General features: G+C 45.1%; 1 protein-coding gene and 1 long non-coding RNA gene across 6 annotated transcripts; one reads left to right on the top strand and one right to left on the bottom strand.

Moving 5' to 3' along the window:
- Window positions 1-23027: 23027 nt before the first annotated feature.
- Window positions 23028-27068, bottom strand: LOC133767135 (uncharacterized). The gene is made up of 3 exons (XR_009866812.1): window positions 26827-27068; window positions 25835-26161; window positions 23028-23955 (listed from the first exon to the last, which is right to left on the bottom strand). It is a non-coding gene; the product is annotated as an uncharacterized LOC133767135 (long non-coding RNA).
- Window positions 27069-27091: 23 nt separating this feature from the next.
- PPP4R1 (protein phosphatase 4 regulatory subunit 1) lies at window positions 27092-112284 on the top strand. 5 transcript variants are annotated; one of them, XM_062201362.1, is made up of 20 exons: window positions 27092-27121; window positions 27862-27906; window positions 64088-64172; window positions 64969-65075; window positions 70330-70472; window positions 72583-72729; window positions 76527-76634; window positions 76753-76818; window positions 77490-77648; window positions 81627-81754; window positions 89576-90102; window positions 96788-96960; window positions 98204-98299; window positions 100311-100496; window positions 101756-101917; window positions 107804-107904; window positions 109403-109523; window positions 109621-109755; window positions 110301-110442; window positions 111142-112284. In XM_062201362.1, the coding sequence occupies exons 3-20, from the start codon at window positions 64114-64116 to the stop codon at window positions 111303-111305; spliced, it is 2724 nt and encodes a 907-aa protein (XP_062057346.1). In that variant the 5' UTR covers window positions 27092-27121; window positions 27862-27906; window positions 64088-64113; the 3' UTR covers window positions 111306-112284. The 5 variants fall into 5 exon arrangements, with proteins under 5 accessions (XP_062057346.1, XP_062057342.1, XP_062057345.1 ...); XM_062201358.1 differs by lacking the exon at window positions 27092-27121 and adding an exon at window positions 27551-27661 and having other exon boundaries at window positions 64037-64172; XM_062201361.1 differs by lacking the exon at window positions 27092-27121 and adding an exon at window positions 27551-27661.
- The last annotated feature ends 3605 nt before the right edge of the window (window positions 112285-115889 follow it).

Here is a 115889-nt window from a genome sequence, read left to right on the forward strand (position 1 = left end):
GTGTGCCTCTGGCTCCAGACTCCAGTCTTTGGTTACTGCAGACTGTGGGAGGAAGTGGTGATGGCTCAAGTACTGGGGGCCCTGCCACCCCCATGGGAGACCTGGATTGAGTTCCCAGATTCTGGCTTCATCCTGGTCTCATTCCAGTCATTGCAGGCATTTGAGGAGCGAACCGGAGGATGAGAGCTTCTTCTCTCTCTGCCTATTAACTAAAAAATAATTAAGAAAAAAAAAAAAAAAAAAAAAAAAAACCACACAAAACAAAAAAACTCTGTTCTCCAAAAATCCGCACAAGAAATGAAATGTTTGAAACTGAAATGGAATGTCTCCTACACATGTGGACGAACGCTAACTTTTATCACAGGAAACATTACACATGACATCGTAATCAGTTTTGTAATTGCACTTCATGTATCAGCTTAGCTCCGTCGTCCTGGATTTTGTCGGCCATCAACATTTCCTTTGTGCCTGGTTCTGCCCTAGGGGTCAGGGCTACAGCACTAAAGCCGCAGACAGATCCTTGTTCTGATGGTTCTTACATTTGTACTATGGAAAATAAGGAACTTACTAATTCTCTTTGAGGGTCAATCTTAGGTAGGAAGTTATGGGAAAGACACCAATAAAATGTAAGTGGATTTTTGTTTTAAACACTTGCTGTTTGGGAAGCTGTGAGGTCAAATAACTGTGAAAGGGATCAGTATAGCAGGTCATTTTTTGTTGGAAATTGCGCAAAATTCCACAGACTGAAACACCAGCTGTTGTCAATCAACAATTGTTTATTGAGCACAGCGATGGTGAATTTTATGTCACCTTCATGAGATCACGGTCCCCAGATAATCAAACATTCTAGATGTTTCTGTGAAGACACTTTGTAGATGAGATTAACATTTACATCCATAGACTTTGAGTAACTCTCTGTAAAATGGGTCTGTCTCATCCAGTCCATTGAAAACCTTAAGAGAAAAAAAAAGACTGACCTCCACTGGACGAAAGAAAATTTAGTCAGCAGATGGCACTTGAACTTGAATTGCAGCATCTTCTCTTCCCTGGGTCTTCAGTCTGCTGGCCCACCCTACAGATTTTCGACGTGTCGGCCTCCATGATTGTGTGAGCCACTTTCTCTCTCTCCCCCGCCCCCCCCCCCCCCTCTATTTCTACCATCTATCTGTCTGCTTCTCTGGAGAACCCTGGCTAATACAAGTACCTGCATCCCTTTGAGAGATGATGGATCTCTACAAAACATAGTTTAAGATTTAAAAAGCCGGTAGGCGCCGTGGCTCAATAGGCTAATCCTCCGCCTGCGGCGCTGGCACACTGGGTTCTAGTCTTGGTTGGGGCACCGGATTCTGTCCCGGTTGCTCCTCTTCCAGTCCAGCTCTCTGCTGTGCCCCAGGAGTGGAGTGGAGGATGGCCCAAGTGCTTGGGCCCTGCACCCCATGGGAGACCAGGAGAAGCACCTGGCTCCTTCCTTCGGATCAGCACGGTGTGCTGGCCGCAGCGCACCAGCCATAGCAGCCATTGAGGGGTAAACCAACAGTATAGGAAGACCTTTCTCTCTCTCTCTCTCTCACTGTCCACTCTGCCTGTCAAAAAAAAAAAAAAAAAATTAAAAAGCCATGTGTACAAGCCAGAAGAAGCAAAACATATTTTTAAATATTTTTAAATCATCACACAGTTCTGAACTTACTTTTAGGATCACCAACTTACAAATGAGGAATCAGAGGCTCTGAGAATTTAAATGATTGATTAGATTTGTGCAGCTCATAAGTGAGAAATTGAGGGAATTGTTTAAAACACATCTGAAATCTTATTTCTTGCCTTTTATTTTGAAAAATTTCAAACATTAGGAAACTATATAATTTAATCAACTCATTCCCTAGATTTAACAATTCATATTGAACCTGTTTCCTTCACAGTGCTTTTTTTTTTTTTTTTTGTCATTTTTGGCTGAAAATCTTTAAGACATGTCATTTGGCCTTAAATACTCAGAATGAAGCTCTGAAAAACAAACATATTTTCTCACCTAACTATAGTATCATTATCACTCTAAATCTGATTAGTAGTAATTCTTTTTCTGACTGATAGCCAATGGACTGATTTCTCCAACTGCACCAAAATTGCCTGACAGTTGACTGTTCAAACCAAAATGAAATTGAGGATTATGCCTTACATCTGATTGTTTAAAAAAATGAACATTTCCCTTTAATCTAGAGCAGTACACCGCTCCCCTGCTTTTAATCTCGAGTTTGACTCATGGAAGTGACCATGTTCTGTTTCATCTCCTTTCCAGAATTGTCTGTTTTCTCCAAATGCTGTTTAACTTGCTCTTCCATACCCTCTATTTCCAGTAAGCTGGAAATTAGATGTTAAAACTTGATTATATTCAGGTTAAACATGTTCTTTCTCTGTTATATCACCCTGGTTGTAGGGAAATCCTATGAATAATTATGATCCATTTTGCTTTGTCAGTGAGTTGCTCGTTTGGGGAAGTGGAGAATCTGGGAAATATGTGATTAGTAAAGACCCAGGTCATGCCATGGCAGGCTTTGGTGCTTCCCCACGTTCACATGGAAGCCTTTCTACCTCTTGCTGAATGCCGAATTATCTAGAGTGCTGGACAACCTACCGATTACTTTAAGACATCTTATATCCTAATCACTTTATATAATTCAGGCTCTTCTTATGAAAATGAAACCAAAGAGCCAGGGGAAGCTTTGGCATAGTGGTTAAGATGCCAATTAAGACGCCCACATCCCCATATCACTGTGCCTGGAGATGACTCCAAGTTCTACACTTGATTCCAGCTTCCTGTTAATGCAAACTTTGGAAGGCAGCTGGTGGTGGTTCAAATCGTTGGGTCCTTGCCACCCATGTGGGAGACCTGGATTGAGTTTTTGGCTTCTGGCTTTGGCCCTGACTCGGGCATTGCAGGCATTTGGGAAGTGAACCAGTGTATGGGAATTCTCCGTATGTCTGTCTGTTTCTCTGTCTCTATCCCTCTCTCTCTTCCCCTCCTTCTCACTCTCTGTCCCCTTTGCTTTTTGAATTAAAGAAATTTTTAAGTTTTCATTGAGTTGTAATATGCATTCTGTTCAAGAAGAGGAAATTTAAAAGGAAACCACTGCTAACTAATGCAAAGGTATCCATGCTCCCACCACAAGCTTTGTGTATGTCAGGGGTCCCCAAAGTGTGGGCTGGGAACCAGCAGGATCCAAGTGCCCTGGAACTTGTCAGGCTCCAGTCCAGACCTTTGAAATGAGAAGCTCTGGGGGTGAGGCCCAGCAATCTGTGGGTTTCAAAGGCCTCCAGGGGGTTCTAAAGCTGGCTGCAGTTGGAGAGCCACTTTGCATTATGCAACTCCCTTAGCAAGCAGCCAAGCTCCCTAACCCAAGAGGATCCGTTGAATTGATTAAAGCATGCCCACCATATAATTTTCTCGATGTGATACTTTTTGAAAATATGTAAGTGGTGTTCTTAAATAAACATCATCTCTCTAGTCAAAAAATACGACTTAAATAAATAAACATGCTAGAGACATCATTCCCACATTCTTGTGCTAATCCTCTAGACTAAGGCAGAAAACCTAACAGGATGGTGAGTGACAGGATGGCCATAGAGGGCTAGACGAGGGAAATGCAGGCCTGCAGGCTCCAATCCATGCATGTGAGCTGCCTGAACAGATCTGCAGACAAACACCATGTGCGCTCTTGCACTGGACTTCTCACAGAAAGGTGTGAGTCTACATCAGTGTTCCTGCATTGACCGAAACACAGCTGAGGGAAAGCGCTCACCCTGTTAGAGGCAAACTATGGGCCGGCATAGAACTCAAGCTCTCGGGGAATGCCATTAAAGGAGATCTTTTTAGATCAGCCTCCGTGGCAATGCTCATGTACAATAAAGGTGGTGGGGAGCGGGGTAAAATTACACTGAAAATATGTGCACCACCGAGCCCTGGAATCTTAACACAGACTGGAGGCAATGGGAAAGGATGAGAAGTCTTTAAAATACAAGGTGTATTCCTTCCCCGCCCCCTTTTTTCTTTACTGCTGCCTGAGGACCTATTTTAAATGTGAACTATAAAGTATGCACTTCAAATCTCCCTGTGTCAGATGACCTGGATTTTAGTCTCTAATCTGTCACAGACTACCCATGTGGTGGAATATGAGGTTTATGGAAAATGGAATGAAAATGAGTCTGTTTTGGTGCAAAAAATATTGTGAAATTTATGCCTCGTTTTTCATGACATGTACTTTCCATGAACTTCCTAGATTGCTTGTTTGCATGGATTTCAATTTTTTAATTACACCAATAGAAACACATCATTTCATTCCATTTTCCATAAATGGGTTGACTACCCTCCTACAAGTTTCTACCCATTCAAAGTTTCCACGAGTACAATGGTGCCCTTTGATCTCACAAGGCTGTTCTGACACACCAGATAGCTTATACAAGGACTTTATCAATAATAAGATGAAAAAAGCAGTATTAATTTATTGGGCACTTGATAACGCTGAACTCAGGCAATCGTGTTTATAAAGTGCTCTTTGTAATTAGTGCCCCGTGGTCACCACATGGAAGTGGAGTGGTAAGGACACAGTGGTTTTTTGTTGTTGGCCTGATTGCAGCTGCCTGTGTTTTGAGTGTCACTGTAACATGGGGAGTGAGACATAATAATACAGTCCCACTGTTGTATTAGACCATTTTCTTGCTATGACAAAATACTCCAGGCTGGATAACGTAGAGAGAGCGGGTTTGTTTAGCTCGAAGTTTTGGAGGCTTAAAATCCGAGGTCAGGCGGTCCCCATCTGTCCAGGCTCTGGCAAGAGCCACCCCTGACTACATCACAACTTGGCAGAGAAGCAGGCAGGGAACAGCCACACGCAGAAGAGGAAAATGCGTGGGATGGCCTTGTGTTATAACAACCCACTCTCACGGGAGCCAACCTGGGTCCCTTGAGAACCACACCAATCCCTTCCCAGGGCAGTGTCTTCACCTTCTGGTGGCTCCACCTCTTAACAGTTTCACCACCTCTCAACATCACCACACTGGGGACCAACCTTCCAGCACACGAACCCCTGGGGGACACACTCAAACCACATCCAAGCCATAGCAACTGCAAACACTGGCAAGGCAGTGAAAACAGCAAAGGAAAGAATGCGTGAAGTGCAGGAAGGAACACTGAGCACTTGCTGTGTGCCAGGGACCTCTTAACTGGGCTCAGAATCAGGTCATCTAACTGTCACAGCAACCCTAATAACAATACCATTCTCATGCTAGAGCTGGTTAAAATGAAGCTCAAGAGAGACACTTCAGCCATCAACTCTCATTGTGAATCTAAATGGAGGCTTTGCTGCACAGCTGATTTTTGTTTGTTTGTTTGTTTTTCATTAATGGTCTTGACCCCAAGAGGGTTCAAGGGATCTCATGAAAAAGCAGCAAGATGGCCGGCACTGCGGCTCAATAGGCTAATCCTCCGCCTGCGGTGCTGGCACACCAGGTTCTAGTCCTGGTCAGGGCGCCGGATTCTATCCCGGTTGCCCCCCTTCCAGGCCAGCTCTCTGCTATGGCCTGGGAGTGCAGTGGAGGATGGCCCAATTCCTTGGGCCCTGCACCCCATGGAAAACCAGGAGAAGCACCTGGCTCCTGGCTTCAGATCAGCGAGATGTGCCGGCCGCAGCAGCCATTGGAGGGTGAACCAACGGCAAAAGGAAGACCTTTCTCTCTGTCTCTCTCACTGTCCACTCTGCCTGTCAAAAAAAAAAAAAAAAGAAGAAGAAGAAGAAGAAGAAGAAAGAAAGAAAAAGCAGCAAGACAGGTAGCCAAGTAGCAGGCTCACTAGTTCAAAAACTGAGCTGACCTAGGGCTTGGGCACAGACAGTATGGAGCTAGAAGCAGGATTCTAGGCCTCCTCGGTGCCAACAAATGGATGGTGGTGGGATAGGTGATTCTGTGTTTGTGTTGTGCTCATAACCACCCCCCGCACTTGAGATCATTGAAACCTCTCCCGTAATTTCCACGCCCCTCACATGAGGTGGGCACTGCAAACTGATGCCTTCTGGGGTGCTCAGCATTCACAGGAGAAGCTGCCCCGGAAGCGTGGCTGCAGGTGCTGGCCAAGTGTTTTGTGTGTCTTTTCAGTCTTTTTAGCTTTGCCTGTGTGTTCCCAGAGCACCTCTGCTTCCTTTCATCAGAGCACTTCACGCACTTGACCTCAGTTGTGAACTTAGCTTTATTAACTCTAGACTGTGAGCTCACGCTTACTTTAAAATTTTTTTGTTTATTTATTTAAAAGGCAGAGAGAGATCTTCCACCCACTAGTTCACTCCATAAATGGCCCAAACAGGGCCAGCACCACAGCTCACTAGGCTAATCCTCTGCCTGCGGCGCCAGCACTCCGGGTTCTAGTCCCGGTTGGGGCACCAGATTCTGTCCCAGTTGCTCCTCTTCCAGTCCAGCTCTCTGCTGTGGCCCGGGAAGGCAGTGGAGGATGGCCCAAGTGCTTGGGCCCTGCACCCACGTGGGAGACCAGGAGGAAGCACCTGGCTCCTGGCTTCCAATTGGTGCAGCGCCAGCTGTAGCAGCCATTTGGGTTCTGAACCAACAGAAGGAAGACCTTTCTCTCTGTCTCTCTCTCTCACTGTCTAACTCTGCCTGTCAAAAAAAAAAAAAAAAAAATGGCCCAAACAACAGAGCTGGGTCAGACCAAAATCCAGAGTCACAAACTCCATCCTGGTCTCCCACAAGGGCCCAAGTACTTGGGCCATCTTCTGCTGTCTTCCCAGGTGCATTAGCAGGAAGCTGTATTGGAAGTGGAACAGCCAGGACTTAAACCAGTGCACATATGGGATGCCAGGGTTGCAAGCAGCAGTGGCTTAACCTGCTATGCCATGATGCCAGGCCCTTGAATACTTGCTTTTGCCCATAGACTCCTAATGTTGGAGCATATAGAAAGCACTCAGTGAATGTATTTTTTCTAAATGAATGCTTATGTAATAAGCCTGGTTGCTTGGATGTTTGCCTCCACGGCCAGGACTTTCTGAGAATAAATTGAGGCGAGAGTGAAGATTTTTAGTACCTCTAGTGAGCGTTGTTGCTATTTAACAAGAACTATGCTAAGGATAACCCAGAGAGATGCCCAGGGGCCCAGCCAGGCTAGTCTGGATTGGTTTATGGTAGTTCAGAGCCTAATTCCAGAGGCCTTCACAGACCCAAGACACAGCACCTTTGGTGCTAACTTAGCAAGTCATTCATGGAGAACTGGTCAGTGGATCATCCAGGCAGAACTAAGAGGAAGACTTCAGGTACAAGCTAAGGGGATGAAGACTAGGGACACCAGGAGGCAAACTTCAACCACAGAACCTGGGCCTGGAGGAATATATGTATGAGAGTACTTTTAAAAATTCATCAAAAACTGAATTGAAAGATAAATTTATTTTGATGTAAAATTTTGTTTGAGGGACCACTGTTTGGTGCAGCAGTTAAGACTCCGCTGGAGAAACCTGCACCCCATACTGGAGTGCATGGTTTGGAGTCTTGGTTCCATTCTCAACTTCAGCTTCCTGCTAATGCACACCTTGGCAGGCAGCGGGTGATGGCTCAGGTAGTTAGGGCCCTGCCACCCATGTGGGAACCCCAGATTGAATTATGGGCTCTTGGCTTCTTTTAGGCCCAGATCCAGATGTTGTGAGCATTTAGGGAGAGAACCAGTGTTTGGGAGACCTTTCTATCTATCTGTCTCTCTGCTGTTTAAATAAAAGTATTTTTGAAATATGGGCACTTTTCTGTCTCTCTCTCTCTCTCATATGGGCACTGGTTCAAGTCCCGACTGCTCCACTTCCAATCCAGCTCTCTGCTTTGGCCTGGGAAAGCAGTAGAAGATGGCCCAAGTCCTTGGGCCCCTGCACCCACGTGGGAGACCCGGAAGAAGCTCCTGGCTCAAGGCTTCGGATCGGTGCAGTTCTGGCCATTGTGGCCAATTGGGGAGTGAACCAATGGATGGAAGACCTCTCTCTCTCTCTCTCTCTCTCTCTCTCTGCCTCTCCTCTCTCTGTGTAACTCTGACTTTCAAATAAAATAAATAAATCTTCTTTAAAAATAGAAAAACTACAGGTAGTTTTCAAAATTATTTTGCATCTTTAATTTCATTTTACCACAAACATTTTGCTGTATCTTCATATATATAATGTCCACATGACAAAATTTTTACTATTTATGCTATATGTTTGAGAGGCGTGCAGGGATAGAGACAGAGAAAGAGAAAGCTTCCATTCTCTGGTTGACGCCCCAGATATGAGCAATGGCCTGGGCTGCACTGGGCTGAAGCTGGGAGTTGAAAACTCAGTTCTCCTACATGGGTGACAGGGACACGGACACAGTACTTCAGTCATCACCTGCTGCCTCCCAGGGTTTGCATTAGTTGGCAAGTGGAATCAGGAACGGAGCTGAGACTTGAACCGAGGCACTCTATGGTGGGATGCAGGTGTCTCAAGCTGTGTCTTAACCCTCTGGCCAAATGTCCGCCCCCAAATGACTACCGCAACTTCAAAACAACATTCAGCCAAAGCTGGAAGGGACCCAAATCCAGTTAGAGCAAGAGCAGAAATTGAATATCATCTTCACGGTCTAAGATACTGACGTCAAATGCCATTGTGTTCCTCAGACATTCATTATTTGATTTCTAAAACAGTACAAAGATGGAAATGAGAACTCTGTGAGCAGATGAATCCCAGGCCATCCTAGGCACCACTGGGGGAACTTTGTCATTTCCATTAACGGAAGAGCAATGACAGCCAACCGTTGTCAGTGACAAAGTTCATCAGAATTTGACAGGACCTACAATGTTTGCTCCTAATTCAGTCATTTTGGAAGCTCAGAGTGAATGGTGATTTGACAAATCCTCCTGGAGTTTACCTGTTTACCTGTTGCACGCTCACCATGGGCCAGCACTGTCCTGTCAATCTACATGAGTGACCTACTTCGGCTCTCAACAACAACCCAAGGAGAAAGGCACTTTTATTCTATTTCCACTTCACAAATGCAACAAAGCAGAAAACGGTGAAAGAAGTGTTCTAAGTTCCCAGGCTGTGCCTGTTTGCAGAGCCGAGGCCCCTGTTCATTGTACAGCACTGCCAATGTATGTGCGTCACAGGGAGACGGCTGACAATCTCACAACTAAGGATGTCCTGGTCTCTCAAGTTTCAGGTCTGGGTAACTAATTCATTTTTTAAAAATTATTTATTTACATTTGAAAGAGAGCGAGAGAGAGAGAGAGAGAGGCAGAGACAGACAGACAGAGATCTTCCATCTGCTGATTCACTCCCCAAGTGCCCTACAACATCTGAGGCTGGGCCAGGACAAAGGTGAGAGCTGGGAACTCCATCCAGGTCCCACAAGGGTGTCAGGAACCCAAGCGCATGAGCCATCGCCTGCTGCCTCCCAGGGTGTGCATTAATGGGAAGTTACAATGGAAAATGAGATTAGGACTCAAAAATAGATACTCCAGGGCCAGCGCCACGGCTCAATAGGCTAATCCTCAGCAAGTGGCGCCGGCACACCGGGTTCTAGTCCCGGTCAGGGCACCGATCCTGTCCCGGTTGCCCCTCTTCCAGGCCAGCTCTCTGCTGTGGCCAGGGAGTGTAGTGGAGGATGGCCCAAGTGCTTGGGCCCTGCACCCCATGGGAGACCAGGAGAAGCACCTGGCTCCTGCCTTCGGATCAGCACGGTGCGCCGGCCCAGCACGATAGCCATGGCTGCCATTGGAGGGTGAACCAATGGCAAAGGAAGACCTTTCTCTCTGTCTCTCTCTCTCACTGTCCACTCTGCCTGTCAAAAAAAACAAAAAAAAAACAAAAAGCAAAAAACTCTGCCTCTCAAATAAATAAATAAATAAATAATTTTTCTTTAAAAAAGAACATACTGTATTTTTATTTATCCATTTTAAATGCTAATGGACCTTTTTTTGGTGGGAGGGAGTAGCATTCCTGGATCAAAGCATTGTCCATGCCTTTTTTTTTTTTTGAGCTTTATTTATTTATTTATTTATTTATCTGAAAGAGTTACACAGAGAGAGAAGGAGAGGCGGGGGGGGGGGGTCTTCCATTTGCTGGCTCACTCCCCAATTGGCCACAACGAACAGAACTGTGCCAATCCGAAGCCAGGAGCTAGGAGCTTCATCCGGGTCTCCCATGCGGGTGCAGGGGCCCAAGGACTTGGGCCATCCTCTACTGCTTTTCTTTTTTTTAACTTTTATTTAAAGAATATAAATTTCCAATGTACAGCTTATGGATTACAATGGCTTCCCCCTCCTATAACTTCCCTCCCACCCACAACCCTCCCCTCTCCCGCTCCCTCTCCCCTTCTATTCACATCAAGATTCATCTTCAATTCTCTTTATGTACAGAAGATCAATTTAGTATATATTAAGTAAAGATTTCAACAGTTTGCACCCACATAGAAACACAAAGTGAAACATACTGTTTGAGTACTAGTTATAGCATTAAATCAAAATGTACAGCACATTAAGGACAGAGATCCCACATGAGGAGCAAGTGCACAGTGACTCCTGTTGTTGACCCAACAAATTGACACTCTAGTTTATGGCACCAGTAACCACCCTAGGCTCTCGTCATGAGTTGCCAAGGCTATGGAAGCCTTCCAAGTTCGCCAACTCTGATCATATTTAGACAAGGTCATAAAAGACAGGGTGAGGATAGTAACCAATGATCCTAAGAGTGGCATTTACCAGGTTTGAACAATTATACAGCATTAACTGGGGAAGAGGACCATCAGTACACACAGGTTGGGAGTAGAGCCATTGGTGGTAGAGTAGAGGTTATGATTACGAAGGAATGAGGCCCAAGTGCGCTAGACAGGGTCTAGAACAAAGGACAGAGTCATTATTAGAGGAGCTAAGAAAGGTGCTGTCTAAGCTACAATTAAGTTTTCTGATTGAGAGGCAAATAGAACCTGACAGAAGAGGCTTGATAATAATAATCTGGTGGGCTTTAGGCCTTGTAAGTTAAGAGGCCCAGACCTATCTATCTCTTCTCATGGGGTATATCCTAAGGGAGGTGTGAACCTCCTAGGGGAAGGCACTCTGTTGACTTTCATTACTTAGCTAGCCTGGGAGGAGAGCTGGCCAGGTAAAGGCAGGTGGCATCTCTAACAAGAAATTTACAATTCTGCCTGCAATGTTGCTGACCCTACTTGACCATACCCTCAGCTGCAGTGGTCACTTTGGAAGTTGGGCTGAGTGAAGGGCTTTTCAGCCAATAAGATCTGTGGCTCTGACCTGGGCATCCTTCGACTCCAGGGCAGGTACATTTCTAGTGATCCAACTCTTGGCAGAGCTGCCAGGGCTCTTCACAAGTTGACTTCTGCTGAAGCCCAGGCTTACCACATTGAAAGCCATTGCAGTGGACTGGCCTGTTGGGTCTCCTTGAGGGCAGATCACTGTACAGATCAGCCATTAATAGGCCTGCCACCCATTGCTTCTGATGCCTAGCTTTCTTTTCCTCCTGGTTTTTGTTAAAGCAGACCAGAGGATGCAAGCCAAGGGAGTGCCCAAGTCCCATCTCTAATCTTCGGTGGCCTGAACTACAAGTCTATAGTCACAGGCATGTTCTGTAGTAGTTTTTCTAAGGTAGACAATGCCCATGAGGAAAATTATATTCTCACTTTAAAACTTTCTTTCCCTTTGGTCTGAAAGGGAGGTTTTTTCTACTTACTGTTTACTTCGCTGATGGCGAAGTAAATCTAGCTATGAGATTATTATTTAAGCTCTTATTTTGGCTATGCTATTACAGAAAAATGTTAGCCATCTCTTTTATAAGGTCTAAAGATTAAATTGTGCGTCCTACAGATTCCTTCATAATAGAATTAGTTTCCTGCCTTGAGGAGAATAGAGAAATGAAAGAACAAGTTGGGCTTAGAATAGAGAAATGAGGGAGCAAGTCCTAGATCGCTTGCTGACAATAGCAATATTACATGAATACTTAGCAAACAGTTTCAACCATTAGATAACAACTTAAGCAAACATTTACCAGAAGGTCCAATGCCTTCTATAAATTTTAAGAATCATGAAACACCTCTTAAATATCTAACATGGTGTAGTTTGTTTAACCAGTAAACTTAAGCACAACCATATAAAATGTTTTTAGTTTCTTTCTACCAACAAGTATAAAACCTATGATGCAGAGATTCAGGTCACACGAATTAAAATGTATCTTTGATTGATTTTAGCAGCTTAAATTTATGGACCATCTTACCTATAAGCCAATTAAAATAAAATTATTAATAAAATTTTCCCACGTGGACATACAATATGTACACACATATAACATAACATAATAGACCAATATAACAATTTTAATAATAGCTTTTAAAATCTTTAACTCTTTGTAGATTGCCAACTGATTTGAATTGCTTTTTGTTTTTAGTAACCTCAGTTAACCATATTTTCTCTCAGTTGGTACTGTTAATACATTATTGGCTTCATCTGTTTACAGAGCCACCCCAAAGTACTGAATACAATAGAAGTGGCTGGAAAAAGTCCATAGGAACCTATAGGAGGACAGCTAAACACAGAACCAACAACGCTTTAGTTTTATGAGCAGCAAATCATATATAACTGTGGATGACAAAAGACTTTAAGTTGCCATGTTTAAAATTATAAACTCATCAACCAACAAGAGGCACTTGCTTACTTCACAGTGTTTTTGAAAGCACCTGTAGGATTTTACAAGTATTTAACCCTTTAGGCCTCTGGGGCTTTCTCATTAAGAAAACTATCGTGTCTAGTAACACAAGATCATTAGACTTTTTAATTCTCAAACATTTGTATTAATAGCATTTTCCATTATAGAAACTTAAAATTTAGTACCACGTGACATCTTGACAGTACTTCTAATATAATCCAAATAGACTGATTAGTTGGTGTCTCTATAAGATGAGAGACATAGGTCCTTCGATTTTTTCAGTTGGGCCCAAACTGGAAAAACCAAAGTCCAAGATTTACTGGAAATTTTAGAGTCCAGATTGTTGTTTGAAACTTTGATTTTTTGAATGCCTGTCAAGAATGCCAAGAAGGCTCAAAATCCAAAATACCTGGTTGAAATAAGATTCCTTAAAATCATGACATAACATAGACCAAATTTGATCATTATTACAAGGTGATTATTCAAATCTTTGAAAATAAGCACATATTTAAATAACCCATAGCTCTTAATAAAAATTCAGCTGTTTTTGAACAATTAGAATTTAACAGACATCAAGAGAACATAATAGATTACTTTAACACATTGCTCTAACAGTGCATCAGAGTTTAATTCTATGTCAAAAAGAAATTGAGCTTCCTGTGATCTTGTGCTGTGAGGTTTCCTTCCTTTACCTTCTTTCATATTGATGACCATGTTTCTGTGTTTCTGTGTGTAACACATCTTTAAGCATCTTTTGCAGGGCAGGATGAGTGGCAACAAATTCTTTCAATTTGTGTTTTCTATGAAAAGTCTTTATTTCACCTTCATTCACAAATGAGAGCTTTGCAGGATATAATATTCTGGGCTGGCAGTTTTTCTCTCTTAGTACCTGGGCTATGTCTCGCCATTCCCTTCTAGCTTGTAGGGTTTCTGATGAGTAGTCTGCTGTGAGTCTAATTGGAGATCCTCTGAGAGTAATCTGACATTTCTCTCTTACACATTTTAGAATCTTCTTTATGTTTCACTGTGGTGAGTTTGATTACAACATGTCGTGGTGAAAATCTCTTTGGGTCATGTTTATTAGGGGTTCTATAAGTTTCCTGTACTAAGATGTCTCTGTCCTTCTCCAAACCTGGGAAATTTTCTGCTAGTATCTCACTGAAAATGCCTTCTAATCCTTTCTCCCTCTCCATGCCTTCAGGAACTCCTAGAACCCGAATGTTGGGTTTTTTAAATAGTATCCTGTAGATTCCCGACAATATTTTTTAGATTTCTAACTTCCTCTTCTTTTCTTTGGTTTGCCTGTTTCCTTTCCAGTTCTGTCTTCTAAGTCTGATATTCTCTCTTCTGCTTCGCCCATTCTGTTTTTAAGGCTCTCTAATGTGTTTGTCATTTGATCTATTGAGTTCTTCATTTCATTATGATTTCTCGTCACTATCACAGTTTCTTGTTCTACTAGTTGTTTCATTTCATTTTGATTCCTCCTTAATATTTCATTTTCACGAGAGAGATTTTCTATCTTGTCCACTAAGGATTTCTGTAGTTCAAGAATTTGTTTTTGAGAACTTCTTAATGTTCTTATCAATCTTTTGAGATCCACTTCTTGCATTTCTTCTATCTCATCATCTTTATAATCTTGAATTGGGGTATCTTTTTCATTTGGGGGCATCATAGTGTCTTCCTTGTTCTTGTTCCCTCGGTTTTTGCGTTTGTTGTTTGGCATGTTGGAGATATTTGCTTTCTTCACTGTGGTGTTTTTTCTTGTTACACTATGGCTCTAGATTAAGTGGACTGTCTGCTTTTGATGGAGCCTTAGAGGCTTGAGATGAGTGTGGCCTGAGAGCTCTGTTTAGTTCCTCAGGGTTGAGGGTGTGTCAAAGATGACACTCCCAGGTTAGGCATGGTAAATCTCTCTTTCTTTCTTTCTTTCTTTTTTTTTTTATCAAAAGGGAAGTAATTCCACACAGCTGGATGGAATTGGAGGTAGTTAGCAGGTGAATGATATACCCACAGGAGCCAGAGATCGGAAGCTCTTTCCAAAGGACCACACAGGGAGTCTCTGCTGCCCTTAGTGTGGGCTCCAATTCTCCTGCAGTCTCCCACTGGGTTGCCAAGTTAGATCCTAATCTCCTGTTATTTCACTCCCCCAGAGTCAGGTTTTTCTGCTAGGCTCAGGGCCGGTGCAGACCTGAGGTCGCCCTGCTTATGAGATATGTCCAAAATGGCACCTGCTCTTTGTCTTGCTCCCCTTTGAGAGGTGAGCGGAGAGAGAGAAACTCATGTCCATATCGGTTACTTTTTTTTTTCCTCTCTCTTCTAGTTAGCCAGGTGAACTTTTCCCCATGGGGTTTCAAGCCTCATTCCCTCTAGTCTCCTCTTTCTGCTTGCCTGCCCGTGTCTCAGGCTATTGAGGTTCGGCTCACCTCATGTTCCAGCGCTGGTGTGTTGATTCTACTGCTGGTGTCCTGAATCGTGCGCTCCCACGCTCTCCACGCAGGTCCACTGTGAATCACTAGTTCCGGAAGAGTTTCCTCTGCTGTTTCTTCCCCTACTCTTCCTTGAACCTGCAGTATCTCCACTTTTATTAAACTGTCTCTTCCCGGACTATCAGTGTGCTCCCTTCCTATTCTGCCATCTTGCTGCTCTCTTCTTGCTTTTCCAGGCCATAGCAGAGAGCTGGATCAGAAGTGGAGCAGCCAGGATTTGAGCCAGCATCACTATGCCACTATGCCACAGCACTGGCCCCCATGTCTTTTGCTCTAATAGATATTGCCAAATATTTTCTTGTTTTTAAAGATTTATTTATTTATTTGAAAGTCAGAGTTACACACACACACACACACACAGAGAGAGAGAGAGAGAGAGAGAGAGAAGAGAGACAGAGAGAAAGAGATCTTTCATCTGCTGCTTCACTCCCCAAATGGCCACAATGGTCAGGGCTGGGCCAAGCTGAAACCAGGATCCAGGAGCTTCCTCTGGGTCGCCCATGTGGGGGCAGGGAACTTCAAGGAGTTGGACCATCTTCCACTGCTTTCCCAGGCCCTAGTAGGGAGCTGGATCAGAAGTGGAGCAGCTGGGACTTAAACCAGCGCCCATATGTGATGCTGGTAATGCAGATGGTGGCATAAGCTGCTGTGACACAGTGCCAAATATTTTCTAAAGTGGTTGTATCAATTTTCACTCCTCAGAGAGCATTGTATGGAAGTTGCTCTTTGTGGTGGGCAGGATAATGACCCCCTCAGAGATGTCCATGTCCTAATAACCAGAATCCATGAATATGTTACCTTATGTGGCAAAAGACTTTGTCGGTGTGATTGAATTAAGGATCTTGAGCTGGGGAGAAGTTCCTGGAACAGATTGGAGGCAGCGAGGGGAAAGCTCAATGCAGTCTAAGCGTCCTTGGACGTGAAAGAGGGAAGAAGAGGGCTGAGGCAGACGTGAAGATGGAGGTCAGAGAGATACAGCATCACTGGGTTTGGAGGAGAAGGAAGAGGGCTCCAAGTTAAGGTGCTGGAAAGGACAGGAATGAAGGGGACCTCCCCTACAGCTTCCAGAAAGGAAGCAGCTCTGCTGACACCCGGACCTCACCCAGACAGCAAGGGGAGACTTCTGAGCCACAGAATGGTAAGATGATAAATCTGAGTTTTCGCAAGCCCCCAAAGTCATGGTCATTTGTTACAGCACCAATAGAAACCCTATAGGCTCCCCATTCACAACAACACTTGCTATGATCTGTTTCTAAATGTTTTTGCGTCTCTGGTGGTTATGTTATGGTATCTCAGCAGGGTTTGTTTATTTTATTTCTCTGATGAAAAGTAATGTTGAATTCCTTTTTTGAAGAATTATTTATTTATTGGAAAGGCAGGGTGACAGAGGGAGATAAAGAAGGGGGAGGCAGAAGAGAGGGAGGGGAAGAGAGAGAGAGAGAGAGAGAGAGAGAGAGAGAGAGAAAGTCCTCCATTCCATTCACTTGTTCCCTTCCCCAAACTAGCCACAACATCTAGGCTTGGGCCAGGCTGAAGCCCTGAGTCAGGAATTCCATCTGGGTCTCCCACAAGGGTGACAGGAGCCCAAATACTTGGGTCATCTGCTGCCTTCCCAGGTACATTAGCAGGACGCTGGATTGGAAGCAAAATAGTCAGAATTCCAGCAGGTACTCTGTTATGGGATGCTTGTGTTGCAAGTGGCAGCTTAACCCACTATGCCACAACTCAGGCCCCAGGTTGAGCACTTGGGCCTTTGTCAGCTGCCAGATGCATTAGCAGGGAGATAGATCATAACTAAGTAGCCAGAACTCAATCCAAATCTACATGGTAGCAGGGACCTAATGACCATCACCTGATGCTTCACAGGGTGCACACTAGCAGGAAGATAGATCAGAAGTGGAGCAAGGATTCAAACTCAGGCACCCTGATAGTGGATGCCAGTATCCCAAGCTACATCTTAACAGCTATACCAATGCCTGCCCCCCAAATTGAGTTTTATAATCTGTGATCTTCATGTAGCCTTGTTTTTTACTTAAGAATTTAGTAAAATAATTTCCTCAATAATGTTCTATAATGGTCCTGCATGTCTTTCAGTAGGTTCATTTCAAAGATTTGGTGTTTATATTGGTCTATTTGTTTATACTTATTAAGTGTTTCCTTACTACATATAAGATTGATCTTGTGTTCAGTAACTTTGCTAAATTTAGTTTCTCACTTTAATAGTTTGTTTGTGGATTCTTGTATTTTGCACATAAGAAAGTACTTCAAGATGTTGCTAGAAGATGGAGTTGAAAGATAACATGGGTTTTCCATGAACTCCAGGAAGACCGCCTCATGTGTGTGTGCACATATGCACACAGGAGAATTCAAAAAGTCCTTAGAAAATAAGTATGATGAAAAATTGCATGGATTGCAATTTTATTTTATTTTTAAAGATTTATTTATGTGAAAGACAGAGCATAGGAGGCAGGGAGGGAAAGAGATAGAGAGACAGAGATCTTCCATCCAGTGGTTCATTCCCCAGTTGGTCGTAACAACCAGGGCTGGGTCAGGGTAAAACCAGGATGCAGGAACTCCATCTGGGTCTCCCGTACGGGTGGCAGGGGTCCAAGCACTTGGGCCGTCATCTGCTGCCTTCCCTGGCACATTAGCAGGAAGCTGGATTGAAAGCAGAACAGCTGGGACTGAAACAGGCTCTCTGATACAGGCTGCCAGCGCGGCAAACAGTGGCTTAATCAGCTGTGTCACAATGCCAGCCCTTCAAATTTTGCTTTTTACCAACATAAATGTATCTTTTAATTCCATTTCCATAAACTTTTTGAATTACATTCATAATATGTAGTATATTAACATAGCATTATTAATATTATTATATTAGATTATTAGTATATTAATATCATTTGTGAATCATGACAGCTTAACTTTGAAAACTTAAAAGAGGTAAAGATGCATGAATGTTCTTGGGTATAACCTCTGAGTTTGAGCAGTTTGAGTGATTCTAATTTGTACTTTTCTGGATTTTTCCAAGAACATGTATTTTCACTATTGGAAAAATCAGCAAAGAATAAATGTTGCAATGATGTAGAATCACACCCCATGCCTCCAAGCAGCAGCAACAACTAAAAACCTCCTGCTAACCAAGAGTATGATTTGAGGGTGACGTGACTGAACTTGACTGAAGCAAGTTCTTGATCATCTACCCAGAACAGCACGGCTGGAGACCAAAGACTGAGGTAGTCGGAAACCTTGGTGATAGAGGCCAACTAACAATTTGGTGGCAGAATGTTGTTAAAGAATGTGCTTGAGGCTCCCACAGAACTGTTATGAGAAAAACACTACACAAGAACAATAATTTTTGTATACTTGCTGGCAAGGATAAATTGTAAAAGGCTCATTAGAAAGCTGATAGCATGGTTTTGAAGTGGCTAATAATATATTGGTCAAGATGTGAGGTGAGAAACCAAGTAAAAGGGTGATTTAAAAAAAAAAAAAGATGTGTTTACTTATTTGAAAGGCAAAGTTACAGAGAGAGAGGAGAAACAGAGAGAGGTTTTCCATTCACTGGTTCACTCCCCAAATGGCTGCAACAGCTGGGGCTGGGCCAGGCCAAAGCAAGGAGCCAGAAACAGTGACTCTTAAAATGTTTCAATGACAAAACCAGCAAGGAATCGCAAAGGCCAGATAGAATTAAAGTTGAGACCAGGACAGTGTATGCTGAAGGACTGGACACTCTCTTGAAATGGCTGGGGCTAGGCCAGGCTGATATAAGGAGCCAGGAACTCATTTTGGGTCTCCCACGTGAGTGCAGAGGCTGAAGGACTTGGGCTATCTTCCACTGCTTTCCCAGGTACATTTAGCAGGGAACTGGATTGGAAGTGGAGCAACCAGAACTTGAACTGGTGCTCACTGGGATGCCGGTATCACAGCGGGGAGCTCAACAGCTGCACTGCAATGCTGGCCCCGCCATTATTTTTAAATACGGTAATAATAATACCTACTTCACAGGACTGATTTAAGAATTAAATCAGGGGGCCGGCACTGTGACGCAGCAGGTTAACGCACTGACCTGAAGTGCCAGCATCCCATATGGGTGCCGGTTCAAGATCCTTGCTCCACTTCCGAACCAGCTCTCTGCTGTGGCCTGGGAAAGCAAAAGAAGATGGCCCAAGTCCTTGGGCCCCTGCACCCTCATGGGAGACGTGGAAAAAGCTCCTGGCTCCTGGCTTCGGACTGGCGCAGCTCCGGCTGTTGCAGCCAACTGGGGAATGAACCAGAGGATGGAAGACCTCTCTCTCTCTCTCTCTCTCTCTCTCTCTCTCTCTCTCTCTCTCTGCCTCTCCTCTCTCTGTGAAACTCTTTCAAATAAACAAATAAATCTTAAAAAAAAAAGAATTAAATCAGAAAGTACATACAAGCCCTTAGCATAACACCTGGCACATGTACCTCACAGATGTTCCATGTATACCATGTAACTGTTGGGGGCACTGGTAAAGGGGACAAATGACATCCCAGTACATTTTTTGCAACTTTCTATAAATCTGTAATTATTTCTAAATAAAAAGTTGTAAAGTTTATTAGTTTTCTTGTGTATGAATTAGTTTTATCTACTTTTTAAAAAAGATTTATTTTATTTATTTGAAAGATAAGAGTTACAGAGAGAGGTAGAGCCAGAGAGAGAGAGAGAGAGGTCTTCTGTCCACTGGTTCATTCCTCAAATGACCACAATAGCTAGAGCTGAGCTGATCTGAAGCCAGGAGTCAGGAGCCAGGAGCTTCTTCCAGGTCTCCCACGCAGGTGCAGGGGCCCAAGGACTTGGGTCATCTTCCACTGCTTTCCCAGGCCATAGCAGAGAGCTGGATCAGAAGTGGAGCAGATGGGACTTGAAATGGCACCCAGATGGGATGCCAGCACTGTAGGTCGGGGCTTTAACCTGCTGTATCACAGCGACAGCCCCGTATGAATTGTTTTGTGACATTGTGCTAATATTTTCTGTTTCAACACAGGAATCAAGGACTTTTACAAAGAGTTACACAGAAATGACATTGGAAAGGAAGCAATTTCTTCTGAATCAAATTCTAGCACTGTAGAGCAGCATTAGAGTGAAGGGACTCATAGCTGACCGCTGAGCTCTTGTAGTTTGCCGTGATTTCCTCCTGGTTCAACTTATTCATCCACCTGGACTCAGAATACTAAGCATTGCGGCGGCAGTTGTGGTAGGCTCCTCCTCCACACCGCTTTCAGCGTGACCGCCACTAACACAGTTTCTGAATTCTAAGAAGCAGGCATCAATAAAATGAGCAGTGTTGTTTCAATTTTTTAAAGTTTTCTTGAGAGGCAAAGACAGTGAGAGAGAGAGGAGAGAGAGAGAGAGAGAGAGAGAGAGAGAGAGAGAGAGAACTAGGTCTACCTGCTATTTCACTCCCCAAATGCCTGCAAATGCTGGGGCTGGGCAAGACTGAAGCCGGGAGCTGGGAACTCAGCCTAGGTCTCCCAGATGGGTGGCAGGAACCAATCACTTGAGCCATCACCTGCCACCTCCCAAGGTCTGCATTAGCAGGAAACAGGAGTCAAGATCCAGGGCTTGGGTATCTAACCAAGACACTCCAATATGAGATACAGGCTTCTTAACTGCTAAATACCCACCCCAGCTCTGCTGTTTTAATACATTTAATGCTGTTTATACATCTTAGTTTTCCCAATGAAATTGAAGTGGGTGGAATGAGTGCTGTAAGTTGTTGTAGCTTGGCTGGAATAACTACAGAATTCCCCAGTGGAGAATCCTTTTGGCTCCAGTAACCAGGTACACAGGGAAATGCTCTGGAGTATTGAACATGGTGGATGAGAAACAGAGCAGGGACGGACGGATTGTTTTCCTTTATACTCGGGCTTTATAGTTGCAGGTCTAGCAGGATGCACTATTGTGTTCAGAACAAGTCTATGCGAAGAACTTGAGCTACGGTTGACTGTGGGTGCAGCTGCTGTCCCTTGCCTTCTAAGAGCAGCCTCCAGCTCCTGCAAACGGGGCAAGAAGAGTCCAAGGCACTAACCCTGGACAGCGGTCTGTTCGGGAGCTATTTTTTCCCTTCCTTCCTTTTCTTTTCTTAGGATGGTGTGAGAATATGTGTCTTCAGTTGATGTGACTAAAAAGAGGTCAAAGGTCTTTGAAAAAACAAAACCTAAATATGAAAGCTGTAGGAAAAGCTAAGATTTCACATTTTGAAATGTCACCTTGGCAGAGAGCTTCAACGGGGACTAGAGGAAGGGCAAGATCACTTTTTTTTTTTTTTTTTTAAGATTTACTTATCTATTTGAGAGGCAGAGTTACAGGCAGAGGGAAGGAGAGTCAGAGAGAGAGGTCGTCCATCTGCTGGTTCACTCCCCCAAATAGCTGCAATGGCCAGAGCTGGGCCGATCTGAAGCCAGAGGCCAGGAGCCAGGAGCTTCTTCTGGGTCTCCTATGAGGGTACAGAAGCCCAAGGACTTGGGCCATCTTCCACTGCTTTCCCAGGCCATAGGATGAGAAGAGGAGCAGTCAGGAGACAAACCAGCTTGCATACGTGATGCTGGTGACCCAGGCAGAGGTTTAACCCACTATTCCACAGCACCGGTCCCCAGCAAGAACAATTTAACGCAAATATTTGCCTTTATACAATGCACAAAAATATTTGGGGGGCTTCAGGCAAGATATTGGCAACTAACTAACAATTTTTTTGTTGTTGTTCTTCTTGGGAAGTGGAGCAGCTGGGACTCCAGCTTACACCACTATAGGACATCTCATCAACCTGTCTCCAAAAACAGAAATGAACCAACATGAATATAAAACATTTGTTTAGGAAGTATTTTTATGTCTTTCCTCATTTTCAGATTCATTCATTCAAATTCATTTTGTAATTATTTAAAATAATAACAAATAAGCCTGCCTTCAACTTTCCACTTCAGGAATGACTGCTTTGAAGGAAAAAAGCAAATGATTCAATATAAAAATTAAAGAAGGTAATATTAGGTGGATTTTTTGGTTATTAGCAATATTTTTCCCCATGATAACTTTCATGTTTGTTTTTGAAGAGCCTTATGCCTCAATTTCCAAGGTTCCTTGATCTCTGGAAAAATTTCCGCCAGGGGTAGACATTATAGTGCAGTGGGCAAGTTGCTGGTTGGGACACTGCCATCCCAGGTCACAGTGCCAGGTGAGTCCTGGCTGCTCTGCTTCTGATTCAGCTTCCCACTAATGCATCCTGGGAGGGCAGCAGCTGATGGCTCAGAGGCTTGGGCCCCTGTCACCCATGTGGGACACCTGGTTGGAGTTCCTGGCTCCTGGCTTCAGCCTGGCCCAGCCCTGGCAGTTGTAGGCATTTGAGGAGTGAACCAGCTGATGGAAGATTCTCTCTCTTTCTTTCTCTCTCTCTGCCTCCCAAACAGTTGAAAAATAAATATTAAAAAGATTATTTAAGCATCCTCATTTTTGGAAATCTGCATCATCTAGAGATTCAGTTTGTATGAAAAAACAAAACCCCACAGTCTATAGGTCAAGCTCCATAGGGTCTTGTGTAAGCCATGGTACCCCTTCCTGGGGTCTTAGCTCTGGATTAGTTTAGAGAGGTTTTGTGACCAACTGTACTAGAAACATGACCGTATTAAATTATCAGAAAAAAAGCATCAGACTTTCCATTTATGTGAGGCAACTGAAATATCCAGAAGACAAAACAAATGCCTTCTTTCAAGCCAAACTCAATGTTATGTTACCGGTCACACAGGGGAGGGTGCTTGCTGGAGTGAGTCTCGTGGATTCTTTCCCTCAGCTTAGTATAGAAATAAAAAGTCGGGAAACAATTTGCAAAGAGGCAGAAACTTTATTTGATTGGTAAGTGATAGAGAGGAGACCCTAGCAGGACACTGGCTTTAAGGAAGTGTCCCAGGTTTTTAAGGCATTACCATTTGCTCATTGGGTCATCCTTTTGGGGGGCGGTGCCCATTAGACAGGGGTTTAACGTATGTATGTTGATTGACTTGGGGCTCAAGGAGAAGGGGGGGGGTCTCCTGGAGACTGTTTGTCTCCTAAGGGGCTCAGCCCCCTCCCTTGTTAGCTCTGGATGGAAGACTGTAACTAACCTGAAGGCATGGTTTAAAACCGAAAGGTCACACAAGATAGCCAGGGTCTCTTGGAGCCAGTCCAACTGTCCCCAGCGGCTCAGCCCCTTCCCCTGCCAGCTCTGAGTGAATGCTTGCACCCACCCTGAAGGTGCGATTTAAAGCTGCAAGGTTGCCACACATATAGCACAAGGAGCTGTAGTTGGGGAGATGCCAGTTGGTCTGGAGACAGGCTTTCCAGCCACAGCTGGCAGCCTGCTTGTGAGGGACACTCATTCTACATCTGAAGGGGCCCACAGGCTCCCAGCCCACTGGCCGGCCTCATATTAATTTTCAAAAATTATAGTCTCTGACCCCCAGTTAAAGATCTGAGGTATAGGCCGGCGCCGCAGCTCACTAGGCTAATCCTCCACCTGCGGTGCCGGCACCCCAAGTTCTAGTCCTGGTCGGGACACCGGATTCTGTCTCAGTTGCTCCTCTTCCAGTCCAGCTCTCTGCTGTGGCCCGGGAGTGCAGTGGAGGATGGCCCAAGTGCTTGGGCCCTGCACCCCATGAGAGACCAGGAGAAGCACCTGGCTCCTGCCTTCGGATCAGCGCTGTGTGCCGGCCGCAGCGGCCATTGGAGGGTGAAGCAACGGAAAAGGAAGACCTTTCTGTCTCTCTCTCTCTCTCACTGTCCACTCTGCCTGTCAAAAAAAAAAAAAAAAGATCTGAGGTATAAAAAGAGGTGGGATTTAAACTTAAAAACAGGAAAAAAATTTTTTCAAAATAAGATATTGTCTTATTTCATGATTAATTTAAGCATTATCTGTTAATATTATAGCTAGCATTTTTATATCTTAACTTTGTTTTGCAGTATGTTTGTAAATTTTGTATTTGAAATGAATTTATTTTGTTAAAGATTTATTTATTTATTTATTTGAAAGTTACACAGACAGAGAAGGAGAGGCAAAGAGAGAGGTCTTTTGTCTGCTGGTTCACTCCCCAGTTGGCTGCATAGGCTGGAGCTGCGCCAATCTGAAGCCAGGAGCCAGGAGCCTCGTCCAGGTCTCCCACACAGGTGCAGGGGCCCAAGGACTTAGGCCAGCTTCCACTGCTTTCCCAGGCCATAACAAGATAGCTGGATTGGAAGTGGAGCAGCCGGATCTTGAACCGGGCCCATACGGGAGGCCAGCACTGCAGGTGGCAGCTTAATCCGCTACACCACAGCACAGGCCCCAGAAATGCATTAATTTTTAACAAAAATCTATTTTAAAAAGTTTCCAGTATTATCTGGAAAAGGACTTTTTTTTTTTTTAAATTCAGACCCTCATAGCCCATTAGTGGATGATACTTTTTTTTAAAGATTTTATTTATTTATTTGAGAGGTAAGAGTTACAGACAGTGCGAGGGAGAAACAGAGAGAAAGGTCTTCTGCCCGTTGGTTCCCTCTTCAAATGGCCACAACAGCCGGAGCTGCACAATGGCTGGAGCTGCGCTGATCCAAAGCCAGGAGCCAGGAGCTTCTTCTTAGTCTTCCACGTGGGTGCAGCGGCCCAAGGACCTGGGTCATCTTCCACTGCTTTCCCAGGCCACAACAGAGAGCTGGATTGGAAGAGGAGCAGCTGGGGCTAGAACAGGCGCCCACATGGGATGCCGGTGCTGCAGGCGGAGGATTAACCTACTGCACCACAGGGCCCGCCCTAGTGGAAAATACTTTTAAAAAACTGATTTGGGGGGGCCAGCACTGTGGCGTAGTGGGCTAAGCTCTGCCTGCAGCTCCCGTATCCCATATGGGCGCCTGTTCGAGTCCTAGCTGCTTCTCTTCCAATCCCGCTCTCTGCTATGGCCTGGGAAAGCAGAGGAAGATGGCCCAAGTCCTTGAGCCCCTGCACTCACATGGGAGTCCCAGAAGAAGCTCCTGGCTCCTGACTGTGGACCAGCTCAGCTCTGGCCATTGTGACCATTTAGGGAGTGAACCAGCAGATGGAAGGTCTTTCTCTCTGACTCTCCCTTTCTCTGTAACTCTGCCTCTTAAATCTTAAAAATAAAAAACTGACTTGGGACACTCCCCATATTTTACAGATTTCAGAGGCAAAGCAGGATAAGAATGGATTTTGTGTTGTGCTCTGACCCCTGGACAAAATATAATTTCGGGCACCCACAGGCTACATTGTAAGTTAAATTGGGGTAAAGGGACATAGCACAATGATTACTATTCTTTGTTTAGCTATCATTTTTATAGGGCAGGAACAGTGTAGTTTGTAGGGCTAAACTGCTTATCTTTTGAGAAAGGAGTCAGAGAAAAGCAAATGTAAAAATATGTTCCTGTGCTGTGTCAGGAATAACGAAAGATGCCCTCACTGCAATGTCTAAAAACCATGCTGCTTAAAGGTATCTGTTGTGTAATTCAGCTTATAACCAAATGCATAGTTCTTGAACAATATGGAAACACTGCACAGATCCTCCCATGTTGGCTGCCTTTTCCCAGATACTGAGAGAAAATTCCCGGAGACCCAGCTCCTCACGGTGGAGGTAAGTCATACCACACGCAAAGCCAGTTTTGGTACACAAACTCTGTCATACCCTGATCGCTGAGTGTTTCACATTCATCTTTATCGGGTAGATCATCAGGGCAGTTCTGTGTTTGTAATTCCAGTGGCTGAAGCACAGTTGTCCTTGGTCGCGTCTGCATTTTCCCAATGAAGTCACCTGTTAGTGTACAGAATGGATTTGGCCGTTCCTCCTCCTTCTACTCAGAATTGGTTAAAGTGGCAGGTGTGTCAACAACGCAGGTAGCAGAGGAGGGCAGAACTCTCTGGCTGACTCGGTTGGGGCTGGTTTTTGTTGATGGGTCCTGAATTTCCAACTCTTTCTGGAGAATTAGGGTTAGCTGAATTCACAAAGGGGCTTCTACAGGGGGAGGTGAGAAACAGAAGTTTGGACTGTTTAATTACCCTATATTTGAGAAAATTAGACACACACTTGGAGTTAGGGCTATCCTGATTTTTACTCTCAGAAATGTCACACGGATTAATGCAACCTGTTTTCTGTCTTATAAACAATATCTGAGAGGAAATGAGGAGTATCTATGAGGAACCCGCTGGGGGTTGATTTTCAGAGGCTCTGTCATAGCATTTAACGCCAATACACTGTTCTGGGTTAAAACAACGTAGAAAGGAAAAAGCTGGTTAACTATTTAGAATTCTCTCCTCAGGAAGAGAGAGGACTCCTTCCCCTCCAAAGAGGCATCAATTCCAAGTCTGCGTTTTTTCCTCCGCGGAGTAGGGCTAAGTCATGGAAGTTGGGCGGTGAAAGTCAGAGAACCCAGACTTTTGGAGCTTGAGCTAATCGCCTCACTCGGAAAATAATGGGAATAAGAAAACCTGTAACTCAGACTTCAGTTGAGCAAGTGCTGCCAAAATCGTCTAACACACACACACACACACACACGAAGTTCATCAACAGCACCCTTCACCTGCCACCTCCTAGCATCAGGCACAGTGCTAGGCTGCGCTCGCTCCTCACTGAACCCCGACAGGCAGGCTGCACCGACATGCTACAAATGGGTCACACACCAAGTAAATGGCAGCCTCCAGACGTGACCCCGGGCCTGCCACGCTCCGGCCGGTGACTTTCCCGCCTTGTCAGCTCCGGCTTCGCGGGACGAGTGGAGAAACGCGCAGCCGGGGGAGCGGGCCGAGCAGACACGACTTTGTCACTCAACCACCCCCCAGCAGGGCCCTGGGCTTTGTTAGCAGCCACTTGGCGAGAGCCCTAGACGGCGGGGAGGCGGCGCTTCCTCCGAGCGGAGGTGGGACCCTCGGCCCCGCCGGCCTCGGGAGCCGCCCCCGGCCTCGGATCGCCGACGACGTACGTGCGGGCCTGGGGAGGGGGCGCGGGCGGCGAGCGGCGAGCGGCGCGCCCGCCGAGAAGGCTGCGGCCGCCGAGCGCAGGGCGAGGCCGGTGACCCAATAAAGCAGCCGGGCCGCGGGAGGCCCCGCCCGGGGTCGGGTTCCGGCACTCGCCGCAGGGTCCCGGCCGGCCGTGCTTGCGCGCCCCCGTCCGCAGCGCTCGGCGCCGGGGCGCCTCCGGCCGAGGGTGTGAGCGCGCGCGGCCGGGCCGCACCGGGCCGGGAGCGGGGAGGCGGGAGGCGGGCGCGCCGGCCGCCCCGGAGCCGCGCGGAGAGGCCGGCGAGGCGGGGCGGGGCGAGGCCGAGGGCCCAGGCGTCCGGGAGCCGCGCCGCCCGCGGCAGGCCCGGGCCCTCGGCCCGCCCCGCGCGCGCGCCCCCGCCGGCCCGGCCCTCCTCGCCGCCCCTCCCGCGCGCGTCCACCGGCTCCCCGGCTCGCGCCGCTCCATGTAGCCCCGGATCCCCGGGAGACCGAGGAGGAGGGGGCGACCACAAGATGGCGGGTACGTGGCCCCCTGTTCTCCGGGCGGCGGCGGCGGCGGCGGCGCCTCCCCGCCGCCCCGAGTGGCTGGCGAGCCGAGGCCGGCGCGGGGTCCCGGCGCGGGGAGGCGCCGCGGGGCCGGGAGGGCGGGCGGTGGGCGGTGGGGGCGGCGCGCCTGGCCGCGGGGCGCTGACCGGGCCTTTCTTCTCTGTCTCGGCGCAGACCTCTCGCTACTCCAGGAGGACCTGCAGGAGGACGCGGACGGATGTGAGTGGCCTGGCTTCGCGTCGCCGGGCGCCCGCGGGGAGCGGCCGGGAAGGGCGGGTGGGCGGGCGGCGGCGGCCAGGGCCGGGCCGGCAGGGCGACGGGTGGGCGAGGGCGGCCCGGGGCGGCCCGGGGCGGCGATGTGGGCGGCTGGGTGGGGGTTAGACTCGCGCTTCCGTGAGGGAACGGGTGTTGGGGTGCAGCCCGGGCGGGAGGCGCCCCGCTCGACGCCCTCGTTGGGTTTCCGCCCCGCACTCAACCCCTGCCCGCCCCTCCGAGCCGCCGTCGGGCTCGGGAGTTGCTCGGCCGTAGGTTCTGGAAGGAAAAGCGGAGGGGCGGACATCCGAAGTGGGAAGTTGGGGTGTGTTTCCCCCTCGCGAGCGCCTTCCGCCCCGCCATCCCGCCCGAGGAAGGAAGAGGCTGCGAGGCGGGAGGCGCTTCCTCCGAGCCGCTCTCCGGAGTCGCCCGGCGCGCCCCGACCTCTTCTCAGGTTGTAGGGAGATGCGGTCCGGGTCTCTGTGCAGCGGCTCCGAGCAGTTTCGATTTGATTTGTGGATGACGAGAAGGTTAGAAGGTGTGGCCTTGGCAGAAATGACTTTTAAGTTTTGAGAGTTGATTCTTTTGTTAAAGAACAAGAAGGAACCTCGGATTTTTTGACATTGTTTCCGGAATGGTGATGGCAAGGTCCTTTTTTTTTTTTTTCCATTTGGGTATGTGCTTTTCTAAGGCTCAGGCAATAATTTGGTGTGGTGACAGAAAAAGAACAAAGAGTTAACTAAGCGAGTTTGCGTGGAAAGAAGTCACACATTGCAGTTAATTTGGAAAGGATTTCTGTCCGTGCTGATGTTCCAGGATTTCCAAGAGTCCCTAGGTTTTGCGGTGCGTCTAAGGAAAGATGCAGGTGCGAAGTGGATTAAATGTAGAAATTGTTTGGAGTTGAGATGATAGTCATGGTGGAACGGTGGGCTGTTGAAGGAGCAGAGCCCGCCCCGGGCTGAGGCTGACTGTGGCTTTACTACCTATGTAAATAATTCAGAGATGGCCGCAGTTTGGAGTTGCTCTTTGAAATACTGTGCAGTTAATCCTTGGTGCTGTCTCTTGTGGTTCCCCGTACCCAAATCAAACTTAATTTTTAGATTCCTGGTGGTTTTGAGTTAAGTAAGGGGGATTTACCATTTAGAAGGATTCTCAAAAAAGAGTATTTTAAAGTAAATGAATCATATCCAGACTGACCTACTGTTAAATCCAGTGTTTCGTAAACGGCTCTCTTGATAGGGAGCAGTACCGTGTAGTGAAGGGCAGCTTTGTATTTCTCTTACCGTTTGACCTTAGGCCACTTGCTTGCCAAACTGTATTGACGGTATTAAGGCGGCTGCAGATTTCAGATCTCTGGCAGGGTTCGGATGGGAGAGGGGGACTTGCTGTGTTTGCATTTACGTTCAAGGCTTTGTAAACAGAAGATGCACCCATGGAGCAAGCGGGAGCTGCTGAGTGTCAGTGTGTTTTCTGGTAGGTTCTACTCCTGCAGGATGAGATGCAGCGTCAGTTTCTTCCTTACCTTCAGTCCAGAGGGGTGAGCGTAAGGGTGTGTGAAGTTCAGCCCTAGTTTCCTTATGAGCTGTGAAACCATGGTTGCAACCCATGCCCTCTAGTGGTTTCCCAGCAGTTTTGTTTCCTGTCAGTGCTGTAAGGAAAGTACCAGAGGCACGATAGGACTGCACAGACCCAAACCATGTGCTGGTGGAGGCATTCCATGCATAAATGTCGTGAGGCACTGAGAACAGCAGATAGCACGGCTATATTTGCTGTTAAAGGAAGAGCAGAGGAGGAAATTGTGATGTATACTTCAAAGTATATTATGGAAGTCTATTATATTTTAGATGCTGCTAATGCTTACAGTTCATTGTTCTGGGTTCTGGTCCCTAAATTTAGTATAAAGCATTAGACGTTTGAAGGCCCAGATAGCTTATTTGCATGTGTGTGATTTGCTTGAAGACTGACTTGGAGTGACTGCCTGTTTTTCTCAGGTGCTGATGTCTTGCAGGTGATAGATAACTGTGAACATTCAGGAAGGGACCGTCTAGACCGCGGGCGCTGGAAGGCCTGTTTGCCCTCTGTTGTGAAGGGAGAAAGAATGAGGAGGGCAGGGTGGCCGGTAGGGAATGAAGAAGCTCCTCACACCTGCAGGAGAGGTCGAGGAGACAGAGAGGATGGAGCTCAGTAGGCTGTCACCTGCCCAGCTTGTATTTCTGTCTGTGAGGCCAGCCTCTGGGGAAGCCGCTTCAGCCGCTCTAGGTGTGTCAGCCCTTGTGGTGGGAGGGAGTTACGTTCTCGCTGAGGTCTAGAGTCTCGATTGCCTTTCCTTAGTGAAGAACCTGAAGCTGAGGTGGATACTTCCATGGCACAGGGCATCTGTAGCTGTGGGGACCAGGCGGGGACCCCGTGGCCTGTGGCTTGAGAGCAGGCATTGCCAGACCTTGATGAGAAGCTCAGAGCTTTTTTGTGTTGTTTTAAGCCCCAGGGTCTGTGTACAGAGTCCAGAGAGGGGAAGAGGGTTGATCAGAGACAGACTTGCCTGAGACCTTGGAGGAAAAAAATCCCCAATCCTAGTATGTGGAGAGTAGATATTTTATATATACCAAAAGTACGTAACGGCAGGCAGAGAAAATCAGTGGCGGGTATTATTAAAATTAGATTTAGAATACTATTTTAAGTTTTTAAAAAATTTTTAATTTTTTTTGACAGGCAGAGTGGACAGTGAGAGAGAGAGACAGAGAGAAAGGTCTTCCTTTGCCGTTGGTTCACCCTCCAATGGCCTCTGCAGCCAACGCATCGCACTGATCCGAAGGCAGGAGCCAGGTGCTTCTCCTGGTCTCCCATGGGGTGCAGGGCCCAAGCACTTGGGCCATCCTCCACTGCACTCCTGGGCCACAGCAGAGAGCTGGCCTGGAAGAAGGGCAACCGGGACAGAATCCGGTGCCCCAACCGGGACTAGAACCTGGTGTGCTGGCGCTGCTAGGTGGAGAATTAGCTTATTGAGCCGTGGCGCCGGCAATATTTTAAGTTTTAAAGTGAAACTTTTTTAAAAAGATTTATTTTTTTTACTTGAAAGTCACAGTTACACAGAGAGAGGAGAGGCAGAGAGAGACAGGGAGAGAGGTCTTCCATCAGCTGGTTCACTCCCTAGATGGGTGCAATGGCCAGAGCTGAGCGGATTTGAAGCCAAGAGCCTCTTCCGGGTCTCCCATGTGGTTGCAGGGGCCCAAGGACTTGGGCCATCTTCTGCTTTCCCAGGCCATAGCAGAGAGCTGGATAGGAAGTGGAGCATCCGGGTCTCGAACCGGTGCCCATATGGGATGCCGGCACCACAGGTGGCAGCTTTACCTGCTATGCCACAGCGCTGGCCCCTAAAGTGAAACTTTTTTAAAAAGATTTATTTATTAGAATGAGTGACAGAGAGAGGGAGATCTGCTGTGCACTGGTTCATTCCCCAAATGAGCACAATGGCAGGAGTGCATAGGGAACTGGATTGGAAGTGGAGCAGCCCAGACTCAAAAACAGTGTCCATATGGGATGCCGGCGTTGCGGGCATCAGCTTTACGTGCTGTGCCACAACGCTGACCCCTCTGAAGTTAATACCGGATCATGAATTACACTTCTACTTTCAAAGTGGGAGGCAAACTGGTGGCTGTGTTTGAAAAGGAATCTCAGCAGATTCCTTTTCCTTTGTGTTTTTACCGCTGACTCTTTCTGTCTTCCTTTTTTTTTTTTTTTCTTTTTTTAAGATTTATTTATTTACTTGAAAGGCAAAATTACAGAGGGAGAAGGAGAGAGAGAGAGAGATCAGTCTTCCATCCACTGGCTCACTCCCTAGTGGCTACAGAAAACAAGAGCCAGGAACTCTGTCCTGGTCTCCCACTTGGGTGGCAGGGGCTCAAGCACTTGGGCTGTCCTCTGCAGCTTTCCCAGATGTGGTAGCAGGGATCCATTTGGAAGTGGAGAAGTGGGACCCAAATGGGATACTGGCATCAAAGGTGGCAGCTTAATCCACAGAGTCACAATGCTAGCCCTCACTCTGTTTCTTGAATGATGAAAGTACAAAATTACAGATGAGAGTTTTAGGCCAGCGCCGCGGCTCACTAGGCTAATCCTCCGCCTGCGGTGCTGGCACACCAGGTTCTAGTCCCGGTTGCTCCTCTTCTAGTCCAGCTCTCTGCTGTGGCCCGGGAGGGCAGTGGAGGATGGCCCAAGTGCTTGGCCCTGCACCCCATGGGAGACCAGGAGGAAGCATCTGGCTCCTGGCTTTGGATTGGCGCAGCGCGCTGGCCATAGCGGCCATTTGGGGGGTGAACCAACGGAAGGAAGACATTTCTGTCTCTCTCTCACTAACTCTGCCTGTCAAAAAATAAATTTAAAAAAATTTAAAAAAAAAACAGATGAGAGTTTTAGAGGACAATATTTCAAATTTCTATTTTCAAGTGCAGTTTTGATTTAAGTAGCTAAATTTCTGAAATGAGTGAGATAGGATCTAAGACAGTAGGATTTTGTGAACTGGTCTTATAACAATTTCATTGACACAGTTTGATTAAAATTTTAAACTATCAGAGAAATAGATCCAAGAATGTTATTTTAAGAGAATGGTTATTACATTCCACTTAATAGTTTAGTAAGTTTTAACTTCTTTCTTTTTTTTGAAAGGCAGAGTTAGAGGGAGAGGCAGAGGCAGAGTGGAAGCAGAGATTGATCTTCCATCTGCTGGTTCACTCCCCAAATGGCTGCAACAGCCAGGACTGTGCCAGGCCCAAGCCAGGAGCCAGGAACTTCTTCCAGGTCTCCCAAGTGGGATTAGGGGCCTAAGCACTTGGGCCGTCCTCCACTGCTTTTCCAGGTGCATTAACAGGGAGCTGGATCGAAAGTGAAGCTGGATTGGAAGTGGAGCAGCCAGATCTCAAACTGTTGCCCATATGTGATGCTGACATCTGCTGTCCCACAACGCCAGCCCCTACAGCAGCTTTAGGACATAGAGTCTCTTCACAACAGTCCTGTAACGTGCTGGCTTTTTAAGTCAATGGATGCTAAAAGAACCAAATTATTTTCTCATAGAGAAAAAAACCCAAAGGGCCAAGCTGGAACCAGGAGCGTTATCTGGGTCTCCCATGTGGGCGCAGGGGCCCAAGCACTTGGGCCATCCTCCATTGCTTTCCCAGGCCCACAAGCAAGGAGCTGGATCAGAAGTGGAGTAGCTAAGATTAGAATTGGCACTCTGTGCCACAATGCTGGCCCCCCAAAACAGACATTTTTACATAATTGTTGCAGTTTTGGAATACTTTTACTCAAGACTGTGTTTCAGGTTTGAAGGCAGTGTTGAAACAGTTCAAGTACAGGAATGATGGAACCAGAACTCATCGAGGGAACTGGCTTGATTGAGCTCCTCTGTCTCCAGCACATTCCCCCTCCACACCCCTAATGCTTCTGAAAACCTCTTCTGAGAAAGCTTCATAGGGTCCTAGCCACTTGGGGGAGTTGAGAAGTGAAAACTGGGGCTGTTTTTGCAGTAGCAGCAAGGGAATCATGGAAAACCCCAGGGAGGATGCCTTTGAATGTGATCATATGCAGGCCCGTTGTTAAACACAGATTTGAGAGAGTGAGTCATGAGACTTGGTAGCATGTCTTGATTGCTACCAACATGATTGGACAGGAGAGATCTTTGTTTAGCAATAAGATAATTGATATCACAGAGGAGGGTGCTTTAAAAATGGTTTGAGTGGTGCCTACGTGTGGATAAAATCAGCTAATGATGTCTTTTTTTGTTTGTTTTTTGTTTTTTGTTCTTGACAGGCAGAGTGAACAGTGAGAGAGAGAGAGACAGAGAGAAAGGTCTTCCTTTTACCGTTGGTTCACCCTCCAATGGCTGCTGCGGCCAGTGCGCTGCGGCCGGCGCACCGCGCTAATCCGAAGCCAGAAGCCAGGTGCTTCTCCTGGTCTCCCATGTGGGTGCAGGGCCCAAGCACTTGGGCCATCCTCCACTGCCTTCCTGGGCCATAGCAGAGAGCTGGCCTGGAAGAGGGGCAACCAGGACAGAATCCGGCACCCCGACTGGGACTAGAACCTGGTGTGCCAGCGCCGCAGGTGAAGGATTAGCCTATTGAGCCACTGCGCCGGCCAAGCTAATGATGTCTTGGCTAACAATTCCTAACATAGATTTGGGTTTTTTTGTTTGTTTGTTTGTTTTAGGATTGATTTATTTGAAAGGCAGTGTTAGAGGGAGAGGAAGAGACACAGAGAGAGATCTTCAGTCTGCTGGTTCATCCCACAGTGGCTGCAACAGCCAGGTCTGGGCCAGCCAGAGTCCAGAGCTTCATCCAGGTCTCACATGGGTGGCAGGAACCCAAGCACTTGGGTCGTCACCTGCCTTTCTCCCAGGCACATTAGCAGGGCGCTGGATTAGAAGCGGAGCAGGCAGGACTCACTGGAGCTCATATGGTATGCAAGCAGCCTCACAGGCAGAGGCTTAACCCACTATGCCACAACACTGGCTTCCAGAACTTTTTTAAAGAGAAAGAAAAGGTGAGGGTGAGGGCCTTTTTAACTCTGCATGAGCCTATAGCGGGATGACCAAAAGAACCAAAACACAAACACCTCTAAATGCAGTTTTTGTTGCTGCCTTTAAGGGATGACTAGCCCTTGCAAGTTACAGTTCAGAAACCAGCCAGATTGTGTGATCCCTGGGTTATTGTTTCTAGTCCTGTTGCCCCACTCCTGTTCATCAAGACCAAGAATTCATAACTGCTTATTAAACTATTGTCTTACATGTTTGCATTACATCTCTTTTTATATTTTGGAGAATAATGATTTTTCTCTGTTAATAGCAAAAAATTTTTGTCACCAGCTACCTGTTGGAGTGGGAAGTCCCTAAATTTGAAATAGGCTTTGTTTTGCTTTTTTCTTCAATCTGAGATTAAACGTAATCTAATGTTTTAGGCACAAGCATGAGTGGTACACTTATGGTACTTTGGCCTAGGAGGTTAAAGGCCTGTATTCCTTGTCAGTTCTGTAACAGGCCTGGAACCTGCCTTGCCTTGGCACAGATTTTTGAGCTTAGCAGATCATCTAAGGTTCCTCCTCCTCAAGCTCATTCCCTGACTCTCTCAACTTCTAAGTCATAGCACTCTGTCTCCCTAGAGTTGAGAGCAGACTTGTTTTGTGGTCTAGTTGACAAGTTTGGTTGGTATTTGAGTATTCATCATGCAATAATTCTGGAAGATATTCCGGTATGGTTTTGTCTAGGGGAAGGAACACTGGGCTTTGTTAAGACTGTAGACCTGGGTTCATTTTCTCACCCTGCCATTTGTTTTCTTGATTATCTTGCTCTAGGTACTCAACTTTCTTCAGCTATTGTCTATATTTAAAATGTTGATGAATTTTTTGGATTGTCTCTGGTTTTTGACTACTACAAATAAGACTGCTGTGAACATTTCCTGTACAGTTTCGTGTGGATATACACGAGCTTTCTCTTGGGAATGTATCTAGGAGTGGAATGAATGGCTATAAAATTCTCTAAGGCACTGCCAGCCCGTTTTCCGCCGTGGTTGTGACATGTCCCATTCCCACCAACAGAGTGAGTGCAGGTCTGTCTCTTCATATCCCGGCCAGCACTCCTGCAGGCAGTCTTTTTAGCCATCTGCTGAGTGTGGTGGTATTTCTACGTGGTTTAAATTTACATTTCATGAGTAGTGTTCATCCTGTTATGAACTCACTTCTCTCTCATCTTTGGTGTGAAAATGCCTGTTCCTATCCTTTGCTCATGTTTTCATTAGAATATTTTCTTAACTGTCTAGAGAATTTTTTATATATTCTGGAACAAGTCCTTTGTCAGATATATGGTTTGGAAAAAAATATTTTCCAGTGTGTAATTTGTCTTTTCATTGTCTCAGCAGTGTATTCAGGAGATGGAGAAGTTTTGAATTTTGATATTTAATTTATCATTTTCTCACAGAGATTTCTGTCAGGCTGAGAAAGTTTCTTAAGTTTGATGAGAAGTTAGAAATGGGTATTGCATTTTGTCAGATTTTTCTGTGTATTCAGAGGATTATGTTTTTTTCTTCTTTTTCAATGTGATAAATTATATTGATTGTTTAAAAAATACTATTAATTTTTAATGGAACTTTCAAACATATCAAAAGCAGCTTAACTGCCATGTTCCCTCTCACTGAGCTTTAACTTGTGTTTATTTCTCTGTAAGGAAACTTTTGGAGGGAAGGGGAGAGCTCAGCCAGAGTACTTACCTGGGGTGATCATTTATTTTCGAAGGGCTGATGTAGATCATTTTTACATTTAAATCTGTCATTCATTTTGATAGAAATCATTCATTTGTTCAAGACTTCATTTATTGAGGATTGGTAGTAATTTGGCCATGGGTTAGTTAAAATTTTATATTTGGACTACCAGTGGAAAAAAGGATTACTAACCAAAGTGATTGGAAAATAAGACTAATGGAAATGTTTACTTACCAAAGAGAACAAACAGCATATCTGTAATAATGTATGGGAGAGTCACACCCTGCAAGTGCTTTGATATGCTGCTTACGTCTATCAAATACTGTTAGAGCAAGCATCGTCTGGGAGCCTGTGCTGTACCACTATGGCTCCGTGCCACCATACTTCCCATCCAGCTCCCTGCTAGTGTGCCTGGGAAAGCAGCAGAAGATGGCCCAAGGACTTGGGCCTTTGTACCCACATGAGAGACCTGGATGAAACTCCTGGCCATCAGCCTGGCCCAACCCTGGCTGAGGTGGCCATTGGAGTGAACCGGCAGATGGAAGATCTTTCTCTCTTCCTTCTCTCTCTCCCCCCTCTCTCTGTAACTCTACCTTTCAAATATAAATAAATTGTAAAAAAAAAAAAAAAAAAAAAAAAAAAAGAAAGCATGGTCTTGGTAACTAATGTGAAAGTAGATAGATGAGCACATACCACTCACACCACTTGCCTTTTCTGTTGACTTGTATATAGTCATTGCTCAGTATTGGTGGGCTCCATAACCTCCCTCAGACACAGAAAACCTGCAGGTGCTCAAGTCCCTTACATGAAATGCAGTTTTTGCATAGAGCCCACACACATCCTCAGGTATTCTTTGACTTATCTCTAGGCTACTTATAAGACCTACTACAATGTAAATGCTGTGTAAAAAGTTGTTATACTCTACTGTTTGGGAAATAATGACAAGAAAAAAAGAGCTTGCACATGTTCACTACAGACATGATTCCCCTCCCCCTGACCCCCGTCATTGTAATTCTGAGATTGGTTGAATCCATGACTATGGAACCCATAGATAATAGAGGAGTGACTGTGTTTCAGAAAATTACTCTTGGCGCTGGTGTTGTGTAGCAGATTAAGTTGCTGCATGCAGCACTGGCATCTCATATGGGCCCCAGTTCGAATCCCAGCTACTCCACTTCCAATCCAGCTTCCTGCTGACACATCTGGGAAAGCAACAGAGGACGGCCCAGGTACCTGGGCTTCTACCACCCAGATGGGAGACCCAGATGAAGCTCCTAGCTCCTGGCTTTGGTCCAGCACAGCTCTGGTCGTTGCGGCTATTTGGGGAGTGAACCATCAGATGGAAGATTCTCTCTCTCCTTTCAAATAAATAAATAAGTCTTTAAAAATTATTTCTTGCCTTAAATTCAACCATGAGATTGAGTGTGCTGTAAAGTATTAATTGTACTTGCTAATAAAGATAATTTCTTCTTTTTTTTTTTTTTTAAGATCTATTTGAAAGAGTTACCAGAGAGAGTCTTTTGTTCACTGGTTCGTTACTCAAATGGCTGCATTGTCCTGGGCTGGGTCAAGTGGAAGCCAGGAGCTTCATCCAGGTCTCCCATGTGGGTACAGGGACCCAAGCACTTGGACCGTCTTCTGCTTCTTTCTCGTTGCATTAGCAGGGTTCTGGACTGGAAGTGGAACAGCCAGGACTTGAACTGATGCCCATATATGGGATGCTGGTGTCACAGACATTGGCTTTACCTGCTATGCCACAATGCCAGTCCCAATAAAGATAATTTCTAAGGGGGCCAGTGCTGTGGCGTAGTGGGTAACGCCGCCACCTGCAGTGCCAGCATCCCATATGGGTGCTGGCTGGAGTCCTGGCTGCTCCACTTCCTATCCAGCTCTCTGCTGTGGCCTGGGAAAGCAGTAGAAGATAGCCCAAGTCCTTGGCCCCTGCACCCACGTGTGAGACCCAGAAGGAATTCCTGGCTCCTGGCTTTGGATTGGTGCAGCTCCTGCCATCCACTAGCAGATGGAAGACCTCTGTCTCTGTGTCTCTCCTTGTCTCTCTGTAACTCTGACTTTCAAGTAAAAATAAATCTTTTTTTTTTTTAAATAATTTCTAAGGATACAGTAAACTTTTTTTTATGTTAGAAGGAAGGATTTCTACTAAACATACTTATACTGTTGTAAAGTACCAATTGAAGCTTGACATACCTGTTGTTTAAGGCTGTATTTATAAAAACTACATTGTGTGGTCCTGCAAATTATGTTTTTTTAAATCTTTTTCTGTCAATTTTCTTCCCTCAAGCAATGAGTTAATTTTCTGTTAAATCAGTAGACCATGGGTTAGAAAGTGTTTATAAAGGGCCAGATAGTAAATATTATAGGTTTTGTGGACTGCATGCGTGAGCATAGATGTCTTCCAGTAAGACATACAAGCACGGCAGGTGGGCCACTTTGGCCTTCGCTGTGCTGTAAAATTCAAGGTCTATCACGTTTTTATCCTTTACCCATATCAGAGTACATATATATTTGCTGAGAGGAGTCTTGATTTTTCTGGCCACACTGCCTAAGACTGGAAGCCTAATTTTAGGTCAAAGAAATTTGGTGAATAGTTATTTTTACATAAAACTTGTCATTTTGAAAACCTTTATAGTTACTCAACAGTTGCACAGATGTTACAGTGAATTCCCCAAATTTTCCCCTGCATTTAGCCTTTGTTAATATTTTGCCAATTTACATTGTTTTCCTTTTTATAATTATATAAACACACATACACATGAAATGTAATTATATATTCTTTTTATTTTTTAAGATTTATTTATTTGAAATGCAGATAAAAGTCTTCTTTACACTTTTTTGAAAATAAGTTTTAGAGTGTGACTTTTAGCTCCTATCTCCTAGGAATATGAGCCTAGTTATAGTAAACAAATTCAGAAGGATTAACATTGATGTATGTAGTCCATGGGGGATTTTATCAGTTTTCTAATAATGCCCTTCATAGCAGCCATCTCTTTTGCTAACCCAGGCTTATGTGTGCCAGTGACTTGTCATGCTGCTAGTGGGGAGCAGTTTCTCAGCCTTTACCTTTCATGATATTAATGCTTTTGCGGTCTGTTTAGTTTTTCTGACTCATGATCTGATTTAGGTTATGCCTCTTCTACCAGGACTGCTGGATAGGATAAGGTGTTCTCCATGCTGCCTGCTAGGAGGTGCTCATGGTGGTCTCCCCATTATTGGGGAAATTGGGGTGGTGTCTGCGAGACTTCTCCATGGTGAAGATTTTGGTTTTCCTTTTGGATTAGTAAGGGCAATAATTTGACTCAGGGAAATGGCCCATTCCCAGACTTTTTTTCCCACTGGTGTGGGAAGGATTGGTCCTTCTGCCTGACTCCTGGCTGACTCCTGGCTGTTTTCTGCTTTACAGGAGGTCTTGCCCTTCTCTCCCATTCATTTGTTGACTTATTTGCTAAAACCTCACTTTAAAGCTCCACATTTTAAGGTAACCCTCACAACAAGGCTTTAATTATTCTTTGGTATCTCTATTTGTCATTTATTGTCTAAAATGTAAAGACTGGGGCAACAGAAATAACATTCTGGCATGAAGGGAAAAATCGAAGTGGGTGGGGTGGACAGACTATCAGTTTTTTCTGTTTTTTGGGATATTACTAGAGGTTGAGGAGGGGCCTCAAAGAGTGTTTGATTACTTGGTGAAAGTTAACATGTACAGATCAGTTAGTTCTTCCTGTTGTAGTACTTCTCAAAGGCCATAACATGCTAATGGTGGTGAATAGCTTAGAGAAGGGTAGGATATGTTAAAGAGACCCTGGGCTCTTCATGTCTCTGTGGAATACCTTTTCATTAGCAAATACTAATGAGTGTGTCGCCAAGAGAAGCACTGAACTCTGTTTTTTAGGTAATAAGAAGATTAGCAAGGTAGTCTTTGTCTTCAGGGAATTTGTGTATGTTAAGGCATGGGATGGGAAGGAGGTAGAAGACAAAGAAAACAAACCCAACACTGCAGTTGCTGACAGAGTGAAAATAAAGGCTCCTGTGGCTGCAGGAAACTCAAAGGAGGAACTCCTAATTAGAGAGAATGGGAAATGCTTCCTGGACAGTCTTTGGAACAGGTAAATTTAAACTGAGCTAGAGCTAGAGAGGACGGGAATGGGGCAGATCAGAACAAAGACAGGAGAGTAGTGTGGTATATTTTGAAAAATGGACTCCATGTGTCTGGGACTTTGGCCGGGGAAGCCCTGGAATTTCAGGAGAATGAGTGGAGTCGCAGTGCAGGCTGCCTGGAGGACTTTGGGGCAGGGAGTATAGTGAGGCAAATGTTGTTTCAGGAAAAATGAAAAAGCTGGCACGAAGACTGGTCTGGCACTAGACGGATTGAGGCAAGTGTAATAGTCTAGGACAGTGGACTTCAGACTTCATTATTGATACTTCCTAAAATGATGTGAAAAATTCCCATCACTCATACATTTAAAAATACATATCCATATTTTTCTACATAAGGTTCCATCCATTTGCAAAGGTTGTAATTTCCAGCATATTATAAATACTCATATTTTAAAATAAAAATTATGTCACCTTTTTAATTTTGCAAGGCAGAGAAACAGTGAACTGTTTCAGATGTTGAGGGGGTAGTGGTAGGGGTGGAAACCGATGCAGAAAAGAATTTTAGAATGAGACATAGCCAAAAGCTGATGGAAAGAATTTGTTGACACAGGAGAAGTACACAGTCCACAGGCAGAATGCAGGCAGGTCCAGAAGGTGAGCTTTTGCATGAGGTAGTAGATCCTTTTATTAGGTTTTTTTTTTTTTTTTTTTTTTTAATTCCAGGAAGCACTTTATACTGTTAGGAGGGTCCTTTACTATGGTAACATGCCGTGGCATACCTTGTATGTTTCATTAGCGTCTTTAGTCTCCAACCAGGGTTCTGTTTTTTACTGCTGTAATGAAGCAAACAGTGATTGGCTATCAGGATGGCTTCTCAATTTGGTAAAATCTGGTTTTTGCTTATAAGGAAGTAGTTGGAGTCTGGCTGCTAAATTATTGATGATAAGAGATAGCGGTGGGGCCGGCACTGTGGTGTAGCATGTAAAGCTGCTGCCTGCAGTGCCAGCATCCCATATGGGCGCTGGTTCAAGTCCCAACTGCTCCACTTCCGATCCAGCTCTCTGCTATGGCCTGGGAAAGCAGTAGAAGATGGCCCAAGTCCTTAGGTCCCTGCACCCATATGGGAGACCTGGAAGAAGCTCTTGGCTCCTGGCTTCGGATTGGCTCAGCTGTGGTCATCTGGGGAGTGAACTAGCGAATGGATGACCTCTCTCTCTTTCTGTCTCTCTGTCTCTCTGCCTCTCCATAACTCTGCCTTTCAAATAAATAAAGAAATAAGTCTTTACAGATAGAGAGATAGTGGTGACTTCATTAATGTTTGCTCCACATGGGGTCACCTGCCTAGGCCAGTTACTCAACTATCCTGTCTCACTAAACCAGCTATCTATCCTGCCTCAATTTCCTCCCTGGAGATTTTTGATCCCATTGTCATATGGGTTGCTAGGGAGCTTCATCTGAGCAGGGATGGCCTCTACCTAGTCTGGAGACGAAAACCTCTTGAAAGTCACTCTTATACCAAAGGCTTAAGTAGGTTGGTGATTAGTGATACAGAACAATCCTCAAAACTGGTTGGAGGAGTTGCTTTAGAATCCCTAAAACTGAGTTCACCCACCTGACCCAAAGGAAGTTGACCCACTGGCATCAGGGCTGGTGGAACAAAGGAGGCATTTATTGTAATATGCAGAACAAGAAACTGAGTGGCTACCACAGAATCCCTGGGCTTCCATAGTGCTTAGGGGTGAAGATTCTCACGGGTTGAAGTTGACATGAGAGGTGCACTTTGAGGTTCCTGGTTAGTCTGTTGTAGTAGTGGCCTTCCTTTGATTCTTCAGGGAGTTTTTGTGATGACTAGGTAGGCATCCATCAGTCTGATAGTTACAGCAGGTGGTAGTTACCTTTTGCCTTGGACCTAGAATTCCCCAAAAAGAAGCCCCTCACGACAGTACTGACCATCAGGGTGTTGTCTGTTGGAGAAGCAAATGAACTAGTTGTAGCACTCCCTGAATTCAGTGAGTTAATTTTAGTAAGTGATTGATTTGTTATCCAAAAGGCAGAGCAAAGGCACTTTAGGTTAAGGGAGAATGGCTAGGATCCTGGGACCTGATGGTATCTGACATCTACCTTCAAGCAGTATATAGGGGCATAGTTTCAATAGCTGAAAGATGGGTGTTTTATCTATTTATGTAGGAATAAAACTATGTGGGCTCCTGAATGCAGATACTTGTGTGTTGTTTGGATGGGAGTGTGTTATGATAGGGGTAGAGGGTCCTCTGGTCCTCAGGTTGTAGTTCAGCGGTAAGTCCCATGGCAGGCAATAACGATGGAAATCTGAAGGAAAGGAACCACTACTCTTACTGGAGTGTGTAAGCTGACATCTAAAGTTGTGATAAAACAGTTGAATAAGCAGACAGGAAATATTTATCCTGGTGTGGTTGCCCATGAGATTATAAACAATTCGAGTAGCAATCTCTATTCCCAGACTTCCTTGTCTGTACGAGTTATTAACAATTAAGATTCATCAGGAGTCAAGATGTAGTTGTTTTTACTGTTTCCCCAGCAAATGGAAACATGTCCTGTACATCGCAGAGTTTTTCTTCATCCTTCTCATTGTCTATTTTGCGAACATTGTTGATAAACCACAATGCATGGATGCAGTAAGTCCTACTTCAGCTTCCCAGATAAAGTCCTTTGGGGTTGTCATTTTTAAAGCAAAGAGTGACTTTTCCTGTGGGCTCACAGATTTGGTATGGCCTTGATCTTTCCAGTGAGGGTCCATTGAATGAGGTCCTCCCTTAGTCCCATCATTTATAGCTTTAGTATAGGTAGTATTGGAGGAGCCCACATATTCAGTCATAAGTTGGCCAGAATCTTCTGTTGAAATGGGGAGACTGAAAAGCCTGAGGTCCTCAGCCTCCACTCAGCTCCTGGTATGATTGGTGATGTGATTAAGGGTGATTGCCAGTGGGGGTTTGGAAGTAAGGGCACTGGAATATAGAACAGCAAGACAGAAGCCATTAAGGTAGTCATTGTCCAGTGCTTATATACAGTTAGTATATGGGGTTCCAGGTGGAGAACAGGTCAGGGAGAGGGTCAGTGTAATAAATGTAGCAATAAAAAAAACCAAGCCTGATATTGGGGCCCACTATTGTCCAAATTGGGGGTGAAACAGCCATCTACTCATCTATCATCAAGGATCATCAGGTGTATGAGGTCCTTTGTTGGTCCCTGTAAGGTGGGGTCAAGGATTCCTTGAAGTTTTACCGTAGCAGGGTGCTAAGTAGTACTTGACTTTCCACCCAGTTGCGGTCATCAGTCATTAGAGATCCTTTTGTCCCAAGTTCTTAGCAACACAGATCTGGTGAAACAGCTGACTGTGGTCCTGGGGATCCAGTGCTGGAAGAACTTTGTTACCATATTCTGTCAGGACCTTTGTACTTGACCCAAATCAGTGATACCTTTTATTTGATCCTGGGTGTCTGGATCAAAGAGAAAATCAGAAGTAAAGAAAGTCCTTTAAGGGTTTATTCATTAACCTATTTGAAAGGCAGAATTGCAGATTGAGTTGGGTTTCTTTTACCTGCTGGTTCACTCCCCAAATGGCTGTAATGGTGAGGTCGAAGCCAGAAGCCTGGAACTCCATCGGGGTCTCCCACATGAGTGCAGGAGCCCAAAGAATTGGACTATCTTTCTCTGCTTTCCCAGGCATATTATCAGGGAGCCGGATTGGAAGTGGAGCAGCTGGGATTCAAATCAGCACGCCGATACAGGATACTGAGTTGAGGGAAGTTTCGTTTCCAGTGTCTGTCTTGTTTGCATTGAGGACGTGGGCCTGGTGGTCCTTTTAGATAGTGATAATCTTTGTGCCAGTGTTCCAGCTTCATGTCTGGGGCTGACTGACAGAGGAAATGGGCACCAAGCAAGGCCTGTCTCTCGGGGTGCTGGGCTCTATGTTGGTGTGTTTCTTTAAAGCACAGGTGGGGAATATTTGTCCCCTGGGCCCTTAAGGCCCATGCAATCATTCAGTCTGGCCCTGCTGAGACAACCATAGGCAGGACTCAAAATTCAACAGATCTATAGCAGGCTAATTTTTTGTTTAAGATTTATTTATTTATTTGAAGATCAGAGTTACACAGAGAGAGGATAGGCAGAGAGAGAGAGAGAGAGAGAGAGAGAGAGAGAGAGTTTTTGATCCTGATTCACTTCCCAGTTGGCCACAACAGCCAGAGCTGCGCTGATCCGAAGCCAGGAGCTGGGAGCTTCTTGTGGGTCTCCTACGTGGGTGCAGTGACCTAAGGATTTGGGCCATCTTCTACTGCTTTCCCAGGCCATAGCAGAGCACTGGATCGGAAGTGAAGAGCTGGAACTCGAACTGGCACCCATATGGGATGTGGGCACTACAGGCAGTGGCTTTACCCACTACATCACAGTGCCAGCCCCGTAGGCTAATTTTTAAGTTAGTAACTTGTATGGACTGCAAATGATGTTATATAAATATCCACGTGGCTCTTCGCAGAAAAATGCTTCCCCACTGAGCTTTACATCCTCTACCAGTCGTCCTTGGAATAGGGCTGGGTTTCCTTCCTTGTGTCCTGTTATCTTCCTGGTTTTGTTGTAATTTACAGGCTTGACAATATTTTTTTCATCCCAGCCACCAAGCAGGTAACCATATGGTCTTGAAACCCTGAGTTTTCATGACCTCTTTGATAGTTCCAGTTAGGGCCTGTCTGTGGGACTGTTGTAGCTCCTGTAGCATACTGGTTGGGCTGTTGAGCCACCAGGGCATTAGCCCAGATTCACTTTTTCCGCTCCAGAGTGCCACAGGTAGACAGAACAATACGTAAGCCAGCCCAGGTTAGATCACAGGTTAGGGTTAAGGTCTGAAATTCCTCAGTGAACTTAGTGTGGTCCTATGAGCATCTCCCCAGCTTTTACCTTTATTGGTTTAGATCAGTGGTGGAGAAAGAAGGGAGATGTACTCTTGCTGTCCTCCCACATCCCCACTGCCTCCTTCCCTTGGGAGCAAAGGTTCTGCACATCCAGATGACGGGAGGCTCCACTCCGAGTGACCCTAAGCTGAACTGTTTTTGGCAGAGGAGCATAGAAGGGGGTTAAAAAGTATGAAGATAAAGGTATTCCAGTTATTTCAGAGGCAGCCCAGTGATGAGTCAGTGGGAATGGATGAAGAGTTGCCCATGAGTGAGAGTCTCTTTGTAACTTGAGAAAGAGAAAATAGGAGTAGGGTGTGTGGCAGCTCTGTGAGAGCCCCATATAGCCCAGTGAGAGGCCCCTCAGTGGACTGGATCAGATCTGGCATCCCAAACTTCCTCCTGCAGCCTGTGGCACTGAGCATCCTTGGAGGTGAACTTGTTTATTGCCTAGACATGGTGTCCCAGCGTCCTTTAGATACAATCCATGGAGCCTAAGCGTCCATGGGCCACTATTTGCCTAGGCATAGATGGCTCCTGGGACTACTTCTGGAGGAGGGGCAGGGGTTATAGGATTGGTGACAAAAATCTTACATCTCATCCTCCCAGTCCTCACCAGTTGGTGGCCTGCCCAGCACTACTGGTCTGGCCAGTATAGGGCCATAGAAATGGTCCTAATAGGAATGAATTGAAGGGTGAGTGGTGCTACTTTTTTTTTTTTTTTTTTTTCCCCCATCATGAAAGGTGTCAAGGAGTTCTCTGATAGCAGGTGTAAGGATTCTGTTGTATGTTAGGAACATCACCAAAAACCTTCCTTTGGGCATTATCGAGGGTGTGGAGGATGGCAGCAAAGCGGCAGATGCTGGATTCCTAAAGAGAGTGGGAAGGAACCAAAATCTTTTCCTTTTTTTTTTTTTTTTAAAGATTTATTTATTTGAAAGAGTTACACAGAGAGAAGAGAGGGAGAGTGAGAGAGAGGTCTGCCATCTGATGGTTCACTCCCCAGATGGCCGCAACGGCCGGAGCTGCGCCGATCCAAAGCCAGGAGCCAGGAGTTTCTTCCAGGTCTCCCATGTGGGTGCAGGGGCCCAAGGACTTGTGCCATCTTCTACTGCTTTCCCAGCGATAGCAGAGAGCTCGATCGGAAGTGGAGCTGCTGAGACTAGAACTGGCGCCCATATGGGATGCCAGTGCTTCAGGCCAGGGCATTAACCCGCTGCGTCACAGTGCCGGTCCTGGAACCAAAGTCTTGTAGGTGGAAAAGCCAGGAGCAGCAGGGTAGTCAAGAGCTAAAGTGGGCCTGCTGCCTGGGGGCTCAAACCTCACAGCAAGACTGCCATGCTGCAGGAGCAGAAGCAGGCCCGGCCTCTAGTGCCCCTGGGGCTACCGCCTTGGCTGCCAGCAACAGCTGCATACCATGCTTGAGCAAGGCCTGGGCTGGGAGCTGGCAGTGGGGAAGCAGAGGCCGAGGAACTGGCTGCCATGGACCAAATACTTCATTAATGATAGCCATGAAATAAATGCTGGAACATTTACCTTTAAGGAGCAGGAAGTAGGGATGAGAGTTTAGAAAATGTGTAAATGAAGTAGAAGTTAAACAGTGTAGCAAATCCACAGCTAGTTGGTAACAGACAGACCCCTCTGGGGCACTTCACAAGATGGGTACAGGTCGTGGCTACACCTACCTACAGCACAAGGAAGGTGAGAGAGAGAAAACTCACTGGCTGATTTATCAGTGGGCTTTATGCCTCTTGTGGGCTTTCTCTCCTCCTGTGGGCCGTCTCTTCATGGCAGGCTTGCCACAGATGGTGGAGGCAGGAAGCAAGGGGGTCCAAGCTCTTGGTATCAACACAGAAAATTTCAGAACTGGACACAGTCAGATTAAGCAAAGGATTTACTGACAAAGCGAAAGTACGAACCCCACAGCCAAGGTGAGGCAGGTCCAGGAAGTGAACTTCAGCAGTGCCCAGGATTTTTTTTTTAAACATGTGATTTCTCTCTTTTTCTTTGTCTCTCTCTCTCTCTTTTTCTTTCTTTCTCTCTCTTTCATATGATTTCTTTCTTTTTTGAATTTTTAAGATTTCTTTTTTTGAAAGGCAGAGTCACAGAGAGAGGTAGAGGCAGATTTCCTCCATCCTCTGGTTCACTTTCCAAATACCTGCAACATCCACAGCAGGGCCGGGCTTGGAGCCAGGAGCCAGGAGCTTCATGCAGATCTCCTACATGGGTGCAGGGGCCCAGGCACTTGAGCCATCTTCCACTGATTTCCCAGGAGCACCAGCAGGGAGCTGGATTGGAAGTGGAGCAGCCAGGACATGAACCAACACAGATGTGGGATGCCAGTGTCACAGGCAGCAGCTTTAACCTGCTAACCCCAGTGCCCAGGGGTTTTAACAGGTTTGTCAGCTCAGGGTGGTACCCTTTACTGATAAGAAGGTCCTTTACCATGTTCACAATAGGCCTTTGTCCATGCAAGTGCAGTTGAGGTAATATGCTGTAACATACCTTACGTCTTTTATTAACACCTTCAGTCTACTCCCAGGAGTATGTGTTTTGCTACATTGCATTGAAGCAAAGGTTGGTTGGCTGTCAGATGGCCACTCAAGCTGGCACAGACCAGTTTTTGCTAATCTGTTCAGTACAATGAGATAGTTGGAGTCTGGCTGCTTAATTATTGATTATAAGGGTCTGTTTCTTGTTAAGAGATAGTGGTGGGGGCTGGCGCAGTGGCTTAACAGGCTAATCCTCAGCCTTGTGGTGCTGGCACACTGGGTTCTAGTCCTGGTTGGGGTGCCGGATTCTGTCCTGGTTGCCCCTCTTCCAGGCCAGCTCTCTGCTATGGCCCGGGAAGGCAGTGGAGGATGGCCCAAGTGCTTGGGCCCTGCACCCCATGGGAGACCAGGAGAAGCACCTGGCTCCTGCCTTCGGATCAGCGCGATGCGCCGGCCGCAGCGGCCACTGGAGGGTGAACCAACGGCAAAAAGGAAGACCTTTCTCTCTCTCTGTCTCTCTCACTATCCACTCTGCCTGTCAAAAAAAAAAAAAAAAAAAGATAGTGGTGGGGGCCGGGGTGTGGCATAGTGGGTAAAGCTGCTGCCTGCAGTGCTGGCATCCCCTATGGGCACCAGTTTGAGTCCTGGCTGCTCTACTTCCAATCTAGCTCTCTGCTATGGCCTGGGAAAGCAATAGAAGATGGCTCAAGTTCTTGGGCCCCTGCACCTGTGTGGGAGACCCAGAAGAAGCTCCTGGCTTCTCTTTGGCACAGCTTCAGCTGTTGTGGCTGTTTGGGGAATGAGCCAGTCATTTTGAGAGTGCACCAGCATTCTCTATCTGCCTCTGCATAAATAAATCTTAAAAAAAAAAAAAAAAAAGAGTATAGTGTGGAAAAGGTGGAGGTGGGGATGGGGTGGGGAAATGGAGAAGGAACACTAAGGTGAAGAAATCTGGCCAGGATGGCCTAGGCCAGGTGACCCAGGCCAGCATCAACAGTATAAAAAAAGAGATAGTGATAACTTTGTTCATGTTTGCTGTATATGGTGCTGCCTACAGGCCAGGAATTTACCTGTCTCGCCAAACCTTACACCCATCTACTGGTTTATTTTCCAAATGCCTGCAACATCCAGACACTCAATCCCAGGTCTCCCACTTAGTGTAATTAAGCCATCACTGTTGCCTTCCAGGATCTGCATTAGCAGGAACCTGGAGTCAGTACCTGGAACCAGGAATTAAACCCAGGCACTCTGATTGGGAAGCTGACATCTTAACTGCTAAACCAAATGCATACCCTTCTTTCACTTTTTAAAATGGAATATAGGGCCGGCACCGCGGCTCACTAGGCTAATCCTCTGCCTGTGGCGCCGGCACACCGGGTTCTAGTCCCGGTTGGGGCGCCGGATTCTGTCCTGCTTGCTCCTCTTCCAGTCCAGCTCTCTGCTGTGGCCCAGGAAGGCAGTGGAGGATGGCCCAAGTGCTTGGGCCCTGCACCCACATGGGAGACCAGGAGAAGCCCCTGGCTCCTGGCTTTGGATCGGTGCAGAGCACCAGCTGTGGCAGCCATATGGGGGGGGGGGGGGGCTGAACCAATGGAAGGAAGACCTTTCTCTCTCTCTCTCTCTCTCTCTCTCACTAACTCTGCCTATCCCCCCCCCAAAAAAAATGGAATATAGTTACACATTGTGATACCAAGTCATCTGTTTTTTTTTTTTTTGTTTTGTTTTGTTTTGTTTTTACAGGCAGAGTAGACAGTGAGAGAGAGAGACAGAAAGGTCTTCCTTTGCCATCGGTTCACCCTCCAATGGCCACTGCAGCCGGTGCGCTGTGGCCGGCGCACCGCGCTGATCCGATGGCAGGAGCCAGGTGCTTCTCCTGGTCTCCCATGGGGTGCAGGGCCCAAGCACTTGGGCCATCCTCCACTGCACTCCCGGGCCACAGCAGAGAGCTGGCCTGGAAGAGGGGCAACCGGGATAGAATCCGGTGCCCCAACCGGGACTAGAACCCAGTGTGCAAGCGCCGCAGGCGGAGGATTAGCCTATTGAGCCACGGCCCGGCCCTGTTTTTTTTTTTTTTTTTTTTTTTTTTAATTTGTTAAAAACTAGGAGGTGGTTTTTTTTTTTGTTTTTTGTTTTTGTTTTTGTTTTTTTACGATTTATTTATTTTCTTTGAAAAACAGAGAGGCGCAGAGAGAGAGGGGTCTTCCAAACGCTGGTTCACTCCCCAGATGGCCACAACAGCTGGAAGCCAGTAGCTAGGAGCTTCTTCCTGCTCTCCCATACGGGTGCAGGGGCTCAAAGACTTGGGCCATCTTCTGCTGCTTTCCCAGGTCATCACAGAGAGCTGGATGGGAAGTGGAGCATCCAGGACTTGAACCAACACCCATACAGGATGCTGGCACTGCAGGCAGCGGCTTTATCCGCTACACCACAGTGCTGGCCCCAGAACTGTGAGTTTTACATTATTCTTTTTTCCTCTTGATCACTTCCCATTTGCCACAAAGTTTTACTGTAGTAAATTTTTATGCTTGAGAGTTTTGATTGCACTATCATGTTTATTTGTGCCAAAAATATATGCATAAAGAAAAAATTTTGACTTGAATTTTTTGTGGTCACAAAACTAGCATGATTTTATTGAATTTCCTTTATTATTAATACTCAATTGATCAACCAGAATATATTATAAATCATGATTAATAATAACCCAAAAAATTACTTGGGGCCAGTGTTGTGGCACAGCAGGTTAAGCTGCTGCCTGCAATGCCAGCATGGGTATCAGTTGGCATCCTGACTGATCTGACTCATTGCTAACGTACCTGAGAAAGCAGCAGAAGATGGCCCAAATGTTTAGGCCCCTGCCCCCATGTGGGATACCTACCTGGATGAAGCTCCTGGCTTCTGGCTTCTGGCTTCAGTTGGCTCAGCCCAAGCTGTTGCAGCCATTTGGGGAGTGAACCAGTGGCTGGAAAATCATTCAAAATCTCTCTCTCTCTCTCTCTCTCTCTCTCTCTCTCTCTCACCTGCTTTTCAAATAAATCTTAAAAAACTTAGGTATTTATGAATTAAAAAGACTTATTACTTAGCATGAGCATATTTAGCAACAGTGTCTAATTTTCATTTTAAAACTGTAAGCACTGAGAAATATAGTTGGTGTAAATACATTGATAGGAATAGAAAGGGTTTGTTTTTCTTACAATTTTTTAAGTAGAGGATTGGATACCACTTGACAGTAGAAGTATTTATTACAGTCCTTAGAGAGTTGTTCTCTCAACATTTTCACTCATATTTCAAAGGCCCCCTTTGTTTCTCAAGAAGGCCTTTCCCAACTGAGTTTGGCGCTGAAGGGTGTTTAGGGGCATGCATCCTAAGAGCTTTGAGACAGTTTAGAGGCACCTTTGTTATATAAGGGGAAAGGAAAAATTATGAAGGGAAGAAAACCTTAGATCCAGGCCCCCCCCCCCCCATTCTTGGGATAGAGACTCCTGAAAGTGTGAGTCTGGAAAATTCTCCTACATTATCCAGTTGGATTTATCCCCAGAAAAGTCTTCCTGTATTTGGATTAAAGTACACTGGTTTGCTCTAGGCAATGCATATCCGAGCCTCTGTGATGTAATTGCTATCAAACACCCCAAGATGGGTCCCTTTGCACACAGCAAGCCAGTGATTCACTGCTGACACAGGGGTGATGGAAAAAGCTTGTGTTTATTGCAAAGTGTAGAGCAATGAGCTGGGAAGCTTGCTTAATTCCTGGGAATAAAGTTCGTGAATCAAAAGCTGGGGGTGAACAATGCATTACCGGCTTGTGTGTGGGTCTCGGGTTGGTCCCTAGCACTTCTTTTGAAGATATTGTGATGGCAGTGTGGGCTCCAGCGGTCTGGGGCCTTATGGGAAGATTAGTTACTACTTTGTTTTGTTCAGGGCTTGAAGTTCCTGAGAAACATCTCAGCTGAAGTCTAAAACCAGGATGGTAGCTAATTTCAAGTCCTGCCAGTGAGTTCCTGCAAAAGCTATGAAAACAGGCCGGTGCCGTGGCTCAATAGGCTAATCCTCCGCCTGTGGCGCTGGCACACCGGGTTCTAGTCCCGTTCAGGGCGCCGGATTCTGTCCTGGTTGCCCCCCTTCCAGGCCAGCTCTCTGCTGTGGCCCGGGAGTGCAGTGGAGGATGGCCCAAGTGCTTGGGCCCTATACCCCATGGGAGACCAGAAGCACCTGGCTCCTGGCTTTGGATCAGCATGGTGTGTCGGCCGCAGCTTGCCAGCCACGGTGGCCATTGGAGGGTGAACCAACGGCAAAAAGGAAGACCTTTCTCTCTGTCTCTCTCTCTCTCACTGTCCACTCTGCCTGTCAAAAAAAAAAAAAGCTGTGAGAACAGAGGCTAACATTGAGGTGGTGACTGTAGGAGCAACTGTGCTACTCCCTTAATGAGTTCATCTTTACAGAGGAACTGTAGGCTAAGGAAGAGATATGGGGACTTGATAAAATCTATATCAAAGCCTGTTGAGGATGGGGCTGGTTACCTAGTGGGAAAGTCATGAGCAGGACCTGATTTTCTAAGATTAGTTTGAACAGTTTAATTTTTAGAACAAATATGACATTGAGGTGGAGGTTTTATGGAGCATGTACATATATGGGTCAAGGGATCAGGCTGAGAGAACTTCAGAGATCATCTGAATTTCCCAAGGAGAGGGCAGAGAGAGAGAGAGAGAGAGTGTATGTGTGTGTGTGTGTGTGTTTTGTGCTGCTCTGAGGATACCACCACAGACTGGATAATGTATTTGGAACAGAAATCCATTGGCTCATGATTCTGGATGTTGAGAGATTGACAGAATGCATCTGGCAAGAACCTTTTTTGTTGTGTCATCTCATAGAGGAAAGGTAAGGTGGGCATGGAGAGAAAGAGGGAAGTTGGGAGAGGGGACAGACTAGTCCTTTTATATGGAGTTTACTCTTGCCATAATGGGTGTCCCCATGACCCAGACACCCTCCCATTATACCCCATCTCCTGACACTGCTGCATTGGAGATGAAGTCTCCAACACATGGACTTTGGGCGACTCATTCACAGCATAGCTGTGTGTGTGAAATGTGTATATGAAGCCAGAAGCATAGGGAAACTACATAAAAGGGTCAGAAGAAAGTAAGCAAGAATAGTTCAGAAAGGTAGACAAATACTCAGGGTTGTACACTTTTAGAAAAAGAAAGTTGTTGGGAAGGTTGGGTGCCAGCAATTCTGTCAAGTAAGACAACCGGTCCGAGAAGGGGCTTCTAATTACTGACAAATTATTGCTGATTCTTGAGAAGAGAGTCACAATAGTGAAAGAGAAATAGGGCAGACTGTATTTGTCTTGAGGGGTAAGTGAAGCTATCAAAGGAGTTTATTAAGTTTACTAAGGAGTTATGAAAAAAAATCATTTTAGGGAATAGTTAGGTGATGTTCTAGGCTCAATATGAAAGGAAAAATCTTAGAGAGTCCTAATTTCTCTACTTCTGATCCAGCTTCCTAGGCAGCAGGGGATGGCCAGTTCTTGGGCCCCTGCTGCCTTGTGGGAGACCAGGCTCCTGTCTTCAGCCTGACCCAGACCTAGTTTTTGCAGGCATTTGGGGTGTGAACCAGTAGATGGAAAGTCTCCCCGTCTCTGTTCTTTCTGTTGCTCTGCCTTTCAGATAAGCAGTTAAATATCTAGACAGAGAGGGAAAACAAGGAAGAAAGGAGGGGGGACGGAAGGTGAGAGGGAAAAACTGCTTACGTAGTTTCCGTCCAGCTTGCTGCTAATGCAGACCCCCTGGAAGGCAGGACATGGTAGCTCACATAGTTGGGCTTCTACCACCCACGTTGAGACTTGGATTGAGTTGCCAGCTCCTGGTGTTGGCTTTAACCCAGTCCTGGCCATTACAAGGATTTGAGGAATAAACCAGGGGATGGGAGCATGTATCTTGGATAATGAATAATTTTCTATAAACCACACACATAGAAATGAAATTGAAATTTTCTGTGTTCAGAAGCAAACCAAAATGCCAAGTGGGAGGGAACATCTTACTTGCCTATGTTGGATACTTTTTTGTTATTTTATTTTATTTATTTGAAAGGCAGTTATAGAGAGGGAGAAATAGAAAGAGAGGGATCTTCTATCCACTGGTTCAATCCCTAGATGGCCACAACAGCCAGGACTGGGCCAGCAGCTGGGAGCTGCAGCGGGTCTCCTACATGGGTGCAGGAGCCCAAGCACATGGGCCATCCTCCACTGCTTTCCCAGGTGCAGCATCAAGGAGCTGGATCAGAAGTAGATCAGCCAGAACCAGGACTGTAGTGTAGCAGGTAAAGCTGCCGCCTGCAGTGCCAGCATCCCATGTGGATGCCGGTTCAAGTCCCAACTGCTCCACTTCCGATCCAGCTCTCTGCTATGGCCTGGGAAAGCAGTAGAAGATGGCCCAAGTTTTTGGGCCCATGCACGCGCATGGGAAGACTTGGAAGAAGCTCCTGGCTCCTGGCTTTGGATCAGCGCAGCTGTGGCCATCGCGGCCAATTGGGGAGTGAACCAGCGGATGGAAGACTTCTCTCTCCGTGTAACTTTGACTTTCAAATAAATAAATAAATCTTAAAAAAAAAAAAAAAAGTAGAGCAGCCGAGATTAAAACCGGTGCCCATATGGGATGCCAGCATCCAGATGGCAGTTTAACCTATTGTGCCACAATGCTGGCCCATGTTGGGTACTTTATAGACAGGGTCTATGGATGCATGTTTTACAAGTCTTGACAGACGAGTATTTCATAGGTGCGGAAACAGATTAAAATGAGTTAGGTGCTTCGTTAGCTTCATGTAGATAGTCCCTAAGTGATAGACCCTGAGATGAACCTGGATTTGTCTTCCTTCAAAAAATCTCTGCCTTTCCACGCCACATTTGCCAGAGCTATGTAGTGATTAAATTTAAAATTCCAGCATGAGCCCAGCTTTAAACCTTTGCATTTTAGATACTGTTTTCCATAAACAGTTGGGATGTTGTTTTCTGCTTTGGATTCATGTGTCATGTGCAGGGAGCCACAGGTAGCATTTGAGGCTACTTAATTATGAGGGTGATTTTGTTTCTTCTACATGATCTTTATACAAAGGGAAAGACTGGGTTCTATAAGTAACAAAGGCAGATGTCACTGTGATACTGTCTCTTCCTTGGCAGCTTACTTTATGTTCTCTGTATCCACATTGTAACATACTTGATTGCTCTCACCATGTGGAACAAGAAGGGTATATGTAGTCTGATTTGTGTTAAGCAGCAGTTTTCAAAGGATCATGAAATTGGGATGAACCAAGCCTTAAGTTTGAAGTCTTAGTTTATATCCCAGATTTATATTCTGTGAGGCTTCTATTTTATTAAGATTCAGTAAAAACTTTTTTTTTAGATTTTATTTATTTATTTATTTGGGAGGTAGGGTTACAGACAATGAGAGGGAGAAACAGAAAGGTCTTCCGTCTGTTGGTTCACTCCCCAAATGACTGCGCAGATCTGGGCTTCTTCCTGGTCTCCCATGCGGGTGCAGGGGCCCAAGCACTTGGGCCATCTTCTACTGCTTTCCCAGACCATAGCAGAGAGCTGGATTGGAAGAGGAGTAGCCGAGACTAGAACTGGTGCCCATATGGGATGTCAGCACCACAGGCAGAGGATTAACCTTCTGCACCAAGGCGCCGGCCCCAAAACTTCAACTTTTAAAAATTTTTATCTGCAACTTCTTTGTGGAAGCTTTTACTTAATAGTTAAATACCACGTTTTGGAAAATGGAAAATGCCTGTTTATTTATTGGACATATGTCTCATGTTGAGCTCACAAGTAACCTTCCTTTTCCTTTTCCTCTTGGCTCCCCTTTGGCAGGCAATGGCAGCCGTCTAAATTTATTGGGAGAGAGAGTAGCAGAATTTGGGAAAGAAATATATAACTTGAAAAAGTGTTTCTGAGTGACCACTAATTTTAAAATTTCAAATAATGTTGAAGATGACATGATTGTAAACATTTTATCAGTTGAAGAGATTGAATTTTAAAGGACATAAAACAGGGATAAGGTTATCACACTGTTTTAAGAATCCATAAATTAGTTATTTAGAAAGAAGAATGGTTACTGACCATTTTATAAATTTTTAGTTTTTTGAGAGAGAGAGAGAGCCTCCCCGACCCTCATCCTTTGGTTCATTCCCCAGATGGCTACAGTGGCTGGAGCTGGGCCTGGCGGAAGCTGGGGAGCCATACGGACGATGAGAAACCAGTGAATTGAGCCATCATTGCTGTCTCTCCAGAATCTGCTTTAACAGAAAGCTGGGATCAGGAGCTGGAGCCAGGAATTGAACCCGAGTTCCCCAGTATGGAACATGGGTGTCCTACCACCATCTTTTAAAAAATTATTTATTTATTTATTTATTTATTTTTGACAGGCAGAGTTAGAGAGAGAGACAGTGAGAAAGGTCTTCCTTCCATTGGTTGACCCACCAAATGGCCTCTACAGCCGGTGCGCTGCGCCGATCCGAAGCCAGGAGCCAGGTGCTTCCTCCTGGTCTCCCATGCGGGTGCAGGGCCCAAGTACTTGGGCAATCCTCCACTGCACTCCCGGGCCACGGCAGAGAGCTGGCCTGGAAGAGGAGCAAGCAGGACAGAATCCAGCACCCTAATTGGGACTAGAGCCCGGTGTGCCGGCGCCGCAGGCGGAGAATTAGCCTAGTGAGCCGCAGCGCCGGCCCTAACCACCATCTTAACCACTATGCCAGATGCCTGCTCCTGAACCTTCCATGATTATGAAGTATCTTTCTTCTTTATCTCTAGTAATATCCTTTGTCTTTAAGTCTGTTTTAGCTGATAATATACATACATCCTCTTATTGATTTCTGTATTTTTCCTATATTATCTTTTGTTTCAGAGATTACTGTCAGGATGGTAATTTTTTTTTTTTTTTTTTTTTTTTGACAGGCAGAGCAGACAGTGAGAGAGAGAGAGACAGAGAGAGAAAGGTCTTCCTTTACCGTTGGTTCACCCTCCAATGGCTGTGGCTGGCGCATCGCGCTGATCCGATGGCAGGAGCCAGGTGCTTCCCCTGGTCTCCCATGTGGGTGCAGGGCCCAAGCACTTGGGCCATCCTCCACTGCACTCCTGGGCCACAGCAGAGAGCTGGACTGGAAGAGGGGCAACCAGGACAGAATCCGGCGCCCTGACTGGGACTAGAACCCGGCGTGCCGGCGCCTCAGGCAGAGGATTAGCCTAGTAAACCGCGTTGCCGGCCCTATATTCCATTTTAAAAAGTGGTAGAAGGATATGCATTTGGTTTGGCAGTTAAGATGTCAGCTTCCCAATCAGAGTGCCTGGGTTTAATTCCTGGTTCCAGGTACTGACTCCAGGTTCCTGCTAATGCAGATCCTGGAAGGCAACAGTGATAGCTGTTGTCACAGCAGAGAGCTGGCCTGGAAGAGGGGCAACCGGGGCAGAATCCGGCGCCCCAACCGGGACTAGAACCCGGTGTGCCGGCGCCGCAAGGCGGAGGATTAGCCTGTTGAGCCACGGCGCCGGCCTAAAAGGCAAGATTATTTTGATGCAGACGTTTGAAGTCTTTCCTTTTTTTTTTTTTTTATGTGTGTTAGAACTTTTGGCTATTCCCCCCTCATATGTTTTATTGATTATTTCTGAATTTCTCCTGGTGAGTTTGAAGTCTGTAGCCATGGCAGTCATGTCTTTGTGGCCTCCATGAAGAAGAACTCCACAGTCTCGGTGATGAGGAATCTTTGTAAGTAGCTTTACCTGGGAGAGGATGATGCCATTGATGCTTGGCAGAGGGCAGCAGTATTGGAATGCACAAGTGGACCTTTGTTATCAGTGTCAGTGCCCGAGTGGGACACCCACTTATGGAATTGTTGTCATCCACTACTGTAGAGTGATGACAAAAAGACTGAAGACATACGATCTTGATAGCTTCTAGGGAGTGCGTTTCTCAGATAAAGTTGTGGAGCAGTCCGTGTTTGAAGCAGTGGGGCTATTTATTGGCGTTCAGTACTCTGCACCTCACTCCCAATCTGCATGCTCCTTAGCTGCAGGTGAGATCTAGCAAATCTGTGTTTTAGGTAAGTGCTCCAGGTTGGTCTTGAACACAGCCATTGACAAACAGTGGGAGTGTTCCCCTTGCTTGTGGTGGGCCAGAAGCAGCATTATTGTTATCTTTAAGATGAACATGGATAGGACTCTGATGAAACAGTTTGGTCACAGTCGTAGAATTCTAGAGCTTGCATGAAGCTGTCTTGGAGGTCATGTTAGCTGAACAATCTTGTGTTAATAGGCAAAAACCGAGCCCAAATGAGAATGCCTGCCTGGCTTTTACAACTCTTTGATTCATAACGAGTAAGGTATCTTGATATAATTTATACATTGTAATAAGCTGTATGGAATTTTTCTGTACTCTGTAAGTAATCATATCCATGGTTAGGTGTTAATTTTAAATCCAACTTGACAGTCTCTGCCTTTTAATTAGATACACATTTGAACACACTGTACTTAATTAAAATGGTTGAGTTTGGATTTCTCACTGTTTTCCATCTAATGGTCCTGTCTCCCCCTTGTTCTATTTATCCCTGCTTTCTTTTGGATTGTTTATGACGTTTATTGGCTGGTTAGTGATATGTATGTCTTATGAAAGTTGTTTGTTTGGGGGGGGGGGGCAGGAATAATGGTTGAGCTGGAATTTTTAGCCTGACTGTATCTTTAATTTATCACAATGTGGAAAATAGAGTTAAAAGATAATTCTATTTTGGTGCAAGTATTTTGAAAGCCATGCATAATTTTTTTATAATACTCATTTTCCATGATCTTTTTGATGAACTGTCATATTTCTGTTCATCCAGTGAAAAAGAACATTGTGACATCAATATCACCCTTTCCTTACCTTTGTGCTATTGTTGTCATGTGTTTTACTTCTGTGTATGTTATAAACCCTGCAACACATTCTTAGAATATTATATTTTTTACTTTAAACAATTATCTTTTTTAGATTTTATTTATTTATTTGAGAGGCAGAGCTACAGACAGAAGAAGAGGGAAGGGGATGTGGGGGGAGGAGTCTTCCATCTGCTGGTTCACTCCCCAAATGGCTGCAATGGCCGGAGCTGAGCTGATCTGAAGCTAGGAGCCAGGACCCTCCTCTGGGTCTCCCACATGGGTAGAGGGTCCCAAGCACTTGGGGCATTCTCCACTGCCTTCCCAGGCCATAGTAGAGAGCTGGATTGGAAGTGGAGCACCTGGGACTGACACCCATATGAACTGACACCCATATGGGATGCTGTTGCCACAGGCTGAGGCTTAACCTATGCCACAGCACTAGCCCCAAATGATTATCTTTTAAAGAGATTTTTAGGATAAAAGGCTTTAATTTACATATTACTATTTATCATGCTCTTGATTGCTTTGTGTAGTTCCAAATTTCCGTCTGGTATAACTTTCCATTTGCTTGAAGGATTTTCTGTAATACTTCTTATTGTGCATGTCTCCTATGGATGACGTCAGCTTTTCTGATACTCTTCATTTCAGCCTCACATTTAAACGATACATATTTGAAAGGCTATTGGGTACAGAGCTGTGGATTGACATTGTTTCCTTCTTTCTTTCTTTAAAGTTGTTGCCTCACTGTCTCCTGACTTCTGTTGTTTGAGATGAGAAGTCAGCTGTCATTGTTTGCTTTGTATGTAATGTGAGTTTTTCTCTGGCTGCTTAAAAGATTTTATCTCTAGTTTTAAGATGTTTGGTTAATATTATGTCTTGGTTTCTTTATCATCACATTTCTTGCTCTTGAGATTCATCCAATCCATTGACTCTGGGTTGATCATTTTTACCAAGTTTGGAAAAATGTTATTTTTCACTAATTGTTTTATATCACCCTTCCTCCTTGGGGGAATTCCATTGCACATGTTGGAATGTTAGAAATTTTCCTACAGTTAATTGATGCTCCTCCCCCTACCCCCATATTTTTATCTCTTTAATTGAGAATACTTTTTTCATACTGTTTCTTCAAGATCACTAATCTTTTCCTTTGTTATGTTTTTAAAAATTAATTATTTTCATTTTATTTGAAAAAGAGACAGATGGAGAGACATCCTCCACTCACTGGTTCACTCCCCAAATGCTCACAACAGCAGGAATCAAGAGCTTCATGTAGGTCTCTCTCGTGGGTGTTAGGGATCCAAGTATTTCACCCATCACATGCTGCTTCCCAGGGTGCATATTAGCAGGGAATTGGACCAGAGTCTGTGTAGCCAGGCACTCTGGTGGGATTCAGGCATCCCACATCCATGTCCTGCTTTGTAGTGTTGAACTTGCTGCTAATTATTTTTCAACTCGTGTATTTTTCAACTCGTTATTTTTCATTTCTAGCTGACCAGTTTGGATCTTCTAGAATATCTTCATGCCTCTTCTTAACATGCTTATGCTTTTTTCCTATCTTATTGAACATATGGAATATAGTTATAATGTGTTTCAATATCCTTATCTAATTCTGTCATCTTTGTTTGCTCTGGATATGTTTCTGTTGTTGAATTTATTTCTCTTTATGGTTTGTATTTCTCTGCTTTTTGCATAGCTAGTAATTTTTATTGGATGTTAGACATAGTGGATTTTACCTTGCTGAATGCCAGATATTTTTCTAAAATATTTATTTTTATCTACTTGAAATGTAGAGTGATGGGTTGGCGGGGGGCTGGGGATGGAATAGCTTTCATCTGCAGATTCACATCTCAAATGCCTGCAACAGCCAGGAGCCAGGAACTGTATCCTACATGGTATCAGAGGCCCAGGCCATCACTTGCTGGATTGATCTGGCACTCTGCTCCACCAGGTATTTTTTATATTATTTACATTTCTGGGAAATAGGTAAGTTATTTAGCACAGTCTGTTCATTTTGAGATTTTTTTTTTTTTAATTTATTTGACAGACTGTTAGTGAGAGAGAGAGACAGAGAGAAAGGTTTTCCTTCCGTTGGCTCAGCCCCCAAATAGCCTCCACTGCTGGAGCTACGCCGATCTGAAGCCAGGAGCCAGGTACTTCTTCCTGGTCTCCGACGCAGGTACGGGCGCCCAAGCACTTGGGCCATCCTCCCCTGCCTTCCTGGGCCACAGCAGAGAGCTGTACTGGAAGAGGAGCAACCGGGACTAGAACCGGCGCCCATATGAGATGCCGGCTCTGTCCCCATTTTGAGATTTGCTTTAAGCTTTGTTAGGCAAAGCCAGAGCTGCCTTAATCTAGGACTAATTATTTGACACTTTTGAGGCAATACCCTTGTGTTGCCTGTTGCTGTGTGTCTTAAAGAGTTGTTTTCATTTTGGATAGTGACACCATGAACTATTGTTGGTTCTCTGCGATAATTGAGTGTTGGTCCAACTGATCTTTTCAGATAGCTTTTTCAAGTAATTCTCAGTCCCAGATAATTTTGTTACCCATATATTGTTCTGGTATTTACCTAAGAACATTCAGGAAAGGAAACCTTTTGCAGCTCTTGCAACCTCATTTTCTGTGAAGCTCTCTTCTCTGTGGTACTGTGCCCTCCAAATTGCAGCTGCTGTGGCCTTCCTGAGTTCTCAGCTCAGGTAGTCTGCTGTGAGGTTTGGGGGCTCTCCCTGGCACCATGGCCAGCGCGTTTTCCAGGCAGTCAGCTGGAGCTGTATAGGGCTCATTGTGTTGGTTTCCCCTCTCTGCGAAACCATTTTTTTTATATTTTAATCTGAAACCTTTTTTTTTTTTTTTGGACAGGCAGAGTGGATAGTGAGAGAGAGAGAGAGACAGAGAGAAAGGTCTTCCTTTTTGCCGTTGGTTCACCCTCCAATGGCCGCTGCGGCCGGCGCATCTTGCTGATCCGAAGCCAGGAGCCAGGTGCTTCTCCTGGTCTCTCATGCAGGTGCAGGGCCCAAGGACTTGGGCCATCCTCCACTGCCTTCCTGGGCCATAGCAGAGAGCTGGCCTGGAAGAGGGGCAACTGGGATAGAATCTGGCGCCCCAACCAGGACTAGAACCCGGTGTACCAGCGCCGCAAGGCTGAGGATTAGCCTGTTAAGCCATGGCGCCGGCCTGAAACCATTATTTTATATATTTTTTCTTTTTTAATAATTTAAGATGTGAGGGTAAATTTGGACTTTGTTATTCCATCTTTGTCAGAAGTGGAAGAGAATGTTTAGGTGATTTTTTAAATACAGAAATTATTTTTATTTTAGTAAGTTAAAATAGTTAAAAGTAGCTCTGTTGTGTTTTGCACCTTCTTTCTGACAGTGTTATGTGGAAGTAAAAATAATTCTTCCAGTGTTATCTCTTCAGAGGTGGACATTTGGCGCAATGATTCAGTCGCTGCTTGGGATGCCTGCCTCCCCTAGTTGAGTGCCTGATTCAAGCCTGGTTCCTCCGCTTCCAATCCAGCTTCCTGCTGATGCACACCTTGGGAGGCAGCAAGTGATGGCTCAAGTACTTGGAATCTGAGCAACCATGTGAGAGACCAGAATAGAGTTACGGGCTGTTGGCTTCTGCCTGGCCCAGCTCTTGTGGGCATTTGGGCATTTCAGTCAACAGATGGAAGATCTATGTCTCTGTTTCTCTGCCTTTCAACTAGAATGAAAATTAATTACTTACTTAATTAAAATGAATTTTTAAAAAGAGTCCTGTTGGGACACGATGTCCCACATTGGAGTCCCTGGGTTCAAGTCTGGCTCTGCTTCCAATCCAGCTTCCTGATGATGCATACTGGGAAGCAGCAGGTGATGACTCAAGTACTTGAGCACCTGCCAGCCACGAGGATGACCTAGAGTGAGTTCCAGGCTCCTGGCTTCGGCCTGGCCCAGCCTTGACTTTTAAGGCATTTGAGGAGTGAGCCAGCAAGTGGTGGATTCATCTATTTCTCTCCTGACCCTACCCCAGCTTTGCCTTTCAAATGAATAAAATAAATGCAAAAGATTTTTTAAATCTGAGTATGTATTGGTTTCTGAAATACTGAAAGGCCTGCTGTGTGCCAGAAGATAATCTGAAGCTCAGATAATGAATACAGTGAGAATTAAAGCCAGTATAGCATTGGGGAGAGAATGACAGTAAAGTAAGAGCAGCTCTTACCTATCAGATGACGATAGGTGCCATGCAGGGAAGTAAATCAGTTAAACGAGATGGAGTTAGACATGCTGGGAAGTAAGAAAATGAACTGTTTATTTGAAAGCTCTCGGGACTTTGGGAAATAGCCTATATTCCTTACTGTTAAAGAGTTCTTATTTGCCTCACTGCTTACCTTAGCTCTGAATTCCATCTCTTCCAACCTCATAATTTTTTCTCCAATTATATTCTTCTGTTCCTAGAACTTCAACATATTTGTTCGCTACTTACTTTCATATATATGTGTGTGTGTGTGTTTCGTATCACTATCTTCATTTAGTCTTGTATGCCCTGGCTAGTAGTCTAATTCCGTCGATTATTTTGAGCCACCGTTCTGGAAACCCTGTGTCACATTCATGGTGTTCACTTCTCAAATGTTCCTTACCTCTTCAATCACTGTATTTTGGCTTTGCCACTTTCATAGCATGGAAGATTGCCCTTGTTAGTTGACCTGGGTACCTGCTGTCTGGCACCAAAGTAACAATTCCAGCAGATGCCTTTCATTCAGGTGGTCCTTGTTGTTTGGCTGTCCATGCCATTTATACACTCAAAGTTTCTTTTGACACTGTTGCCTCCAGTTGGTTTTTAGCCATTCTGTCATGATGTTGTTCTGCACCTTGAGTGGATTTCTTGCATGTAATTTGTATGTACCTTCATTACAGTGGTCATTTTAAGATCAGTTGTTTTCTCAGTAGAATATTAGTTCCTCGATGGCGTAATCGCTAATATTTTCATTGTTGTTTTCCTGGCATCCAGCCTGGTACTTGGCACAAGTGTATTTAATAAATATTTGCTTAATGCATATAAATATGCTAATGGTGTTTAGCTTCCTCTGTTAAGTGAAGCAGATACTAGTTTCATTAACTTTTATCTTCTGCATTGCAGAAGTTAACTGTTTCTTTGCTTGACGTTTTGTGTATTTATTCACAATTTGTTAATGCTGTGATTGAACATATAAATTCTGAAGACTGATCACTCTGTTGCCCCATACTGAATTTCTGTAGCCTCTGACTGTTGTGCTTTGAGAGGCAGTTAGGGCTCATCTGTAGCAGAAAGAAAGGAGGCATCCTTCAGTTGTCGTGGCTCTAGATACATTTTAAGATTCTCTTGGGATTCTTTGCGCCTCCAGAAACATACCTATGCTGCAAGGGGTACTTGTTAGTTTCAGAGTGTTATAAGGAGTATTTCTGATGTCTCTGATAGTTGGTGTGGATGACTACAGCTCAGAGTCTGATGTGATTATTATACCTTCAGCCCTGGACTTTGTCTCACAAGATGAAATGTTGACGCCACTGGGGAAACTGGACAAGTATGCTGCAAGTGAGAACGTGTTTAACAGGTATGTGCATGTGCTGTTCGTTCATGTGGAAGGGGAAGGGAGGTTTTATTAATTTTAGTAGGAAAAAATAAAATTACGCTGTTCAGAGTGTAGATATTAACATGTGCAGTCTCAGCTGCCAGAAGTTACTCATCGTGGCAGAGCTGCTTTGTGGCCATTTACCCCTTGATCCTCGTAAGCAGACTGCACTCTTTCTTTGCTTTTTGGCCAGAAAAAAAATCCGTTACTTTTTTTTTGCCATGGGGCATGATTTGGTATTTGTGTAACTCGCTGAATGAAGAGTCTGTTCTTCCTCAGGTGGTGGTGTGTACTTGTTGTGTGCCCCCTGGGGCTCAAGGGCCTGGGGACCAGTGGCCAAGCGCTGGCACCCTTCTTCCTGATGTATTGTTTCTCCTGCTGTGTGCCCAGATTACTGCAAGAGACTGTTCTGAGAAATCAGAGTTTCTGCTCAGAATTTAGATGTAAAAAACTCATACTACTAAAAAACGTAACGATAACACTTGGTATAATGAAGATTAAGTATGTTTTTCCCATTGTTATAATAATCAGGATAACTGTTAGAAGTGAAATTTCAGTGACTTTCGAAACTTACTAAATCAGTTAGATAAAAGTAAGTTTAAAAGGCTTCCATAAATAATCTCGTTAAAATCAGTTCTAGCATTTAGGAAATTACAGGCTTAATATATGTTTTAAAATGTAACAGAATTTTTCTTTGAAAAAGGCCATATGGATTTTGGCCTTTACATAATGACTGTTGCTGCCACTGAACACCATTTAATTTTCTTTTTCTGTGTAGACAAATGGTGGCCCGGAGTTTGCTGGATACATTGAGGGAAGTCTGCGATGATGAAAGAGATTGTATTGCTGTTTTGGAAAGAATTAGCAGATTAGCTGACGACTCAGGTATATGTTTAAGTAGAGAGAGAAAATTTTACTGTGTTTTTAAAAATTGTGTCTATAAAAATGGAAGTTAGTGTGATAAGGTATTTATTTTTTAAAGATTTTATTTATTTACTTGAAAGAATTACAGAGAGAAGGAGAGACAGAGAGAAAGAGAGAGATCTTCTATCCACTGGTTCACTCCCAAATGGCTGCGATGGCCTGGGGCTGGGCCAGACCAAAGCCAGGAGACAGAATTGTCATCTGGGTCTTCCACGTGGGTGCAGGGGACCAAGCACTTGTTTCATTTTCCACTGCTTTCCCAGGCACATTAGCAGGGAGTTGGATCAGAAGTGGAGCAGCTGGGACTCGAACTGGCACCCATATGGGATGCTGGCACTGCAGATGGCACCCTAACCAGCTATGCCACAGCAATGACCTCAACATATTTTTTAAAAGATTTCTAAAGTAAATTTTCAAGTCCATCAGTAACAAGAAAAAAAGATGTTACGATGACCCAAACAGCTGACAGTAGGCTCCTTTAGTTTAGTTTTGGAGATTTCTCATCAAAGCAAATCTAGAATATTGTATATGTTAATATTTTAGGATTAATAAAAATTTTTAAATAATTTAGGATATACTGAAAAAGAATGGAGAGAGCTGTAAATTTTCTTACCCTATATATAATGCTTTCTTTCTGAATGCTTTGTCACTTGCAGAAAATGTTATGAAATTTGGTTTGTCTTGAGTGAAAATAGGGGTTTCACTTTAAGAAAATAGTAAATTGATTTGAGATATAGGAAGTGGTAACATTAAAATTTTTTTTTTAAATTATCTACCTACTCTTCAGTGTATATTGATTTACTTGAAAGCAGAGTGAGACAGAGAAAGAGATCTTCCGTCTGCTAGTTCACTTCCCAAATGGCTGCAGCTGGGCCAGGCTGAAGCCAGGAGCCAGGAACTGCATCCGAGTTTCCCACATGTGTGGCTGGGGTCCAAGTACCTGGGTCATCCTCAGCTGCCTTTCCAGGCACATTAGAAGTAGAGCTGGATCCGAAGCAGAGCAGCCAGGACTTGAACTGACACTCCAGTATAGATGCTGGCATTGCAAGTGTCAGCTTAATCGGCTGTGCCACAGTGCCTGCTCCTAGGGTTTGTTTTTTTATTGTAGTAAAATATATACAGTAATACTAAGTTTCATGCATATTTTAGCATGTTTTTACAAGCAATCCAAAATTAAATTTTTTCTGTTTCATTTTAAAAATTTTATTTATTTGTTTGAAAGAGTGACAGAGAGGGAGACAGAGATTACCCATCTGCTAGTTCATTCCCCAAATGGCCACAAGAGCTAAGGTGTGGCCAGGCTGAAGCCAGGAACCAAGAACTCCATCCTTGATCTCTTATGTGAGTAGCAAGGACCCAAGCATTTGGACCATCATCTGCTGCCTTCCCAAGCACATTAGCAAGAAGCTGGATTAGAAGCAAAGTAGCTGGGACATGGTCCAGAACTCTGATATGGGATGTGCGTGTCAAAAGCAGTAACTTAACCTGCTATGCCACACACTAACCCCCAAAATAAATTTAAAACTTTTTTAGTTTATTATCTTTTCTAAAATATTTTTTAATTTTTAAAATTTTTAATTAAAATTTTTGAAAGATTTGTTTGAAAGGCAGAAAGAGAGACAGAGAGAGAGGTCTTCCCTCCACTGGTTTGGTCCCCAAGTGACCACAACGGCCAGAGCTGCACTGATCTGAAGCCAGGATCCATGATTTTCTTCAGGGTCTCCCACGTGGGTGCAGGGGCCCAAGGACTTGGGCCATCTTTTGCTTTCCCAGGCCATAGCAGAGTTGGAAGAGGAGCAGCCAGGACTCGAACCGGTGCCCTTATGGGATGCTAGCTCCGCAGGTGGTGGGTTTACCTACTGCACCACAGCTCTGGTTCCCAGGGGTACTTTTATGCTGATTTTGTGTGTATTTTTGGGGGGGTTAGGTGGTGGTGGTAAATCAGAAACTGCCTGGATATGTAAATTTGGAACCCAAACTGGTTAAAAGTATATTTTCAAGGTTTCAGAAATAAAATACTTGGGGATATTTTTGTTCTTTTAATATTGTGTTTAACACACTACAAAAAGTACTTGAACTGTAAGCATACAGTTTCATCCATTTGATGAAATTTCACAAATGAAGGCTGCTGTAATTAATGCTCAAGATCAAGAAGTGTAATTATCCCAGGAACAGTCTCAGTGCCCTCCTGGTCCAGATTTCTGTCTGGCCCTCTTAAGATGAACACCATTTTGGCCACTAATATAGATTAGTTTGCCTTTCTGAACTTGACATAGAATTATACTTAATATATTCTGTTGTACTTTCTTTAATTTTCTAAAGTTCATCCATGCTGTTGTCTGTAGCTATATTTTTAAATTTCTTTTTAACCAGTAATCTGTTATATGGATACCAAATTATGTATCCACTGTTCTGTTAGTGGTTATATCGATTGTTTCTAGTTTTGAGCTTTTTTTCTTTTTTAAGATTTATTTATTTATTTGTTTGAAAGGCAGAGAGAGGAAGAGAGACAGAAAGAGAGATCTTCATCTGCTGGTTTACTCGCTAAATGACTGCAACAGCCAAAGCTGGACCAGGCTGAAGCCAAGGGCCAGGAACTCCATCCAGGGCTACCATGTGGTTGTCTGGGGCCCAAGAACTCCGGCCATGTTCTGCTGCCTTCCCAGGAGCATTAGCAGGAATTTGGCTTGGCAGTGGAGTTGCTAGGACTCAAACCAGTATCATATTTGGGATGCCAGCATTGTAAACAGCGGCTGCACCACATTGCTGGTCCTAAGCTATTAAAAAAAAATTTTTTTTTAATTTATTCTCCAAATGCCTGCACTAGCCTGAGCTAGACCAGGCCAAAGCCAGGAGTCTCCCTTTTTGGTGACCCAGGTCACCCTTTTTGGTGACAGGTCCTTAATTCTTGAGCCATCACCTGCTGCCTCCCAGAGTATAATTAACAGGAAGCTAGATTGGAAGTGGAGCCAGGACTTGAACCTAGGCACTCTGACTTGGGATTTCAGTGTCTCAAGCAGCATTTTTTTTAGACTTATTTGTTTTATTTGAAATAGTTACACAGAGGGAGAGGCAAAGGCAAAGAGAGAGGGGGGGGTCTTCCATCTGCTGGTTCACTCCCCAAATGGCCACAACAGCCAGGGCTGGGCCAGGCTGAAGCCAGAAGCCACCAGCTTCATCTGGTTCTTCCATGTGGATGCAGGGGCCCAAGTACTTGAGTTATCCTCCACTGCTTTCCCAGGCACAGTAGGAGAGAGCTGGATTGGAAGTGAATCAGCTTGGACTCCAAGTGGCGCCCATATGGGATACTCATGCTGCACACATTTCTGTGGCTAAATAGACTCACTCTAGGCTATGTCTAGATCTATCTGTGATGGATATGCCATAAAGTTTTCCAAAGTACTAAAGTTTGTAGTTCCATCAGCACTGTGTGATTGTTTCACATCTTCACCAACACTTGCTTATTTTAAATGGGTGTGTAGTGGTATCTCATTGTGGTTTTAACTCATTTCCTCAGTGATCTGTGAAACTGAACACCTGGTTATGTGCTCATTGGCTGTTTGGGTATCTTTCTGTTTTGTTTTTAATTTTCACTTAATCATTTGAGAGGCAGAGAGTAAATTAGAGAAAGCTTGCTCCCTCTCTGCTTGTTCATTCCTCAAATGCCTACAATGGCAGGGGTGGGGAATGGGGGATAAGAGGCTGAAGCCATGAAATAAGAACTCAATCCAGGTCTGCTGCAGGGGTGACACAACCCTGCTACACAGTCCGTCCCTGCTGCCCTAGGAGGAGGGTGGAGCTGGGCTGGAGGCAGGGATCCCGAGCACTCTGGTGTGGGACATTGGCATTTTAACAGCAGCTTAACTGCTAGGCCAAACACCTATCCCTGGCATCTTTTTTTTTTTTAAAGGTCTTTTCAAGTCTCTTTTCCTTTTAAAATTGCAGTCTTAGAGATACTTAGGAACCCTTCATTCCAATGAGTCTTGTGTCATTTCTGTGTATTGCAGGTGTCTTTTCCATTCTGTAGTTTGTCTTTTCACTCTCATAAGGATTCTTAAAAAGAGAAGTTCACACCTCGGAATCATCAGTATTTTCCCCTACATTATCTAATATAGAAGCCTTACTATTTTTGCCTTTGATATTTAGATCCTTTTTTCATGTAGAACTTACTAGTTTTTAAATTGACAGATGAAAATTATATGCATTTAATGTGTACAGCAGGTTGCTGCTAGAGTTTGTTCTTGTATATGATATGAAGTAGGGGACAAGTTTGATTTTGTGGGTATTTTTTTTAATGAGAGCAGCCAGTTGATACGGCACCATTTATTGAAAAGACCATCTCCTGGGGCTGGCACTGTGGTGCAGCAGGTTAGCGCCCTAGCCTGAAACGCTGGCATCCCATATGGGCGCCAGTTCTAGTCCCGCTGCTCCTCTTCCAATCCAGCACTCTGCTATGGCTTGGGAAAGCAGTAGAAGATGGCCCCAGTCCTTGGGCCCTTGCACCCGCCTGGGAGACCCTGAAGAAGCTCCTGGTTCCTGGCTTCAGATCAGCGCAGCTTCGGCTGTTGTGGCCCATTTAGGAGTGAACTATCACATGGAAGACCTCTCTCTCTCTGTATCTACCTCTCTCTGTAACTCTGTCTTTCAAATAAATAAAATAAATCTTTAAAAAAAAAAAAGAAAGAAAAGACCATCGCCTTTCCACCTGTAGATCAGTCGTCACGTCTGTATGAGTCTGTCTCTTTGGGGGTTCTGCTTTTGTTCAGTTGGCGCATTTGCCTAAGCATTGCTTTCAAGAAGGAAAAGTTACTTGTTTCATTCTTTTTCTTTTTTTAATACATTTTTCTTAGGTCAGCTTTATAAGTCTTGTTTATTGACTACATTGAGATTAGGAGCCAGTTGTTATGACTTGTGTTAGGAGGTTTTTACATAGTGTTCATGGATAGATAATACCCTATCATAGTATTGCTATAAATATTGGAGAAGATACTTAACCTTTTTTAGCACCACGTGGTGCATTGTAGGTGATGAATACATTATTGTAAGAAGTGGTTGGTATGATGCATGTCTTGAATTATGGCTTCACTTAAGTGTGGTTGTGAAAAGAGTTACACTGAGGCTGACAGTCTGGAGCCTTACTCCGTAATCTCAAGTCCAGATAGTGACTGTGTTAGTGTGGGAGAGTTGTTTGCTTACAGTGCTATTGTTTCAATAGAACCGACTGTGAGAGCAGAGCTGATGGAACAGGTGCCTCACATTGCATTGTTTTGTCAAGAAAACCGCCCTTCAATACCGTACGCTTTTTCCAAGTACTTACTACCCATTGTGGTTAGATACCTTGCAGATCAAAATAACCAGGTAAGAGTTCTGTTTACATGTTCTTAAATAGAATTTGTATGATATGCTATATGTAGAATTATCCAGCCTACACGAGCCATTTGGATATTTTTCCTCCTGAGCTTTGTTAGCGTGGTTGTAGACAAGGTGTGTGAGACCCTGACAGTCTTAACAGGTCTCCTTCATGTCATGGTACATAGTACCCAGAGCTGCACACTCATTTGCTGCTGCCTTTGTGTCAATTGCGATGTTTGTTACTTTGTGAGATGTCTCCTATGAGGGTGGTTTTTTGTTCCACTTCTGCTACAGCAGTCTCTACCAAGTTTTTTGCCATAGTTGAAGAAAATAAACAAAATAATTACTTGCGAAGTCCTGCCAGTTACAGATTCTTTTAAATTGAGGCGAAAAGTCTTCAGTTCTCAGAACTTCTTCCTGCCTGGTGCTGGTGCTCCGACTTTCCTGGAAATGTGACCCCCCCCAAATGCCCATCCTCACCCCTGCCTCAAATGAAGAAGCTGAGACAAGCACCTGGCCCAAGGCTGGTGGACACCTGGGCCTCTTCCGGGTTTGTGGAAGGGAGGAAAAAAACAAGAAGCATTGAACGTCCTGATGAAGTACAAAATGAAATAGACTTCATGAGCAAGCCAGTGAGGTGATTTTGAAGTAGAACAGAAATATAATAAATTCTGCCAATCGTTTTTTCAGAAGATCCCCAGAATCCCAAATTTTGGGGTGACAACATCTCTCAGCCGTCCACAAGCATCTGCACTGCATGGGAGGAGGACGAGGAGGTGCTGCATCATCTGGCCAGAGCTGAAGTGGCAGAATCTGAAGATACTAAATCAGGCTGTAGGTAATGGATTTTTATTTTGATGAAAATCCTTCCCTTGAAGATAAAGCCCTCTCCAAAGAATTTCATCTGAATGAGAGTGGTGATCCATCTTCAAAGTCCACTGAAATCAAATGGAAGTGTGGAATGGCTTTGATGAAACATTCAAGCCAAATGCAGAGCAAAGCCAGCAGGAAGAAGCAGAGGAACCAGAGAGCTTGTTTACCTGATTTTGTGACCCTTCTGCTGCAGGCACAGATGCGGTAGGAGAGGTCATCAGCCAGAGAGGAGGATATTTGGCCAGATCCGATACAGTGCTACTCGGTTCCTGATACGGATGACGAAGAAAGGGAAGGAGAAGATGATGGTGAAGATGAAGAAGAATTGGAAGACATTGATGAAGAAGAGGATGAGGGTGAAGGGGAAGAAGGAGAAAAGGATGAAGGAGAAGATGATTAATAGCACTGATGGATTCCAACTGTTGTTGTTGTTGTTTTAAATTTTCTCCAGTCCCTGGTAGCAAGTTGCTGACAACTTATTTTTATTTATTTTTCCCTCTTGTGCTTAGTCTCTCTAATTTTGAGGTCTCTTTTGTCTACACCATGGTTCTCACCTTTATTGTCCAGAAGATAACCTTAAGCAGAATATAATGGCAAAAGAATCTCTACCCCTTTCTGTTCCAAATTCATTTTTATCATTTCTTATCTTGACAAAAACTGTATGGAATCAACACCACCATTCTCTGTGGGAAAGAAGAAAACCTGCTCCCTCCTCTGCTGGAAACTGGAGGGTGCTAGGCCCCTGTGTACTAGTGCGTAGAATTCTAGCTTTTTTCCTCTTTTCTCTGTATATTGGGCTGAAAGATTACACTGTGTCTCTGTGTAAATACGGACACTATGTGTCTGTCTACTTTCTCGTGTTTCAAAAAAAAAGGGAAAACTTTAAAAACTAGGGTTGTAGAAAGTTAGCAAAGGGTGGGTTTGAGATGTTCAGGTAGGTTAAGTGGGCGTGTTTAATTGTGATGTTTAACGGACATCCTTGTGGTTTAAGGTGACATTTTTAAACATAAAATTCTCTCCTAACATTTCATTCCTGTTTATTCTTAAATTTTCTTTTGGTTTCACTGGAAAAGAAAGATGATGCTCAGTTTGAAATGTTAAAAGTATACGAGTTGTTTTGTTACTGTAAAACGAAATGTGACACACACACATATACATACACAAATCTTCACATTTGTAAAAATCAAGAGATGGTTTTATTATATTGTGTACATATTTTTTTGTGCTGTTGCTATTTTCCTAGGTGAGGAAGACAAGTCAGGCAGCTTTGCTGGCCCTGCTGGAGCAGGAGCTAATAGAACGATTTGATGTGGAGACCAAGGTGTGCCCTGTCCTCATAGAGCTTACTGCCCCAGATAGCAACGATGATGTGAAAACAGAAGCTGTGGCCGTAAGTACAGCGGCATTTTACCATCCAGGAGAAACTGCACTGACTATTGCTAAAGTGTCGGCGAATCATTAAATCTGAAACGTGGTGCTGGGCTGAAAAGGCACACAAAGACTTGCACGGGAAAGGTCTCTTCACGCAATAAGAAAACCATCAGTAACTATAAATTCATTGTTTTATCAAAATGGAAAAAGAAGATGGTTATTACTAATTTGGGTGTGGTGTTTTGGTTTTGGAGTTTTTTGTTTGTTTTGTGCGTCACTCCCGCATATGCCTGTAACAGCCAGGCCTGAGCCAGGCCAAAGGCTGGAGCTGAGAACTCAGTATGGGTCTCCTACATAGGTGCAGAAATGTGAGTACTTGAGCCATCAACTGCTGCCTTCCGGGGTGTGCATTAATAAGAAGCTCAAATCAGGACCTGACCTGGGACTTGAACCTAGGCATTCCCAAACATGGGCATCTTAACCACTGTGCCAGACACCCGCCCCTCCCCCCTGGGAGTTTTAAAAACAAAACATCCTGCAGTGAATGAAGAAACATTTGAACCTGAATGTTTCTATGTGTGCCTTTGTAGGCCCAATGTGAACACAATGGAAATAAAGACTGCTTGGCACTGGCCCTTATAAAGGGTCTTTGGAAGGGCTGCCAGCTATGTAGTTTCACTATGATTTATGTCATCAATGATGATTATTATAAGAACACACAGACTTTTAAGTCTTGTGCACATAATACAGTCAAGTGTAATCTTAAGTTTTCTAGTAGGTTATTTTTTTTTTACATGGTTGGCAATTCTATTTGATAGCTTAAACAGAGCATGAATTGGAATCTCTGCACAGGCATGAATTACAGTTGTTATTCATCTCTGATTCCCGAGTTGAAATAGTAAGAATTCTGATAGTAAATCAGAATGGTATAATTGCATCTTTTATTGATGCAAAAGATAATGTTTTGCTGTATTTCTGGGTCATCAGTAGTAGGGTAAATTGGACATTTTCTCTAATCTCTCTCTTCCCCTTGAAAATTTCCATTTTTAGATACCAGTTTTCAGATAATAATAAATTTTGACTTTTTTTTTTTAAGATTTCTTTATTTTATTTGAAAGAGTTACACAGAAGGAGAGGCAAAGGCAGAGAGAGAGGTCTTCCATTCCCTGGTTCACTTCCTAAATGATCGCAACAGCCAGGGGTTGGACCAGGCTGAAGCCAGGAGCCAGGAGTTTCTTCCAGGTCTCCGACGTGGGTGCAGAGGCCCAAGGACTTGGGGCATCCTCCGCTGCTTTCCCAGGTGTATCAGCAGGGAGCTGGAACAGAAGTGGAGCAGCTGAGTCTCAAACTGGTGCCCATAGGGGATGCCAGTGCCACAGGCTACGGCTTTACCCACTGTGCTACAGTGCCAGCCCCAATTTAAATAATTTTAAAATAGTGTTTTTATTGAAGTTAAATTCATATAACATAAAATTAATTATTTTAAGTGTAAAATTCAGAAACATTTAGGATATTTCCACTGATGTGTCACTGCCACCTCTGCCTACTTCCAAAGCAATTTTTTTAAAAAGATTTTATTTATTTGAAAGGCCAAGTTAGAGAGAGAGGGAGGAGGGAGAAAGAGGTCTTCCATCTGCTTGTTTACGCTCCCCTACCCAATGGCTGCAGTGGCTGGGGCTGGGCCAAGCCAAAGCCAAGAGCTTTATCCCATTCTCCCAAGCGGGTGCAGGAGCCCAGGCACTTGGGCCATCTTCCACTGCTTTCCCAGGTGCATTAGCTGGGAGCTGGATCAGAAGTATAGCAACTGGGTCTTGAACTGGTACCTATACGGGATGCCACCACCGCAAGCCGTAGCTTAACCTGCTTTGCCACAGCACAGGCCGCAGCAATTTTTTTTTTTCCTTCAAGAGTTTCTCAATAAAGGAAAGAAAATTAGTGTTGATATAACTTAGTTTCCATTGAACAGAACTTAACTTTACTGTATTATAATTTTTGATGGGATTTAAAATGTTTAGATCAGTGTGATTAAAATTTATCTTCAGCAATAGAAAGAAACCCGTTGTCTTGCAGCTGTTTCACATTTATTTTGTCATGTGGTTCTTTATCTTGGGAATAATTCATTCTAATAAAATTAGTTAGGCCAGATCAGTAATACAGTATAATTTTGGATCATTTGGGGTTGGAGATGCTTATTCAAAAAACAAAACTGGTTTTGGGGTTTAGAAGATACAGGTTACTATCTCCAGTTCTGATGATGCTGAGATCTTGATAGGGATTTTTTGAATCTGTAGATCAGTTTGGGGAGAATTGGAGGCCTAAGAATCCAAGATCATGGTGCATCTTGCCATTTAAGTCTTTGACTTATATCAGTGATTGATAGTTTCATCTTATTTGTGTTTTATTAGATTTCCTGTTCCCTAACACTATTATGAGTGATGCTGTTACTAAATATTTCCATTTCATTACTTATTTATAGAAATACAGATTTTTCTGTTGACATATATCCTTCAGTCTTCTTAAACTCACTCGCTCTGGTGGCTTCTTTGTGGATCTTTGTGTAGACAACCCTGTCATATATGAATAGAGAGAATTTTCTTTCTTTTAATTTCTATGCCTTTTACTTACTTTAGATATAATTGGTAAATGATGACAATCAGATTTCTTTCTATATTAAATGTGGGGAGAATATATTTCAATAACAGAGCTAGTTTTCCAATAAAGTTAGTCCTTATGTTGTCTAGTTCTGTGCAAACAGAAACATGTTCATGTTGGAAATTGAAGAATACTCAAGAGTTCTTGTCCAGTGTGTATGTGAATAGAAACCCAAAGACAATGGTTTGAGCTGTAAACATGAAGAAATTGATTTAGCTGTATGGACCAGAACCAAGGTGGTGTAGTGACCAAAAAACCAGTAGTTTCAGTTTCTATGGCACTCGCTTCTAGGGAAGTTATACTTCCCTATTCGTTAAGTTTTAGGGAAATTTTTGGAGAGGTTAAGCATATTCAAAAAGGATGGGTGCACATTCTTATTGCATTACTATACTTGTTACGAGAGTCTTGGGTCTAGTTAGGGGTGCAGATTTAAGCTTTTTAATGAAGAGGGTTGGTTTTCTAAAATGTTAGAAGAAGTTGGAGGTATGATTGCCACTTGTGTTTAGGCTTCTGCATCTGGCCATGATTGAATCATGACTTGAGTTTCTTGATAGTAAGTAGCACCTGCTGAGCTGTGACTTCAGTCAGCTGCCTCGTGTCTTTCTGAGGGAACACCTAGTTATTCTCAAGTTGGATTTAGCAAACTTTAGTTTTTTTAGTAAGGGAGCGATGTTACTTGGAACCAAAGTTTTGCCAAACTAGGATGTGGTTCCGATATGCATGAGCATCAGTGCATGCAAGGCCTGAGTAGTCTTTTCTTATCCATACTTATAGACTAAACCCAGAGCCATCTTAGAGATAATCTTCCCTTTTGGAATTCACAATTTGTTTTTTTACTGGAAAAATTCAGGTTTCTTTTTTTCTTAAAGTTATCAGGCAAAATAATTAATGAAATGGAAACCATGGACAAAAGTGAAATTTCTGTGTGTTTATTATAAGTTTATTGTTTAATTATATTGATGGTGGTTAATATTTATTTTTCTGCTTACTTTTTGGATAAATAAGATGAAATTAATAATTGGCTGTCAATGATTTCATGGTACATAAAGTATAATGATGCCATACCATATTTTATATTTCCTTAAATTATATATTCTTAAGTTGCTAACCTTAACTGAAAAACCCTTAAAGATATTTTCAGTGTGTTTTTATTATTTATTCTAGATAATGTGCAAAATGGCTCCCATGGTTGGGAGAGACATTACGGAGCGCCTTATCCTCCCGAGGTTTTGTGAGATGTGCTGTGATTGCAGAATGTTTCATGTTCGAAAGGTATTTTTTATACTTAGTTTTTTTCTGTTTCAGAACATGATTCTAATGGTTAATATAGACTGTTTTTAAAGAACTCTGTTTTTGTGTTTTGAAATGTTATTGATGCCTTTGTTGTCAGGTCTGTGCTGCCAATTTTGGAGATATTTGCAGTGTAGTTGGCCAGCAAGCCACTGAGGAAATGCTGGTAAGTGTCGCAGATGCAAAAGAGTAAGCAATATTACTTATTGCACGCGAAGTTTAACATAGTATCTGTACCCCAGAGTTTATTAACGTCATCTCCTGAGTGTAGAGCAGAAGGATAGGGATAACTTTGAGTTTAGGAGTTTTAATTAAGTTTCTGTAATCTGGTACATGAATTGTACTTTCACAAGGACAGTTAAAAATACAGATATGTGGGAGAAACTTTAATTCATTTTTATCTTTCCCATTTCTATTAAGTATATGAGTTCTTATTTATTCAGTTGAATCTTTAATTTTATTGCAACCTTCAAGCACTTTGGTGGCACATGAAATCTACAGCAAACTAGTTTAAAACAGTTGTACATGGAATGTATGCGCTCACTTTACAAGTTAGTATTCAAAAAGTTTCTGAAACCATTTGTTAGACAAAATAAGTTGAAGTACAAACTCTTGAATAACAGTAAACTATGTTGAGAATGTCTGTGCTTTTGCATGTTCAGTTATGCATTAGTTGTGATTAATTAGAAATTACTAAGTGTTGAAATTAAATGGTTTTTATACTTTTTAAGAAAATCCATTATTTTAAACACTATGGAAGCAGCATTTGAAAGAGAAGAAACTGCTGAAATCTAACTGTATTTGTTTGACTAACAAAGATCCTGTCCTCTTGCGTAGCTGCCCAGGTTTTTCCAACTTTGTTCTGATAATGTGTGGGGAGTCCGAAAGGCTTGTGCTGAGTGTTTCATGGCAGTTTCGTGTGCAACATGTCAAGAGATTCGGAGGACTAAGCTATCAGCACTATTTATTAATTTGATCAGTGATCCTTCACGTTGGGTAGGTTTTTGTTTGAGTATCATTTTAATAAAATAGTACAATTTAGTATGCTTTAAAGTAAACAGGAGTTCATCATTTAAGAAATAATTTATGGGACCAGTGTTGTGCCTTAGTCAGTTCAGCCACTGCCTGCGACACTGGCATCTCATATAAACACTAATTTGAGTCTGAGTTGCTCCACTTCTGATCCAGCTCCCTGCTATTGGACTGGGAAAGTAGCAAGATGGCTCAAGTGCTTGGGGCCCTGCACCTATGTGAAAGACCCAGATGGAGTTATTAATAATTTGTTTTTTGTAGCCAGACTAAATGTCTTCTTTTTAAGATTTCTTTTTCCTTTCTTCCACTCCCTCTCTTTCATTCTTTAATTTTTTTTTCCAACTTATTTATTTGAAAGGCAGTGTTATAAAGGGAAAAGGAGAGAGAGAGAGAGATAGATATCTTCCATCTGATGGGCTACTTCTCAGATGTCAGCAATGGCTGGGGTTGCACCAAGCTGAAGCCATGAGCTAGGAACTTCATCTAGGTCTTCCATGTGGGTGACAGGAGGCCCAAGCACTTGGGTCATCTTCAATGCTTTTCCAGGCTCCTTAGCAGGAATCTGGATCAAAAGTGGAGCAAGTAGGCCGGCGCCGCGGCTCACTAGGCTAATCCTCCGCCTTGCGGCGCCGGCACACTGGGTTCTAGTCCCGGTTGGGGCACCGATCCTGTCCCGGTTGCCCCTCTTCCAGGCCAGCTCTCTGCTGTGGCCAGGGAGTGCAGTGGAGGATGGCCCAAGTCCTTGGGCCCTGCACCCCATGGGAGACCAGGAGAAGCACCTGGCTCCTGCCATCAGATCAGCGCGGTGCGCCGGCCGCAGTGCGCCAGCCACGGCGGCCATTGTAGGGTGAACCAACGGCAAAAGGAAGACCTTTCTCTCTGTCTCTCTCTCACTGTCCACTCTGCCTGTCAAAAAGAAAAAAAAAAAAAAAAATGGAGCAAGTAGCCAGGACTTGAACTGGTACCCATGTGGGACATCAGCATAGCAGGCTGTGGCTTATCCTACTGAACTACGATGCCAGACCCACAAAATGTGTTTACAAATATAAATCATGTTGATTTTCATTTCATTGGCATAATACATTATTTGATTTTTAGATATTAAACCACTTTACTATCCTAGAATTAGTTCCACGTGTCATAGTGTATAATTCTTTTTATATGTCGCTGGATTCAGTTTGCTTATAGTATATTGAGGGTTTTTGTATGCATATCATAAGAAGTATTGGTATATAGTCTTCTTGTGGTGGCTTTGTCTGCTTTGGTTATCAGTGGCTTCGTAAAATGAGTTGAAAAGTGTTCCCTCTTCTGTGGCACTTTTTGTTTGTTTTTCTGAGTTTGTAAAGAATTGATATTCTTTCAGTGTTTGGTAGAATTCAGCGGTGAAGTCATCTGGGTCTAGACTTTGCTTTGTGTGTGTAGTTTCAAAAATGCAGATTGAGTCCCTTCACTTTATGTGGGTATATTCAGGCTGTCTTCTTTTTGAGTCAGTAGTCTCTTGTTCTAACAGTTTGTCCATTTCATCTGAGTTACCTAATTTGTTGGTATCCTGTCATCTATGGTATTCCTCTGTATTTCTGTGAAGTCAATAATCTATGCCCCTTCTGTGATTTGGGATTTGAGTAATTTGAGTCTTAGGTCTATTTCTTGGCCAGTCTACTAAAGGGTTTGTCAATTTTGTTAATCTTTTTAAAGAGCCAACTTTGGTTTCACTGATATTTCTGTATTTCTCTGCTATTTCAGTAATTTCCACCCTAGTCTTTATTATATTGTCCCTTCTGCTTGCTTTGGGTTGAGCTTGCACATATTTTTCTAGGGTCTTGAGGGGCAAGGGTACATTTTGTAGTCTTTTCTTCTTTCTGTGAATTACTATCTGGAGCTACTCCCTTTCAATCTGAAGAACTTTTATTAGTATTTCTTGTAATGTGGATCTCCTGATAACAAATTCTCAGCTTTTGTTTTTCTAGGGATGTCCTTATTTCACCTTCAATTTTAGAAAGATAGGCTTGCTGAATATAGAAGTCTTGGTTGACAGTTTTTTCTTTGAGCACCTTGAATGTGTTGTTCTACTGCCTCTAGCCTCCTTTCTGCTGAGACATTGGCTATTAATCTTACTGGGGAGCCCTCCTAAGTGATGTGTCATTTTCCTCTCACTGCTTTCTGAATTTTCTCCTTGCCTTGACTTTGAGAATTTTTCCTATGATATAATCATTTGTGGATCTCTCTTAGTTTGTTCTACTTGGAGTTCATTGAGCTTCCTGGATGAGAAGGTTATTATTTTTCCATAAACTTGGGAAGTTTTGAGCCATCATTTCTTCAAATATGGCTTCTCTTTTCTGTTCCTCTAGTATCCCCATAATACATTGGGTAATGTTCTTAATGGTCTCTCCTACATTTACTTCTCTGAGGATCTATTTGTTTTTCCTCATTTGTTTTTCCCTGTCTATCTTTTGTGATCTTTATTGTTCCGTCTTTTTCACCAGTTCAAATCTGATATTGAGCTTGGACAGTGAATTTCTTAACTTTAGTTGTACATTTCAGCACCAGAATTTTTTTATGCTTTCTCTCTATAAGAATCTCTGTTTGATGCAACATTGTCCTTGTACCTTCTTTTACTTTTTAAGTTGTGATTTCCTTTAGTTCTGCAAAAGTATTTATAATGGCTACTTGAAGTCTTTAAGTCCAAAATCTGATTGGTCTCACAAATAATTTCTGTTGCCTGTGGTTTTTTTTTCTCCCCCCGTGAATGGATTTTTTTTTTTGCATCCTTTGTATTTTCTGTTCAAAACTGAACATTTTATTTATTTTTAAAAAAATATTTATTTATTTGAAAACAGAGCAACAGAATGAGAGTGACAAAGAGAAACCCTGGATCCACTGACTCTCTTCCAAAATGGCCACTACAGCCATTTTGGGGCAGGCCAAAGCCAAGAGGCAGGGGCTCAAGTATTTGGGCCATCTTTCGCTATCTTCCCAGTCATGTTAATAGGAAGCTGAAGCAGAAGCAGAGTAGCAGGACTCAGACTGGCACTCTTGATATGGGATGCTGGCATTGCAAGTGGTGGCTTGGCTTGCTGTTGGAAACCAGTCCTGGAAGCTGAACATTTTAGATAATACAATGTAACAACTTGGATTCTGGTCATGCCCACTCCATTGCTTATTTGCCTGTTGGCTTAGTGATTGGCTAGACTACTTCAGTAAAGTGTTTGCTCCCTCTAGGAAGCATGGCTTTGGGTATGTCCATAGTCACCTTAGGATGACAGGGTCTTGGCTGGGTAGGAGGCTAGTACTATGAAAGTCTCTTGGCTTCTCTCTCCTGGGGGAAAACAGCTGCCTAAGGAGCTGCTGCAGCGCTGATAGAGACCCTAGGTTCTCAACATGCCACACTTGAAGCAGAGCCTCTGTTCCGTAAGGGAAACCCCTTACTCTTAACCATGCTTGCTGAGTAGCTGGGGGGCCAGCTGAATAACACAAAACCCTGTGACTGAGAGCTGGAGAGGAGGAAGAATTAGATTCGTCCCAGGACCATGGTTCTGAATCTGGGTTTCATTTTGAAATGCTTTGATGCCAGCATCCCGAATGAACATTGGTTTGAGTACCTACTGCTCCACTTCCCATCCAGCTCCCTGTGGAGGCAGCAGAAGATGGCCCAAGCCCGTGCTTCACCCTGACCTAGCCCTGGACATTGTGGCCATTTAGAGAGTAAACCAGTAGATGAAACATTGTTCTCTCTGTCTCTCCCTCTGCCTCTGTAATTGTGCCTTTCAAATCTTTTTTTTTAAGAAAATGCTTTATTATTCTATACATGGTTTGACTTCGGTGTATGAAAAGTTGATTATTAAAATATGTATAAATCTGTGTGTATAAATATACATGCATGCATATATGTAAAAATATAACTCTCTATTCATATGTTTATTATTGTCCTGTTTTTCTTCCTAGGTTCGCCAAGCAGCATTTCAGTCTCTGGGACCCTTCATTTCCACTTTTGCTAATCCATCTAGCTCAGGCCAGTATTTTAAAGAAGAAAGCAAAAGTTCAGAGGATATCTCAGTAGAAGACAAAACTAGGTATTATTTTAAAACTTTGTTTTCCAATTTTACTGTTTTCTAAATTTACTTCTTGTAAACATCATTTCCACTATTTTACAACAAGTGTTCTTTTTTGGAGAGTTGATTGCTCCTCTTTGATGTAAAAATTGGTGACTATTTTGACAGTTTCATTTTAAATGCATTTGTTTGTTGTCCCTTGTGTTGTGTAATGAATGTGGAGATGCATTTAATCTACCTTGATTAGTTCCTGGCACATGGAATACTATGTGGTAGATTGTGTAACATTTGAATAAACTGATTTAATAAATTACTTACTGAGCTATTTATTGATATTTAGGATTAACAGGGTTAATTGTTGCATAATTTAAAAATTTGTTTTTAAGAAGTCTACTTTAGGAATATGTTGTCTGATTCTGTCTATTATTTTCCCTTTTCAGTCAGTTCAGTTGTGGATCTTGGATTCTTTGTCTACATGATGATGAATGTGATCTATCAAATGAGAGGGAAAACATTTTTAATGATTAGTACCAAATTAATGTAGTTACTGACTAGAATATCGAGTTTTTAACCATGTTAATCTAATAGGGCAGCCGCATTTTAAAATAAAGCTTAAAGAGTTAACTCTGAGTTTTATTTTGGCATTTTTCTCACATTATGAATTTTCTATCAAAATACAAACTACAAACAAATTAGTGTTTGTAGTTTATTATATTCTTAGGGAAAACACAGTTCAGACTTAGTGCATGAGAGATGTGCATAGACTTTCAATGTTATGCACTTTACCTGAGTACATGTTCTGGAACAATCCCTACAGTAATGATAGAGTTGTGTTGGTGTCTTGTCCTTCCCTGTGATGCTAATGGATATTTTCTTCTGTAGGTCTTGATTCTGTGATACTTGCTTTCTTGGTGTTTTGATTTGGCAGTTCTTCCTTTCTTCTCTGCTGCCTTGTTTTAACTTTTTGCCCGTTTTCCTACTTTCCTGCTGAATAGCCAAACATACCTGAGGTACTGTTTTTTTGTAAAGGAAGAAAAATCACTCTGCACCTGTCTCCCTAGCCTGCCATGCCTGTTGGTTCCTTTGAAATGAACTGCGGCAAGGAGTTTGACACAAATGATGATGGGGGAAATATTTTCTGTTTTTCATTTGTGAAGTCAGTGTACTGCTGTATTTTGTATTCAAGTGTATTGAAGATCATTGTGTAACTTTTATTTATTTTAAATCTAGAGAGGGTCAAGTAAGAGAGCATAAGTTTCCAGAGAATTGTAAGAGACAGAAGATGGCGTGCTTTTCTGTGAAAGGCCGGACAGCAAATATTTTCATTCTCTGTCACAAACACTCTGCCTTTGTGGTGTGAAAGCAGCCATCAGCATTACATAAACAGATGGGTGGAGCTGTGTGCCAATAAAATTTTATTGATTAAAAACAGTTGGTGTGGCTGTCAAGGCTGTGTTTGCCTAGTGCCTGTACATAGCAAGATACTTAATTTCCTTAGTTCTCCTTCCATTATAATGAGGTATGTTTTATTGTCAAGTCAGTTCTGTTCACAGTGTTGGACTTTCGCCGTATTATTGGACTTTATTGACTTGTGTTAATGATGTGGTAGAGGGAAGAGATGAGTTCCTGGCTACGGAAGGAGTTGTATTAAATATGGTGAAAATTTGATGTCCCAGTTTCATGAAGTAGTCCTATGTATTATTTCGTTCCAAGAACATTAGTTTTTTGCTCTTCTTAAATACTGCACTGGCTTTTGTTTTTTAAGCCATCTGAAAGCTGTTGTGCTGTTTTTTAAGATGATTGAGCATGCGAACATTAACTGAGCACCTACTATGAACCAGATGGGAAGCTAGAACTTGATTCCTGTTCTCAAAATTCTTTCAGTTTCCCCGGATTCAGCTTTCTCAAACAAATACAAAGTTAGCAAGCTCTTGTTAGTATATTTCCACTATTGTGTATTCATTGTGTGGTGCTTCAGCTGGCTCTGGAAACATTTACTGTCACCCACTTCTCTTTGGAGCATTTATTGCTTACAAACGCTTGACCGTTTACATTAGGTGTATCTCTCACTCATCCTGGGTTAGGCAGGCAGTGCCTCTCTAAAAGTGTTGATAAAGACTCTTACCAGAAACAAAGTTAAATGTGCAAATTAGCACTTTACGACTATGTAAAAATAAGCCTTCTCTTCCGTGTCCAGTGAAACCATTAGATTGTCCTCCGCACATGCTGTGAGCTTGGTCTGCCCTGTTTTGTGTTCTTGCCACTGTCTGTTGGGAAGCTGCCCTGTCCGCCTGTGCACTCATTTAGTCCAGATTATCAGAGTGTTGGCGTCTCTAGACTCATCACCTGTAAGAATCCTTTCCTGACTTTTCCAAGAAATTCAGAGCTTTTGTCTTTTGCTGTCAGTAGCACTAGGATGAGAGCACTGATCTTGAATCGTATCTTTTTAAATCTTTTTTTTTTTTTTTACAGGCAGAGTGGATAGTGAGAGAGAGAGAGAGACACAGAGAGAAAGGTCTTCCTTTTTGCCGTTGGTTCACCCTCCAATGGCCGCTGCGGCCGGCGCATCTCGCTGATCCGAAGCCAGGAGCCAGGTGCTTCTCCTGGTCTCCCATGCGGGTTCAGGGCCCAAGCACTTGGGCCATCCTCCACTGCCTTCCCAGGCCACAGCAGAGAGCTGGCCTGGAAGAGAGGCAACCGGGATAGAATCCAGCACCCCAACCGAGACTAGAACCCGGTGTGCCGGCGCCGCAAGGTGGAGGATTAGCCTGTTAAGCCACTGCGCCGACCGAATCGTATCTTTTTAATTATGCATTTGTTTATGTCATCCACTAGGCTCCAAGCTCATCCTTATATGAACATTGTCACTAGGCCTGACACATTATGAATTATTCTGAGAAAATGTGGATTTCATGCGACAAACCTGAAGTAACCAAACCACTTAGGCTGTTTTTGGTCAACCTAACATAATGCCAGTTATGTGAAAATAAAGTTGATTATTGGCACAGACTTGGAAGCATTTCATTAATGTTAAAACTTCATCCAGCAGAACTTGGAAAGTGTATGCTGGCAAGTTAGCTTCGCTTTCAACTCAGGACACAGTGCTGCTGTAACCAGATGTTCCACAATCTGTTTTCTCTTTGAAATACCTACACTCAATTTTCTGACTCTGTGGGTACAAAAAGAAGTTTACAATTCTTTTTGAAAAACTTCTGACCTGCCCTCTGGTGCTCTTAGGAGATAGAATAAGTCTCTCATGTAGAGTCTTATGTCTTAATTTCACAGTGAAATTTCACAATGGCTTTTGTTTTATGCAGTAGCATTAGATTGGAGTGAGCATTAGGTGTAGCAGTTAAGACACCACTCGGGATGTCTGCATCCCATATGGGTGTGAGTCCTGGCTCAGCTCCAATTCCAGCTTTCTGCTCGGATGCACCCTTGCGGTCAGCAGTGACGGCCCAGGTATTTGGATCCATGCCACCCACATGGTAGACCTGGATTGAATTTCTGGCTGCTGTGTTTGACCTGGCTCAGCCCCTGCTAATGTGGCCATTTGGGGAATCAACCAGGAGATGAGAGATCTCTGTCTATCTGTCTGTCTCTCTGCCTTTCAAATAAATAGAATAAAAAAACAAATCTGGTGATTGACAATATCGGTATTTGGCATTTAGCAGCTTGAATGTTACCCGGCTCTAGGAAGAAGCAAAATTTAGAGAATTTTTACTTTTGACAGGTTGAAGCCGTGCATGCAGTAGTTCCTCCCAGAATTTAGTAACTAGAGATTTGTGTGTGTGTATCTTCTAGTTTTCTCTTAAAAACCGTATTACAAGTTTTAAGTTTTAAGAAGCTAATGCATTGTATTTTTTAGACAAATGAAATTACCTGACAATTTTCCTTTTGTCTTTGCTGCTAAGAGTATTAAAATTTAATCTTAACCCTGAGGCTGAGATAGTGATCAAGGGACTTCAATCCTCTGGAATAATTGTATATACTAAATGACCTTTTAGGTTATTTTTTCTGTGTCTTAAATGAAAGTTTCATGAATTCTGTATACCCTTACACAGATTCTCCAAATACTAATATTTTACCATATTTCTGAATAAAGCAATTATAACTTTTTTTGAGAACTCTTTAAGAATGTTTTAGACATGCTATTTATTTTCAGAGAAATTTATTTATTTATTTGAAAGTCAGACTTAAACAGAGAGGGTAGAGGAGAGGCAGAGAGAGAGAGAGAGAGAGAGAGGGGTCTTCCATCTGATGGTTCACTCCCCCAATTAGCTGCAAAGGCTGAAGCTGGGCCATCTGAAGCCAGGAGCCAGGAGCTTCTTCCAGGTCTCCCACACGGGTGCAGGGGCCCGAGAACTTCTGCTTTCCCAGGCCATAGCAGAGAGCAGCCAGGTTTCGAACTGGCGCCCATATGGGATGCGAGCACTTCAGGCCAGGGCGTTAGCCCGCTGTGCCATAGCGCCGGCCCCAAGACATGTTATTTCTTTTTAACACTCTTAAATACCACTGAATATTGCCTCAAAACATATGACATTAGAACATAGTTGTAAGAGTACCAGTTCAAATCCCAGCTACTACACTTCTCATCACACTCCCTGTATTTTTTATTTATTTATTTTTTTGACAGGCAGAGAGAGAGAGAGAAAGAGAAAGAGAAAGGTCTTCCTTTGCCGTTGGTTCACCCCACAATGGCCACTGTGGCCGGTGCACTGCGCTGATCCGAAGCCAGGAGCCAGGTGCTTCTCCTGGTTTCCCATGGGGTACAGGGCCCAAGCACTTGGGCCATCCTCCACTGCCTTCCCGGGCCACAGCAGAGAGCTGGACAGGAAGAGGAACGACCGGGACAGAATCCAGTGCCCCGACCGGGACTAGAACCTGGGGTGCCAGCGCTGTAGGTAGAGGATTAGCCTAGTGAGCCGCGGCGCCGGCCATCACACTCCCTTTTAATATTCCTGGGAAAGTAGCAGAAGATGGCCCCAAGTATCTGGATCCCTTCTCCCTCATGTGGAGGGGTGGAGTTCCAGGCTCCTGGCTTTGTCCTGGCTCAGCCCTGGCTGTTGGCAGTCATTTGAGGAGTAAACTACTGGAACAAAGATCTCTCTCCCACCCCCTTGCTCTCCCTTTAGAATTAATTAATTAATTAATTTAAAAAATAATCTTTGGGCTGATCCTAAGCCAGGAGCAAGGACTTCTTCTAGGTCTCCCACATGAGTGCAGGGGCCCAGGTACTTGGGCCATCTTCTGCTGCTCTCTCAGGCACATTAGCAGGGAACTGGATCAAAAATGGAGCAGCCATGTCTCGAACCAGTGCCTGTATGGGATGCAGGCACCACAAGCAGCAGCTTTACCTGCTACACACCAGGGTGGGCCCCCAAGTAAATCTTTTTTTTTTTTAAGATTTATGGATTTGATTGGAAAAGCAGAGTTAGAGGCAGAGAGAGAGAGAGGTCTTCCATCCACTGGTTCACTCCCCGAGTAGCCACAATGGCCAGAGCTGAGTTGATCTGAAGCCAGAAGCCAGGAGCTTCTTCTAGGTACAGGGGCCTAAGGACTTGGACCATCTTTTCTTGCTTTCCCAGGCCATAGCAGAGAACTGGATCAGAATTGGAGCAACAGGGACTCCAGCCGGTACCCATATGGTATGCTGGCACTACAGGTGTTAGCTTTACCCACTATGCCACAGTGTGGGCCCCCCCCATATAAATCTTTTAAAAAATAGCTATAGTCCACTATCAAAATCAGGAAATTACCATTGATAGAGTACTATTACCTAATCTGTAGATTCCATTCAGAGTCAACCAGTTATTCTAGGGCCGGCGCTATGGCACAGCAGGTTAACGCCCTGGCCTGAAGTGCCAGCATCCCATATGGGCGCCAGTTCTAGTCCGCTCCTCTTCCAATCCAGCTCTCTGCTGTGGCCTGGGATAGCAGTAGAAGATGGCCCAAGTCCTTGGGTCCGTGCACCTGCATGGGAGACCCGGAAGAAGCTTCTGGCTCCTGCCTTCGGATCGGTGCAGCTCCAGCCATTGCAGCCTTCTGGGGAGTGAACCATCGGATGGAGGACCTCTCTCTCTCTCTCTCTCTCTAATTCTGACTTTCGAATAAATAGATAAATATTTTTTAAAAATAAAGCAGTTATCCTATGAATGTCCTTTATAACAAAAGGAGAAGAAAAGACATATGTCTTCATGGACCAAATGGGCGTGAGTGTGTGGCCTAGCAGTTAAGTTGCCAGATGAGATGTTCCTAACCCATATTGGAGTACTGGGTTTGAGTCCTGGCTCTGGTGCCTGATTCCAGCTTCCTGCTAATGCAGGCAGCCGAGGTAGTGCAAGTGATTGGGTTTCTGCCACCCACTCATGGCTTCCATTCAACCCAGTCCTGCCCTGGCTGTTGCTGGTCATTCGAGAGGTCAACCAGTGGATGGGGAACTTCTTCCTTTTCTCTTGCTGTGTTTGTGTGTTTATGTGTGTGTGTGTGTCTGCCTTTATTTATTTATTAATTTGTTTCAAAGTCAGCATTAGGGAGAGGCAGAGCAGAGGGTCTTCTGTGGGGAATAAGGAGCCAGACCCAAGGATCAAACCCAGGCTCTGTGATGTGGAATGCAGGTGTCTTAATTGCTAGGCTAAACACTCACCACAGGACTGCAAAATTTTTTTGTACCAACATAAACTTGTCTTCTGATTCCATTTTTCTCTGAACTTTTTGGAGTCTTTTCATGTGATTTCCTTAATTCCCACATTATTTGCTATTGCACATGGGATAAATTCCATTCCACGTGTAATGATGTCCTTGTGACATTTTTCATCCTTGTCATCCCCCATTTCCCTTTGTTAGCTGCTATAAACTTGTTTTCTGCATGCATTGTGGCTTTTCCGCTAGCTCTTTCTTTTGTGTATGCTGTTTTTTCTTTTCTGAATTCCTTTTCCTTCCCATCAGCCTCATGAATACTCAACAGTTCTTGTAAACACAGCTCCTGTCGCTCCCTCAGTAGCTCAGTGATTCCCCTTGCCTCCCCTCCCCCTGTGCCTCTGCCGTCAGTCATGCGCTTCTGTGCTCCTTCTCCTGTGTGCCTCCAAGCAAGGTCTAGATCTCATTAACATTGGGATCCCCAGTTCGGAGTTCATTTCTGGCTCCTAGTAGGTGTTCAGGAAATGCTAAGATGTTACATTTAATTGAGTCAAATAAAATACAAGAGTTAATAAAGCTGTCTTTGGTCATTTAGATAAAACCTATCAATAATCAGTGGGCTTAACTGGGGAACTTGTAAAAAGCCCTTTTCAGTTAAGTCAGCATGTGATTTTGGAAAAAACTTTGGGAGTAGAAGTGAAAGTTGTGGAAGGACTCAAATTAATTTTTCAATTATACTTGAACAAATTTTAATATACTCTGTGAGTGTGAATCAGTATCTCTTCTACTGTTGCATAGATTTTTTTCCCCACCTTTTTTGATGTAAGGAAATGGATTATAATTTTTAGCTTGCTGCTGTGTCATTGGAGCAAAGTAGCAGTACAATAAAAATTGTATATATCTTAAAATGCATTGTAATCATTTCTGTGCTATTTAGTTATTTAGTATTGAAATTTGCATGATATTATAATCCCTAGAATTCTTACACGATATCTCCTCCGATTTTATAGATAATGTTTGAATAGTTAACAGGTGTTTGCATCTCTGAATACAGAAACTGATGGAAAAAGCATTATAACTGTTCAATTTGAATGTGTAATTTACCAGAAAGTTGTATATAATATCTCTTCTCCTGGTGATTATTTTTATACTTTGATGTTGTTTTCTTCCTCCCTCCCTCTGAAATGAAACATTATGTAAAAGGATCAGAGACCAAGAGGTCCCAGAGGATGTGCACCTCAGGCCGGAGGACGTCCCTTCAGATCTCAGAGTCACAACCTGCAGTGTCGGCCTGGAACGCACGGCAGAGGAGCCTGCTGCGGAGATGTGTAGGAACTCCCCAAGTGAATTGAGTGTTCCAGTGGACAGCTCGGAGCTTTGTGCTTTGTCCTCAGCATCTCATCAGGAAGCAGCCAGTAGTGAGAGGGATAAAAATCCTGGTAACTACAAATCTGCATTTCGACCAGAGGTTGGCAGCAGCTCACAGGATTCAGCCGTCTTAGATCAGGAACTGTACAACTCTTTCCATTTCTGGAGGACTCCTCTTCCTGAGATAGATCTAGATGTGGAGCTTGAACAGGACATTGGGAAAAACCTCAGCCCAGAGAGACCAGAAGCAGCATCTGAAATCCCCAGGCCAGGTTCTCCAAACATTACCATGGCCACCAGAAAGGAACTTGAAGAAATGATAGAAAATCTCGAGCCCCATATTGATGACCCCGATGTTAAAGGTATGGACGAGTCGACCAAGTTCTTCATTCTAGCAACGATAATAAAATATTTTCTGACTTCAAAAACATTGCCTACCTTTAAAAATTCATGGCCATCATCATCATATATTCTTAGATTCTTTTTGTAAATATGATTAATCTAGTTTTAGTACATTTAATTTAAGGTTGGCTCATAACTGTATTCAATACTGTGGTTTATACAAATGTGTTGATTTAACAAATTCCTGTGTTGGAATTTTTACATTATTCAGTGTTGCACATTCGCATTTTGAGTTTTACCTTAACTATTTTGCTCTAGATCTCATTAGCTTTTTATAAAATAGAAGTATTTTTTATAAGAGAGAACTGTGGTCTTAACAGTGAGTGGAAATGTTTGTGTTCCATGGAATGTGATGTTTTAAGGGCTGTAGGTTTGTTTGCTTTAATTGGGAGGTAGAAAGTGAGAGAGCGTTTGTATCAGCTGGTTCACTCCTCAGTTGCCCTCAAAGGCTGGGAGGCAGAAACCAGGAGCCAGGAACTCAAGCCAGGACTCCTAGGAGAGTGGCATAAAACCAGTTACTGGCCAGCGCCGTGGCTCACTAGGCTAATCCTCCGCCTTGTGGCGCTGGCACACCGGGTTCTAGTCCTGGTCGGGGCGCCGGATTCTGTCCCGGTTGCCCCTCTTCCAGGCCACCTCTCTGCTGTGGCCTGGGAAGGCAGTGGGGGATGGCCCAAGTGCTTGGGCCCTGCACCCCATGGGAGACCAGGAGAAGCACCTGGCTCCTGGCTTCGGATCAGCGCGGTGCGCCGGCCGCAGTGCGCCAGCCGCGGCGGCCATTGGAGGGTGAACCAACGGCAAAGGAAGACCTTTCTCTCTGTCTCTCTCTCTCTCACTGTCCACTCTGCCTGTCAAAAAAAAAACCAGTTACTTAAGTCACTGAAGCTGTCCTCCGGAGTTTCCATTAACAGGAAGCTGAAGTCAGGAGCTGGAGCCAGGTACCAAACCCAGGTACTTCACTGTGGGATGTGGGCATCACAACTGGCCTTTTTTTTTTTTTTTTTTCCCCCCCATTTCAAGGACAGAAAGAGATCTTCCATAGCTGCTTCACTCGCCAGGTGGCTGCAACAGCCAGGACTGAGCCAGGAGCTTTTTCCAGGTCTACCATGTGGGTGGCAGGAGTCCAAGCACTTCTGCTTTTCCAAGGCTGTTAGCAGGGAGCTGGATCGAAGTGGAGCAGCCAGGACTTGAACTGGCACCCATATGGGTTGCCGGTGTCACAGGCTGTGGCTTGACCCACTACACCACAGCACTGGCCCCCAGCTGGCTTTTTAACTGCTAAACTAAATGCCCCCTCCATCTTAATATTATTTTTATCTTCTTTATTTATCTGAGAGGTAGAGGTGACATTTTTTGGTTTTGGTTTCTTTCCCTTGAGTTACACATAATATCACCTGGATTCCTATTAACAAGGACCTTAATACTTGTTCTAGTGTTAGTATCTGAAAATAAAATGTTTTCTTTTATTAGATGGAAAGTGTGTTCTAAATATGGCAGTATGAAAATGAAGTGACATTTCTCACTCATGGTGAGGAAGAGGGTTGCAGGCAGTGGGGCCAGCACCTGGTGAAGGTGTTGTTTCCACTCCTTTGAGGCCTTAACCCTCTCGATAATTCGTCATGATCACTCAGAAAAATTTGAAATGTCGTTTAAAACAAAAAACAACTTTGAAAAATCCTGTAACTACAACTCTTCAGATCTCCAATGACTGTGAGTTGTGTTGTTTTTTTTTTTTTTTCTTTTTTCTTGTTAATTCTAAAAACTTAAAATGCTAAAACTGCATTTGCTCAGTGTTGGGAAATTCCCATCTCTGAAGTGGTGCCTTCAGGGTCCTCCTAAAACATGCACAGCATTGTTATGCTCAAACTTTGGAAACTGCATCAGTGCTGTTAAGGTAGCACTTTCCTTTGTTTGGCTTTAGTTTATTGTGATTTTTAGAGGTTTTCTATTATAATTTAACACATGGAGGAAAAGTAAATGATCAGATTAAAGGCTAATTCATATCCTTGGGTGTTGGAAGTTATTTTAACTGATGGATGATCCTTTTGGCTTTTTCTAACCTTTGTTTTTTAAGATTTATTGGAATATAATTTGTATCAGTAAAATTCAACTTTCTGAGTGGGTAGTTCCGTGAGATTTGACAGTGTATGGCCAAGTCATTGCCACCACAGTCAGGACACAAACTTTCCCTGTGCCCGTCGTAGCCAGTTCTCCTTCCAGCCCAGCCTCTGGTGAACGCTGGTCTATTTTCTGGCCTCATGATTTTGCCTTTTCCAGAACTTTGCTTAGAGTCAGGTGACAGGTAGCTGTTTTGAGTGTGACTGTCACTTAAACCTAATGTTCAAGATTGGTCCTTGTTGCCGACATCAGTGGTTTACTCCCTTTTATTGTTTTCTGAAACCACGGCAAGCAGAGGACTGAATATTTTTTTTTTAACTTTTACCTAGTAAATATAAATTTCCAAAGTACAGTTTATGGATTACAATGGCCTTCCCTCCCCCCATAACTTCCCTCCCACCTGCAACCCTCATGTCTCCCGCTCCCTCTCCCCTTCCATTCACATCAAGATTCAGGACTGAATATTTTCAGCAGAGCATTCTGTTTTTCTTTCCCTCTTACGGTGGATACCTTATAGTTTTACTATCACAGCTTCATTCCTCAATTGGGGGCTTGTGTAAATTTTTTTTTTTTTTTTTTTTTTTTAAGAATCGTTTGTTTAGGGGCCAGTGCTGTGGCATGGCGGCTAAAGCTGCCGCCTTCAGCCCCGTCATCCCACATGAGCACCAGTTCATTTCTCAGCTTCCAATCCAGCTCCCTGCTAATGCACTTGGGAAAACCACAGAAGGTGGCCCAAGTTTGGGTCCCTATTACCCTCGTGGGAGACCCAGAAGAAGCTCTTAGCTCCTGGGTTTGGAGCAGCCCAGCTGTGGCTGTTGCAGCCTTTTGGGGAGGTGAACCAGCAAATGGAATCTCTCTCTCTCTCTCTCTCTCTCTTTCTGTAACTCTGCCTTTCAAACAAATAAAAAAGAGAGAGAGAGCTTCCATCCACTCACTAGTTCACTCCTCAGGTGGCCGCATGGCCAGGACTGGGCCAGGCTGAAGCCAGGAGCCTGGAGCTTCCTCCAGGTCTCTCACATGGGTGGCAGGGGCCCAAACACTTGGGCCGTCTGCTACTGCTTTTCCCAGGCCATTAGCAGGGAGCTGGATCGGAAATAGAACAGACGAGACATGAACCGGTGCCCATATTGGATGCTGGTGTTGCAGGTGATAGGTGAAGAGCTTCACCCACTACACTCCGATGCCAACCCCCTTATCATTGATTTTTTTGCCCCTCCCTGCCCCCATCCTGCCAGTTTCCACATTTTATGACAACCCGATGATACAGGAAGCACTGAGATTTTCTTTTTGTTTATAAACTAGAATCTGTTCCACTATCTTGCCTTTATGGCCTCCCTCCATTCCTTCGTTTTCTTCTACCCCATATGTGGAGAATTGAGGCACAAAGAATTATGTCTGAAACTAAGGATGCTCACAGCTAAGAATAGCTCTTCAGTAAGTGTTTAATGTCTTTACAACTTTCAGCTTTTCATTTAAGTCTGTTATGTATCAGCTTCAGTTTAAGTTCATCAAACTTCAGTAACTAGTGTCTTTTTTTTTTTTTTTTTTCTTAAATTCTATTTTTACGGGGAAAAAAACGATTGCCAGCCCTAAAGCTTTTCTGGGAGCTGTCATGGTAAACACTGCTGGGTCTCTGACATACAGTAGGTAGTAAGTTGGGAAATAGAGTACATGGTTTTAATATTCTTTCCCTCCAACACCTGGCTCTGGCCTGGCCCAGTTCCGGCTATTTCAGCCATTTGGTTAATAAACCAACAGTTGGAAGATCTCTTCTCATCCTCCCATCCCTGTCACTCTGTCTTTCAATTAAATCTTTAAAAAACACTGGTTAAGATGCCTACATTCCAGATTAGAGTCCCTGGGTTCAAGTCCTGGCTGTGCTCTCAATTCCATCTTCCTGTGAATGCACACTTTGGCAGGCAACTCAAGTAATTGGGTCTCTGACACCCACAGGGGAGACCGGGGTGGGTCCTGGGCTCCTGGCTGCCACCTAACACTGGCCCAGCCCAGCCATCAGAGGCATTTGGGGGAGTGAACCAGTGGATAGGAAACACATGTCTATCTATGTCTCTCTCTCCCTCTCTCCCTCTCTTCCTCTCTCTCTCTCTCTTTTTTTTTAATGAAATACAGATTCCTGGCCGGCGCCGTGGCTTAACAGGCTAATCCTCCGCCTTGCGGCACCGGCACACCGGGTTCTAGTCCCAGTTGGGGTGCCGGATTCTATCCCGGTTGCCCCTCTTCCAGGCCAGCTCTCTGCTATGGCCTGAGAAGGCAGTGGAGGATGGCCCAAGTGCTTGGGCCCTGAACCCGCATGGGAGACCAGGAGAAGCACCTGGCTCCTGGCTTCAGATCAGCAAGATGCGCCGTCCGCAGCGGCCATTGGAGGATGAACCAACGGCAAAAAGGAAGACCTTTCTCTCTGTCTCTCTCTCTCTCACTATCCACTCTGCCTGTCAAAAATAAAAAAATAAATAAATAAATAAAAGATTCCTTTCCAGTTTAGGCCCAGTGGAAGAACTGGGCCCTTTTAGCAGCCCTGGTCAGAAAATCATTAAAATCAGTAAATTGTTAGTAGGGAGTTGTGGAGGAGTTAGAGGTTGGGCAGGGTTAGCTCAGCCATGCCAGCCTTTTCAAGATAGGAGTAGATGTGATCCCAGGAGGCCCTGATTTCTAAGCATGTGTCATTGAGGACTGCACTTCCTCGTGAATCTTGGGTTTAAATGAGCGAAATGTGTCTTCCACAGGTGTGTGCTTAAGTTGCTTGGTTTTCCTCACTGGGTTCTTCTCTGCATGTGTGTGCCTGCTGAATCATGGTGAACCACAATGGTCTGGATTGATGGTTTCCACCCAGAATGTTAATGTTATTGACTGTGTGAGACATGGCCTGAACTAGGAGGAGATTACCAGTTCCCCTTGTATTCTCGGATCTTGGTGAACAAAAATATTATTTATTTCAGCAACTGTGTCTCGGAATAGCAATCTAAGACTGTTAGTGAGAAAACTAGCATCAGATTTTGGTGATGTTCACTAATTTCTTTTTCAAATCCATTGCTGTGTAACTGGTTCTTGGATTTCAGTCTGTGTTGTGGGTGAGATGCAAATCTTGATGAACACTTGTGTATTTAGTTCCTTGCATCCTTCAGGGAGGTCAACTCTGCGTCCAGGCAACACTTCAGCAGTCACTGAGCCTAGATTCTGTTGTGTTCTCTGGCTGGAGTTGTGAATTCTCACTGGGCCCCATCTCCTTTGCATCAGTTTTCTAAAGATACTGAGTTCACAGTGTAACTCAATTTGTATGTGTTTATGAACAGACAGATTAAAGATCACAGTTAACGTGGACAGAGTGAAGGGAAGTGCGTTGTCCACGTGGAGGTAAATGGCCTGTGTAGTAAATCCTCCTCTGTGAAAGGCTCTCATTTTTATTACTTCCCAGGGAACAGAATTGTCCAGTAGGGGTCATACTCACACACCATGTACCTTGTATGGTACAAAACATTTTAGCCTTTATGTATTGCGCAGAATACTTTAAGCTGTTTTATTTTGGTTGGAGAGCACTCAAATGATTTTTTTGAAAAAATAAATAAGGGTTGGTCAAACTGCAATGAAATTCTGAGAAGAATGAGAACCCTGCACTAGCACTTGGAGTGAGCAGCAGTCTCAGTTACTTGACTTAGCAAATAATGACCACCTAGAAAAGAACCTCATCCTGTGTCTCCTGCATCTCATTGCCAGGTACTGATAGACTGGAGAAATGTAGTATTGAGTTGTCTTAATAAAACACTGTAACGATTGCCTTGTTTAAATACATTTGAATTTTAAATGTTCATATTTTGAACATCCAGGTGGATTGTAATTTGGAGTAAGTGCTGAGCAGAACTTTTGGCTGAATTTCACAGTTATTTGGGGTTGGAGATTGGAAGAATCTTTTTTCTTTAATTTTTAATCACCACCATAAGGGAGGCAGTGCTAGTGCCCAGGTTTAAGAACCGCTGCTTGATAAGTTGCCACTTTGGTTTTCTGCAAGCAATACAGTGCTCACTGGGGACCCCTGGTTTGGGGACAAGGTATGAGTTTCATTTTCAAAAAGAAATTGGGGAAAAGTAAAGTGGAATGAGCTATGAAATGTTGAAATCTTTGTCATTGCCATTGTTTTGTGTTGGCAGGGTGTGTGGCTGCTCTTCTGCTAAGATAGCGTAGTAAGTAAGCCTTGCCAGTCTGATTCACACACTACCAAACATAGCGACTCACCCTGAACTTGACTCCTTTAATACACTGGACATGCCTCCAGCAATTAGATAGCATCTCTCTTTCATACTAACGCAGAATAATGTTCAGTAGTGGATAAATGTTTAATCTCATGAAAGCATATTAGTTTTCTACTTTTTCTCTGAAAAACTAATGATTTACTACAGTAGAAATTTTTTTCAGCTGTTTGATGGCAATGTCAAAAAATTACACCTTTCATTGGTAGTGTGTAAAGCAACTGGGGAGGCTTGAATTTGCTCACTGTGTGTCCTCCTCTGCCCACAGCCCAGGTGGAGGTGCTGTCCGCTGCACTGCGTGCATCCAGTCTGGATGCCCATGAGGAGGCCGTCGGCATAGAGAAGAGAAGTGATCTGGAAGATGATCTGGGTATAAATGAGCTACCAAACTGTAAAATAAGCCAGGATGATTCTGTGCCTTTAATCAGCGATGCTGTTGAGGTAACAAACTCTGTCAAGTCTTGCCCATGTCCGAGAGCAATTTCAGTCAGAAGTCTCTTGTTGGGGAGGAGTTGTAGCTCATCATTTTGTCCTTAGCGCCTTCTGTTTGTTGCTGGGTTTTCAGCTCTTCCTTTAGCATAAAGCAACAGTAGTCTTTCTCACCATGGCCTGTCCTTGACACAGCAGTGTCCTTTTAAATGCCTGTAAGGGCAAATCCTAGTCCTGTCTCCGTGACCACTTGGTAGACCCAATGTTGCCTTAGCTCGCTGCAATGAAATAGTCTTATTGGAAACAAAGCCCTTTATCAAGAGTGATTAACTCTTTCCTTTTCTTTTTGGAGAGGTGCTTTGTTTCTGATGGGACCATTTCACTGCAGCGAGCAACACAGTATTCGGAGCAGAAGATCGGGACTTGAGGCCATGGTGCGGAGGGCCAGTGGCATTATCTGGACTCTGGAGTGTGAGGGTGGGTACTGCCACTAGCATCGTCTTCGCTGCCTACCTGTAGCTCCTCTGTGTAGCCCTCCCCTCATTTCCTGCTCCATCCTCATGAAGCCGGCATCATGTGCTACCCTTGTTGATGTGAGTGTGGAGAAGGACGGCGTCGCAGCTTGTCAGGCCTTAGCTGCTGGGCACTGGGGCTTAGGAAAGCGCCTCCACGCACACTGTGGGCGGGGAGAGACCTCACAGCACCTCACTGCGTCTCTGTTCTGATTGTTGTCAGCTGACATCTGGTGCAGTTAGAAGTCTGTGTAACACCAGTGCCTTGAAATCAGACCCTGACCGCTTACTGGAGATTGGACTGTTATGATCTGTCTGCATTTGGGAAGGTTGTTTTTCTTGAGTGTTTTGATTTTGTGGTTTTGTTTTTTTGTTTGGTAAAAAATTGGTGTTTATGAAAATTGGTCCTAACAGAGTAGAAGCAGCACTCTGCGCACGTGGCCTCTGAGGCAGCTGACAGGACCGTCTGAGCACTGTTTTGTAAACGGGCCGATGTGAGATACTTGCTTTCCAGTTACTGTTGGTTTTCTGGAACTCATGTTCATGCATCCCATTCAGCAAGTTTGATTTAAGGCAGGGACGTTCTTAGGAGGTCTTAGGTATGTTTGTAAATGTTTTAAAATACGACACGTTTGTATGCATTGGTATCTTTGGGCACTCTTGGGAGGTAAGTAACTTAGTAAGATTAAATGGAGAAAACTAGAGCCAGGACAGAGCTTTAATTGGGTGCTTTATCCTGACAGAATATGGACTCCTCCCTTCACTATATCCATAACGATTCAGACTTGAGCACCAACAGCAGCTTCAGCCCTGAAGAGGAAAGGAAATCCAAAATCCAGGTAAGTGACCAGCCTCTTTCTCCTGTGTGCATGTTCTGAGTTCCCTTTTAAAGCCCATTTCGGATCTAGTATAGTCTTCCTTTGTGAGTGCTTTTAAAATAGAAGAGACCAATGTGCAGTCGTCCTTTCTTCCCCATCGCCCTGGAGTCACGTGCTTCACTCAGTGTGACCAGAATCTCAGTTCCTGGGTGCCCCTCACAGGTCTATGGGCACCTAAGCTTCCGCGTGTGCCCCCTTTTTGTCTTTCAAAATCAGGTATGATCCTGCCATCCTACCTAGGTGTTTCCTCATGCTGAAGTTGCTGAGAATGACAGAATACGGCATGATTTCAGAGATTAAAATGTGCAAAGAGGCAGGAAGCCAATAGGAAAGTGCCGTTGAGAATAGGTTGCCTTCCTTTCCTGGATTCTGAAGGGGGAGGCGTGTGCATGCAGTCACCGCAGTGTGGCAGGTGGCGCTTTGCCTTTCTTTCTTTTTTTCTTTTTTTTTTTTTCTTTTTTTCCCTATAGTTGTATCTTGGAACTCTCTGGACATGAGCTCCTACAGAGCAGCAGCAGAGTGTTCACACAGCACCTCTTTACAAAAAACTTTATATAATTTGTGAAAGGCAGAGAGAGAAATCTCTCAACCACTGGTTCATTTTCCAAACGCCTGCAACAGCCAGGGCTGGGCCAGGACAAAGCAGCTCAGAACTCCATCCGGGTCTCCAGATGGGTGGCAGGTACCATCTCCTGTTCCCTCCCAGGGTGCTCATTAGCAGGAAACTGTAGAAGAAATGGAGCCAGGTCTGGAACCTAGCCATCCTGATGGGCTGGTGTGGGGTGCAGGTATCCCAAACAGCATCTTGACCTCTGTGCCGTGATTGAAATCGTGGCACAGGTGCTTTTGGTTATAGTTGGGTTTTGTTGTTGCAAGCAGTGCTGCATTCATTGTGATTGTCTACCTATGCTTGGTTCTGGGACTGAATTATTGTCAGGAGTGGATTTCAAGTCAATGTGCACAGATTATTTTATTCTTTGAATGAATTTAATGTTCATTTATTTTTTAAATAACATATAGGTAGTAAGTTTATGGTGCTCAAGATTCAGAAAGGAAAGAAGGCTGCAGTGAGTTTCCTGCTCGGTTTTTCTCCCCTGTTGGTCCACTTTGCTGCTTTCAGGTGCCCTTCTGCAACTGCATTGGACACACAGACATGCATTCTTCTGTCCCTCACATTTATGCAAGTCCTCATATGCATACACTCAAGTGTTTTATGGATAGGACTTAAATTTCCATCTAATTCAGGCAGGATTTCGTTGTTTTTTTAAAAACATATTGCTAGTTGTACACAAGACTACCTGTTTCACTCACTAGGGTGGGTGTACATCAAACTCTCATCTCTGCCTGCATTGAAAGGTGCTGCTCTGTCTTAATACTGATTGTCAGGGCTGGCGCTGTGGCATAGCGGGTAAAGCTGCCATCTGTGGCGCCGGCATCCCATGTGGGCACCAGTTCAAGTCCCGGCTGCTCCTCTTCCAGTCCAGCTCTCTGCTCTGGCCTGGGGAAGCAATAGAAGATGACCCAAGTCCTTGGGTCCCTAGCACCCATGTGGGAGACCCGGAAGAAGCTCCAGGCTCCTGGCTTTGGATAATCCCAGCTCTGGCTGTTTTGGCTATTTGGGGAATGAACCAGTGGATGGAAGACATCTCTCTCTCTCTCTCTCTCTCTCTCTCTCTCCCTCCCTCTCTCTCTCTGCCTTTCTGTAACTCTGCCTTTAAAATAAATAAATCTAAAAAAAAAATCCTGAATGTTTTTTAAGATCTTAATTTATAATTGTCTTCCTTGAGTTGCTTTTGCTTATTTATAGATTTCCCATAGCATGTGTTTCTTATGAATTCTTTTCAATTTTAGGTACTTAGAACTGTGATAGAATGCATATGCTTAAAAGTAATTTTGCCTAATATTGTATTTAAATGGCTGAAAAATGTGTTTAAACCGCACCAAATGTGTCACTGTCGTCTCTCCTTCATAGGATGTCGTACCCCAGGCTTTGTTAGATCAGTATTTGTCCATGACTGATCCCTCGCGTGCACAGACGGTTGACACTGAAATCGCTAAGCACTGTGCTTACAGCCTGCCAGGTGTGGCCCTGACGCTGGGCAGGCAGAATTGGCACTGCCTGAGAGAGACCTACGAGACCCTGGCGTCGGACATGCAGGTGAGGAAGCACCTAGGAAGGAACAGAACATGCATGTGGAAGGGTGATGTTCTGGCTTTCAGAACCTAAAGGATTTCTGTTTGTGTCCAGTACATAATTGGGGTTCAATAAATTATGTATGAAAGAGAAAAGTAATACCGAGAGCTAGCATTCTGCTCTGATTCTGCAGTTTAGCTGCTTCATTTTGCCCCAAGGTATTAGAAGTTGTCATCTTACTTAGTGTGCCCGAGTTCCTGACTTACAAATAGTTACTGTCCAAACTTTACCTGTAGGTTAATTCTTGAGAATATAGGATTTAATTCCCCCTCCCCCAGAAATTGTTATAAATGCTTATTTGATTTTTGCACTATAGATCCCAAGAGAGTTTTTCAACCTATGAGAACTGTAGCATGTTCAGCACGGCTGTGAAAGTGGAAGAGGCGGAGCAGTGCGCATCCTGCTGTCCCGTGCCCCGGCACCACTTCTAGGCATGGAGCTAGGCAGCTGGGAGTAACTTTCAATCTTTATTCCATGAACTCTAGGGATTCCTATGGGATAGGGGCCTTTGGATGCCAGAGTAGCTAGGCAGGCTCCAAACAGCCAGGCTCCCATGCCTCCCATCCCCTCCTGGGCAGAATGTCTCTGAGACACACATCCATGTGTTCTCTGAGAAGGGCATCTCCTAGCTGGGGAGGGCAGTGAGCACTTCCTGTAACCTGCTTGTCGCTAGGTCGAATTTTAAGTTAAATAGCAATGTAAAAGTTTTAACCTTAAGGCAACATAGAGGAAAAGATGTTTTTAACTTAAGGTTTTCAGTAATACAGTAAAATCATTTCTGTTTCAGAATTGTTTTCCAGGCCTGTATGAAGATGCTTTCCCTGTTCTCAGATTTCTTAAATTGTCAGTTCCCCATAAACAAGTCTCGCTGTTTTTTAATCCAAGATAGGCAGCCCAGAGTCTGAAAGGGAGCAGCGGCGTTGGGGATGACCCTAGGTACTAGTGAGCCAGGACTGCGGTCCGCACGTTCAGAATCCAGTGTTCCAAGAGCTGCAAAACTGTTACTTGTTTTCAGGCAATTTTTTCCTTCATAAATTAAAAGAGATGATAAATGTTGTAGGGGTTTAAGTTTTTTCTGTCATCCTTTTTTGACACATAATAGGCATTAAAAACTTAGTATCTATTATTAAAACTGTTACTTACATTCTGATTTAATTTTTCTGAGTTAATACTCGGAGGCCTAGCTAAGCACTTGCTGACTAATGCAATTTTCGTTTCTGCAGTGGAAAGTTCGAAGAACATTAGCATTCTCCATCCACGAGCTTGCTGTTATTCTTGGAGATCAGTTGACAGCTGCAGATCTGGTTCCAATTTTTAATGGATTTTTAAAAGACCTTGATGAAGTCAGGATAGGTGTCCTTAAACATTTGCATGATTTTCTGAAGGTAACTTTCAAATTATTTTTCTTAAAAACATTAAAATTCCACTGTAAGTCTGAAATCTTTCATATTCAGCTGTCACCAAGATGGATGCCTGTATGTTTCCTTTGAGAAAATATGGCCCTGAGTTGATGATGTGACTTAAAGTAGTCCCATTCTCATCTGCTTTGCTGGTATCATTTTAACTTGAAAAACACTAAATCTTAATGTGTGTGAGACAGAAGTTCTAACCACTGAGTCCACCATGTGGATGGCAGGGACCCAACTATTGGAGCCGGCACCTGCTGCCTCCCAGGGTGCCCACTAGCAGGAAGCTGGAATGGAGAGCGGTGTCAGGACCCAGACTCAGGTACTTCAGTGTGGCATGAGAGTATCCCACCTGGTAGCTTCACCGTGGCACCAGATACCTGCTCCCCATTGTAATTTTTTAAAAGATCATGCTAAATTTCACTTTTAGATGATGTTAGATCATGGTTCCAAACATTTGTACCTTTTTTCATTTTCAAAATTATTGAATGGGTTTTAAAAAAATGTTCATGAACCTTAAGTGTGGTGGCATTCTGTGTATTTCAGGAGATCTTTGATGAGGGATTCTGATCTGCTAGCCAATGAATACGTCTGACTTTTTATAAATTGTTTAGTCTTGGAATGCTGTTATTAGGACATTAGCCTTGAAAATGAGTCCTAGACTCTCAGCTTTGAGTTATAAAAGTAGTTGTTATCCTACTTTCTAAAGTTAGTATTGTATTAAATTTTTGTATTGTTCCTGTTAGAATTTCTCTGATTGTCCCAGTGAGATCCTTTCTAGCTTATCTCTGAGAATCCAACCAGAAAGCTCACGTTAAATGTAAATGTTATGTCTCTTTCATTCTCTTTAATTTTAGAACTGTTTCCCTGGATTTGTGGTCTTGAATGGCATTGACATTTTCAAGAATCCATTTCAGTTGTGCACAGTGCCCCCAGTTTGAAGTTGTCTGCCGTGACACTGTTTGCTTCTGGGTAAACAGGCTTTTGCAGACACATTGTCCATCTGAATGGGGCAGCATGTGTTTTCCAGACACGTCACATCTGGGTGACACCATGGTGTTCTGTTACCAATCTGACGTCACTTGTAGCGTCAGCTCGGTTTTTCCACTTTGAAAGGACCTTTTGCCTTTGTGACTGAGAAGCAATTGGTGAGCTGGTGCTTCTGAACTCCCATCTCCTTCCTGGTTCGTGGCCAGTGCTTTGGCCGTCCGCACAGGACTCCTGGCTGAATCACTTGTCACTGTTGCTTGTAAAATGCTGATTGGCTATTTTCCTACTTCCTTCTACTTGTTATTTGTTAACATCCCATGGAAAGATAAGCTATCCATTCTCTCCCTCCTCCTTTTTGGAAGTAGACTCTCAGTGTGCGGCCAAGGGTTTTATTCCGTGTCAATTAGCCATTTTTGTCACCTCTGCCTCTCAGCCACCAGCAGGGGGCAAAGGAGCACATTCTCCTCCTGCAGCACCGCCTACAGACAAAGCTTTGAAGTCTGACTCTTACACACTGTATCTCATTGTCTTCCTTTTCATTTCCCCAGCTGCCGGTGAGGTTGAGCATATTTTCATGTTTTCCAACCATTTTTCATTTTATAAATTTTAAATTATATTTGTTTCTCATTTTACTTATTTTGCTTCCGAGGGTCATTTTTGCTGATTTGTAGGGGCCTGCTATGTGGAAGTGCTGTTGAGTAGGAAGTTATCACACAAGGGGTGTGCTGAGAATGGGAGCACAGAACGTGAAGTGGGATGGCAGGAGAGACAGCAATTCTCATCTCCTTTGCTTTCCTGACTGCAAGTATGTGGGGCACAGCCAAGTCTCTCCCCTGGGAGCTGGGAGCATAAGGGACTGGCATAAGGCCAGTGCTCCCTGGGTGCTCACCCTGGCCTGTGTTCCGGGAGCAGTGTCCATCTACACCAGGCATGAGTGTGGTCAAGAACGTCCCTTGGTTCAAGACCCTCATCTGGTCATTGGCTCCCAGCACATCACAGCTGAGTCTCCTTGATGGTGCTGGTGAGTTTCCAGCCAGGGACGTGGAAGGTGGCCTGGAAGCCTGATGTCCACGTTGCTTGTATAGATCATCAGCTCACAAGCTAGTCCCGGGGGTCACTGGTCCTGCAGTACGGTTGGACCAAGTCAGTCCCCAGGCGGGGTAGACCACTACTGTTCACCTGCCTGCCTCACCCACACCTTCCTGTTGTGTTGTCCTTAAGAAAAACCTGTTCAAATCTAAGAAAAGGTTAATCTGCTGACTTACAAAAGACTTAAAATGTAGCAGTCCAACTCAGATCTACCTAGATTTTTTTTTTAAGATTTTATTTATTTATTTGAGAGGTAGAGTTACAAACAGTGAGAGGAATAGACTGAGAGAGAGGTCTTCCATCCGCTGGTTCACTCCCCAAATGGCCGTTGGCAACAGTCAGAGCTGTGCTGATCCGAAGCCAGAAGCCAAGAGATTTCTGTGTCTCCCACGTGGGTGCAGGGGCCCAAGGACTTGGGCCATCTTCCACTGCTTTCCCTGGCCCCAGCAGAGAGCTGGATTGGAAGAGGGGCAGCCGGGACTAGAACTGGCATCCATATGGGTTGCCGGCACCGCAGGCAGAGGATTAACCTACTGTGCCATGGCACCGGCCCCCACACCTAGATATTTCAAAAGTATAATTTTAAAAACGTGAAAATGAAAAAATCAGCTGCAGGTCTGGCACTGGCACAGCAGGTTAAGCCACTGCCTGCGATGGCAGCATCCCATATGGGCACCTGTTCAAATCCTGGCTGCTCCACTTCCAATCCAGCTCCCTACTAATGCACCTGGGAAGGCAGCAGAAGATAGCCCAAGTCCTTGGGCCCCTGCATCAACATGGGAGATCTGGATGAGGCTCCTGGCTCCTGGCTTCGGCCTGGCCCAGCCCTGGCTATTGTGGCCACCTGGGGAGTGAACCAATGATGGAAGATCTCTCTCTCTCTCTCTCTCTCTCTCTATATATATATATATATATACACACACACACATATATATATATATAAAGAGGGGTATATATATATCCCTCTTTTTCTCTCTAAAAGCTGCCTTTCAAATAAATAAAATAAATTTTTAAAAAACAAAAATCTGCTACAAGGGGATGATGCCATGTTTTTATTAGCTCTTGTCTAAGGCAGTGCTTTGTAGTGCCTACAGCCTTCATGAGAACTGGGCCAGGGGGTCCCTCTTTGGACCATGGGAGAGAAGGTGGAGTGATCCAGGGATGTGGGTCATGGTGGTGAAGGTCTTGCCCTGTAGTGAAAAAACTAAAAAAGTAAGTCATTAGTGAGAAAAAGTTGCAAAGTGTCCTCATTCCCTGGGCCAAGCCACCCTGCAGCCTGGGGCCAGTGTGGCTGGTCTGTGTCCATCCCTGAGCACCCTGCTGCCCCCTCCTCTGTCCTGTGGCCCTGACATGCTCCTAGTCCTGAAAGAGGGTTTGGAGGTGGAGATGAGGCCTTCTTGGTCCAATCCCATTTGAATAGGCCTCTCTGGTGCCTGTGGCATTCTCCTCCTCTGGGTAGACAAGGGAAAAGCCAAAACCGCCCTTTCTCCCAGTGCTTTGCAGGTGCTGGCCTCAGTGTCCCCACCTGTGTCCTGAGCCCCAGGCTGGCTTCTGCAGCTGCACCCTTTGTCCTTGTCCCAGACTTAAGCCAGCAGGCCCTCCAGGCATTGTGGCAACTCCAGCATTCTCCCTGATTAACCCTGTCAGAGCCAGCAGTTCTCAAAAGGGTGGTCCCAGGACCAGCAGTGTCAGCACCCCCTGAAAATGTCACAGGAGCACATTCTTGGGCCCGGCCTGCATCGGTGTCCCCAGGGTGCTATAGCAGATTACCACAAACCTGGGGGGCTGAAACACCATGCCCTCTGACAGTTTGTGAGTCTATGTCTTGGTGGCTCTAGGGGACAGTCTCTCCCTGCCTCTTCCAGCCTCTGATGGTTGCCCACTGTCCTCAGTGTTCCTTTGCTGTTCGCTCTGAGCATCCCATTTGGCTCCAGGAACCCCTTAAGTTAAGCTGCCTCCTGTGCCCTTGTGGTTTGCCCCCATGTGAAGCACCTCCTAGCTCTCAGGCTCAGCTCCATTCCTTGCCCAGCCTGCAGTCAGCCCTGGTCCTTCCTGTGGTGAGAGGTGTTAGAAGCCAAGGTTCAGGCACTGGGAGTGCTCAGTGCTCCCCAGGTGTCATGTCTTACAGCTTTGAGGGGTCAGGGCTTAGGAGCTGAAAAGTTTTTGTTTCTGCTTTAATATTTATACATTTATTTGAAAGGCAGAGTTAGAGAGTGAGATCTTCCATCTGCTGGCTCACTCCCCAAATGACCACAATGGCCAGAGCTGGGCCTTATCTGAAGCCAGGAGCTTCTTCCCAGTCTTCCCTGTGGGTGCAGGGCCCAAGCACTTGAGTGATCTTTCCCACTGCTTTCCCAGGCTCATTAGCAAGGAGCTGGATCGGAAGTGGAGCAGCTGGGACTTGAACTGGTATCCATATGGAATGCTGGCCCACAGGCAGTGCTTTATGTCATTTGTGGGGCCAGCATTGTGGTGTAGCAGGTGAAGCCTCCTGCCTGTGACGCCTGCATCCCCTATGGGCACTGGTTCAAGACCCAGCCATTCTGCTTCTGATCCAGCTCCCTGCAGATGTACTTGGGAAAGCAGTGGAAGATGGCCCAAGTCCTTGGGCCCCTGCACCCATGTGGGAGACCCAGAAGAAGCTCCTGGCTGCTGGCTGCTGAGGCAGTTGAGGCAATCTGGGGACTGAATTAGCAGATGAGAGTCTCTCTTTCTTTCTCCTCCTCTCTTTCTGACTCTGCCTTTCAAGTAAATAAAAAGTAAATCTTAATAAAGTAACATTTGCTCAATAATGTAATATACATGAAATAGTTTCAGAATTACTCCACTAATAGTGATTCCAACATCAGATCAGCTAGTGATGTTCAAGGTTGCCTCAGCACGTTGTGTCTTCAGCACCACGTTCGGGCTTCGGCTGTGTTTCCTCTGTGTTACATGTTTGATGTAGTTGAGTTTACTTGTTTCCATTTAAACCAAGTTTTAGGAGTTCTCTTGTTGTTGACTGTCCACCATTAAACATGTGTAGAACAGGTATTTGGATCCTTTGGTTTTTTCTGCTCAGCTTCGTAACTGTGCACCTGCTGTGTGTCATCACAGTGCCTCCACGGGACTGCAGCCATGGCTGGGGGAGAGTCCCCGTCTTCAGAGTTCTCGGTCACAAGTGTGTCTTGTGAATGAAGCGGGTGAGAGCTGTAAAACGCAACGCCCGTGGTACTGTAGGGTTTCGTGCTGGTCACTGGCAGGCTCAGGAGAAGGTGAAGAAAGACAAGGCGTTTAGCCTGCAATTAAAACACTGCTTAAGATGCCCACGGCCAGGTTACCTGGGTTTGAGTCCTGACTCCAGCGTCCTGCTGATGTGCACCTTGGAGACAGCAGGCGGTGGCTCAGGTAGTTGGGTCTCTGCCCCAGGCTTAAGAGACATGGGTTGCATTCTCAGCTCTGGCTCTGGCTCTGGCTCCAGCCCAGCCCAGCCCAGGCCCACGTCATGGGCATTTGGGGAGTGAAGCAGCAAATGGGAGTGTGTGTGCTCTCTGTCTCTCACTGCCTTTCAGATAAAAAATAGTAAGTTAAAAAAAAAAAAAAAGCTTTAAAGCTGATAATTCTTGAAGGTAAATGGAACTATTTAGGAAAAGGTGGATACCTACCTATTTTAAAACAAATATAGCACTACATTTATTTCTTCAGAAAAGTCGACCTTATTATAATCTCCTTCAAGCACTCTAGTGAGAGAAAGGATGTCTGTACACATCCTGGTTAACTGAAAACATCTTTATTTGCTTGCCTCAGCTTCTTCATATTGACAAGAGAAGAGAATATCTCTATCAACTTCAGGAGTTTTTGGTGACGGATAATAGCAGAAATTGGCGCTTTCGAGCGGAATTGGCTGAGTAAGTTCTCCCCGTTCACCTGATTGTCTTGCGGGGGTGCATATTTACGTTCTTTGTACCTTGTGTGGATCAGGGTTCCCGCCTGTGTGCTCCTCTGGCCTCTCTTGCAGTACAGGTCTCGCTGGCCCCTTCTGCGTGAGTGTGGCTGGGGGACCCTCTGTTGTGCAGGGAGCTGGTTTGAGTTCGGCTGTGGGCTGCCATGGCGTTTTGCCGAGGGTGGGAGCCGGAGTGCTGGGGGCTCTGTCACGTGTCCGCACCCCTGCGTGCTGGGAACTGGTGCTCTGGCTGGGAAAGCGCAGTCTCTTGCTTTGGTTCCCCCTCATCTTTGGGGCAGCTTCGGGAGGCTCTGTGTGCCCTCCCCGCCAGCAGACTCCAGCTGGTGTCCGAGCTGGATCCTTCCTCACGGTGTCCTGCGCTTGCTGGAACAAAGTGTGTTCTCCCCGCCACTGCGTCTCGGCTGCCCCTCTAGTGCTCGCTGGGGACCGGCGTCAGGCTTCTGCTTTGTATGGGAAAAGGGCGGAGGTGCCACCGCTGGCTTGACACCTGACACCCATCAGTCACTTCCTGCCCGCTCAGGGTCCCCTCCCTGGTCCTTTCCTGAGCAGGGGAGGCGAGTTCCCCTGTGGCAGCCACACCCAGTCCACCCCAACCCCAGCTGGCCACAGCTGCGGCTGCTTTCTCTGTGCCCTCCGAGGTTCCTGGGAGGCCCTCCGAGTCCCGTCTCTCCCCAGTTGGAAGTTGGGTGCCTCATAGGCTTAGGAAGAGATTTAGACTTTGCCCCTTGAGTTGGCATCACAGTGATGTTCTGCATCCCACACTGAAGCGGAAGACCTGCTTGGGATTTTACATTGAACTTTTGTGTCAGCATCAGTGTGTGTGTCTCTCCTTGAGGAATGGTTCCTGCGTGCGTGCGTGTGTGTGTGTGTGTGCAGGCGCACGCACTGCTGGGCATCCGTCTTCGTGTTTGCAGTTTCCCTCCGCCGCTTAGACAGCATCTGAGAGGCAGAGCTCCCATTCCTGTGCAGGCTGTTTCTCCTCGGGTGTCAGTGCAGCCGCTCCCGGCAGCCTGCTGGGTGTTGTGCTCACCTTAGGCTCTGGCTGGTCGCAGCAGCACAGCCGTGGACGGCCTCCTGGCTGCTGTCAGCCTCGGCAGGTGTCCCCTTCCCAAGAAGCCACTCGCAGGCTGGAGGAGTGCACAGCAGGCTCCTGCAGGCTGCTGGCCTTTCCTTCTGCAGATGGAAGCTTCTGGGCACATGGTAACCACCGCTGTGCAGAAAGCATAGGCGCAGTCCTGCGGAAGACAGCAGGGCAGGCTTCCTGCACCCCAGGCCCCGTGCGCAGGGTCGCGGGGAGAGGCGCTCCCTGGACGGCAGGCAGAGGAGAGGCCTGTGTCTAGCTCATGCTGTCTGTGTGCATCTCCCAGGGACTCAGTGTCCAGAATTACAGACGGTTCACACACTTAGCCCTTTCTCGCCTGTCTGTCCTTGTGTGTTTGCAGACAGCTGATCTTGCTTCTAGAATTGTACAGCCCCCGGGACGTTTATGACTATTTGCGCCCCATTGCTCTGAATCTGTGTGCAGACAAAGTGTCTTCTGTTCGCTGGATCTCCTACAAATTGGTATGTATGCACCTTTACAGTGGCCTCTAGCTCAGTAAGCCTTTGCACAAGATCCCAGAGCAGAAAGGGGTCTTACTCCTCCACGCTCTCCTCCTAGGTCAGCGAGATGGTGAAGAAGCTGCACATGGCCACGCCCCCGACGTTCGGGGTGGACCTCATCAATGAGCTGGTAGAGAACTTTGGCAGGTGCCCCAAGTGGTCTGGGCGGCAGGCCTTCGTCTTTGTCTGCCAGGTACGCCGCTTGGGCTGCTTTTTTATTGCCCTCCTTTCTCCTGCACCCTTTCCTTTTCCTTAAGAAGTAGAGCTTGACCACCCGGTCATCTGACCTCCGATCTGAGCATCTCCGGCTCATTCTCTTGAGTTGGTGCTTTCAGTCCTCAGGGAGCTGAGCTTGTTCTGAAGCTGGCGTGGACCATGCCTACCCCGTGCTGCCGTCCGTACGTGGACCACGCCTACACACGCTGCCATCCGTACGTGGACCGTGCCATGTGTGTGTACTCTGCACTGTCTGCGTGCGTGAGTTATCACACATACAGCATAGCCTGCAGGCACACACACTGTGTCACCCACCAGGGCCGCAGTGCAGGTGTGCAAGTGGTGGTGGGGGGAGGTGCAGTGGGATTCCTTCGTGTCCTCCTTGTTTGGGGTTCTGGAGTCTCGATTAAAAAGCAGGAGGTAAAATGTGTCCCCCCAGGGTGTGGCAGGCAGGCTGTGTCAGTGGGCATTGCCTCTGTGCAGCCGGGCTGACAGCGTGCTGCTGCTCGCTCTCTGCCGCAGACGGTCATTGAAGACGACTGCCTCCCCATGGACCAGTTTGCTCTGCATCTGATGCCCCACTTGCTGACCTTGGCCAACGACAGGGTTCCCAATGTCAGAGTGCTGCTCGCAAAGACATTAAGACAGACTCTGCTGGAGAAAGGTAGGTGGGGGCCAGCAGGAAGCACGCCGGGTGGGCAGAGGGTGTGAGGTGTTGGTAGTGCCGCTTCTCTGTCATTTGGAACCTGAAACGTTAGTAGTTTTAAGATTTGGGCATCTACCACAGCCTTGCAGCATGCCCGCCGCCATCTCCATTGCTGGGGTTGAGGCTGGGGAAACAGAGTTGCTTGCCCTCCCCCTCTGCCATCATTGGTAGGCAGAGCAGGTGCCCGGGGCTTGCTCCTGGAGATTGCCGGTCCCCGCGGGCAGGCCGCCCCACGCTGCATCAGTGGAGTGCGTGCGGGAACGCAGGTGTGAAGAGGAAAAAAAGGCTCTGATGAGCTTCCGAGAAAGAGGAGTATCACTGCTTTTTCAAAATCACAATGAAAATGAAATGGCTAAAGAAGGTTGGGTTGGTCTTTATAGTTGCTCTGGAGCTGTTACCCTGTTTACAAGCTAATTAATGGCAAGGAAGTGTAAGTCTCCTTTAATACTCCTTAGCTGCCATTGAGTAGCGTGAGATTTAGCTGATCATAAAAGTAATCAGGATAAACCTCCTACGTCTTTCGGATTACTGTGTGTGACCCGGCGTGGCGTGTGGCATGCTAGTGTGAACAGTCACGCTTTCTCGTGACTGAGCACTGCCATGCTTGTGCTCCGCCCCCCCTGACCCCTTCCTCCCGTGTGCGCCCCTGCTTTGCAGACTACTTCCTGGCCTCGGCCGGCTGCCACCAGGAGGCCGTGGAGCAGACGGTCATGGCTCTGCAGATGGATCGCGACAGCGACGTCAAGTATTTTGCTAGCGTCCTCCCAGCCAGTACCAAAATCTCTGAAGATGCCCTGAGCACGGCCTCCTCGACCTACTAGCAAAGCCGGGCCCGCGGTGTCTCTCCTGCCTCCGTGGGCGCTCCCGCACACGCGACCCGGGCCGGCCTTGGGCAAGGAGGCCCCTTCCTCTCTTGCAGACTCAATCGCAGGTACAAGTTGCCTGCACCTGATGCCAGGGATTCCAACAGTCAAGAGCAAGTACAGTAAACACTATTATCTTATCTTGACTTTAAGGGAAAATAATTTCTCAGAGGATTATAATTGTCACCGGAGCCTTAAATTCTTCTGTCTTCCTGACTGAATGAAACTTGAAGTGGCTGAGCATTTTCCTTGCGGAAGAGATGAGATTCCCAGAGACCTGCACTGCTTTCTCCTGGTTTTCTTTAACCACCGATACATGAAATTCTTACAGCCAGCAGGCGGACGCGAAAGAGACCTTCAGTATTAGCCCTGACCGTCTCCGCCAAGGCAAGGACCTGCCGGGGCGCGGGGCCAGCCGCCCAGCCCTGCCCCGCCCCGCCCCACGTGTGAATAGTTTTTGACGTGTATAAATGGGAAAGGAGATTTTTGGATTTCTCCCAAGGGCTTGATGCTAACACTAAAGTAGAATCTGATTTTAACTCTCCGGTGCAGCACATTGCTGCATGCATTTACGGAACCTTCGCTGAGTATCTATGTCCTGATGTCTTTCATGCTGGTCATGACCTGAAGGAAATTTATTAGCACGCGTGTTGTATGTCAGGTGTTTTTAACTTGATCATGATCAGCTCTGAGGTGCAGCTTTCTTCACACACTGTACATACCTGTGACCACTCTGGGGAGTGTTGCAGTCCCTAATCATGCTCTTTAAAACCATTGGGGCACAAGTTCTCTTGTCCAAATAAAATTTATTAATAAGATCTATATAGAGAGATATATACACTTTTGATTGTTTTCTAGATGTCTGCAAATAAATGCAATTTGTGACCGGTGTTAATGGTTAAGTATGAAATGGGGAGGCCAGATTAAAACACGTCTGTTCATGACTTTGGTGGTCTCTAGATCTGCCATGTTCCCTGGCTGGCGGGGTTTCTCCTGGCGGACAGCAGGGGCTCCCTGGGCCCCCTGAGCTGCCCGCAGTGAGGCCGCCTAGGGGTTAAAGCCGCTCAGAGCCCCGGTTTCTTCATCAGTGAGATGAGAATCGGTAAGAGCTGCCCTGCTTCCCCTGGGTCGTCTTGTAGTCGGAAAGTGCTGTGTCATAGATGGCTCTGATGAGCCCAGGTCGAAGAGCCCTCGGCCTGAGTCCCCGTGGTGCTTCTCTGGGTTTACTCAGCCAGTGGGGGCTCCCCAGCCGGGCCGAATAGGTTCCCTTGAGCCTTGGTGTGGACTTGGGAACATACGGCTGCTCTCTGCACACACTATTACACGTGAGCCTTTGGTTGGTGGTATGGCGTCACAACCCAGGTGTCTGCGCTCTGGAACGTGAGCGAACACATGAATGGAGAATGACAGATGCCGCCCAGACGGATGAGTGCCACCCGGCGGTCCGCGCGCCGTTGCACCTGTCAGTTTGCGGAAGTGGCCTCTGGGGTTCGCCGTGCGGTTGCCCAGGTGCGTTTCTCAGAGGGCAGCTCCGGCCTTACGCACGTCGCTCGGTCTCGTTCAGCTGAGCTTTGCAGGTCCATGCTGTTACACACTTCGTCTCCCACAGTCTCGGAGTTACATCAGAATCACTAAGAGCCACAGGGTTTTCTGTTTGTTTTTTGTTTTGTGGTTTTTAAAGCAGAAGCAGTAACTTCACGTACATTAGTGTAAAGAACTTGGGAAGTTGGACAGGCACAGGCCCAGGCTCTCCCCTCCGCACCGCTCTGGCTGTAGGGACACTCAGAGGTTTTTTCTGGCTGCCTGGCTGGCTTTCCCCAGCCACCAGGGACCTGCCTGCCTGTTGGGTGGCTTTGAGGGGCTGCTGGTCTGTGCCCTTTGTCTCGATGCCATAAATGTCTACGATGCCAGACGGCTGTGGTTTCCCCAGAACCCTCCAACTCCGAATGGCTGTGGAGTTGGAGAATTCCTGCCGGCAGCCCTGCCCATGTCCTGAGCTGCCTGGGCTGCCCCGGACAAGCCTCTTGTCAGCTGGGCCGCCAGCAGCCCTGCAGGTGCAGGTCCCCGTGATCCTGGGGGTGCAGCCATTTCCAGGGTGTAGACTGCTCAGTACACCAGGGAGGGGCTGGGGCAGGGCCCCATCAGACAGCACGGGGCCAGATGGAGCCGCGATGAGGGCAGCAGGGGCCAGGCTGGGACCTGAGCTTCATGGGGCAAGTGTGGCAGCGTTTCTGTGCAAGGTTCCGGGAGACCCGGAAGCGGTTGAGCACCCCACCAACAGTCATACGGCCTCTGTGAAGTTATCCCTCACCCAACCAGAGAAGCAAGCAAGCCTGGTGGAGGTACATGAGAAACAGCAAGACTTTGCAGCCTCTGTTTTATTCTCATTCCTGCCTTTCATCCTGCAGAGTGTGGGAGCAGGACCCCTGGGGAAGGTGCGGAGGGCAGCGGCCTTGGGAAGCCCTGTGAGGGGCTTGGGGTGGGGCCACCCCTTCCAAAGGGCACTTGTGATGGGTTCTGAGTGACCAGGATGGGTGGGAGCCCACGGAGTTCACATGTGGGTTTCCCACCAGGAAACTGTATGCTGACTTCCATTAGCGTGGCGGGAGACACAACCCTCAAATTACTATTCTGGAAACTCCAAAATCAAGGTCATCTGGTGCTGTCTTGAAAATGAACACTTCCACCCTGAGGTTTGGCCTTCAGAACATTTTAACTGTAAACAGAAGTTCACAGTGTTACGTTTTCGTGTAAGGGAGGGAACGCCAGGAAGCCAATATAATTTCTTTGTATTCTGTGGGTAGTTATTGCTTTTTGTCTTGGAGAAATTTCTTTAAGGGTTTCCTAGAAAACAAAAGCTCATTGCTGAAGGTTTTGTTCTGGCTGACCCTCTGCAGCATTCATTGCTGTGGGTTTACTTCCACCAGGTCTTCTCTTCTTTTAGGTCAACATTTGCTGATTCAAATTTGGCAAAAATTTACATTTTTAGTCCATAACTTCAGCATATGAGTATTTCAACCTGATCAGATTTATTTCGCGTTAATGAAGCTACCATTGGACACAGGTCAGCTACCAAGTAGTGCTGTTGGATGTCCCACGGGACCATCAGGAGCAGCTCAAGAGACGCCAGCCTCCCTCCCGGAGACCTGGTGCCCTGACCTAACCTCCTGTGCAAGCAGTCTTCATGCCAGAGATGTGAGCAAGATTTTTCTTTTCACTGCCAAGTGGGAAACTGGAATTTTCTCAGCTGGCTACAGACATCCTCCCGAGGAGGAGGTGGTTCTTTGTCTCACTGTCGCTGGAAGTTTCAGCAGACACCTCTCGCCCCAGGAGGGAGGCAGGACGGGGTGCATTCAATTCAGATTAGAGCCCTGCTTGTTTCTCCTCCCAACCCCCCATATCTATCCATTCTGACCGCTGGACCCAGAGTGACCCCACAAAGGCCATGTGTGCAGTGACACTGGCGGTGGCACCAGCTGCTATTCGCAGCGCTCCTCCCACTTACAGAAGGGTGGGCAGTCAGGGTCACTGGGTTCATCTAGGAGGCCATATCTGCACCACAAAGACCACGCGAGCCACAAACAAGTGTGGGCCCGACACCCAGGCCAGGCGCCTTACCAAGTGCAGGAGTCCCCGTCAGGATTATTTTCAGCATCTTGCTGGTGGGAAGACAGAAGTTCAAAAAGCCACTTTTGCAGGTTTTGAATGAAGGGGCCACGACAAGGTAAGGTTCTCCTGGGTAAAGCCCCTGGGGCCCTCCAGTCCTGGCAGTTTCTGTGGCCACCACTTCCTGCTGGGACCTCACAGAAGACAGGATGTTGCCCTGGGCTGAGGCAGGAGCCAAGGGGAAGAATTTGTCTGGAACACAAATTAGAGCCTGCTGTAAGCAAGAGCCCTGTGTGCTGGCTGAACTAAAACAGCCTGCTCCGAGCCGTGGTCTAGCGGCTGCAGGGGCTCAGGATCGGAACAGCCTGTAAACCCCCTTGTTGCAGGCTAGGGGGCAGGAAGAGGGGGAGGGGTGCTCGCTGAACTCGGCAGGTAGTGTTCAGGGCTCCCGCGCCTTCCTCTGCCCGGGCTCATTCTTGCTGTCTGGGTCCCGTGACCTCACCTCACCTAGAACAGCTTGCTGATTGTACACGGAGGGGACACCACCACCTCACCTCCAAGCGCATCATGTTACCAAGGCCTGGTTATGTGATGGGCTCAGGCCCTACCACTTGTGCCTCCCGTGAGAACGAGCGAGGCCTCCACCACGTCAGGGCTCAGACTGGAGACACGGAATCAGGACGGTGCCCTTGCCGAAAGCCCAGATGCAGCTCCATCTCCATCAGCCTGGCTGGACTCCAACGTGGAAGCCTAGAGTTGACTCAGTACGTGTTCAGTGTCCCATGGAACTAGCTGCAGGCACTGGTTCCCTCTGGGAGGCTGGCCCCAGTGCTCACACCGCACCACCGCCTCCAGGTCCGACGCTGAATGGCATCAGGCCAGGGTGTCCAAGACCTTTCAGAAACAAGAGCCTAACCAGGCCATACGTTTACCTAA

The sequence above is a fragment of the Lepus europaeus genome, chromosome 9, assembly GCF_033115175.1.
Source record: "Lepus europaeus isolate LE1 chromosome 9, mLepTim1.pri, whole genome shotgun sequence".
Lineage (NCBI taxonomy): Eukaryota > Metazoa > Chordata > Mammalia > Lagomorpha > Leporidae > Lepus > Lepus europaeus.

What these genes read in the sequence shown, in the direction of transcription:
- PPP4R1 (XM_062201357.1), top strand. Translation starts at nt 50,099, where the DNA reads ATGCTGGCACTGCAGGCAGCGGCTTTATCCGCTACACCACAGTGCTGG. An exon ending in CCCTGGCGTCGGACATGCAG is followed by an intron (nt 100,497 to 101,755) that starts GTGAGGAAGCAC and finishes TCGTTTCTGCAG; the next exon opens with TGGAAAGTTCGAAGAACATT. An exon ending in TTTCGAGCGGAATTGGCTGA is followed by an intron (nt 107,905 to 109,402) that starts GTAAGTTCTCCC and finishes GTGTGTTTGCAG; the next exon opens with ACAGCTGATCTTGCTTCTAG.